The sequence below is a fragment of the Siniperca chuatsi genome, linkage group LG5 (genome assembly GCF_020085105.1).
Source record: "Siniperca chuatsi isolate FFG_IHB_CAS linkage group LG5, ASM2008510v1, whole genome shotgun sequence".
Lineage (NCBI taxonomy): Eukaryota > Metazoa > Chordata > Actinopteri > Centrarchiformes > Sinipercidae > Siniperca > Siniperca chuatsi.
In genome coordinates this window covers 12,477,799-12,621,977 of record NC_058046.1, presented here as the reverse complement: position 1 = coordinate 12,621,977, position 144,179 = coordinate 12,477,799, and the positions used below count along the sequence as shown (strand labels likewise).

Here is a 144,179-nt window from a genome sequence, read left to right as displayed (position 1 = left end):
TATCAAGTATGTTTTTTCATGGTACTAGTATTGATTGGTACATCTACTTTTATGGTTTCTGCTACAGTGTAGAAAAATCAACCACACTTTTTATGGTGCATGGTGAGAAGTGACTTATTTAGTCATGTCAAAATCATTATTTTGTGTTTGAGCGCCTCTACATGAACTTCTTAGCATCCGTCTATCTTTGTCTTGAGAGCATGAGCTGTACAATCATTAAAAACAATAAATAAATAAAAAATATTTATGGAGGATTGTGTTTCTGGGCCAGAAATCAATCTTTCCATGGTGCTTTCGAATGCACTCATCTTGATGACATGGACAAGAAGAGCACTGGACAGCTCATATTTACTGTCTCCTCCTCCTGCACATTTAATTTTGGGCATGTTTAAAGATAAAACATAATTTATGATGCATTTAAAAAGAGGGAATTTGGAGCAGAGTTGTACGCTCTGTTGAATAAAACCACAGCAGCTCCAGGATATAGAAAAAGAATCCGTCAATGCCATTAGTTAATTTATATCACAAAGATTAATAATCTGCAGGGGTTTAGCTGACCATGGTTCCTGAAACAGAAAATAAACATCTACTCACATGTGAGATAACCTAATTCTGACGTAAAAAGTTTTTTACTTTGACAGCATTCATTGCATAGTGAAGCTAGCTGGATGGAACTCTTGAATAGTATTCATAGTGATAGGGACAGTATTCATGGGATATGGTCTCTAGCTAGACCTGCCATCATCTGCTCCTCAGGGGATTCAGCGAAAGTCCTGCCTGTAAATAAGAATCCTTGATAGAGGGGCAGCAGGCGTGAAGCATGAGATTGGAAACCAAAGGCATCACACTGGGCTGTTGGATCTTAGTGATGTTTAGCAACACATAACTCTATACATAGACCCTGAATTTGGCATGAGCTAGTACATACTCGTGCACACAGGGGCAGCCATGTATGTGAGCACTCTCTCACACACTGCATTACAGTAAACTCCCTCTTTCACAAATATATAATGTCATTCAAATTAGTCTGCAATAATCAAAGCCTGCTCTTGCAAAGAGTTGTTGGTTCAGACAGGGAATGTGTTGGGAATGAAAAGTGTACAAATGCTGCAGCATAGATCCACTCTCATTATTCCACCTGGGTTCCATTTTAATTTCACTCTAACATCCACGTTTGGTCCGTCCATGCCCAACACAGCAGTGCTGGCCAAGATGCCAGCTGTGTTTCAGAGCTAAAATGTGTTTTAAGAGCTGCTGCAGGATGGTAATGTGTTGTGCAACCTGCCAGCCCATGAGCATCCTGAGGCAAATGGGAGAAGCAGTGGTTAAAAAGCAGGCTTTTTTGGGCTAGAGCCAGGGAGTAATCTACCACATAAAGGCATGGCATAACCGGAGGCTATCATATGGGATATGCTTCCCAAAAGACGCAATTTTTTTAGGAGACCTCCCATTATTCGATGCCAATGGAATTTGGCACTGAAAGCCTCTTTTAGTCAATTAACATTTAAAATTAAAAAGCACTTTACATAGCCATGTTAAGTAAATTAACAAACAATAGATTAATTTGTCAGTGATGTTGCAACCATCATAGAGCCACAGCAGAGAAAACGCTCACAGTGAACAGAAAATGGAGACTGACCTCGAAGACAGGACTGGGATGTGCTGTTTTTTCACACATTTACCTATTGTTTTGAAAAATATACCAATTCCCTGGCTGAAAAGCCTTTCATTTTGGCAATTTGTTATGTCAAATAAGTTTGCTGGGTAAACTGGACTTGGGTACAGAAGCCTGTGATGAATAGTATCCATTAAGCTGGAATCTTACAAACCTTAAAGTGAAAACATACCTAAAACAAGAGCATCATTAGGAAAATGAGCAAAGACCTGAACCTGGAGTGTTTCTGAGCAGAGATGAATGATGGCATCACACCTCGGTCCATTATAGACTCTATTTATACACAGGGACACAGAGGAGCAACACTAGTTAGAGGCTTCTCTCCAATTAGGTTATTACTGGTCTGGGAGCCTTTCTACTCAAGGAAATTTCAGAATAGAAATTGTGTCTTTAATCAAGCATAAGGAAATCTGTCATAGAATAGTTCACTTTTATTTCTGTTTCTTTTAGATTGGAACCAAATCATGCACTTCCCTATACTGTGTATAACTGATTATTTTCCAGTATTAAATTAAATATTCTACTGATTAATAACTTCCATGCATTGATTATTTGCTTTAAAATTAGTCACAAAAATGTCACAAAATGAAGAAAATGTATGGCTGGGATGTCATTCTTACATGATATTGTAGAGAGAGAGATTGTTTTGGTGTGGTTATTGCTAAGGTGTGTTTGCACTGTAGTTTCCCGAGATCACCTGTCAATGAAACACTGTTTCCAGTGCTTCGATGACTTTTTCCCAGCTCAGTATCCCTAAGAATTACATTCATATTGGATGATTATGCACCTCATGTTTCACGTCCAGTGTCAACATTCACTGCCAATGCAGGAAGTAGTGTGCCCTTTACGTAGCAAGGGTATGGATGGTTGGGTTTGGTGAATGTGTTGCCAGCAGTGTTGTGCAAGTTCACACTTCACAAGAGCTAGCTCAAAGTTCAGTTCACACAGATTAACATGAACTAGTTCACATTCATAGTTCACAATTTTGAATTAAGTTCACAATACCAAAAAAACTAGTTCACGTTCATTTCTTTCATTTTGCTTTACAAAATGCTGTGAGTTTGACTTAGGTGGAGGAACTTTGCGGCTGTTGCGTCTTACCCTTTGCTAATGATTTCTTGTGATCATCATTTACTCGCTGATACTTCCCAAGACTCGTCGGATGCTTCAGCTCGATGTGTTGTTTCAAAAATCTGTGACCCATCAGATTCTGTGACCCAAAACTGTAAAACAGAGTGCGTGAGCATCGTTCACTCTCGCGGGAGTGAACGATGCTCACGTTCATTAGTTGCAAACGGATCCGTTCATTTTACTGTTCTCCAAAAACATGAGCGTGTTCAATGAACGGTGCTCAACACTGGTTCTGACTGTCATACAGAAGACCAGAAGACAGAAGACCTGCCTGCAAACAGAAGACAACACACAACTACAATTAGTGTTCAGATTTTTTTTTTAATCGTAACCACGATCTTTCCCTTACCTTAACCAAGTGTCTTAGTTTAGTTTTAGTTGCCTAACCTTAACCATACCCTAACCATAGTTAATTTGCCATAACCACAATCTTTCCCTAACTTTAAAAACACTGTATTGCCATGCAAGGATATTAAAGAACTACTGCGAAAGTCCTATCAAAACTCAGGTATTCAACTCGGGTATCATTGTGTTTGACTGTGATCAAGAGTATCAAAATGGACATTTATATGAACATGTTATTATTCAACTCTTTACTTGAAAGAAAAGGCTAGTGTTATGTTATATTTTCTTTGTTACCAACAAATCCCATGGAAACACCAAAACCAACAATGAATTAGTCTGTCTCTCAATACTTATCGACCTCCCTACTCTGTCTGTAGCACTTAGCCCCAAGCTCATTGATCCCTACTGAAGATGCAGATCTTCATAAAAAATGGGTCACAAATATATGCTTTCATTTTTTAAAAAGGCTCAGTAAACAGCTGGGCACTGTAGTTTTTAGCAAACATTACTCAAACAGGATAAATAGTGCATTTGTTGGGAAATATTTTCAGCTGTGGATTAATATGCACTAGCGCATATTTATGGAATTTCTGTGGGATTGACTCAAAATAAACTAGTGTGTGTGTTCATGATAATGAAGGAACATGTCACCCAGTATCTATCCATGTCCTTGTTATGAAGGTTTAGGATAAGGGTTAAGAGTGCCAATGTGTTGCAAGTTAACCATGGGGCTAATGTGCGGTATAGTGTGGCCCCTCGCACACAACCTGAGTGACAGGTCAGCGTACAGCCATGGAATTCCCCCGCACTCCTCTTCATTGCAGAACATGGTGGCCTCACTTGTAGTCGAGCGAGGAATAAAAGATTGCCTTCTGTATTTTTTCATTAGACTTTTCTTTTGTTACTGAATACATAAATCCATTGTGGCAAGATGCAATATGTATCATGGCGCTCCACCTGCGGACGTCTCATAATGGCTGCCATGTCCCTCCAGTCAGGGATGATAAGTGAACCCCCCGTGAATGTTAATGATAGTGATCATTCTGAACCAGCCCGCCTCTCCGTCTTCGCTCACAGCCCGGGTGTCACACACAGGGTGGCAAGGTTCAAGGGACTAAAATGAAAACAAACACTCAAGGAGATATATAAATGAATATAGACAGAAATGAATGAATGAGGGGCTGAATGAATGAATGTACATAGCCACACCAGAGAAAAAAAAATAGATCTGAAGAAGTGGCTGCATAGTGTGTATGCATAGACTTTTTGGATTACTTTTACTTTACGCAATGTTTTGTTTGATAATGTTGATTAATTATTGTGTCATTTAATGCAAAGTCCATGCTGCTGTAATATTTCTAATGTAGTAATAGTAATGCACTGGACATATTTCATTATTTACAGGGCCAGTAAACACTGGGGAGCAGGTGGGTTCAAACAGATGTGGCTGTTTACATGGCCGCAATAGTCTGGGCTTCATATCTGGTCATTGCTCATAAATAGCTTTGACAACATGCACACTTGCAGGGCCAGACAAAGGCTTGACTCAGCTAATCAAAACTGACAATACTGAAATCACAATGAGCCTTTTTCTATCAAGCAGTATGAGTCAAATGGGAGATGAGCTTAAGTATCCCAATAATCTTGAACAGCACCCGTACAACAGAGATAACCTGGAAAGTGGAAAGACTCTGCTGCTTGTTAACTAACGGCTAATGGGAGCCGCATTTAATCACATTTTCACCATTTTCACTCTCTGCAACTTTCTCTTTATCTGTCTCCTTCAGCCTTCGGTGGATTGTTTTGACCAACACAGCAGCCTCTCCAAGCAACACACCCAGCTCAAGTAACAGGCAGGGGAGAAAGCAAACACAGAGTCCATGCCAGCTCATCCCCCTCTCTACATCTCACCGCTTCCTCCTTGTCTAACTTTGCCAAAGTCCTTGGAACTTGCCAAATCCAGTCATGCCTGCTTAGCTTGCTGGACTGATTGTGCCAGAAAAGAAAATAAGACACAGATGTATACAAACTCTTGGTGGTGCCAGTGGAGAGACAGCTAATGGCTTCATCTCGACCCTCCCATTGTAGTCGGGGCACAGGTGGGGATAATTAGAGATCTCTCTCTCCGCTCAAAGTCGATTTTTTTCCAGTTGTGACAACCGAAAGGAAGCTTGGATGCTAGGCTACGCCCCTCCCATCATCAGCTTCCATACCTCCATCGCAGCCTTGGTAAGAACAACAAAACACCCATACAGCTTCTCCTTTATAATCAGTGACACCACTGGACCCTGCCCACCAATGGTTTGTGTTGGCAACAATGAAGGAAACTCTGAGTTTCCCAAATAGACACCAAGAAACATCCCATTGGAAAAAAAAGCTCCTTAGCAGACTTTCTCCTGTCAGGCCAGGCTGTGTCATAGCAGTGGAAGAAGCACATCTAAACCACAGGCAGAGGGACTCAGGGAGTGTTTCATAGCCAAGACTAATCAACTGCTCAAAACAGCTCAAGCTTGGTAGACATAAAAAGAAAAGAAAATGTCAAGAAATGTAATGTTTTTCAGCCTTTGGAAATTGAATATCTTCAAGTGCACCATGAAAAACAGTTAGGTGTCTCAATCCAGATTGCTGCCTCATTTGATAATTTATGTTCCTGAGCTCCAGATGTTTGAATGAGCTCCAGAGTGTGACCTCTGTCCTCTCTCTGGGAGTCTCGTAATGAAATAATCCCGCATGAGCAATTCCTGATGCAAAGCGGCGTGCTATCATATAGCCTGTGTGTTTCAAAAGGCTTGAAAAACCCTTTTTCCTCCGTTAGCCTGAGTGACAGCAGAGAGACATGTGTCTTCAGATGAGAGGAGGCGAGTCTCATTACGCCGTATTTGGTTGACACTGAGTGATTCGAGTGTTCCTGGACAATTCAGACACACTGATATAAAACACATTAAATGTCTTTCACAGCACTTTACCTGACACTGTTCATCTACGCTCATCTGTTATCCCTGACGAGCCGGCTTTTGTTGCTGCTTCAAGTCTGGGATCAGGACTGTGGTGAGCAGTAAGTAAAAAGGAGCTGTAATGAAATACACCCACACACACAAAAAAATAATAATCAGAACTTGAGATCTTAAGATGCGAAATATCAAATCTCCCTTTGAATTTGGCTTTCAAAGACAAATTGCAACTTTTATGTTGCTCATAAGGAGAATATAATTTAGCTCATAAGCATAATATCTTGGTGCTGTAGTGCCAAATTGGAAATATACAGCAGGTACCAGCAGATATATACTTCTGTCAAATTTGATAGACCACATGCAGATAAAATCAAACACATATTGTAATCTTAGCTGATACATATGTGCGTCTGACAAACGTTCCTAAAAATGATATTTCATGTTGCACAGTTTTCATACATGACACACCAGAATATTATTTTGACATCCTGCATTGAAATAAAGAGAGCAGTAACACAGGCAGGCATGTATATGATGTACAGTTTCTCTAGGAGTGACAGGCATAGAGACAAGATGACACAGTGAACTGAGCAACCTGAAAGACAATCACTGTGACAATGACGATTTGCAGCTCAGTCAGGATGAAGAGGAAGCTCCATCTTCTACATATTCAGCAAATCTCAATGAATGAAAGTTATCTGGTAAGTGTTATACTATTTTACATTATATGGCTGTGCAATCCATGCAATCACAATAAAAAACGAAACAAAAATGTTTTCACCAAAACTATTACTTCCAGAAAATGACTGCCTTCTCTGTGAACTAAAGGAAATATATCTGATTAATCACTTACGTTTAAAGTGAAGGTTTATCACTTTGTCAAACTGGGAGTATTATCAAAAACCAACAAACCAAAGTCAGCACCCGGAACCGATACTCGTAAGTCCGCAGTCAGAAATTGTCAGCCTACATCTCTCCTCTTTGACACCAAGGCGTTGATCCTCATTCTTGCTGCAAAGACTTTGAGGTGAGAGTGAGGCGAGGATAGAGATACGGTGGAGGCGGTGATAGGGCAGGTGAGTGGAGAGGATGCCAAGCCCAGTGGTCAGCGGGTAACGGAGAGAGGGCGGCTGTCACATCCTGCTGACTTAGCCAAGACAGATGAGACAATCAGCAACCCAAGGCCCGGACAGTTCTTCAACCCTGCCCGCATCCTGTGTTTGAGGCCAGCTTTCCACAGCATCTCAAACTTGAACTCACCTTTCACTCTGCTGCAATGTGGAGGTGAGGCCACTGCTCAGGAATTCTTGAAATGTTATGCGATTTACTCTTACGGTAATGCTAATGCTAATTCTTAAAGCTACATAATTTTTTTTTTATAATAACAATGGATCAAATGACTACATGTAGTGTGAAAGGGGTCACTTGTGGTGACAAACCCACAGAAAATTAACACCAGTCTTCCTCTCAGCTCTATGGAGTGTTTAAACATCTTTTAGCTCATTGTTTTTGTTTTCCGGCCCACAATCTTACTTTTGGTTTTGGTTGACTCTTACTGCTCTGATTGACCTTGTCTCCAGCTGCAGCAGGCAGCTGTTTTCAGCAAAATAATCTCTGATAAAATCACTGTATGCGATCTGCTCAGCACCAAACGGCTGACGGCTCTGTAGCACTAAACATGGGGAGGCTGCTTTCTTCCAACACAGATAGAGGTAAAGTGTCCTCTTGATAACAGACACTGGACAGAGTGAAATACTGATGGCAACATGTAATCCTTGGACCAGAGTAGAGGTATTATGAGCAAAGGGGTTTATGGGGAATGTGGTCTTAATTTTGATAAACGCTAACATCAATAAAGGTGGTGTGAGACAGGGGCAACCAATCATCTGGACCGTTGTCTCATTTGTTTGTGGTAATTATACCAAGGTGTCACAATTAATTTGACAATGACATATTGATGTTTAAAAATGCAACTCATTGCACCTTTAAGCAGTGCTTCAGACATTTTGCTGAGTACCTACTGGACATTCAGTATTACTGCTGCTAATGATGACCTTAGTATGTCCTATAAAAAAAAAGAAAAATAAGTTTTGGAGCGTGTGTGTGTCTGTGTGTGTGTGTCAAAAATTTCCTAAAGACCACGCTAGACCCCAGGCCAGCTTCCAGCTTCTCTCCTAATTGCATTGATTTTTAGCACAGTAAATCTAGCTGTGTCACAATCTGCACTCCCCAGGCATGATGTACTGCTCCAACGCCAGCCTGCACGTCTGCTCCCAAATTTGCTGGCTTAAAATTTTAACTGTAATGGCGTGATTAATGGTTAAATTAATTAATTGCTAAATGTATGCTAATTGTTTAATTGGTTGCCTGATCTATATAAGATCATTTATAAATTAAATGAGTTGATTTACAAAGTTTATTGATTAAATGTGACACTGAGTTATACGGCTGACTACCTGATTTGCAATTTTACCAATTAAATTCACAAAGTATGGTTTTGCAAAGTGTGCTCTATCCAAGTGATCTATACCAGATCTGACACTGCTGTACTTATTTATGAAATCAGACAGCTGATAATGATGCATTAATATTAATGCAAACTGTAAATTTTCATATTGCTCTGCAGAAACCAATCCAAGAACATTTGTCATTGTAAATCCATCTATATTTCACATTTTTAATGCAAATTAAAGTGGAAGTCTCGGTAGGGTCAAGCATCTGGGCAGAATCTGATATTTCGTTTCTATGAGCTACAGGTGAATTATCTTGGGAAGACATGTGAAGGGCAATTTTAAGGAAACTCATGAATAAGCTGCAAATTTTCTCTTTTGCGGCAAAAAGTGTAACACTAAGTATATATATTTTGCGTAATATTTCACACATTTTTGTAGCACACTCTCTTAAAGCTGTTAAAGGAATGCTTTGGTAATTCCAGTACATCAAGGGCATAATGATAAGTGTGTATCCCAAAATGTTTAACTATCCCTTTACACAAAGGAACTGATAAAACATCTTTATCACTATTTGTTTACAAGGCCGATGGATGGATACAATGATGGATGTAAATTTGCCCCGGCTGTCTCCTCAGCTCTGATTTATACGAGCTGTTTTAAGATACAACACAGCTAAGCTCTCAGAGTGTTTAGATCCTCTCAATAAAATAAAAAATCTGCAGAAACAATCACCTGTAGTCTGTACTATGACACTACACTATACTCCACTTTCTGTGTAAGAATTACCATTTCTGTTGTTTCCTCATGGGGGCTGGAGGACATGCAGGGATGTTGGGAAATATGACATTATGGCAACCAATACAACTGCCCCTTTAGGCATGATAGTGGGGGATTGTGTAAATGTAGTGACTATGTGTTCCAACCAATGACCTACAGATCATATATATAATTATTACAATAACATCAGCTGTGATTCTCAGCAGTGGTTTTTGACAACAGTGTTTGAATGTATAATGCCAATGTTGCCAATCATCAATTAACAGTGTATACACAAGTTATGGATGCTTCATATGAGGAGTTGTGATTGTTGACTAATACATTAACAGACACTAACAAATGTCCTCATATCTGCTTACAATAATATTATAGTGTGTTATTATCCATTTATTGAGGTTTTATATACTGCTCATAAATGCCAAATAATGCTGTGAAGCTAATGGGCAGCCTCCGGTAAGTTTGATAATAATCAGGGGTCTGAATTCATTAATCATAATAAATGAGCAAAAACAATCTGTTGATACCTCCTTCTGAGAGCAAATCTACGCACTCAGAAGCAACAGGGCTTTTCATTTTTTAAACTTGCTCTTAAGTAACATATGAAAACCTAAGGTGTGATAAGATGAAGGGTAGCTGTCACTCTTTTGGTAATTGGCTTCTCTTCTTGAAGTTAGATTTAGCCATCAACACACGACTGACAGATCATACTTTTTGCTAATGTGCACTGATGTAAATATTTTACATAAATACTGTAGTAATAAATAAATCGGTGGTCCAATCTAGCTTGCTAAACTCAGCACTAGATTGATAGCGAGGGGTAATTTATGGGATTGAGCTACAGGAAAACATTCAAATAAATATATGGACTTTGTGTGTCTGCCACAGCACACAGGAAAGCCACTGTCTGCTGCCAAATATCTGGATGGGGTGGCAGCGTATGGCAATGGGATGCAGAGATGGAGGCCAAAGCTGAAAGCAGCAAGGAGGCCTCCCAGATCTAAATTGATTCAAGTAAATTTCAGTGATTTTTTCTCCATCTGATGAGTTAGTATATATTGAACTATTCTAATTTGGAAAAATCCACTAATCAGGCAAGCACATTATGTTATCCAAAACAATTATTCCAACTTTACAGTAAGCAAACTTAAGCAAACAATTATTCATTAACATACTTTGACAAATGGATGTCTTTTTTACCTTCAACCTCCATATCCACAGTGACCACAGCTGTGGCATACTGAAGCTGGCAGCAGAATAAAAGATGGTAATCAAAAATGCATGCTCAAAGAGAGAGAGAGACAGAGAGACTTGGTCTGTCCATGACCAATTTGGTTAATTTGTTGTGGTCCATGGCCAAAACTTCTATGTATAAAGCATGTAAAAGTGCATGTTTGTCTGGACAAACACTGATCTTTTTCATGCAAACAGATGACTTCCAAAAATGAAATCCAGGTTTTCGCTGAATTCAGAACTGCCAAGAAATCCTACCTTTCAGACACATTCATCTTCTTCTTTGTCTTGTCTCCCACCGTCTGTTTATTCTGGCATTCATCAGCGCCATTACTGCCATGCCCGTCAGATCTCTTTCGAGGGAAATGAAAAACAGCAGTCATTTTAAGGTGCAGACTAAAGGTTAGTTCATGTAGAGGGAGTCTGGCACATAATTTCTTGTGTGTGTCTTTCCCATGCTGGTATATTCTGCATTGCAGTGTGGATACCAGAGCAAAAGGACAATGACAGTTCATAAAATGCTTCTGATTTTGGTATCTGGCTTTTAAAAAAGGTTACTGGAAAAAAATGGAGGAAATACAGAACGCGTTGGGATTTGATTTTATAGGCTGTCAGGATTAGTTTGTGAAATTAAAATGACTAAAAAAAGTGAAAAGAAAACATATTTTCTACCACAGAAAAAGTGTCCTCAACATTGCACTCAACACTTATGAAGAGATTTACTTTTTGAAAATTCTTTCCATGTGAGAAAGTAATATTTTCCATCTCAAATGCCTCATTAGATTATATCCATTCCTGCGCGTAAATGAAGAGCAATTAGCTCTTTTAAGTTCTCCAAAAGGCCACAATGGCAATAAAAAGGAATGATTGTACAGGTGGCAAACATTGCCTTGTCTTCTGGAGAGGAATGCACTTTTACTAATGTTGGTGGTGTTGGTCCAGAGGTTACATGAGTAGCTTGTGGTGAATTTTTTTTTCTTTTTTAGCTTTTTGTAGTTCCTTGGAGGTGATGAATGGCAATGGGTATAGTGCCAGTAGCTATGTCTCTAGAAGTAACTTATTCTGTGCTGCCAAGCATGATTTATGACAAGAAAAGGAGGGGGGAATCTCTGACTTCACCATTTGCCCTCCTGCACTTTTCCATATCGTCCAAGAGGAGTTTGGGGGCATTGGATTGACACAGCAACTGCACACATCTGGTTTGGAGATATAGCCAGGCCTTTTTCAAGCCAACAACCATTTGAAGGAAATAGGTGGAAATGGGAAAACGGAAATATGATGTGGCAAAAGAGGGAATAGTATCCATGACAAAGATCATTATTGTTTTTTTAAAGATCCCACATTGTTGGATTTCAGGAGTTTGAAGTCTTCTCTAACTCGGAATAAGAATTATGTGCTTGTGGCCTTTTTCAAGTAAATGTAGATTACGGAGAGGATATATCTTTTACGCATATGTTCTCACACAGAAATATTGGTTGCTGACTTGTTCAAATAACACTGCTGAGTGCAGGTTTTCTGTAGGGTGTGTCAGTTGAAATATTACTGTGACCTGACTGACTGGAAGATTTAAGTCTGTTTTTTTTTTCTTAGATGGAAATTATGTCAAATTGTGATGCATTTACGGTAGCTAGAGTTAATCTCAATCAACAATATTTCCTTTTTTTATAGAAAAGCAGTTACATCAACTTTGGTGCTTTTTTGCAATATATTTTATTGAAAGAGCGTCAAATACACAAAGTGCAATTCCACAATGATTTTTTTGCCTTTCTTTCTCCTTTTCCTCTTTAAAGTAGTCGCCTTCACACCTCAAACACTTTAAGAAAAAAAAACACTTTTACATTTTGATACTTTAAGTACATTTTGCTGATAATACATCTATACCTCTACTTAAGTAATGGTTTGAATGAAGGACTTTTTATAATAAAGTGTTTTTACATCATGGTATTGCTTGTACGTTTCCCACCACTGGTTAAGTTATAAAGTTATAAAAGGTTGCTATTTTGTATAAACAAAACAAACAAAAACCAACAACAACAACAAAAACTCCTCTAATGAAATATAATGAAAGAAAATAATTAACTTAATTCTGATTTTTTGATTAATTTGACTGTAAAGAGGAAAAAAAAACATATGAGAGAGAGGGAGATGTCTACCTTGGGTCGAGTGCTGTATTCAAACTCATAAAAATATGGTAAATATTATAACCTGTGATGCCAAAGCACTCCTTATCTGCCCCATAAACTTTGCACTTTAACAGATTTGTAGCATTAAAAGGGAATACTGTGTCCCTGTAACCTCAGGCCATTAGTCCACTCAAACAGGGGTTCAAAATTTACTCTGGTTTGTTTTTCCCCCTCAACCATAAAGATTAGGCATCAACTGACGAAGTTCCAAACAATCCACTCTAAAATACGGCAGCTATGATAAATTTAATGCTAATGATGCAACTTCACTCTCAAGTAATTCTGGTTGAGCATTTTATTGTTCAGAGACGCTTTTAAGGACCTCTGTCTTCCTAAATAATATTCATATAAAATCAATGCGGTTAAAATGTTCAAGGAGGATTTTAGCACCATAAGGATGAATTAGACATTCAGAAACTCTATTAATTTCAGCAGTACGTGGCGTCATATTTAGATTTAATAGAAAGTTTTTAATGAAGCAGATTGGAAAAGGGATCCTTGCCTCCATTACTGGATGATGGATAACTGAGAAAGGTTAGCACCAACTCATTAACACTCTCTTAAATTACGAAAGTACTTGCCGCTTTTTTTTCTCCACCTTTCATTTTTTCCCTTAAATGAGATAAAATAATATTGAGAGGATGAGCGTTGAATCAAGTCCAACCATAATTAAATACACTGATGGGGTTAAAGTGTTCTCTAGTGCTGGTGGTGTTTGAAAATGTTGCTGTGAATTAAGATCATGTGAGGCACTTATGTTTCAGTCTATGGGAGTGTGATGGATACGTACAGATTGCAGATCTATGTGTTTGAAAAGAAATATGGTCAAAAATGTGTTGTATGTGTTGTTAAACCTTTAATGCTCCCACCCATTTCTTAGTTCTTTGGACACCAACAACAAAAAACAATTTTTTCAACTGACCAAACAGTTTTTTATTATGAGCCTCTTCCAAACGATTGATATGTCCATTTACAGTAAAAGTACAAGCAAGTCTCAGGCCACAAATTGTGTTTTTGTGCTACTTCCATTTATCAGCCTCATATTAGCTTCAAATATGGATGTACCAAGAATATTTGAAAATGAAGATTTATTTGATGTGTTGCATTCCAGATTTAAGATGGATTATATGTAGAATTTAGATTCGCCTAGAAAAAAAGGAGACAAATATGAGAGCTCATTACAGAACAGTAACACAACTAATTGACATCAGGAAGGTTTTTGGTGAAACTGACAAGAACTATGCGCTTACAACAGCCTCATAGCCAAAAAAAAAAAAAAGGCAAAAATTGATGAAGTAAAACAACAGAGATTTACTCAAAGTAACTTTTACCCAGTAACTTTTTAACTCAACTCTTTAACTCAAACCATGTCATTAACAATTCAGATTTCATGGGTCAGCTACTAGTATGTGAATTATTTACAAAAGCATCATAACCAGTAAAAAACAGAGGCAAATATTCAGTGAAGTCTTTACAGCCTCTTCCCCCATTAAGTAGAATGGGACACAACCCAACTTAATGTAAACATGAAAAAACAACTAAAAAAGCAAAAACGTTTTTTAGGTGATGGATCCTCTTTTTGTGAATTATAAAAAAACATAACAGACTTCTTTTCCTATAAATATTTCCTATACACGTCAATCTAGACACACCCTTTGGGTGTTGCACAGCCCCCAGTGATCAGAGTGAGGTGTGTCAATATCCACAACTTTTATTGTTCATTATTTCCAATATTAGCAATATTACCCTGGATTTACCTTAGTGACTCATTGAAAACGTCCCAAAAAAATCATACTGATATAATAACTTCAACAAATATGACAACAGGTTATAATCAGATTTGTATTCCATGGCAATATTCAGTTTTTGTAAATGTGCTCTACCAATCCCATTTAAGGGATTAAAGATAAACAGGGTTGTGTTTTGAGTCAGAAAATGGAGTCATCTGCTCCAAATTACTATAACATCCTGAAAAAAAGATGAGGCTTTAATGTTTTCTATTTGCAAACTTTCTGAATATATACATTGCATAAATCTTAACCTGTCAGATTTATTCTCGAGGCAGGTTCAGAACTACAGTAGATACAGAAAGGGAGACAGGGGTAACAGAGCATCTGATAAAAATAGAGGTCATAAGGTATTCTTCATTTCGCTGAGTGCTACAGAACTGGAACCACTTGGGATGTTGGTATATAGGACACCCGCTGCTAAAACACCACCATGCAGCACCATGATTACGACTTGATCCTTCCTCCACTGAAAGCTCATGCTGGCGGAAATCAAGTACCCCGAGGCTTACAGCATGCAGCCCAAGGCCTAAAAGGTAATAGCATGAAATATAGATACGGAGGTGACAGATGTTTACAGTGCGTCGCGAGATGGCATTGAGACACAACACAGTGGCTCCCTCCATTGGAGAGGAACCTGATGAGTGGTATAGTAAAGAGATGGAGTGATATAGGAGGTGCTCCGGCAGTGTTTGCAGGCGAATCATTAGGGCCCCTCTTTAACTCAACCCCCAGTGACAATCTATTGCTCTCCTCCCCTGTCAGCGAATCATTATGGTCTGATCATTAGTGACATCGCCACATGCCCATCACTCAGGCTGGTGCCATATTGGCAGATGAACAGCCTCTGCCTCAGGCCCACTAATCTAGAGACTTCAGACAGGGAGGATGAAGGAATGTTCACCGAGCATCAAAGAGTCTGGACTCACCCTTTTCACTCAGATCAGATTTCTCAGCATCAATATACATAGAGGGAAGCAATAATAGCAATAATAATAATAGATCAAGTTTGGGAGGTGATAACTTGAAGTCGGATTTCAAGCCCAGTCATAGGTCTGGCTTATGAATGACACACTGACCAGTGCACTTAAATTACAAGCCCTCACACCAGTGTAAACGCTGTCATACAGACAACTTATTAATATGTTTATCATGTCACTCTTGTTGCTATTAATTTAAGTTTATTTATATTAGATTTTATAATTGATTATCAAGGCAAAAAAGAATTGAATCTCAGATTACAGTTAATTTAAGTTAGTATGAAATGTATTACACATACAAATACTGTCACCACTGCATACTGTGCACTTTGTATTGCACAGCTTTATTTATTTATGTATTTATTTTTGGTTGCTTCTTTCTCTCATCATTTCACATTTAACACACGCTATAATTATAAAACAGTTCCATGAGTAAAGAACAAAACTCTACCTTCCAGTTCTACATGTACTGTATACTAATACCAGCACAAAAAATTAGTTTTGAACATAATGTTATGATTGATTTTGTGTGGAGGAACTCCAGAGATGCTCTCAGCTCTGTGCTGTATGTTTTGAGATGATGATGCAATGAGAACAGAAATGCATGGCCTCTGCTCTGTGACCTGTAAATAATTTATAAATCAATTTTCTTGACTAGAACACCAAATAATGAAGCAATGCAATTCTTATCAATTACATTTTCGTCTTAATTGTTGACTTCACTTAGCACAAAGCAACACAGCGAAACACCATGCCATTTTTCAATTAAAAGGTCCAGATGTTTTTGGAGGCTTCAGTAGACACAGGCAGTTGTGAGAAATGCTTTATCTGCATTGTAATAATCACTAGAACATCAGCTCCAGGCTGCATTTACATACTCATGTTTTATTCCAGCCCTTTTTCTAATGCACCGCTTAATTATACTGAGCGCAGACAATGTCAGACCCCCATAGCCCCAAATTTATTATTGCACTGTGTGAAGCAGCAACCATCAAACCCAGTGCCCCTCATCACAACATACCACCCTCATCACTGCTCTCACACCATGAAATACATATCATGCTCTCAGTATTGAACACATATCAAAACCTCTGATTTTCTGATCACACTTTATTCCCATTTTCTATCCATTACATGGGAGTGGAATACTTTTTACTTTATATTAGAAAAAATAACATATAATGTTAAAATGGTGATAATAATGTCAGAAATGTCTCTGTAAAGTCTCTAGTTAGGATAATTTATCTTAACAGACCTGCAAAATCTCGATTTATTCATCCTTAGATTTTGTGTAAAATTATTCCAACATCACAAACATGCATTTAGAAACACAACAGAAAGATATTACTGTAGAGTATTTAGAGGTGGCATTGACCCAAACATGTAAAATGGGAGAGGTGTTTCATGATGCACATTGCAACAACACAATTTCTTTCTAATGGCTAAACCTGCATGCTCAGTAATGTCTATAGGATGTCTAAATAACTGCTATTGAGAGTTTGTATTCTTAATTGCAGATGTTGTTTTTCATAAGAAAGATTACATTGTTATGAGAATCATAATATGAATTGGATTCTAGATGTATAATCATGATATCTAATTACTTTCAAAGGCCAAATAGTCTATCATAACTATTGTCTTGTTTGTTTCAATCATTTCCTTTGATGGAGACATTTTTGTCATTAGTGAACATTCCTCATGTGGAGAACATTTTTGTTGTAGCCTTCATTCATATAGCTGTCATGTGTCATGAGCAGTGGGAGGAGGAAGTATTCAGATCCTCAGACCCTAAAGTAAAGGTAGCAATACCACACTATACAAATATTCCACTACAAATAGAATTGCTGCATTGAAAATGTTGAGTGTAAGTATTATTGCCAAAATGTATTTAAAGCATCAAATGTAAAATGACTCATAATGCTGAAAAATGGCCTCTGTGATTGTTAAATGATTTTATATTATAATATTGGATTATTAGTTGTAGAATTGTATAATATTAAAGTTGTTGTTAGCGAATTTGCACTACTTTAAATATTGGGTAGTTAATCTATAACAATGGATCATAATGTATCCAACAATAAGTACAATCATTGCAGTTTATATAAAAGGTTGATCCTTGGTTTGGTTCTCGTACGAGATGGCTTCTCATATCTTAGGATAAAACAGACATCCTAAGTGCACAGTACATAAAAAAACAGTTCTTACAGCAATACGAGCCGACATCTCCAGTTTGGCATAGGTCACATGTTTCGTTAGAGTGGAGCCCTCATCTACAGTTTAGATGAGGGCTCTGCGAGGGGCATAGTATGGGATAACAGAAGAAGAATACAATGTACTATGGCATGCATTGAGAGTGACTCCAATACAGCCCCCTTTACAGAAGGCAATCAAATCTGGCAGTCATGTGGAAAGATACTTATCTGCCTGGAGAGGATTTCAACACCATATTTCTGGGAGAAATAGAAATCAATGCTGACAGCAGCTTGTCAGTGTTATATATTCAGAACATCTGATCTCAATAGAGAAACTTCCTTGAGAAAAGGGGAATAATGAAGAGATATTTCGTAGTGAAAGGTCAATCTTACATTGTGAAAAAAGTTAAAACACAGAGCAGCAAAGATTTGCTTGTGCTGTAAGTATTCAGTATCCTGATGAGGATGGGTATTTCAAGAAAACACACTGATCTTACAGCATGCTTTTTACACACTTTACATTCCATATTGCCTCTGGCTTTTCTTTGAAATTTGGCACATTACATGGCTTCACGAATGGGATCTAACATATTTCCGAAGTCATAAACAAATATGTCTCTTCTGATATGGTTTTTCAGATATGTTGTTGTACAGAGTTCCCTGGACATATCTATAAATTTAGTGTCAAAACTAACCACAGTGTCGCCTTCTGGGGGATTCATGAAATATGACAGTACTCCAGTAAAGAGAGACTTTGGCATGGACAAAGGCACTTTTTATGAGCTGGTATTCCTGCAAATGTGGAATTATCGCCCAACCAGCGAAACGACTTCACAATTCCAGCAAGCAGCGTTAATCAGATTTTCCCACCAGAGCTGTAGTTCATTGTCATTGCTAATGGAGCCTCCTCTGCAGGTTGTTGCTCTTCACTAAATTAGTGTGAAGTCTTATCCCAAAAACATTGACTAATACTGCAGTTAATCTTAGAAACTCTCAACTCCCGTGAAAAATCTCATCTGGAATGACGCTGATGCATCGGAGTGTCGGCCCGCATTGCATTCATCATGTTCCTGACAAAATTAATCTTGATAGACTGAAACCAAATTATACCTGAGTTCATACCCATTGCTCACCACAACTGCTGAATAAATATTTATTATATATGTGTAATTTCTTCTGCATGTGGTAAAGTTGTTTTAGAAAATAAAGATGAAATAAGAAACTTTCAAAACAAAATGCAGAACATTTTTGATAAAGAAGATGCTCTCTTACAAAATGTAAAAAAAGAGCCAAGGGGCATTGCCTCAAGGTGGAAAACTTGAAAGACTTCACTAAAGGCAAGTTAAAACTGAAACAATTAAAAACTCAAACACTGCACTTTGCCTTGACCATACTGGATGTTGGAGTTATGAATTATTTCTAAATGAACTGGCCTCTTAAGACAGTCGTACTTTATCTCTAACTTTTACCTAGATGCTGCTCATTGTGGTGACAAAAAAACTCCAAAAACTTTGAAATGTGAAAGAAATGTGTGCTACTTTCAAAATCGGCTTGTACTAACGTCTCATAGACAGAACCAAGTTAGCAAAAGGCTTACTGTTGGCCACTGCATAGAGCCATTAACACTTGAATCAAGTAGCATTGGACATAATTACAGTGCATATGACAATAATTTGAGAATGTTTTCAATAAATCCCTTCTACAAACATTACTTTATTTTATTTGCAGGCTACTCTATAATTTTATATTATCTTAAAGGATTATGAAACCATCAGTGTTCCTGTTTAAGTAGCTTCTTATGCTATGCAAATTGTGTCTCTCTCCTCTCTGTGAGAATGGGGTGAAAAACACCCATCTTTAGCCGTGCCAACCAAAAACAGACATGCACCGCTCACGTTATTTATCTTCCAAATGAACTCATTTTTCACTACTAATTAAAACATGTTGAGATGAGGAGGAACATGGAGGAAGGGAAGCATTTGTTTGCGGACTGCACAGTCATTCATTTAGACACGTATGTTTGGCTTCTGTTTAAAGAAAGCAAAGTGATGTACGGACACAGAGCAAGTTGTTGTCACTAATAGAGAGAGTGAGTCATTTGTATTGTTGTGGTGATGTTGACACACCAAGCTGAATGACAGGCCTTAAAAATATTGGGAGGTTTGCCAACCTTTTCGGTCGCCATGTTCTAAAACAGATCATCTCGTCGCTTCTTTAATGTACCTTAATCTATTAGGTAGACAACAAACCAACAAGAATATTTTTAGATAATGGGTGTTATGGCTTTGTGTTGGTGATTAATTGAATAAAAAAACAGCATTTCACAAATCATCCCTTTAATTAGTCTGTGAGCGTCAGAGTGACGATGCTGTCTCTGTCTGAAAACACGGAGACAAGGCTGGAGGTACCAGCCATAGCTCCAGCAGGGGCCGGGGGCCGTTAGGGGGCTTTTGGGGGGGGACGTTGGGGAGCGGTGGGTGGGGAGTGAGCGCAGCCCCAGGCAGCCTGTGCTGCACACCCAGGTGCTGTTGTCAGCTGGAGTCCTGCTCCAGCTGCTCGCCAAAGATTGATTTAATTATTTCCATTCCCTCTGTCCCTGTATTTCTTAAATTCTTTGTCTTCTCTACCTTTTTGCCTTTTGGCTTCTCTCTCCATGATGATATGAAAACCTAAAGGTCTATTGTTGTCAAAACAATACATGGTATACATTCAAATCTACACATTTGATTTCATGCAAGTAAAGCTCCCCTCACCATGTTCTTCACATTTCAAAGCAGCACACAGAATGTAAAATTGAAAAACACTTGATAACTCACATTTTCTTTCTTACTCAAATTTTGACACTCCTATCACTTAATCTACTTCCCTTCATTCGGTTCATTTTCACACATAATGAGACAGATTCATTTTATAATTACAGATGTACTGTATTGTTACAGTCCGTAAGTGCTGAAGGAGATTTCGGCTCCACTTGCTGAGTTTGAGGTCGTAGGACTCGTTTTATCAATTCTCAATGATTTAAATTACCAAAGTTCTTTTTCTCTTATCTGATCTTTTAAAGGGCAATGAAAAGGCCCATCTTTTCACTGAAACCCGTCCTCAATCACTGTTAATGTTAACTCCATGTACACATAAGAGGGCTGATAAAGAATCATTAGTCTCGTTAATGGAATCACAGGTCCAATCCCTCTATCCTTTTCTATTGAAAAGCGCTCTTCGTTTCAAAGTTGTTCTGCTTTATTAAAGCTCATTACCATTTCTCTTTTAATAAGCACTCTTTAAAGTCATTACCTGCAGTGGAGTTAAAGGCTCAGCTATTAAAAGGTTACTTTAATGTGAATAATGGCCTCCTGATATACTCAAGTTAATTACTATTGGATACTGGATCTAGTTTAATCTAATGCTTAAACCTTAATGAAAGACATGTCACAGTACAATGAAATGGCAAAAAATTGTTCCTGATCAACAGAACTATTTGTGCTACTTCTCCTCACACAGGCAACATTCCTACATCTTCAACTCCAAAGCAGCCTTCCAATACTCGTTCAGAACATCATTAGATACATGGTTAGCATGGTTAATTGCAACTGAAGTCAATCTTATTAACGTTGTCTTCATCAATCACTTTTTCTAACATTATGTTGCAGTCATTTCCCGCTCTTTACTTTTATTCTTCAGGCAGAAGATGTTTTTTCATTTTAAAAGCAAAAAAACAACATCAAACCCATCCTACATAATGATGCTCCAGACTTGGCAAATGCTGTGTTCAGAGGCACAGTGTGAGTTACTTTCTGTTCTTAAACCATTCCTAAAGGTTTTTTGGTCTGGACTGACAATCCTGTCCCCTATAAATTACACACACAGAGAATTATCACCTGACTCTGCAGCTCCCCTCAACTCTACAGAGCTTTTTAGCATCTTTTAGCTCTTTGTTTTGATTTTCAGCCCACGACTTTGCTGTTTTGATTCACTCTATCTGCTCTCATAGCGTCATTTTCGGCCGCAGCAGGTAGCTGTTTTCAGCCAAAAACCCACTGTACACTACCTTCCCAGCACCAAACTGCACACAGACAATTTTAGCGACTAGCGGGTGCACATACCTAAAGTGCCAGATATTTCCTCCAGGAGTTAGTGGAATGCAAAACAGAGCTAAAGGGAGGGTGAATATTGGTTTTGGACATTCACAAGGTTGCTTGAAACATGACTCCAAATAAATGCTAATGTTGCTCTGTGTCTGCTGGATACGTAAACAAGCAACTGTTTGCTAACAAGTTCGCCATATCAACTTTATAAGGTGATGTGTCTGTTCACAGCTTGTTTCCAGTGCCCCCAAATGGCCAAAAAAATCAGTAATTGTGTTTTTAAGGTCAGGTAAAGATTGTGGTCTTTCTAGGGGACAGGGTTGAATTCAAGGCAACAAATTACTGCAGAATGAAAGAGCACATATTTGCAAGAAAAACAGTCAAAACCCGGAGAGTGCATATCAAATTATTTACCGCTCAGAATTAACTATAATCCTAGCCCTGTAATATGGCACCTTTAAACTCTGTGCTATCTTCCTCTTTGATGGCACATGGCCAGATGACGAAAGCTGACCTCTTCGTTTTAATTCACAAGTGAAAAGCCTAATTGCGGTGATCTGCACAGAAGGCCAGAGGTAAAGGCTCCAGAGAAGCATTAACCTTGAGATCTTAGTGCAGTACACTTTCCAGAGAAATAAGTGGGGAGAAAATTGAAATAAAATGTGGAATAAATTTTGTCACCGTCACATCAAGTCAGGTGCTGCTGAGGTAAATCCACAACATATATAACAGTTAAACAAAACCTGAACACCTTGCTTCTAGCACACTCACAAATTTCCACTGCCCCTCTAGGGGACTGACATACACACAATATAATTACCGAATTTGAAGATGCTCTTGCTGACAGACTGAAAACCTCTCAAATCAGCAATTTTTATCTAATTCATATATCATCACAAAAAATAATTATAGCCACGATGATATCATCAGTTAACAAATTACATGTATTCCTAATTGCTAAAGAGCAGATTCTCTTAATGTTTAAGAAAGAAAAAAGAAAGCATCACTCTAAAGCTCCATTTTTATTTTTCCTGAAGTGAAATATGTGTCGTATGCACAGAATTAATGTGCACCAAATGCACTACATTAGCATTTGCCAGTGATACGTTTCCTCCTCTCTTAAGGTCATGTGGCTTTAACGGGAGGCTTAAGTAAGACTCATGTGCATGTGTATAACCCATTTCATAAATCCCATCGCCTCCAAAGTGAGATAGTGGATACTAAATGTCACAAACCAATGGGTCATCTAATTCCTTTTCCTCAACAAACTGCATTAAAACAATGATAAGGAATAAGCAGCGGCTGTATTGCAGGGCTTCTACGTGCTAAAATACTCTGATGACAACAAACATGTTCCATCATGTCAACAACAAACGGTGCATTCATGAATAGGTTTGTTGAGATGTGGTGGACAGATGTTGTTATAGTCATTGGTCTCCATGCTTGACAGATTATTTGCAGAACTTCAATGTATCTTTGAAGCCCAGGGGTCGCCCACTGCCAGCCAAATAGAAATGGCACTGTCAGAGAAAGGATGGACAAGCGACTTCCAGCAAAGAACGGCATGATGAAAAGACACCACATTGTTTCTTGATCAAGAGCATGAGGCTTCCATTGAGCATTGGCTTTTAAGATCAAATATTTCATCTGAAAATTGGCTGTAGCACAGGCTGTATGGTGGTATACTTCATAAATATTGTACTGTATGTTTCACATGAATGCCTTGCTAACAAGACGAACGGCACACAGATAGACATAGTCACCTGGAGATGTTTGAAGAAAGCTGACAATAAAAAGTGTTAATAAAAATCTTGTGACTTCATAGAAGCTAAAAATAAATAATTTTGCTTTTAGCATTCATTAAAATGCTCCTGATTACACAAACCAGGGTGATTGCTGAGATGTACCTGATCCTTCTCTTGCTTTCTTTTTGTTTTCCTTTTCCTTTTCTTTGAGCTCTCCATACAGGACACTTAAGAGAAAAAAAGACAGCTATTGGTGAGTATGGTCACATTCGCACCACTGCTTGTCAGCACTCCAACATTAATGAACTCACTGTTGAGTTGTTATGGTAGGTACAATAGGATTATTTTCTATCTGGTGTGTTTTCATTAGAAATAAAGGATGACAAATGTTTGGAAAAGGGAAAAACAACTGTCTTAACTACTGCCTGACATGTATGTCCGTATGTCAAAATGAAACATTAAAAGTTGTAAAAAAGGCTTTTTATTTTAAGATAGCTCACAATCATTGGATTGTATTTTTTATACTACAGAAATATGTGTAAAATCTGTTAAATTTAAATAATTAGTTTTACATTTTGGGAAATACACTTATTCATTGTCTTGCTGAGAGTTAAATGGGAAGAACACCACTCTTATATCTGTAGAGTTAAAATTAAGCTACAGCCAATGGCCGGTTAGCTTAGCTTAGCACAAAGACTGTAAACAGGAGGACAAAGCTAGCCTGGCTTTATCCAAACAAAATTCGCCTACAAGCACCTCTAAAGTTCACAAATTAACACGTTATATCTCACATGTTTAATCCTGACAAAAGCCAAAGTGTAAAAACTCTTCTCTCTGTTTTCAGTCTTTGTGCTAAGCTACTGTAAGCTAACCGGCTGCTGGCTGTAGCTTCATTTTTACCGTACAGACATGAGAGTGGTATCAGTCTTCTCGGCTAACTCTTGCCATTAAGGCCTCTTTGCCTCCTTCTTCACTGACAAAATTCTGAAAATTAGACAAGCTGTCAGTACCTCCACATCAGGTAAAGGTTCTGTATTGCATCCACTTTAAACCAATTCAATTAGCATGACATGTTTTGATCCCTTCAACTATGAAACCAGAAGTCCTCCTCCTGCTGCCTTGATATTCTCCCTATGGGCTTTTTCAAAAGTGTTTTTAACTAGATGGCAAAATTTTGCTTGGAAGCAGCATTCAGTTTTTATTCACCACATATTGTGTATAATACCGCTCCAATTCTCAGTTCCTTTAAATCAGGGCTTAAGACTTTTCTGTTTGACCCTTCCTTTTATGAAATTTAATTTAGTATTACTTTTTCATATCTCGCTTAAATCATATTTAAACGTGTCTTTTTATATTGTCTTTTGTGTAATGGTAAATGTTTAATTGCCTTGTTGTTGAAAGGTGCTATACAAATACACTTGCCTTGCCTTGTCTTGCCTTACCTAACTATTGCAAGAAAGTAAAATGTCTTAAAAACTTTAACTTTGGACTTCATTTCACTTGTCACTGGTGAAAACATTATCAGGCTGTATATGTAAAATATCCATTATGCCTCCTTTTACTATTGTTTCATTAATTTTTTATCCAAAATGTGATGTTTGTTTGCACCCCACTATTCTTTCATGCACCAAAGAGTTTCAAAATAATGACAGTTTTACACAAGCTATTTCTGAACAATGCACAATATATTGCTCATACTACACTCTTTCTCTCAATTGAAAGAAAAGATAGTAACACTGCACCTCCATAAGAGCCTCATAAAAATAATGAAACTCTGATGTTAGCTGCTCTCCCTGCTCCTAGCAACACTACATTTAAAGTGTATGTCGACAAAGCAACAAAGTCATCACTATCTACAGCGGGCGCTTGCATTTTGCTGATGAATGGAGAGCCCTGCCAGATTACTTGATTTGATAAGCAGTACAACCCATCGGTAACATAATACATCACAAATTGTTTTGTCAACAATTTATGATACCATTTATCAAATGACCATCGCAGTGGGCTGAGTTATGGTGTCATAGCTGGCATAATGTCAATACTCAAGCTGAGTTGAGGGCAGTCTGGCCGCAGTGATTTAGACACGCTACACTCTGACCTCTTCAGAGATTTTCTCTTCATCACTACACAAATTGATGTTGAAGGGAGAAAAAAGTTGTAAAATTTAACGTTTAAATCTTTACAATTAAATATATGAAGGAGATAAAGTAAGTAAGATAAAGTCCAAAGTCAATGTTGTGTAGGCCTGCTGCAGTTCGATGAAGACTTCAGATTCACAAAATGGGCACATAGTTTAGCTTAAATTTCAATTTTGACTTTAAAAAATGAAGCAGCTTATGCTCAAAAGAAATTAACATTCAAATATTTAATTGACCTCTAGTTGATATTTATGGTTTATATGAAAATCTTTTTTTGTACCTGATTTTTACATCTATTCGTCCATTTTCTAGCAGCTGATTTGCTTTTTGTCACATAAAAACTCTTAAAAATCTGTCAAATGAATGTGAATTTTGCAATTAAAGCACTGTAATCAAGGTCTGATGTTATTCCATGCTTGAGAATCAATTTGGGCAGCAGCCTGTATGACAATTAAAATGCAGGGCCTTAAAATGCAAAAAGTCAATCTGTGTCTCTGGTATTGACCACAGTATATGGCCCGTGCCCAAGCCACCACCATTCGCTAGCCAGTCTTAAAGGTTACTGCAACCACTACATGTACCCATATTAGCAGGACACTCACCTCTCTGGGTTTATGGCCTGTGTAATAATTTTAAGCAAAGAGAGAAGTGCATCCAGTGGAGACAGTAACAGCGAGCGAGTCGAGGGAGGACAAGTATAGTATGATTGATCGTGGTGAGCAGTGTAGCTGTGTACCTCTCACCTTCCCCCCCTGATTACTGCCTGCTTCTGATCTCTCACATCTGTCTTGACTTCCTAAAGAAACAGATTCCTTAGATATAAGACTTTTGACTCTTGGGATTAAAACTTTGTCAAAAGGTCAACTTTTTAAGGAACTTCCTGCTTTACATTTGTACAGTTATACACATAGATGAAGTACACACTGGAGTAGTTACAGTAGGTGCAGTGTATTGATTAAGGGCATTTAGATGGTAGTAGTTTAGGGAAAGGAGACTTCTCCTTTCAGATGTTTGTCACTTAATTTTTTTTCCAGCAGGTCCAGACCAACAAACCAAAACCAAGCTACAGTATCATTGGCTAAATTCACTCCTGTCCCACAAACATGTTGGAGATGTATCAACTCTCTAATTGTGCATTTAACATTTTTAACAGTTTATTAGTTTACCTCCCACACTAACACTTGAAATGATTTAATAACCACAGGGGGAGTTAACAACACTCATTAGCAGATGCAATATTTCCTACATAGTTATCTACCTTTCAAGCACACTACTGTGCTTGCAGTCTGTGGTGGGATGTAACAATGTACATTTACTGAAGGACTGTACTTAAGTACATTCTTAAAGGTATGTGTACATTTCTGCTGCTTTATACTTTTTCTCGACTACAAGTCAGAGGAAAATATTGTACTTTTTACTCCACAATGTTTTTTGACAGCTATAGTTACTAGTTACTTTGCAGATTATTATTTTACAAACAAAACACATGATCAGCTCATAAAATATGACACATTGGTGTAGATTAAACTACTCAATGGTATTAGTATTAGTTTACAGCACGAAACCAAGGAGCAGATTCAGCACATATTCATGCTACCTCTCTCTGCTTTCACGTGTGCAACTTTAATGAAGACAAAGTGCATGCATACCAGTGTCAAATATCAGGAAATAAATAAGAATAAAGTATCCAAACCAAATGAAAGACTGTTCATAATTGGGTTAGTAATGTCTCTGGCACCGTCTGCTCGGTCATTTCCTCCAATCTCCCCGGGCAACAGGGGATCATACAGGCGACACTCAAAACAGGAGGTATCTTGCCGCCAGAAATCAACACCAATTCTGATACGAGGAAGCTTTGAGAAAAGACGAGAATCATCTTCAGATGTAAAACACGCAGCGATTTCACAAATCTTTTAATGATTTGTGACCCCTTTTGTGGACAGCGAAATTGTGAAATCACGCACCCATAACTTCTCACTTAATCTGTATTACTCTCATCACAACAGAGCAAGCCACTCTATCAGTAAATGCTAATCTCCTAATTAACAAGCTAATTAGGCAATTACAGCTTTGCAGAAGGATGCCTAAATGAAATATGACAACACAGTCACTTTCTACAGCACCTGTGGGTCTTTTCAGATGTCACAATGAGAAGCATGATGACAAAGTGTTGTCTCTACACTCATAGGTGCTAATTCCTATGCCTCGCTTAGCCCATTTGCAAAAATATTGTCATTTTATTTAACCCAATGTACGGTGCATGTTTAAACAACTTGTCAAATTACATGTATTTATTTCTCTTCAAAGAAACCTGCAGCATTTTTAGGACATTTTTACAGCAATATGATTTTAGAAATAAAAATAAGTGTACAGAAAATAATGGGTAGCCCAACCTCTTGGTTACGTAAACAAGGTTTTGTGAGCTAGCAGCGCCACAGTGTCTTACTGTAAGGAGCTGTCACATACGGAAATGAATTATGTTGACATATGGCTGAAAACAACGGTGAACAGGCCTGCTATGCAATGCAATGAAGAATCATGCACTGCAACAGAGGAGAGGAGCCGGAACTGTACCTTTGAGCCCTTCTTGACAGGTATGTAGTGTGACTTGACAGCTCAGTATTTCAATGATAAATGCAGTAGTCCTGGGACTCCCATTCACTAAACTCAAGTGTGTGTTGCTCCGATACTTCAAGGTCAAATGAATGAGCAGAACCACACAGACCGCTAAAAACAGTCCGTATTTTATTTTCACATACTGAAATCTAACATTTAGATTTCTAACTTTAGAATTTAACACATACAGTCATATAAACTTATATTTCACTGATGTCCTCAAGTTGTCTTTTAATTAATCAAAATGAACACCTTAATCCTAATACATGATGCTGAGATTTGTATTAATTAAACTATATATATATCAATTTATTTTGATTCTATACTGTATCAAATGAAACTATCATTACTGTATGTTATTCCTCTTTTTTTTGGACTCAGAATCTTTGATTGATCCTCATCTAGTTCCTGTACTGCAAATTGAAAACCAGCTAGATACCAGCAGGGTGATGTTCTCTTCCTTTTCTAGTAGGATCGTCAAAAGTTGAACAGTTACTTTAAATAATGATTCACCGTATAATGACTTCAACTGAACTTCTGTTAGTAAAAGTTGCTTCCTTTTCTGAAAAATAATCCAGTCACTCAGTTCTGACTCATGAAGATGAATAATTTCCTGGTAGTCCATGATCCATCTACTACTTTGCACTGACCAATAAGAACATATAGTATTTCAGAGGATCAATATTTTGATGGGTATACTTAACGCAGTATTGTTAAGAAATGAGATGTTTGTAATAATGAGTAACAAATAATGACATTTTAGAATTGGATGAAAATTGTATTTAATTATCAACCACATTTCACACAACTGGGGATTATGTCCATCTGTATTTTACTAAGAAAAGTGAGTTTAATTCTCATAAGGGTTAACTAAATACTAGACTTATTATTCTTATATAATACTAATACTAAGACTGAGAGTTTCCATGCCAGACATGTTGTTGGTGTTTATAAAATTTAAAACCCACATTTTCCATAAAACAAATATTTATGTCATAAAGATGATGCTCTACTTGCACTTAATCTCAGTGTCACCTTGCAGGTGTTTGTTTTCTTTTTACTTTTTAACTTTGTTGAAGAGGATAAACATGCAGTGCTGCAAGTATTTGTTTTTGACTAATTTCACAATCCTACTAAATGTTTTGATCTGTTTTCCTCTATTTTGTACCAAAAAGTATTATTTATTTTTGCTGTAAAGCAGTCAAGCAGATTCCAAGACAAATCTGACCCAAAAGCAGCCATTATAAAATAGAGCACAGAGACAGTTACAGGCTGTCTGTTTGTTGACAGTGTTTTCAATAGTGTCAAAAAAAATCCGTAAGCACTGATTTAAAAATGCTACATACAGTAGTGCCTTTAAAAGTGAAAACATCACATCCTTGTGTGTTAAAAACTCTTTGCATGCAAAACACTAATCAATAGGCTGAACAAAACCACCACAGAAAGACTTAAGTGCTCACCGCCCTTGGTGACTGCAAAAAAAGTTATTTCTCCCCCAGCAGATCAGGTTCCTCAGAAGAAACTGTGGTCCATGAGGATGAAGTTTGTCAGCACTTCGATCTCTGTTTGGCTCGTCAGTGAACAACTTCAAAAAGGGTGGAATGAGACTGAAAATAACAATAAAAAAGTGGAAAGTGTTGCAGACAGTTTCCAGCTAGATTTTCCAGGAATAATGCAGACCATTGTACATTTCTTCAACTGGAATGTTAGGCAATTCTCTCTCTTATTATATCTTATGTGCAAACTGTAGGCCTACTGTATGAAGCAGCAGAATTGTCCTTAAATACTGTTTATGTTGGCCTTGTGACTTTACGTCATTTTCATCATTAAACCCATATCAAACAAACCCCTTTTGTCAAAAGTTCAGCATGAAGGCCTTGTATTGCCCAAGCCCTCCCTTGAAAGACATGCTTGTCTTTCCGTAAAACTCAGATGTAAATCAAACCTATGACTCCACTCTCTTTATTCCCGCGTAGTTATCATGAAATGCCCCAAAACATGAAGGCAACCCCTATTTTTTTCTCTTTCTTTACAAATCCACGATCTAGATGCTTATTGTAGAGGTGCACAGTAGGCTACATTTGCTGTCTTGCATCCAGCTCAACAACTTGTCTGCTGCCATAGCAACTGCGGAGGAGCACAGAGCAGCGCCGCCTGCTTGTGCAATAGATGTCACTCGTAGCAACGACCAATCAGAAGTTCCCATGCTTTCGTACAGGCAGTGTGAAGATGGAGGGATGGAGTGGGTGGGCTTTCAGCATCATGCATCTGCCAGTAATAGGACACACGGATCGTCAGTCTTCGTCATTCTAGCCTGGGATTGGTCGAGGAGCTTTACTTTCCAATAATATAAACATGTCTACTGCTTGCCTGGCTTGAACCAAGGCTTACAAGGGACTATGCAGTTCTACATCAAACTGTATAAAAACTCTCATTATGTATTTGCCTGTGTTGTTGCAGGACTAAATCTTTATTGTTGGTAGAGAATATGCACATAGCTGCACGTGCACGCGTGAGGAAACGAGGATACCCTGCTGCCGCTGCTGCAAGAAAGAGAGAGGGGACTCTGCCGTGCTTTCATCATTATAATCACCATCCTAAGTATTAGCTCTTAACATTTTGTTTTTCGGTGTTCAGGCGAGAAGTGACAAGAACATAGACCCCTCCTCTGCAGGGCGGAGCGTGCGTTTTCATTTCGTATTTTGTATTTTTTATTTTTTTTTCTACCCCTGTTCCCTGCTCTGACACGTCTGCACTGAGTGAGTGGCATTGGCACACTGTCAATCGCTCACTACCGCTGCCATCAAACAACATAAAACACACACAGGCAGAGGCTGGAGCTCATAAATTTCAGCAGGGCAAGATATTTTTTGCGCATCGCCTTTATACAGCGTTGTAGCCTCATTAATTTCTTCTCGTGGTTGCTTTTTTTCTAAACAGAAATCTCCCAACTTTTTTGTACATTTAAAAATTTTTATAGTCACATTTGGACACCTTATGCCGAAGATTGTGTATTTTTGTTAATACTGTCAGTTGTCGCGGGAATCATTTCGGCACATTTATAGTTGGCAACACCTGCAAGATTTTTTATTTGTTTACACGTTTCCACATTGGATATTTTTGTTGCCGGTGCTTCACGGGGAGGATTTGGACATTCTTTTGGAGAGGCAATGCGCCGGGAATCCCATGAAGAGCGCTAATAAATGAGAGATCACCAAGGAGCGTTTCTGTCTACACCACCCCTCAAATCCCAGAGAAAAGACAGATTGGCATGAGGATTCGTGCGGGATACGATGGACCGTCAATTTTGAAAAAGAAGTGATAAGAAGAAGAAAAAAGATTTATGCATTTTTCTACAAACATAGTCACGCGTTTTGGCACTTTGGACCGCGCGTAAAAAAGCGAGAGGACAGCGAGAACTTGGACACAAGATTTTACGCTAAAACATCACTGCTAGGCATTTTTTCTTTAAAAGAAAAAAACGTGTGTGTGCTCCCCATCGCTGAAGAATCACACAGCCGTGTATCCCCCTTGTCTGCGGCACATGTTTTAGCCGATTTCGTATATGAGTTTTTCAATTTGTGTGGCTCAGTGCACAGACTCTTTAGCGGCTACTATGGACGATCAAGCCCGGATCATGCAGTCCATCGGCGGTGTCAGTCTGGCCGGCCACTCGGTACAAGGAGGCATGGCACTGCCGCCTCCACATGGACACGATGCAGACGGAGACGGAAGAAAACAAGACATTGGTGACATTCTCCATCAAATAATGACCATAACTGATCAAAGTCTGGACGAGGCGCAAGCAAAGTTGGTTGATTTATATGTTTTATTAACTTCGCCCCCACCCTCCAGCCCCCAACAAACGCTGAACGCATCATTATTGAGATGTGGCCCGCTTAACTTAACTCCCCCATGCATAACAATAGGCTGGAGAAGCTTTAATGATAATCTTACACTGAGGTGTATTTACTGCCTCGCAAAGCTTTAACACATGAGAAAGTTGTCACTGAGGGAACAACAGCATTTTATATAAACTGCTTGTATGCCAACGTGAACCTGAATGAGCTTGCGTTGTTCAAAAAGTTTGTGCCACATGTCCTATAATACATGTTCATATATCTGCAAAAGTAGAACTGGTGCTGAAAAAATTCAATTAATCTCAGTAGGCTCATTATATAAATTAGATGTCATTGGGCATTATATTTATAATGGAGCATTATTATTAGCCTAACCCAATTAACAGATACTTCATTTTCGTTTTATTACTTCGAGCAAATAGCAAGTAGTAAAGTAGCAAAAGATCATTTTTGAGAAACATATGTGGGTTGGAATATTGCAAGGCATGGCACAGTGACAACTAAACTTAATATCTTAAATAATGCATTTACTTGTTAATATCTAACATGTGATTTATCAGTGAACTTATTTCAGTACTTTATCTTGTCTTATACTGAAACAGGAAACATGGGCTGAACTGTCACAGAATGAAACCAGCACTCTTCAGCGTTCTCTGTGAAATCAAAGAAAAGACAGGTAAGATCTTTGTGTAAAAAATTATAATATGAACTCAAAGAAAAATAATGGTGGAGTCTCAACACAATAGCACACAGACATTTTTACCTCCCAGTGATCCGATGGCAGCCTGCATCCAGGTTACAGGGGACCTCTGCTCAAATTAATCAATCACTTGTTTAAAAATATGTCATTGTGCCACACAGCCCTGTTGTCACAGCAGAGGTAGATGTTCACTGAAGATGCTCTTGTTTCTGCAGGAGCATCTTTTCCAGCTCTGGTTGCTTGGATTTAAACAGAAAGTGTGCTCCAGCTTTCACCCTCACTACCCTGGCACTGAACAGGATGGGGAAATCCTGTAGCATATGCGCCACATAGCTGAGATCACAATGAATTCATGCTTTATAAACTGACAACAACTGCCACGTTTTCAACATATGAAGGCAACTACGCTCTCAATCAATAATTGTATTGCAATTGTATGCAGACTCCTCTCTTGCAAATGTGGACAGTTAATCCTGGTAAAAAGCAAATAACAATAGAATAGAAGACAATTATTGCAAAAAATATATTTTGAAAAAGAAATTGAAAAAAATTGTTTTGTTGCATATTGTGCAGTTACTCTATTTTAGCATCAAGTCTGCATATTTCTATGACCAAGGTTGAATACTTTCAGTGTGTGTATGCACATATACACACATATATGAGAGACAGTTTGAATTATAGTTCAACGTATATATTATATCTTTCTTACAGCTCAAACTTTGCTATAGTATATTTTTTTAAAGTCGCCTTTGTAAAAACAGATTCCTGTTTCAACACTTTACCACAGTGTTTATGGCACATATAATAAACTGCATCCCTTTAAATTCCTAAATGAAGACATGACGGATTTTTAGTGATAACAGTTTTTTACACAGCTTGTTTATTATGCCTGATATTTATGTGATTGTTCTGTTCTTTAAACTAGAAACAAAGTGAACAGATGCTTCTAATATTCAAACATCACTATTTATTTTCTATGTATATCTCTCAGTCAAATAAAAAATAAGAATACAAATAAAACAAAGCTGTGGGTTTGGTGTAATTTAGCAAACCTGATGCCTTGTCAGATCTGTGACCTTTGTGCGGTTTATGAGGAAATTAGCTTGGGAGGGATCATAAAAGTTTATGAACTTCCCCAACACAGGTGGCGTCCGCAGGGGCAGGCAGAGGTTCCACAGTCTAGCCGAGGTGCTTTACTGTGTGTGAGTGTGTGTGTGTATGTGTGTGCCTGTTGAGTTTAGACAATGAAAGAGATAGAGCAAGAAACACAGAGGATGCAGAGCACACATCACACTAGCATTTATTTTGTGTTTCCCAGTACAGAAGCATTGCTGCATCTGTAGACCTCATTGAAAAAATTATTAGCTAAGTGATTTTATTTTCAAACCTAAGTCATATTAAAATCCTGTTTCAATGTTGGGGTTACTCTGCAAGTTACTTCAGTCAGATATTTTATCAGTTTGTCAAAACCTGTTCCTGCTGTGAACTGAGCTCTGAAGTTTAAATAAGCCACTTAAAGTAGCATGAAAAAGTACATGAAAATGACCAAAAATTGAAAAAGTATTTGTACATGTATGTGTGTGAAAGAGTGTATGTGCACTGTGGAATAAGTGTGTGTGAGAAAGAGATGAGACGGAGGAGGAGAGGGAGAACAAGTGTGTGTGTGTGTGTGTGTGTGTGTGTGTGTGTGCATGGTTAACCTGTGGTTTAGAGTCACAGCCTCCCCCTCTTAGCCATTGACAGAGCTCAGCTGGTCCGGTGGCCTTGTTGACCGGCCTGTTTTTCCAGCACACAGTGAGCCTTTCACTGGCTGCTGTAGCATCGTTCACAGGGCTTCCTTGGCCCCTTTCATGTCCGCTCAGATGGCACAGGGGCCGCTGTCTTTTAGCCATGGGATCCACTGTTGGCTGAAAATGACTTTTAATAAAAATTTGACAGCGGTCCAAGAAGTAATTACTGCGCACATGTATCATGTTATCGAGACGTATTGTCTAGTGGTCAGATGGATAGTGAGTCCAGGGTTCAGCTTCAAAGCTTTATGTTAAAAGAATTATTTTGTGATCAGTGGTGAGACAAAGTCAAAGTGGTGAGAACGATCGTACTCTTGATTTTCTTTGTTCTTTTTTAGAGGAGCAGTAAAGAAGTGCATTTTCTAGTAATAGCAAGATATTTGGAAGACTTTTCAGGGTGTTTAGAAGTTTTTGGCACTCTTCTAACAGTTTTTGTAGAGCTACAGCGTATTTCTGCATTGCTAATGCCCTAGAAGTATTAATTCACTTTGATATGCTAATTAGAGAGCATTATGCAAGAAGTGAGATTAAGTGGCAGCATGAAGTCATTTGCCTGTCACTAAATTGAGTGTTTTTAGCAGGAGGGTTTTTTCCCCAAAATTTTCTTGGTTTTGCATTTAGATAAGCTAAATGTGGGATTCGGTTGGCAAGTGGTGTTCTTTGTCCTTCAGTGTGTGATGTTTTTCTTTTGGTACATATATAAAAAATGGCAATTAAAATGTTTTATTCTCTCATGTTTCTAGCTGTTTCCGGACAAAAGGGACATTCATGATGTACCTTTTTCCCTGTAGGCTGCACGAGAAGACAATAAATGCATTGAGTGAAAATTGTCTGTGATTCAGATGAGTTTTGCAGTTATTCCTCTGTGCTGGGTTTGTTTTATCCTGCTGGCTACTCCCTTGTCTTGCTCTCATGCTTGGAAGAGAGGCTCACAGCCGGAGCAGCAGCGGGAGCGGCAAGAATAACAAAGGTGAAAGATTACCTCCATATGGTATTTCTGACCAGGAAAAGAGAGGTTCTGTAGCAAGACTCCTCTTTGATGTGAGGTTTAATCAATAGAAAGAGATTACAGAAAACTATTACAGGCTAAATCACGGAGTGCCACAGAGAGGCTTAGCCCTCTCCACAGCTCTCTCAGCTGCATGGCGTGTCTTTTGGCTGCGTATTGACTTGTTGTTTTCCTGACCTTTGACTCATCAGGTTCAGAAACAGGGGGTCTGTTGAAGTAGGGGAGGGAGAGAGAGAGTGTGGCAGATTCAGGCTGATAAATGCTCAGACCCAGTGTTTATAGCAGTGGATTAGGGACGGACTACACTCACAGTCCGAGCCAATGTTGGTGTTTTGTTGCACACGTTTGATTTGGCTTCTGAAAACCGCTAAACTTGCTTTCATGTATGTTTATTGGTTTGTCTACGATATATGTAATGTTCAGCTAGGAAAGACTGTGTTAATTAAATACAGTTCAGGATGAGCCCGTAATTAACCACATGCAAGGCTGACTAAAAGCATTACCTGGAGTAAATAGAGTTAGGACTGAGGAGGTAAGCATTTCTGAAATCTACAGGGAACATTAATTTCAATGTTCCCTGACAAAGTTAATGACCCCTCTCATTCCAATTGGGTTATTATTATTAATACACATTTATTATCATTATTATTATTATTATTACTATAGCAGCTGCATCTAAAATAAACGAATCCTTACAAGCCAGGGAACAAAAATATATTTTATTTGACTTTATGTTTCTACCTTATTGGTTTTCTTTGTGCCGAAAAAGCTCCAGTAAATGCATGACAGAGAACAGAAAGCTATTCAGCAGGAGAGACAATTGACTTTGGCTGCTTTTTGTCTCAGAGAGCCCCAGTGATGCGGCTGCAGTGACTAGATAGTGTTGTGCCGAATAGCTCGCGCACAGCTGGGTTCCTGACTGGCTCAATGGCAGGGCCACTAGTGCTTCCTCCTCTAAAGCATGAGGGGGACCGGGGAAGATGTGGCTATTATCTAAGTAGCTCCCAAATACCCTCCATTTCCCCATCAGTAAAGATGAAAAGAAGGAGAGCCAGACAAAGAGGAAAGGGGGGAAAAACTGGAGTATACATATCAGTTTCATTTGGAAGGGAAAATGCTTTTGTGCTGGGGAGATGGATGCCTCTGCACCGGTGCTGCCTGGGATCTGCACGTACGGCTCCACAAATCTGTTTTTTTTGTACGATGATTCAGTACTGTCCCTCCATCTGCACACACGAGCACCCATCTTGCAAACATCTCCCTCGCTCCCCTGCCATCGCTCCGAGCATTTTCTGCGGGCTCCTGCGCGATCAACAGCTCATAATTGTTTTTTGCACATACGTTATGCAAATTAGTCTTTATGGCAACTGGCATAACAATTAGCATCCTCCAACAATATTTTAGTAGGTTAATTGCGGAATTTCTGAATTGTACATCTGAGTTGTTAATTAGGCATGACAGAGGTGGTGAAATAGTTATCTTCAGGCGCTGGCAGCCAGCAGAGGCTGCTTGGGATGCAAAGAGGAAGGATTGATTGAAATTAGTTTACAGCAGTAGAAGCGTGGCTGTTGGAGACCCTTTGCATGCCCCTTTTGCTTTTTGAGGCATCTTTCTGTCGCTGAATGCAAAAATATAAACTCGAAGTTCAAACTATGACCCCCTGCAAAAATAGATTCCACTTTTGTATCCATATGAAGAAACTATGTAAATCAACAATCAAGTGAACAATACAAGTTGTTGTCTTGTCGGCTTGAGTTAGCAAGGATTTTTTTTATGCATCACCGAGGTTGCACTCTTGTCAAAACAGTAAAAGACCTTTGTCCTGCCAGAAATAAAAGGAGTTTTCCTTTTTTACAAGTTGCAATATGAAGTTTTCACTGCTTTAGATAAAGTTAATGCCAACAACACACACTTTTAATATTTCACACTTTTAATTTTATGGCAGAATTACAAAAAATAAGTAAATTTTGTGCTTTCTCATGGCAGTAATTTTTAACATCAAAAAGCCATCAACCTGTGTTAATGAAACACATAGTTGTAAAAATAAAAAATAATTTTTAATGTTCTTGTGAATTATGATGTATTTAGAGTTAAGGTTACTGTTAGGGCATATACTTTCAGCTATAACTTTTATTTAGTTACAGCTAAAAAAACCAACAACAACCAACTTTTCCCTGAGTCTCCTGTGTCATGATGTTCATTACCGTGTCACTCGATTGCCCAGTCTATGTAATGCCATAGAGCCGGTTATTAGTGTAAAAAGGGTTAGAGTGAAAGACTGGTGCAAAGCAAGTCCTCTCTCAGTAATGACTCTGCTATTTATAGGTCCCTATTTCATTAGCTCTAGTGTTTCAGGGAAGAGTTTTCCTCATGGGACAATAGACACCATGATGTTCATTTGCTCTGTACACATTACATGTGGACAACTAAATGACCTTTTCATTTGTGACTGCAAGAACACTGAAAAAAATCCTGCTTTTGTCACTATTTTTGCTTTTGCTCAAGTAACCTTTAATCTTTTTGATAGATATACTGTTACTTACATTTTTGAAGGCAGTTAAATGTCTATATTTTACTGTACTGTTTTGTAGTGTGTGTGTGTGTGTGTGGAGGTGCTACTCCTACAGGTGATGGATTTCTGTAGATAAAGTAATCAAGGAATTGGAGGCAGAAGTCAGTAAATGTACACACTTTAAATCTCATTTGTAATATTTTGACACTGTAGCAGTGTGTTGCTTGTTACTTGACAAAAACAGAATGATACATTGATGTCACCTTTCTTTTCTTTACACAAGATTGTTTTTCAAAAACAGACAAAAAAAGGAGTCTGTGCTGTCTTTTTCTCATTTGCAAGCTTGAAAATGAAGCCCCTCTTCCCATTGTTCCATATGCCATTGTGCCACATGTTTCATACATTAGGATGATATATTGAAGGCAGAAATGGGAAAAAGACTGCAATGCAATGAAATTTTAATCAGCGTCTTCTGCTGCTTTAATAAGGCAAATAATTCTTATTGGCTGCTGTGTTAAGATTTCTAATATTTAATTCATAACAAACCTTGCATTATTCTGCTTTAGCCCTAAGACAAGCTCCACTCTGCTGCCTGCCAAAAGGCAACTATGGGGGGGGGGTATAAAGGGAACTGCACACTGAGCATTTTTTTTTATCAGTTGTGGCATAATACTATCACATTGTTTCGATATTTTCAGTGAATTTGAATATATATTTTAAATAATCATGTTACTACAGCTAATGACAGAGAAACAGCACTTCTACTGCTGGTGATCAGTGCACAACACCTAAACATTTTGGAATTTTGTCAGCGGTCAGTATGACCATTCGCTCCCATCTTTTTATTTTCTTAAGTCCTTGAAGTTCATTTTTGTGCCTGAAGTAATGGAAAGATGGCGAGGGGCCAGCAGCTAGGTGCTGGCTCATGTTACAGTGAAACGGCGGGCCCTGTTTTCGTCTCTCTGTGAAATGGCTTAATTGGTGTCAGAGCCCCAGGGATAAAGGCCTCTTGCTCTGAAACCTAGCCACACAGGCCCTGTCTTCCCTCAAACCAGGAGGAACGGCCGGCGTCTGCTGGTGAATGAGGACTAAGCCGTGGCATAACAATACTAAATGATGTTTGGGATGACAGAAATTAATATGTGCTTGCTCCCAGAAAGCTATGATTAATGACGGCGAGCAAGGGAATGCTGTCCCTCCTTTTTGCTCCTCTTTGATGGGGATTGAAAAGCAAAATAAAAAAAGGTTGGTTTCTCCTCTCTTTAGAAAGTGGAGGTCATCCAGAGTACATTACTGCTATTCTTCTCTTGCTTTTTTCCTCAAGCAGGAGGCAGGAAAGGACTGAGTGCTTGTAATGAATTTTGGAATGATTCACTAACATTGTGAGCCAGTGTATTGTCCCATGGCATGTGGCTCAAAGAGACACATACCTGTGTACCTTTGCAAAGACATTCCCACACTGCTCATGATTTCAACTGTAATAATTAATAGCCTGAATATCACACTGATAATTACAGCTATATTTTTTGCAGGATCATTTGAAGCGATCATTTGTACAAAAAAATACATTTCTAATTTTAATAATGGAGTTATAATAACGATGTTCTGGCATTCTTCTTTTCACATGGAATTTTATACACATACATTGATTCAGAGCCAAACGTGTGAACAAAATGGTGGTGTGCTGTTGCCATGATAATGATCTGTATCTGTTGTGTCCTAGGAGGAGACGCATGAATATTTAATTGTGTCTGCCACAGAGATCCCCAGACCCTTCTGTTCATTTCTTACTTTCTCTAATGTGTTTCCACCCTCCCAGGTACTTCCTTTCTAAGTAATGGAGAATTAAAGCGTGCATTAAAATGATATAAATTGCAATGTAAGGGATTTGTAAGGACATTTGTCTCCACACAATATGGTTGAAAAATTCAAATGGCAAGTTTTGACAACGGACATTCTGCTGACACGGCGTATTTGCTTCACGTTGGCTCCTCAAATAAGCATTTCCTCTGTCAGAGTGATTGATATGTATTAAGCATGCACTTTTTACATCACGGTGCTCGGAAAGATGATGTGGGTGAAAGAATATGAGTTTTAAACAGTGAACGAGTTCCCCTCATATTGATCTATTTGTGTTGCCGGAGTGGCAGGTGCTATACGAAGACTGTGTAAGCTTTGATTGTTTGTGTCAATGATCCGAGCCGACACTGAGCTCTCTTACTGTTCGTCACTGCACTTGCTTCCTCTTGATGAATGGCAGCACACTGCACACATCCTCAGAAAAACTCATGTCTACGCTGTCTCACCGACCCTGTGAATCAGCATTGGTCTTCAGAGGTTATTTATCACTCATGTACTTAGATTTCTTAAAGCGAAGTTGTGGGACATACCCATACCCCAGGAAATGTCTCGAGGGTTGTTTTTGGTCTTTTAATGCAATTATGTAAAAGCTTTCCATGTGAATGTGAACATCAGTCGTTGAGAGACAGGGGGTGTGGTTGCTCTCCTTCTCAAGGAATTTTCAAGATGAGTTCTTAACCTGTGTGTGTGTGTGTGTGTGTGTGTGTGTGTGTGTGTGTGTGTGTGTGTGTGCGTGTGTGTGTGTGTGTTGGCAGGCCTGCTAGGTTGTGGCATGAAGGTGAGGTACATGATGCTCGGAGCCTCTGTAAGTATGCAGAGCACGGCGGGCCTCTCGCGGGTGCTGAAGGAGAGCATGGAGTGGCAGAGTTAATTTATTTAATGACTGAGCGTCTTATATCTCCCCAGCCCTGATTAGAATCCATGCTTGATGAGGGAAGCGATAGAGGGGTGTGCACTGCCCCTAGGCCCTAGCACGTACGTTCACGGTTTTCTTTCTCCAGTGCCTTTTTTCCCTACCTCCAATCCACCGGGTTTTTCAAAAAAAAGGAAAAATGCATCACAGAAGATAATTTCCACTTCTGTCTATTGCGATATTTTGTGATTATGTCTGTACGCGTGATCATTTTGTTGCACATTGACAGGAAATGCAGCTCTGAGGCTGTGTGTGTGTGTGTGTGTGTGGCGTGCTCCGTGATAAAGACGAAGTGCTGTGGAGCTCTATGAACGTGGGAAAGCCAAACAGAGTGTGTCACTTTGGCAGCACGGGCTGTCAGCATTGGGGAGCTGCAGTTGTAAAAACCATGACCTTCCTCTTTGCCAGCATGTCTCTTGCAGAGCCAAAGCGCTGCCCTGTAGATCTGGGCTGGCTGTGGGAGGGAATACAAACACAGAGAAAGGACAGACAGTGGAAAAAAACGGTAAGAGACATAATTGTGAGTGGGGGGGGTTGAAGTAATGAAATACTTCTTGGAGCTATCATGACTGAAAAGGTGAGGGAGGAAAAGCGAGAGGACTGGCGAAGAGGGAAAAAATACTCCTCGGCTTCTAACATTTCCACGAGCCATCATCAGTAATGCTGCAGCAGCCTCACAAACCAGAAATTATTTCTTCAGGCGTCGCTGTCAAGTGTTATTCAAATAACACCAGCCTCACATTTGAATAACAGCCGACATTTTGAATTAATTAATCAGACAAGATAGTCTGGGCCTTTTCTCATTAGTCTACAGGTCAGGCTGGGGAAGATATATGCGCTGGTGATGATATACTTGTCTTTAATAGTGATTTATGGAGATTTTGGATTGTACTCGATTTGTCAAAGGGCCTGGTAGCAGAAAAATAGAACAGTGCATATTTCATTACCTAATCTTTGATACGTTCCATGATGCTATAAGATACAATCCCCTTGTTTAGATGCACTGGAAGCTCTTTTATGTTCACTCTTCTTGAGTGAAGGGGCGCACGCACACACATTTGCTTTTTGCATGCACACACATACACACATTTAATCTCCTCTCATAGACCTTTCCCATTTTACTTTTCCTATGCAATTAAGCGAGGGCTGTAAATTATAACTGTGTCGTACTTTAATTATCATGGTGTAAAAATAGAGTTCCTGTCTTTGAGAGGATTTCATTAACTTACTCAATATTCCATGTCAGCTCAGAGAATCACAGGATTGCAGTGAGGTTTGTGTTTAACATGCTTTGAATCAAGTTATTTATTTAGACGTTATATAAACTCAGTAGAAAAGTAAAAAAAAAAAAAATAGGTTTACATACAAATGTGGTCTATATTTTTCTGTGACTATTTGTGGATTCGCCTTAGTATAGCCTGTTTACCAGCTGGTGTGACATTTTATTTTGGGTTTATATAGGGTAGTGTGTGTGGTCATGGAGGTGTAAATGAAAATGTATATTTTTAAAAGGATAAGGAGTGCTAACAATGTAGTGTCACCTGCTTTATTGGGTGTGAAATATTAATGAACACATGTAGTTTTTTTTATTTATTTTTCTACATACACAGGTTTTAATTATCCAGAGTAGACATGCAGCACATGCAGCACATGCAGTATGCATCTGTGATTTTGTGCTAGTTCAGGTGTGTGTGTGTGTGTGTGTGTGTGTTTGTTAGAGAGTGTATGTGTGCACAAGTGTCAGGAAGCTACGAGCTGTTGCCATTCCGGTGAGCAGCCCACACAAAATGCACCAACACCAGTGTGACAAAACATTCAAATAAATTGCTGTCAGGCTGCCGAAACACCAAGTGCAGCGATTTTTATCTGACATGTGGAAGACCCAGACATGCAGTGCTGACAAGTAGCGCCGCAGCACCTGTGAGAGATGGGCGATAAAAATCAGGATATGCCTGATCCTCGGCATAACAATACCTATCATTACTTGATATTATTACTCTTCTTTAACAGAGAGCTCAAGATGGAAAGATAGTATGCACGTGTTGTAAGTCTAGATAATAAATGATCTTGGGCCGTCGTTTGCGTAGATGCACTTAAAATTTACAGTGAAATTGAATTATACAGGCTGATGGTATATCAACAAGTACTGAACTGGTATCCATGCAGAATTGTTTATTACTCGGAGCAAACTGACATGTTTTTTTGTCTGCAGGCTCACTGTAAACAAATTCCAAGGTTAGGACATTTATTTATTCTAGTCCAGCATCGTTGTTCACAGGTGTCTTATTTAGAGAACATAATCAAATTCATATGTACAATAACTGTATAGGATTTATATTTTTTTTGACAAATGACAAACTTTTTCATTTATAGTTTTTCCTCTACATTGCACTGTGAAAAAAAACTGAAAACATGTAATGATTAATTCTACTTTGTAGTTCTTAAAATAGAATTTAGTCCAAATTCGAAACGACCAATGGCACTGATTTACTTTGTTTTACTTTTTAAAGCAGCGTGGAGGCACAAATAAATACTAAGAGAGCCCATGTTGCTTCACTTATTTTCATTGAGTCTACAAAATTGACTCAGTAATTCTTAAATCCAATTGAGAAGCGTAAAAAAAATGCTTTTCAGAGACAAAGGACTCACTGTGGAATGTGCCATCCATTCTCTACTGTATTGTTATTTTCTCCCTTATAGGTTACTAATGAGGAATCGGCCCTCATTATGATTTTAAGGATGAGAGAGGAAAGCTTTTAATTAATGATATGTAAATGGTTCTGAATTGATTATGTTAGAATATCAAGAGAGATGGGTAGAAGCTGTGGTGTAATATATTTTAATTAAGAATTAATTAAAAATGATGGCAATTTTATAGAGGCTCACAGAAAAAAGAAGAATTTATTCTCTGTCACAAGTAAATCAGCCCTTGATTAAATAAACAGACACATGCTGTATTCATTGAAGAGTTATTTTTATACTATGCCAGGAAGAATTATCCCGATTATTAAAAATAAAGATCAGTGCGGCATGTCAGTGGTCGACCACAAGCTGGGTTCTCTGGGGTTAATGGTGATTTATCTCATTCCTAATTCATGAGATCCTCCTGGTCTGTGTTAGGTGGATCAATAAAGCTGTGTTTCCTTTTTGAATTCAGTGTCTACAATTAGATTTGCAACGTGGAACACAATTATACGTAAGACATGAATGCGTGTTTTTATCACTTGTGGCAAGTGAATGTGCACCCCCAAAAGATATCAATCTGTTTATGAGGTAAAAAGGTTTGTGTGAAAAAGATGAGTTGTGACTAGACGTGGACCCTAGTTAACCTTTTAATTGTTATCTGCTTTCTTTCATTCATTCTTCAGGGCAGAGGGAAACAGAAGACGTTAGCTGCATTAACGGCGCGCGCCACTATTAAAGGGAGAGAGGTCTTTGTTTTCTGCTAACGGTGGCATGCATGCTCTGTGCTAAACTCCACGATCAATGGCAGAGAGGCTGCTATCACAGCACTCGGAGCAGGCGTAGCTCAGGGGGGAGGGAAGGGGGGTCCCTGGTGGTTCATTTTGATTGGAGCGCAGAGTTTTGTGTTGAAAGGCGAGGGAGAGACAGGCTGTTGGAAGCAAATCCCCCTGGATCAGTTAGAGCTTTGCAACAAAAACACCTTGATATTCCTGGGAACATTTGCTTAGGAAAAAGAATGAATTTAAATAAACGGGCAACGAGAGAATGAAATGATCTAAAGCATTTCTGAAGTGTATCTCAGGCTTTGAATTAATTTAGAAACCACATCTCAAATCACAGTAAATCGCTGCAGTGTAAAAAGGGAAAATCGATGTAACTGTATATTGTCGATATGTTGTTCCACCTTCCTAAAGAGCTTTTCTAAATGAATGAAAATATATGTTAGAAGATGGTGTGATCATACTATAGGCAGACAGAGGCAGTGTGTGTGTCTGTGGCAGCGGAGAGCCTTTATGAGCTAACCAATCTGTTATGGGCGGCAGGGAGGACGTGCTGCTTGAGATGTGGAGGAGGAGGGAGTGTTGAATGGATTATTAGTCCGAGTCCCCCCATAGCAGGTCACATATAAAGGCTTAGAGGCATCATGAGCATGTGCACGCACGCATCAAATGTCTGCGAGCGCACACGCCCATATACACGTACATGATGTACAGAGGGACGCGCATTCAGAAAAACATGTAGGGCCACAGACGTGTGCATGCATGCATATATATGGGGCATGCACACCAATGGCTGGCAGAGCATCTTCTTTTTGACACCTGCAACTAGTTGCAATACATCACTGTCAGGATCACTTTCTCCACCTATCCGCATTTGTGCGTTAGTTATCCGCGGAGGCCTTCGTCAAAAAGTTGAGCAGTCTTGACATCAGCTCCCTAGTGGGAACAGAAAAGGTGAAGTTGTGCTGGAAGGTGCCACGACGGTCGTCTTCGCCGGCTGTACTCTCTGCACCCAACAGCATCCTAATGACAACTGAAGAGAGAGATGATGGTTTAACATACAAATATTATGTCACAATTAATTCTGTAATTGACACGTGAAGAGAAATTCTGAACGGTAAAAGCAAATATTTTGTTGTGTTGCTATTAGTTATCCTGAGTCACACAGATAACTGCACTGTGCATGTACTGTATTTATGAAACAAAGGTCTAGGAATGACATAATAAAAAGCCAGGTCGAGGTTTATTTTGTTTAGGGCCTCTTGTAGTGAATGTATGTGCTTGTGTAATTGACAGTGAATGTAGCTGTTGAGGAGGAAGTGAGGGCACGGCGCCTCCTGTGTGAGCTCACTGTGGAGATGAGGGGAGTCTGCCAGTGGCACTGCTAGTGGTGAGCACCAACCGCTCTGGCCACGACAGAAGAGAGGAGGTGGGGAGTTGGGGTCAGTGTCTGAACTGGCTGATGGGAGCCAGAACATGAAACAATGCCGGGGGAACGTCTGGTGGGTTCGCTGCACAGAATTACAAGCGAGGGAGCAGGCCTGCTGAGGCAATTACAGCTTAATGGGGTCATTTGGAAGGCAATTGCCAGGGGTTAATGTAGTATGGAGAGATGAGGTGAGATTGAAGTGAAATTTTTGGCTAGAAAATGTGTTCAAATGAAAAGGGAGCAGGCAAACAAGTTGTGCACTGATGGGGTGGGAGGTTGATTGGCGGAACTGGAATGCAGGCTTCCACTGCCACACAGATAGATCCTGGCCTGGTCATGCACTCGTATGTCCACCAGTGCAGGCAAATGCACATGAGCATGTCCACACAGGTGCTTTTACACCCTTTCTCCTTTCTACTTCTTTAAGCCTGTGCACACTTTTCTGGCCTCTCCATGCTTCCTAAACCATGAACAAGAGCTCCACTGTTCTACTTGTACTGCTGAACACTGACTGTTTTACTCACAGACATGCCTAGCAATGGTTTCCTCTTGTCTTGATTTACCTGTGATATAATTTCCTGCATTGGGAACACCAACCAGCAGGACACAAAATAGGCGTGATACAGAGAAAGATGTGTCAGAGAAACTACAAGAGGCACCTTAGAGAACGAGGATAAAAGGGATCATTATGCGTTGTTACGTTAGCCACTTCATTACCTTAATTGCCCAACATAATCCGGTGTTGGAAGGGTGCACTGGAGCTTTGGGAAGGAGTCTTTGCCAGGACCTCCTAGCCCAGGTCTCATCTCCCTGATCCCCTGATCTGTAGCAAGCAGACCGATCGTGCTAAACTTTGATCAAAGCCAAACTTATTTAAGGTCAGCCATGTGAAATCCCCTGGGAGCCGCCGTGTCCGCCGAAGCGGACTGCAGTATAGGAAGTAGTACAGCACTGTGCCTTGCTGCTGCTGCCTGTGACCGTACTGGATCACTGGACAGCAATAGCATTATCATCAGCCCTTTCAAGTCTTCAGCATTTTTTCACAATTATGCTCAACAGTGGAACTTAACATCATCCATGGGTGGAGATTCCTTGAGAGTTCTCTCTCTCTTACCCTTCTCTGTCTGTCTTCCTCTCCCTCTCCCTCTCTTGCTTTCTCTCATCTCTGTGAAGTCTGTGCCCCCCCTCCCCTTCCCCTCTACACAGGGTTTTGGCCATGAGCCGGCCACTTCACTGAGGCAGATTTTCCCAGGCTCCCCAAAGGCTATTTTACCAGGATTCCCATTAGGTCTTTACCCATTACCAATGTTCCAAATCATTTACAGAAGAATCTATTTACTTTATGTGGTAATGGATTCATTTGACATGGCTTGCTCTAAAGAAACTCAGCATTTACCATGCACTTTCACCCAATTGAATCTCTTACTGTATTTTCTATGTTGGTTAATTTTGTTCTGTTACAGCGCCGCTTGTCTTGTATGTGCCTTCAAATCGTCCACGCACTATGCTTTTCATCACAGTACAATATTGCACAATGTAGAGGTGGTGGAGCATTGTGTCAGTGCTGCAGGAAAAAAACAAGTATGATGCAACTCTGTTGTCATTTAAGAGTGACAAATAGACAGTGGCAGACCATCAGAAAGAGGGAGAGAGTGAAATGGTGTCGCTGACAAACTGCTATGACCTTTGGGTCCTTTGGCCTCCAGAGTGCAAGGCACATACAGTGTTTACCTCCGGTCAGCAGCAGCGTGAACATGCTGGTCCCCCATGGAGAAAAGCCCAGCCTGTTACACTCATAACATTTGAATCGTCAAAATCAATAATCAGTCAGATAACCTTCAGTCAAAGTGGATGCATCTGTCTGGAATAAGAGAAAAAAGGGGAGTGCAGAGTCTGTATGTCTTTTTACAGTTTAAAATACTATCAGTTGGTCATGCTAAATCATACTTAATTTGCAAATGGTCCATAAAGCAAAGCTTTTACAACAGCAAGAGAGGCATAGTGCCTAAAGCTACTGTGCACTTCTCCTGCCTCGATTGCATGTCACCAAAGCATCCCATCAAAGCCTGCCTCCTTCCTGTTGTAAGGTAGGGAAAAAAAATCAATGCCGCAATCTTTTCTTTTTGCCTCCTCCAATCCGTAATTGAAATGGAAAATCAAATGAACGGCAAGCAGATAATTGTTTTATCAATATTCCCTGCCTGCCCTACAAGGGTCAGTGCAGAATGATCATGAGTCGGGGATATGACGAGGACAAAATGTGAAATTGAACAGCTAGGAGGCAATAAATCAGCCTTGACAACTAAGAGTGACCAGCATGTAGCTGCAGCAGGCAGCTCTCCCTTCAGAATTTGTCCTAAAGCTGTCTACACTAAATGGGGAATATTCATCTCATTATTGTTGCACTTAATATTGCTATCAAATATTATTCTTAGAATCCAGACGGGAAGTCAAGGTCACTTGTGCTATTATTGTTGTCATTGTTAGTGTGTGATATTGAGGGTATAATAGAGGGCAAAGCCATATGGTCTGCTAGGCTTATGAAGAGGCAAAGAATAAATTTCATTCATTTGTTAGAGTTGAGGAAAGAAGTGGTTTGCTGTTTGGTTTTCTTTTGACATGTACATGACTATTACTGCTGTTTATAAATAGCTATGACATTTTGAAAACCAACAAATGTTGTAAAAAAACACACTGCACTAATAGCATCATTGTCATCATCATCATCATCATCATCATCATCATCATCATCATCATCATCATCAATAATACCATTTTCTGACAGATAAGCTGCCAGTTTCTTACGTTTGCTAGTTGATGCAATTGTCAGGTTTCACTGTCAAGCTGTTGATGTTTGCGGTATTGTGTGTTAGCTTGAGTCGGAAAATAAGAATAAATGATGGATTTGTTCAACCATCAGTCCAAACGGTAACACTTTACTTAAAGTCCTCATATTTTGCGTTCATATGCAGTAAATAAACATTTAATACATGGTTTATAACCCACTATAATGTAGTTGTAAGCAGATATAAATATTTATAAATGTATTTGCTATCAACTATAACTCCTCCTATTGGCACCCATGAGTGGAGGCTGGTGTATAAACAGATAATGAATGACAGTGTAGTCATTGTAATGATAAATGTCAACAAAAACAATGATGTCTTCATTGGAGAAGTTATACTTGCTGACAAATGCTGTACATTAATAAACACCTAAAATGCCCTTGTATATGCTTACAAATACATTAACTCCAAAAATATTCAAAGACAAAGAAAAGCCTCTATAAAATGACTGAAATGATTAACCGACTGGTAAAATAGTTATGTTTAAATTTTTCACAATAATGCAAGCCAGCTTAATTTTGCTTCTCCTCCATTATATGTCTTTAAATAAACCCATCGTGCCAGCTTTCTAAGTCTTGTAAAAACTGCAGATAAAACTGTTGCCAGAAAATCGACATCCTAAATCATGTGACGTCCCTTCCCATCTGGCTCATCCAGTTGCAAGGCATTGACAAAAATATGAAATTGATTTGGTTGAAGGGTGTTAAAGAGCCGACAGGAGAATGTCACAAACAATGAATGGTCACAGCTTGGAGGAAAATCAATGACAGAGGTTGAAGCCAGTCTATAGCGCTACTTGGCAGTGTTACACTCTTCTTGGAAAAGAGCTGTCTTCTGGCCTTGGTTGTCTGATCAAAAGGAAAACTTGATAGGTTTAATGAAGGAGGCTACAATAAAACAGACAAATGAAATATAGACATTGCAGCAAAGATTGACGTCAATGTAGGGGGCAGTTATGAGCACTGTTTTTTTCATTCATTTTTTATTTGCTGCTGTGGGTGACGTTCTATATCCATTCTTGATATGTATATAGATAGATGGTAATGCAGAATCACAGTGACTCCCTGGTAGCTTGTAGGACAATAGTTGTCACCTTGTAAAACCTACATGTACTATAATGTGTACATATCATTATAGTGTTTGCAGTACAATTTTACATTTTGGAGATATGTAATAGCATAAATCATACTGGCCTAGAGTCAACAGATGCGAAAAATGTCTGTATTTTACACAAGTTATGTTAATTTCACTGTGTAGTTTATGATCCTTGAAAGAAGAGTCAAAAAATGAATTGGCAGAATGTCTTTCAAGTGGACAAAGTGATGAAAATCCCCCCTACTTTGTTGGGATTGCAGTTGTAAGCTTTGCACCATATGCTACTTTCCTCTTTAGCTGGGATTATGCCATCATTATTGCTGATAAAAGCTGTTTACTGCCTTGGCTCCAAATCGATGCTCGGGGCGCTCTGAAACTGGCATTCCCTCTCCAGAAGAGTTCATTCCATGCCAGCTGCTCAGGATTCAACCCCCTTTGTTTAAGATTTCACAGTTTTTGTAATGTTTATTTTCTATTTAGCTTCTACCCCCCTTCCCTCACACATGAGGTTTTTCCTGCATTAGCATATGTTTGCAACAATTTGACATTTACATTTGATTTGCTTACAGCAGATTGAAGGTGTCTGAGACATGGTTATACAATGCTCTTGGAGCGACAGTGCTAGTAAACACAGCAGAGACTGGAAAACACAAATAATAAGGCCTGTTTTGAGGAGATGATTTCTGTACCTAAATGCAATCGTGGCATTGAAACGGCTCTGAATTTCAGCGCAATATCCTAAAGACTCCCTTCTCACAGTGTTACCAATCAATGGCATAATCAGTCAATGCAGATTCAGCCTGACAGCTGTGTTAAGATAACAACTGGTTCTCATGACTATAGCGCCCCCAATGACCTTGTGTGCCTCAAATTAATAATGTAAAATCAACACAAGACAACCACCCCCCTGGTTCTCATGCAGACAATGATGAACTACCTTTTCGCCTTGCCATCAAAGGCCACTCAGACTAAGTCATGTTTCAAGGCATAGACCATAATATCACTTTTTTTGTAGACCTTTTTTTTCAACTTAGGCTCCATGTCCCTTAAATAATGTCTCTCACTCTTCCTCTACAGCTCCCTAGTACCCAGGGAAATCATACTGATCAATATTTCCCATTTTAGAGGAACTGCAGCAAACATTCACACAGGATTTACCGTAGCCCTCTGTTAGACTTTAATCAAGCTATAATTTAGATCCAACAAACAAAAGGTTGTCTTGAAAATAAATGGAAAGTCTTTTGCAATTTTAAGGATTTTACCCTTTATCTGGTTTATTACCTTAGTCCCTCTTAGCCTCACAGATGATGTTTTATTTCATTTTTATCTATCTATCTATCTATCTATCTATCTATCTATCTATCTATCTATCTATCTATCTATCTATCTATCTATCTATCTATCTATCTATCTATCTATCTATCTATCTATCTATCTATCTATCTATCTATCTATCTATCTATCTATCTTTTTTTTACATTAACTTATTTTTCAGCAACTGTGTGTGTGTTGGTGTTCATGCATGTGCTTGCATGCATTCATAATGTCTTCACAGGGCATAAATCAGAGCATGCTATCTCAGTACTTCTTTATATTGGACAAGGGCCATTGAGCAAAACAGCTTAATGCGCCCTTAACCATTTCATTCGTGGCAGGAAGTGAAAAGACTGCTGACACTGGGCCCGACACCCTCTGCAGTAGTTTTTTTGTTTAATAAGGTGTGTCAGATTTTCTGACAAATACTCCAGAATAACAGTTGTTGAAGAGTTTAAAATAGAGTGGATGGAAATGAGATGACAGTGTTTTATTTTTAGTAAGCTAGCTGTTTTGGTAAGCTAGCTGTTTTAGCTTGCTAGCGTACTTTGCTACGCAGACAGTGATATGAGCACAGAATTCGAGTACATTTTAGCTATAATATAACTAGCTAACCATATCGTAATACTGATAGCAAAAGTTTGCTAATAGTATTTGACAACAATATAAAACTTGTAGACACTTGTAGCCTTTGATCATATCAAGGGCTACAGCTAAGGTTAAAAATGTCAACAGTACAAGGCTAGTCTTTCACCGACCATCTTCTGTTTTCAAATCAGTGCTAAATGTCGATACATTGTGGCTTGACCTGCAATAAAAAAAGACACAACCTAAAAAAAGAGACAACACAATGATAAATGAAGTGTTTATTTGGTCTTCTAATGCCAAGGTTTTGGCAGTTGATATTCCTTTCATACCTCTTGGGTATTGTGTAGCAGCTCCTCGTTCATGCATGACTGTCGGCACACAAACTCAAGCTTAACCCTATTGAGGGAGCGCTCCCAGAGCTCCCAAAGGTTTGGCAAGCTCAGACAGGATGTGGAGGACTGTGTGGAGCTGAGGCAAATCCATAATGAACCCATAGTCACAATTTCAGTACATATGCATATGTAAGGAGAAACTGGAGATATGTGAGCAAGGAGGCATGAGGAACGAGGTGCATGATGTGTTGTGATGAGCTCCTTAAGTCAAGAGTTACGGCTGTGCGCACTTACATTATTAACACGTGAAATCTCTACGAACAAGTATGACCACTGGGTGTCTTGTTTAAAGGATTTTATGACTGGAACCAGTGTTGTGCAGGTTCATACTTCACAAGAGCTAGCTCAAAGTTCAGTTCACACAGATTAAAATGAACTAGTTCACGTTCATTTCTTCCATTTTTCTTTACAAACTGCTGTGATTTTGACTTGGGTGGCGAAACTTTGTGGCTGTTGGCTCGTCTTACCCTTTGCTAATGATTTCTTGTGATCATCATTCACTCACAGATACTTCCCAAGACCCGTCGGATGCTTCAGCTCGGGTGTGTCATTTTCAAAAATCTGTGACCCATCAGATTCTGTGACCCAAAACACCGGCATGCTGGGTGCTGTAAAACAGAGTGCGTGAGAATCGTTAACTCTCGCGGGAGTTAACGGCGCTCATGTTCATTAGTTGCAAACGGATACGTTCAGTTCACCGTTCTCCAAAAACATGAGCGCGTTCAATGACCGGCGCTCTTTTAGCACTATACAAGACATTTGGCTCTCCTATATTATATCTGATTATAACTGGAGAGAGAGTGCAGACTGTTGTTGACTGTTCTCCATGGCAGGTGGTGACAGAGCATGCGTGGTCCCCATCACAGGTGTGTGCAATTAGCCTGACAGCTAGTCCTGGATTGTAGTGAAACAAAACCCTCAACTGTTTACGTGACCGTGTGTGTGTGTGTGTTTAAGGGTCTATGTGTGCATACTAGTTACCAGCAAACATAAACTGCTCTACTTCCACAAGATCCATTGACAAAGCACTGTGGTACAGCAGTGTTATATGATGTTATACAGTACACTGTGTAGATCCAAACGTGAATGTGTGTGTCATTTATTCAGCCTCCTGTAATGGGGAATGGACTTGGAAGAGAAGAGAGGGTAACGTATTGGAAAATATCCCTTTCAGCACCTCAGCATTACTTGTCATAGGTCAGGCTTAAAACGTAGCTTGATACAGTTATTAACTCTAATCCGGGCATAAACACAAATCCTCAAGCACCAGCCCAATTAATAATTTGCATAATTAACATGCATTTTAAATAGAGGCTGGTCTTGTCGTTGCCAAAGCAAGGATGGGGGTAATTAGGGCTAACGGAGCAGTGCCTAGGGCCCCTACCCGCGGACGTGCTGCTGTCGTTTCCAGCAAAGGGATTGACAACTGCAAGACAAGCTCTCTCGGCTTAGAGCGAAACCCCCTTTGACAGAATTAATAGTTGACAAACTGCTCCTAAAGCCCTGGCATTGTTTCTGTCAGTTGTTTGGTTTGATGTCACTGTTAGACATTATAAATCAATAGTGTCAGGATTTAGTAATGTTTATCGCCATCCATGGTTTATTATTTCATGTGACTGTCATGGACAAATAGTATTTATCATAGCCGTCTATAAATTACTGCAGACAGACTGTTGGTTTACCCAAACCCACTCTGCACTTATAGGGCCCATTCTAACGTCCGCTTACATATTTAGAGAAATTTATTTTCTCAGCAGTAGGCCACATTAACCCTCTGCTTTCTCACACTCCTGTGAGACTTATTGTGGCTTGATTGCTTTGCCTCCGCTGACACATTAACACATCAAAAAAGCTGATCAAAGCTTGTTCAAAACTGCTTGTCGCATCTATTTCAAGCACATATTTTATCTGTGAATTTGTTTTCAGGTCTTAAATTCTGATTAGCAAAATTGACAGCCAGTTCTTTTCATGTTTTTACTGTATCTACTGTCATTGGCTCCTCAGTGTTATGCACAAATTGGCAATTATATAGTTATTTATTATTCAGAAATAAGTGAAGTGTTGTAGTGAGGAAGTCCAGTCCTGCTTCATCAGTGTCACACTTTTACGTAACACGTTTAAGAACGCATTCATTCAACCAGCCTGTTTTCAATGTAACAAAATGGTCTTAACCTTTGCATCAGTGCCACACTCATCAAAAACAATTAGAATCATCAGTTTTAATGAGATGATTGATTAGTCAGCTCTCGCAACACTTTGTCAACACAGAGCAAGAACACAATCGCTGAATTCAGTGATTGATGCTATCAGGTAACATTACTTACATTAACACATGGATTTGTCTTGTTTACATTCTCCATCATAATGAATACGTAACAATGAGACACTATTGACCAATGTACTTTTTGTTCAGCAGTCACCATTCAGGTGTATTGATGAGTTTCAAGCTTGTTTTTTATTCAAACATGTGACTCCTATGATAATCTGGTTTACTTTTGTATTAAACTGTCTTTAGTATCTTTTCTAAGGCTGTGAAAGGATTTCTGTGAAACCTAAAAAGAGAAAAGAGAGGGTAAGCTGAGCTGGAGCGGTGGTATTGATTAGCTGTGCCATGGATTATAAAGTCCACTTTCAGCAGGGAGGTCATTAGTTACTCCTGTGTGCTAATTCATCCCCGGGTTGAGGCGTATCCGTTAGAATGCTAATTCACAACTATGATCTGACAGCTGGGGTAAAGAAAGGGGCAAGCAGGCTGCCGCAGAGAGAGGAGAGGAGGGGGCTGCAGCGGCCTAGTGGTCTGGTCTTGCATTTGGGTAAAGAGGACTTATGTACATGGGATGTGGCAGAGTTTGCACGGAAAAAAGGGGTGAGGAACTGACCCCTGCTGTCTTTGCCCCCCAGCCGTAATGATGTAAAAGAAAGATGACATTTGGTGTCCACATTTAACTTGCATTTGCAGTCCACTTGAGAGGTCCAGTATGCGTGACCTACCTTGATTAAGCCTGGGGCTTCCTAGGACTGTACCCTTTAGACTGAAACAAAAAGTGGAAGCTCACAGGAGAAAGCTGAGCCTGTATAATTGGGCCAAGTAGAGCTGCGGGAGGCAGCCAGTCTCCGCTTTGCCTTTTGTATATTCATGACCCCCTCGACTTGATTGATGGAAGGATAGCATTTGGTGACACTGTCATTTGCAAGTTGAAAAGGTAGTGCAGTGGCTGGAGCTGTGCTGTGGCTGTGCCTTAGAAGGGGCATCGAGAGGAGGCTCATTTCTATGCTGATGATATCCAGCCCCCTCTCATTTTCTTTGTCTCCGTTAGAAGGACATCTGCTGACAACACGGAGTTTAAAAAGAACCAAGTTGAAATGAAAAGGGGGAAAAGAAACATACATCTGTGTGTTTGCATGTGAAAAGCACACGGTTGAAGCACGATTTTAATCAGCGCAAAAGTTTGCTATTTGATATCTGCATAATTGTGTCTTGCATTTCAGTGAAATGGAGCATTTTGAAGCAGATGGCTTAAGAAACATATTATATAGTAATGGGAAGACACACTCAGACTGTTTCTTGATGTTTTGGCTTTGAACTCATGTTATTTTAGCTGTCAAAGGATCTAATCACTAACCAGTAAGAACTGGTAGGTTTGGTTTTGACAGACTAAAATCATATCTCACTGGTATTTTTTTCTAAGTAGCTACTGTACTCCACCCATATCCCCATATAAAGCCCTCTAAAGTTCTTTCTATTGTCATGAGGCAAGCCATCTTCCATCTTCCTATTCCGAAGACAGTAACGAATAATTAATACACTGAAAAGAAATACCAGAAATCAAGTTTCCACATTTCTGGTTATATTTTAGGGGTTGAATTTCTAAATATATATATTAGTGTTTGATTTAATATTACCCTGTTTGAATGAAGTAATTGCAGATCTAATAGAAAAGCAGAACCATATATCTTCATTTAATTCAGGAAACACTCATGTCTTGACAATTAAGTTGACAATTTGGTCTTGAAATAGTAACTATAACATTTGACATCCAAAGGTAAATGAGACTTTCAAAGCCAGATCATGCAAAGATGTTTTAAGCTGTCCAAATATTTGTCAAGCTGTACTGCGCTTTGAATGTGTAAAGAAGGACAAGGGCTGGTGACAGAAATATCAGTTTCCTAGACACACTTCTGCTATCCCCTCAGTGCTACAACCCACACTTATCAGAGCCACAATTTATAGCTGTGGTGTGAAGTGTTCGCCTGCAACTCCCATCTTTGTATTTACACCAATTAGCACATAAACTCTAATTACCGAGATCAAGGCAGCCAGGAGTCCATAAATGCAAAGTGACACGGAGAACCAAGTCAGCTGACAGAGAGGGAAGGTGACAATAAATAGGGAAGTATCAATTAGGCATCAGCGCTGACGCGATGATGCATGTGTGTGCTGGGAGGTGTCACACAGAGGGAGGTGGGAGTGTGAAATGTGTGGGGGCAGCAGGGTCCACAGAAAGTTGCACAGGCTGTGGGGTCTTGTAACTCACAAGCTGACACACAGCGCTGTGACACGTTGACTGTACAACACGTTTCCATATTAACACCACAGCACAATCAAGGCACTTCTCTTGTGTCTCAGTGAAAAGTAGTATTTATCACAGCACTGCACCACTTATAGAAGGTAACAATTAACACATACTAATTTAAGGGGCATGTTGCAAAGTCAAAAGGTATAAAAGTTAGTTAAAAAAAGAAGAAATTAATATTTTACAGCAAAGGGTCATTAAAGAATCGTCATAACCGGAGGACAGATTTGACAGTTTAAACTTGTGTTTAATTATGAGGACTGGAAACTCAATCACAGCTGGAGAAAATATAGGCTTCTTATAATGACTTGAAATGGATCATAGACCACGCTTGAACCTCAGGTTAATCCCAATAAATTGAACTTGATCAAAGACTATAGCAGTAAAAAAGTATGGCTCTGCACATTAATCTAACATACACATAAAATGGGACTGGCTCAGCTCTATAAATTAAACTCTGGCTGCAATAATGCTGATCAGGGGAAATTCTGCGAGCATTGGCTCAAGCTGCCTCTGTATGTCTGAAGTCTTGTTATCCCCTTGCCTTGATGTGGAATGGTGTTATCTGTTCCCCTCTCCTCGTGCAGCGTAGAGTTTTTGCAGGATGGCCCAATGATGGATTTGCAAAGAGGCTGTTTACAAGAGAGTGTAGAGCATTAAAGAGCTGCCAGAAGGTCCATTAACATAAATGTTTAAATCAGACGCACAAACTTATGCGCCCAAAATGAAGATGTTTCCTGCATTAATCAGCCACATCTGCCTTTGGTCCAACAATTATTCCTCTCTCATCCCATCCAGCTTGCACTCAGTGACCAGTGTTTACAAAAAAAAGTCATGGTGTAGCAGATATGTGGGGCGCAATGTCACTGCTGAGGCTGCAGCTTCCAGAGACCCCACCAGGATTCAGAAAATAATTGTCAGTCTTGTATATTATGATGGCATTTGTGGCGTTACTGTGAAGTCTTGCAGGCCTGATGTGAAGCACCAGACAGTTTACTTCTTCTTTTTTCTCTCTCTATCAACACATGGCTCCACTGCTGATTTAAAGCTTCGTAAAAATGTCTAATTTTAAATACTGTTTGCATGCGGGCCCCTGGAAGGCATTTCATACTCAGCAGATTTACATTATAGCCATTATTATGATTTTATGGTGCTGAAGCCCTAAAAACTATTTCCCCAAAAATGCTTGGGAATCGTCAGAGTATGGCAAGTGTAAATATTTGCCTACGCTATGTCTGAGTTTTTCTCCCACCAAAAGCCAGAAGGTCCCAGACTCAGACTTCACCTGTCACTTTTTTTTTTCTTTTTTCAAAGAGATAAAAGCTTCTCCTAGGGGAAGAGGTTAATGACATGTTTCTCCTTGACCCAAAATCAATCTCTCAGGTTTAAGTGGACTTCTCAGAATTTAGAGAAACAATGAAAAATAAAGTGCCACATGAATAGATTTCCTACCAGGTTTCAGGGAATGAGCTTAATTATGACAAATTCTACTAGAGTTTTATGTTCGTCACCTCTTTGCTGTGATAGCAGATCGAATGGATTCTTACGCTGCTAACAGCAAGGTTAAGATGACAGGAGTAGATTAAAGTAGAATTAGCCTTTACTTCTCCTTATCCCTCCATTATCTTGTGTTTTTAGACATCACACACTTTTTTATCATATTGCATAGACATTTTTCTCTGTCTGCTTCATGTCTTGGAGATCCTGGATTATTGGAAAGAAGCAACCGAATGTAGCTGAGACGGATAAAGCATGTGAATTGATTCCTCCATCACCTGGATAGGCTGTTGATTTTTGGGGAGAGTTATCGTTGTTTTCCTAAGTGTGGCGTGGAGATTTGCTGGAGGGCTGAGTGATCGATTCAGCAGCCTGGAGCATCCTAGTGTGTTTATACATGGCTTGTATGGCAGCTTTCATAAGACATTTACCCCATGATTTGCGATGAGCTTATGTGTGAATAATTAATGGCAATTAATCCTTAATTACAGTAATTAGGCAAGTCACAGGAAATTAGGCTGCAGCTGGAGAAGCCCGTGCCTAGGAAAGGGAGGACTGGGGCTGAGAGAACGTGCCATTTAGTGACAGTGGAGCCGTGGTACAATGATTGTGTGGCATGTCTGCGCCAGTGTGATCGCTTGCCAGCAGAGATAAGAGTGTAGGAAGACACAGATGCTGCTGGCCAGTGAGCCTTTCAGTGGTAAGCCAGGCCTGAAAAGCAATCACAGGCACAGAGCACCAACACACCCAATAAAACCCAGCTATAAAAGTCCCAGCAAGGTGACCTCTGACCTCAACATTACTTAAATTTCTTGGTTTGCTCAAAATTACATGCTAAGAGGTGGTGAACCACTTCAACAAGTTGTGACTGATGAGCTAACAGTAATTGGTTCATGCTACACATCCAGCTCCTTTTTTCTCACTTTTATACAACTAGATTTACCACTTATTGGGGCCCCTGAGGCTGCAGACTTTAGCACCCAATGTGCTGTTAACACCAAGTTTATGAATCTGCTGTGGCTGGAAGGAGAGACAGTCCAAGAATTTTTTTTTTTGTACCTCTAATAAAACAATTAGCCTGCTGAGCATTATTAAAGGAAACTACAGCAGGCAGAGTTGTTTGGTTGCTGATTTCATTGTTTGGTAATGGTAGGAAAGATTAGGTGGAGCAGAAGAATAGGGACGAGGCTCTCTGTGTCTCGCTCGGAACTCATTTGAGCTTTTCCATGCTTGCCTTGATGAATTTCCGCTTCTTTCTGCTCCTGTTGCTTTCAATTACACTCTTATTCACAATCCTAATTGATATGCCAGTCTCAGTAGATGAACCATGGACTTTTTACAGTCCATTTTTCTATTCTTAGACTAACGTTTCCCCATGACAAAATGGGACGATGGATATCACAGATGTGAATTATTTAGTCTTTTGTTTTTTTCAAACGTTGTTTTACAACACAATAATGTATTGCTTGATTGAAAACATTTAAATATGTGAAGTATGTTTTAATCAGACTTAGGCCTCTGAAAGATTTTTTTTTTTGTAATTCATTTGTAACTTTTTGTGGGCCCTTCACTGTTATGGGCTCCCACAATCGTCACCTCCTTTCATGCGTTGCATACTTTTTCTTTTTTTTCACAGAAGGACTTTTAAGCTAACAGGGAATGTAAGTGAGTTGAGGAGGCATCCAACTGTGATATTACATTAACCCATAGTGCTTGGCCATGTCTGTCAGTGACTGCAGAATAAAGAGAACATGCTCTGCTCTACTCTTTAGCCTTCAGAAGTGCTATTAGAAATAATGAGGATTTATAGTAAGATAAAAGACGCTCTCCTTGCTCCTGAATTCTGAATAGCTGGCCATATTCCACTACCAAAAGCTAAATAAGGCTCATTGGTGTTGCATACACAACCATAGTAATATGATTAGTGTTTCCATTATATTATATATTACATTGCCTCTCATGTCTCTTGTATTCAGAAACAAGCACCAGATATACTAGATATGTTCAAAACCAGATGTCGCCTTTTGTTATGATATGCACTCATGTAATACAATCTATTAATCAGACTCAATGGGCATGTTATGTTGCTGAGCCATTCACTTAGCAACTGTACTGCTGTCACACTCAGAGGCCCTTAGTTTCTCCTTTATGTATAACACAAGCAGGAAGCCACTGACTGGTTGGGTAACAGTACCAGAACACCAGCGAGCCTCCTCACTAGTACGGGGAGATGCTGCTAACAGTGACAAGGTCAGCATGTTCTACAGGCCTCTCACATACATTCCTCACTATAAGTAATATAAATTAGGTTGTGTTAGCCGTAAACTCACAGCATGTTGCCTGTAAGCTAAAGGGTAACTGCGCAAGAGCAACACCTTCAAATCTCCTCCTGAGCAGGACTGACTATACATGGGAGTCTGCAGAGTGAATGATAGAGCCACATGCTTGAATCGCATCTCCTGTGTGAAGAAATGAGCAAATCACATTCATTCCAAGTACATTTTTGCCAAACATGGTTAAAGCTCAATACACAGAAGCTACTGCTAGAATTTCGTTCCATGATAAATGTGACAGAATACAGTTTATATGCAGCATTAGCATGTGTCTGGAAACTCATCCAAATGTGTTGAGTGTACAGCTTTAAGTGGGAGCAGCAGAGTTTGTGTTGTTAGGGGCATTCTTGTATCTACAGTGGTGTTTACTCACACTGGCAATTAATTATTAATGCAGAAGCAGTGAGAGGTTACAGCGATATGGCGCTCAGGCTTTCCAAGCACTGTCTATATATGAACAGTCAACATAGTGAGAGCTTCAAAGGGGCCCTCTGAAATGTTTCAGACTCTCATGGAGAAAGCTTATTACAGTTGAAATGTTTTTCTAGGAGCTCCAGATATTCTTTGTGAATGCTGGAAAATATGGGGTATTTTTGTTTGTCTATATCAAGAGACATGTGAACAAAGAGACAGTCAGCATTTGCAGCTTACTTGGCGTGAATATTGCAGTTCACAAGCGAGAACTTGTTTTCGCAAAAAAAAAAAATTGTTTTGTGAAAAACTGTGAACATTTGACATAGAGCAAAGATGCATGATTCCATTTACCAGTCCAAGAATTTTTTTTTCTAATACAACTCATCACACACGACATGTGCACAGTGCAAGGCTAATCAATTTTTCCCATTAATTTCAGAGATCATATGTCCAAGTAGACGCAGGCTGTGAGGGTTTTAATAATGAGTCCAGAGATAAACATCAATTGGCAATCTGCTCTTTTTGAGGCGTCTTTGTTGCCTGCAGAGCGCTCCTGTTGACACCTCTGTGGATCTGCTAATGGAGCAGGACCTGTAAGGCTATCCCTTGGCCTTTGTCTGACCCCTTTGTCGAGCTGAATTCTTCAGATGTTTGCAGGATCAAGTCGCTTAATCTGTAGCACAGACTAGGGCCAGAAAAAACGAGGACAGGGAGAGCACGGGAGAGAGGGAGGAGGGGGGAAGGGTAGCAGACAAGTGCCTCACTCTGAGGGCAGAGCATTCAGCGCGCTGGGTAAAGAACTGCAAATGTCTGCCTGTTCTGTTATGCACCATTGTTTCATACAGAGCTCGAAATAGACAGAAACAGTGTAGCAGGCGAGCTCTGGCAGGCAGTGCGTTTTATTACTGCTAGACCATAGACTTAGACATTAGTGAACATGGCTCATTAAATGGCATGGAATGTTACCATTTTACATAATTCCTCCTGTATCGTTGTTGTAAATGAAATCCTGTTTCTGTCTCTGACTGCACTCCAGTCACTCAACAGCCATTACAGCTTTCCCATCAGACCTTAGCACTCCTTGAAAGCAGCTATCTATAATTTCAGGTCTGTGTCACACACAAAAAGCATGCTCTACAAGCCTAATGGTTTGGCGTGGTTGATGTGGAAAGGATACAGCGCAAATAGGAGGAAATCTGAAGAAATATTTGAGTATTAGGCAATGATGTATTCAGATGATCGGAGAGACTAGGGTGGGCAACACATAAATAATGGCAGGACTCCTAAACATAAGCTGGAATTTTCTGCCGCACTTTTTGTTCTCAATCACCTTGATGAAACAATCCCGAAGCAATGGCTGCATGAATGAGACCACTGACAAGCTGATTTTCCACCCCTGGCATGAGGCTGCTTTCTCCACTTAATTTTCTCCGATAAAGTGTTGCACAGAAGTAAACTAGAAGAGCCTCCTCTCCTGACACATGTGACAGTATTTGCATCAATTATGCAGTCTACGGCTGCGGCAGGAGGGAGCGGGAGAGAGGGGAGGAGATAGGAGAGAAAAGGGTTTGTGACAAGATGCAGAGGCAGAAATGAGAATTTCTCTTTAAAATGCATTCTTTAGAAAATAACATTCAGATCATTTACATGAAAGCAGCTGCAGCGGTGAACTCGACAAAGCAGCAACAAAGTCTGTGGAGCGTTTTGACACTAAAGACTTTGGCAAACAGAGTATAGTATAATGGAGAGTTCTTTGTCTCCTCTGTATTCACTGTACGCTGAATATCCACCCTGAAGTGTACTGGAGGAGACAGTGAAATGAGGAGAGAGACTGGGTTAGAGCCGAGAGGGAGGCATGAGTCCCTTATTGCTAAATTCAACCAAAGGAGTTGGGTGTACAAGGCCAAATAAACAGTCCTCTGCAAGGGCTGCACTTGGACTGACTGAGAGAACACACACACACACTCAAGAAGCAAGAAAAGAAAAAAATGTGTTTGTTAAAGTGATGCGCTTGGATTGCATTTGAAGATTTCATATTGTGCTAGCTAACAACAATTTTCAGAAATGTGTGTGACAAACAATAGTAGCAAATCCATGAGTTTGCGATTACCTTAAAACTACAGTAGCAGAGGAGGATGCCTGCTTATTGGCAAAAGGAATAACTTTTAAAGCATGTCCCAGTTTCAACAGACTCCAGCACAGCATTTTATGTCACTGTGTCCAACCCTATTTCATATCCTAGTTAAGTGAACTTACAAATCTGCTGTGCCATGGTTTCTAACCTCTCATACACATGTGAATCCACACTAGCACACACACACACACACACACACACACACACACACACACACACACACACACACACACTCACACACTTGTACACACACACAGTCACATCACTAGGCCTGTCACTGCCTTTTATCCATCGTCAACCTTCAGCTGTATGGTTTATCCGTAGTGACACTATAGCAAAGTGCTTGACTGCTTTTTGCCAACAGACTGCAACACTTTAACTGTACTTAGTCATGCATCATTATGGCAGACTCAAAGCGGTGTGTCTGGGAACGCCTGCAGATGGTGGAGGCTGAACCATTTGGAAAGGAAGCCTCTGTGACAATGATGCTTATTGCATGAGTAAGTGTGTATGGACACAGGAGTGTATCTGTGCTGAATGGGAAAAAACAGCAGTGTTAATAAAAAGGGGCACTGCTGCAAATTCAACAGGCTTGAGAAAACATTCTCTGTTTGCGAGATATGATATATGAAATCTACATGCACGTCTTTGTTAGAAGGATCCTTTTATGTGTGTATTGATCAGTCATTGTTTACTCCAATCGATGCTGACTTTGTGAAATGCACCCTCCTCTCTGTTCTGTTATAGAGATTTAACCCCCGTCACATTGCATTCTCCTGCTTTGTTCTCCTCTTCAAACCTTCCTTCAGCTGAAAATGTGATAGCATTACTGTCACTTGTCATTTCCTCTTTATTTCAACAGATGACAAAGCTTTTACATTCAGTATTCTGCTCCACACATGGGTATTTTCTACAGATCTCGTCTGCTATTGAAAGATAAATGTTAACTTCATTCAATAGAAACCTCATTCAAGGTTCATTCAAAGCTGACTTCTTTATTCTTTAAGGAAATGAAGAAACCATTAGCAAAATATTCACTCACGGAGAAAGAGAATCTTATCTTTATTCCGCATGACCATGCAGAGCCACATTCCTTTTGACATCATTATGTAAAACCAATTTCTCCTTCATATCATTTCCGCTGTGCTGCATTACCACATCTATACACTCACTATTCTTTATTACAAAGTAGGTGGCCTAAAGGAAAATATATGCATTCGTTCCCTATGGCATAAAATATGCATATAGGTGCCTCATTTCATCTCCAATCTGTGTTATTCCTTTAAAAATTCACCACTGCCTGCAGTCCCTTTTTAATATTTAATTTGACAACTTTTTAATCTGTCTTTATGCGATGATGAAGTAATCGTCAGCTGTCATAAAAATGATTGAATTATACAATGGGATTGAAGTGAGTTGTAGGCTTCATTATTTGTTTTGCTTCAGCCGTAACGTGAGCTTGAGGGAAAGAATATCCTTTCACACACTAATGTATCTTCCATCTTTATTCATCTTTTCTCCAAGCCCCCACACACACACACACACACACACACAAAGCAGAACTATGTACAACAGTCATACATCATTCATACTTTTTTTGTTTACTAGCTTGTAGTTTGAAGCAGATCAACATACTAGAGCCTGTTGGTGGAATATTTAAAAGACAGAGCATTTAATTGTGTATCCATGATGCTACTTGCTGCTTTTCCAAAGCCCTTCACTTATTAGTGGGAACCACAGAGCAATGATAATTACTCCCAATCTTTTCTTAGCTCTTCTGATCTTTAATGATCACAGATTATCCATCACGCCAGCTCAATAATTAGCGGGTATGTCTCATGAACAAGCCACCGACAGCTGCTCCCACACCCACAAGGTGAACATGGGTGCACTGGTCTCCTCTGACCAGAAATGAATCGTTTGGAAAACAAAACAAATAGATAACAGAGCCAGTTAAATGAATGTTGCAGCAGATGAATGATCAGCTCCTGCTAACTCTGCAGCACCACCTCTGCTGGCCTCTCTGGCAATCTGGCCATGTAGGGCCCCCACTGTGGAACAGCATGGCACTGGGAGTTGTGGTAGCCAGTCCCCTCATAGCCCCAAGCTGCCTCTACCTTTGGTATGCTACTCAAGGTTAAAGGGATCCCAGTTGGGTGTTTAACAGTGTTGTGCTTGGATCTGAATGACCCCCCTTTGTTTTTTTTTTACACTATCTGTACTGTGGAGAGTAAACTTGGAAAACTATACAGAACTGCTCATCTTTGTAGCCTTTTTACATCTACAATGTAGATCCTAGTTCACTATTCCAGAAGTACTATTCCTATAGCAGACCTTTAAATCTATATACACTGTAATACTCTTATAAAGGAGCAGGGGTAAGTGATTTGAACCGTTTTACTGTGAAGATCGGCTGTTTGCCATACACGTGCTGCTTTTGCTGACATTCATTTTGAAACCACTCAGAGCACTTGCGACTCAGAGTTACAATGCTGGGGGAAAAGTGCCTGCTGAGCTCTACAGTGAATATACCTCTGACCCAGACCGAGGAAAGGGAGATTTATGAAATCCACATGTTTAATACATTTCATTTTGTCCAAGGGATTTGTATTGCTTACCACAGTATTTTAGGTTTTAAACATTCTGTATAGTCACAGCTTGTATTGTCTGAGGAGAATAAACCCTGTCCGGTTCTGGCTGCTGAAGATTTGTTTTATTGCACCTCCTTTTGCCTTACACACATCAGCCATGCACTGTCTGAGGTATTGCATTTTGTTGTGCTGAGGTGTTAGGTATACACAGCCTTAATCTTTAATGCATAATCCTTTGAAAATCCGCTACGTAAATGAAAAAGATAACCCTCATATCAGTGTGGTGACAGAAAATACGATAGCTAGGTAATTTAATAAAGGATTGAAGCCGGCCCTGGTGTGATATGGTGTGTGACCTCTGTGTATTCATTGTGTAGCATGGAGCACGTGAGCCACTGCTTGTAGAGGAATAGTTCTTCCCATTCTGAAAGCCCATCCTGGGAGTGTAACATCTGTGGTGACAAACAGAATGCACCATATGGATTAAAGCGCAAGGAGGGTAGTCACTGAAATATTTGCTTTCCCAAAGTGTTGACACAGTATGAAAAAAGGAGAACCATGGACCTGTAATCAGGTAGCAGTTATCGCACTGAAGTGTTTGCCTACATAATGGTGTTTCCATTTCGTGTGAGTCTGTGTCATCGGCTTCCCATTTGGAGCACAGGCAGGAAGGATCTGCCTTCTCGTAAAGTAAGTGCTGGCCGACCGAGGTTTAGCATATAGTGTTTGTTCTGTCTGTGAGAATCAACAAAAAAGACAAACTGATGAATCGAGTGAGAAAGAGAAGTCTTTTAAAAACATCATAACCATGGTCAGTCGCTGCTGTAGGAAGCATTTACCTCATTTAGCAGCTGGCCACATCAAGTCATAAATACTCTTCCCAGGGAACGCTTGTTTTACATCTAAAATGCACTTGAGTGTAATATTGACAGATATAGCTTGTGACGAGTGATAGAATGTATGAGCGCCCATTATGCCGCTGTCAACCTCTGGTGCCAGACTGAAAATAAGCAGTTCACCTCTGTTTTCATTCAGCAGACTGCAGCAGACAGCACCGGCTTCTCCGCTGTATTTATTGACTTGTTTTACTAGCCTGAAACAGGGTGCTTTTATACGGCCTGCTCAGTCTTAAGGCTCTCCAGACATTTACATTATTCCTGACTGAGTTACACACACGTATAAAGAAGCACGTCCGCAGGCTAGGTTAGATATATGTTCTCTTTCTTTCTCTCTTACATTCATACACACTCATGCACCATTTTATTACCCCACCATTTTAGATATTGTTACACTGTACTTTTCTTCTATTACTGCTATATATTCCCAACATTGAATGATTTTTGGTTGTGCAGGTGTTTGTATTTAGGCTAATTAATTGGCTTTCTCTGTTTTAAATGTGTATTAAAAAAAACTAGCATACTGTTTTTCAGACTTGATACATTCTGTTTTTTTGAATACTGCATAAAAAAAAACTTTTTTTTCTGTTTATACTGAAGCTGATTCACTAACATAAAAGCGTAGATTTCACAAGGCTCTAAAAATCATCTTTCGCTGACTAATCTGCACAACTGCAGCGGAAGATAATGAATACAACACCAGAGTCACAGCCGACACTATGATCCCCCCCACCCAGCCTAAACCTCCAGCAGTATTTAGATGATATTTCATTTTAGAATAAACCTCTTTTCTCTCCCACTGTGAAGATATTGAACTCTTTCACACAGATGTCATCTTAACCAAAGCTTATTAAAAAGATGGACATCAAAGTTGTGGGTGCCCATTTATCTTATAGCACTCTAATTGGCCACCACTGGCAAGAGAACAACTAACTCCAAAATAGGAGGCGTCAAGTGGTTGGGCTAAAGAAGAGGATGTCTAAAGACCTCTCAGTGGATTCATTGCCAATAAATCCTCTAGAATGAAAGCAGGGCTTTTCTAAGGGGGTATGAAATTTCGCAAATACATTATGAAATGTGATACGCTGAATTAACTGAACACTTATGGCCACAGGGTTTGGTTTCTTTGTTCTGGTGTGTTTTTGTGGCTACATTGTCCTGCGCCTGACCTGCAACTTCTGTGTTTGCTTGACATCGACATGAGGCAATACACTATGAAAAGGTCATACAACACAGTAGCCATGACTGAACTGAGATTTCATTTTGCAAACCCCCATATAGTATACTGCATTGTTTTGAATTAACCATCCACTGCGATGAATGAAACAGATTCTTCAGCCAGAGTCACTGCTACTCCATAAAACGCCACACATAGGCCTGAGGTGAATAATGTATTATGTTTTCCACTCAAGTGAGCAATAAAAACACAAAAACAAAGTCATTAATTGCCCACGTACAGTAACCAAATGCCATCAAGATCCTGTGCACTCATTAACCTGGCACCTAATTATCTGCCTCCAGTCTGAGTCCTGACAAGCCCCACCGTCTGAACCCTCAGATTGGTTGTGTTGTGTTGTGTCAGCACTCGCCAACCGCAGCCAAGGCACCATTAGGTACAGAGAAGACAAAAGCTTCTTGCAGCAAAGGTTCCCTCTGCATGCGCCACCACAATGTTCCTCCTGTTAATGCCTTCCCTTCCAATTAAATCTGCGACTGTTAATTATTGTAATTATGAGAGCGAGCTCCCAGCTCTAACCCCCCCCCAACCCCTCCTTCGCCAGTGTGCAGAGACGCTACAGGAGCTGTTGTGTTGCTTCAGCGGTGCCTTGTCTCTGCTCCAGTGAAGCCCTAGCAGGGAATTGGATGCGGAGGGGGACTTGGTACACATGACAGGGGTGACGTGAATGAGATTGCACGGTTCATCTTGGATAACTGGGCGAGCAACTCGCAGCCAATGGCCTTGCCTCCAGTCTCACTCATTAAATGGTGTGTAAAGTACATGCTGGGAATAATTAGCACCAAATAACCTTTTTTGCTACCTTGTTCGCAGGGTATCGCACTACGCAAAAAAAGGTAGAGTATCATCTGTAGGTGTACAATAAAACGATTCAGCTGGTCAAATGAAATGAGGGAGATAATATTCTCCCAGCAATCATTCACTCATTTGCTTTGAAAACTCCATAGTTATTTCACTCCTTTCTTATGGTAATGTGAAACTCTATTCTTGCCATGTTCTTGAGAGACACTTGTGATCGATCTGAAGTGATGTGTTGAGTATAAGGAGAGCTGAAAAAGAGTGGATGGCAGGCAGGCTGCCTGTTAGGTCTCTGCGTGTCTCAACTTCCTCTTTGGCCTGCTTCTGTCACAAGCTGTTGTTTGGCCTGGACCTGATCTGCCCAGCCACTCTTTGCACTGCACTCTGCAGACCTAGCAGTAACCTGCAACATCAGGCTCAGGATGCTTGCAGAAACAGCACTCTCGTTCTGGTGCGTGCAACCTGAGACACTGGAGGTGGATGTGTTTTTGTGAGCTTTATTAGTCCTCACCAAGAGATGCTCTGAGAATCAGCACGTCAAGCCCAGTCTTATTCCGGTGTCATAACCTCAGTTTCCTCGTAGCAGTGTCCTTACACGCTACCACAGCTAGCAAAGGATTCTTACAATTTGAAGCTGAATTCTCATCTATAAAAGACACTGAAGGAAAGAGCAGCTCCTTCTGCTTCAGGCAATGCAGCCTTTTCGTGAATACACTGCAAAATCTAAATGATGGACTGTCAACTCTCTTGCAGAAATGCCACTGCAAAGAATAATCTCTCTGGCAGTGGATCATGGTTGGCTGTATGCTACCAATGCCGTTTCTTTGTTTATGCGAACATGTAGCCTTCACACGCACACATGCAGACATGAGCATGTGCACATGCACAGATGTACACACACACACACACGTGCAACACACAAATGCAGAACACATACACAAAATGCTGCAAGCCTAAATCCTTTCTTTGGGAGCATACAGTGAAATATATGGGATTAATAACCTGAATAGCATTATTTTTTCCACCTCTAGCCTTTAAAATAATGCATGCTTGGCTTGGTGTCTATATGAAGTTTTGTCTGTGTATTTGCCTGGTTATCGGTGTGTACAAGACCTGCTGTGTGACCTGGTTTCATGCAATCTCCATCTTCTAATTAGGAGGCTGCAGAAAGGCTAGAATGAGAGGAGGAGTGATTAGTTGCCTTTGGGTATTTCATAAGTGGCTTTCAGTGCCACATTTGCATTATTTGCTTGGGGTCTGAATAACAAATCAGCCTACCTTCGCAGCAAATTGAGGCTAGCAGCTAGACCATCAATACATGAAATATAAAATGAAACTGAGGAAAAGAAATAAGCAAAACATGCTAACACAATATAGGGGGATAAAATGAAATATTGAAACACAGGACACAATAACTGTCTCATGTAAACTCCCAAGTCTACCTACAGCACCGAAATTAAAATATCCCTTGACTATTCTATTGAGTATATTTTCCTTTATGTTCATCTTAGAAATGGGATGTCTGTTTTAATAACACATGAGGCTCAGTGTTTGCGGCTCATTCTGTGACTAGCAGACCATGCAAACCATGTGAGCCCTACGTTGGAGCCCCCATGCTGTATGTGTCCTGTAGGGTCAGTCAGTGTGCTGATCTGTAGCGGAGGTCCTGTCCACTCATTTGGCCAGTCTCCCCAACCGCTGCGTGCAGCCGCCACCGCCAGGCCTGGTCAGCCATCACTACACCACTTGGCCGTTTGCCCACATCGAGTCTTAGAGGGCAGGAAACAAAGCGGGCACTCACACGTCCACATATAAACACACATACACACACACACATGCACACATGATCACAGCGAGTGACAGTGGCTCTTGTTTACCCAACCCTCCCACCCTCCCTCACTCTCCTTTCATCCTCTCCCTCTAGTCTGTCATGTTGTGTGTCACTTCCCACAAATGTCAGTGCCACCATGGGACAGTGATTAATTTTGGAGTGCTTGGCAAAATGTCTTCAAGATGTTTGTTTGGGTTGTCTTTTCCCACCCCCTTGCCCACCCCCGCTCTCCGCATGTCTTGGAGTCGTGGGTCGAGAGTGGCAAGCCCCCCTCCTCCTCCCCTCGCCCCCGCTGTCACAGCCTCCTCCTCTTTTTTTGGGTGGGGGGGCTCATCATCATCGAGGGACAAAGGCTACCTGAACTGACAGAGATCTTCTTTTCTGACCGGAGCCACTTTTTCTCACCCCCTCCCACCACCACCTCCATGCGCTGTCTGTTTAGTGTGTGCTGGTGGTGTATGATGGGAGAAGTCTTGACCCAGCACTGAGGGGCTGTAACACTTCACTGTCAGCGCAGCTGATTAGCTTATCACTCACCGCACTGGGAGGAAATACATCATCATTCTAGACAGGGATTCCCCAGTTTAAGGCCCATTCCCTGGCTCCTTTTACTCCACATTTAATCACCAGACTCTCTGTCCCCTCCAGTATTTCAGCCTCACCTCTAAAGCCAACCCTTAGTGGTTTACAATGAGAACTTTCTTCCTTTCAGGTGTGTTTTTGGTAAATTCCGAACAGGTACATTATGTGTGTAAAAGTACTTCTCACTTTTTGGGTTAGATACTCTTCATTGCAGACACCATCTTCCCAAATTATTCCTTTCAGCTCACTCAACAAAGAAAGTGAAACACAAAGTGGCAAATGTGCTTTGGCTTCCCCACTATGTGGTATCAGGTATGGTAATTACTCTGCCATTAACATTGGGAATTGTTAATGTGTATTAATGTGTTAATGGCATGTTAATTACTGTACATGCTAGAGAGAGCCCACAGGCATTCTCTCAGATTCTTTGTGCCATGTGGATGTAGGCCAAGCTTAAAAAAGCCTTTAAGAACATCGATGAAAGAGGATCCTTATGTTTCATTTGTCAGAACAAAAGATTTTCTATGGTAATTTAATCCAGCTCCCCGCTTCTAGAGCTGAAAGTCACTGATCCAGGCGCCACGACAAAAGAAGATGATATGAAGTCAAAGGAGACGTGAAACACGGCTGTAGTGACACTGGCCTCTTTGTGAAATGGATACTCTAAGCCCTCTGTAGTCTCTAGTGTGTTGCTTTGGCAGCCGGTTTTAATAACACGGTGGATTAGAAGCCTTGGATCCTGAGTGCCAAGCCAGAGTTAAAGCTCACCTTGGACGAGCCTCAGTAACAGGCTAGATGCCACGGTCCTCCTCCTCCTCCTCCGAGCCATCTCTCTGCTCACACTGTCTACTCCACGGCTTTAAGAGAGATGACCTTTGCAAATATTGACAGAAAATAAATTCTGTTTCGATTAGTTAGCTTTGGGAGACCTTTGCAGATCAATGCAATTAGATGAACAGAGTGTCGATACATGGCCGGAGCTGTTCACTGGAGGCACTGGGTAGGAGAGGAGCTGCAGGAGGTCAGGGTTACTTGTAATGAACAGGATGTTTTGGAAACAGTGGTGGAAGTAACAGTGTATATCGTCAAAGACAGTTAAACACAGGCAAAGCCACTTTACTGCAATGCACATTCTGCAAGCAGCACAGAACATTTTACCATCTCAGAAAAGCGTTGAGTTATTGCAAAAGAAATATGACAAAAGAAGAAACATTTCTGGCTTTATCTGCAAGAAGCTCCACTCTTCTAGCGTATTGTCTGGCATCTGACAGTGCAGTCAGTGCAGCAGAATGAGGTGGAGAAGCCCAGAGCCACCCCTTCCCTCTTCAGCAGGCCACATTAACCCAGCAGGGTTCTGCCTTTATGGCTCTCCTGCTCACACTTCAGTGATGAGAGTAAACAAGCAGCGGGCCAAAGGTCAGCTAAACCCACAGAATAAAAGAGGGCACAGGGGGAAAAGAGGTGGGAGGAAAGGAGAGCGGCCCGAGGCAGTGCTCAGATCACTGTCAGGGCTTCAAGCAGGGAATGATGTACGAGACAACAGCTCAGAACCGGAAATGATTATAAACAGAGAACAGGGGAGAGTATATGAGAGAAAAGGGCTGCATTGTCTTTATCTGTCAAATTTGTTACTTCCTCGGATCTGATAGCGATGGTGAAACCTGTAAAAAATGAAAAGGAGAACCACCCCTGACTGATAGGGATGGATTAATCACAGTGTCTCCTTTTGTCTCAGTCACAGAGGAGAAATGAGGAACAATCATACAGGCAAGTGGTTTTTCCCCAGCTACTCCACCTGTATTGTTGAATGACAAATGAGGCAGATTAAGGACATGTTACATTATTATTACAATTTCTGATTCTTTTTTCCTTTTACATCATTAAATTCGTTCTGGTAATTAAGTGAGCCAGCATCATCAGAGTTATGTGAAATAACTAGACCGTATATAGATTTTTCATTCTTGAGTTCCTATTGCTCGCAGGCTTTACCAAGGTGACACGACTCCCGCACTTTCCCTTTGCACTGAGATTAATCCCACTTTGACTGTGGAGGTGGATTAGAGCTAAACTCGGGTGCCCAAACTTGTTTTAATACCCATATCATCAGACAAAAACAGGATAAGGATTTGAGCAGGCAAGCAGCATTGCACTGCTAGAATGTGACTGTGGCTTTGCAAGTTACTATACAGATTTGTCAACCACACAGCAAATTAAAGATATTATCTTGCTCGAGCCTATTTTGTGGAAGTTGTGTGATGATTCTGAGCTTAGACAGTGAATCCGCAATCTTTAGCTCCTCCAACAAATGTGCACGGAAAGAGACAGTGAGACAGAGATACATTGCATCTGTTTTTAAAATAGTTTTTTTTTTCTGTAGGCTATGTTTTCTTATTTTTTTTTAATTTTTAGTATTTATGTGCTTGAGACGGATGCCTCATCCCTCCCAACATGTGTGTTATGAATGGCCAGCCGCAGCTGCTGTGGCACAAATACACCCTGGTGGACTCCTGCAGGGCCGTCTGCTTCTCGGGGCAGCACAGTAATCATTTTTATCCTGCTGATTTCCCAAATAGAAATGGACACGTATGATAAAAATGTCACGGCCACTCCACATGTCAGTGGACTAACAGGATTACATGTCACTTTCTAATGTCTCGCTGTTTTCCTTTGCCGTGAATGGCCACATTATTGCACACAGGAACCTTGTGGTAATATATGGTAAGAGACTAGTAGCTGTTTATGGCCTGTGATTATTTACTTTGAATGAAACCAGTGATTTATGCCCATTTAGCTGAAAAGCCCTGTAAATTCCCTCAGCTGCATTTCCCCTGGATATAGAGTGAGTGGAGTGAAAGTGACAACTGGGTTTGGTGTTGAAATGTACGCTGCGTCCCAGAGTTATATTTAATATACCTGACATGAAGAACATGCCTACCTACTTACCATCACCCCCAGCACATAGGAAAGTGCAGCCTGCTGAGCTTGTGTTGAATCAGAGAGTGGGAGTAAATACTGGATTAGGAAAATATGAACTGTAGTGGCAGACAAATCACCAGCTATTAGAGCATGTTGAGATATGTAGCCAGGCATCTGGTCATTCAACATGTGAATCATGTGCCATTTTGTTTTATGCTGCACAAACTGGAATAGAAACAGTCGAGCCTGTCCAGAACGAGAGCTTTGGGTGGAGTTGTGTAGATGCAGCGTGATGTGGATGAGGGTTAGTGGAGCAGCGGCATATTGTCCACATGGATGGCTTGGCTCTGCAAGCCTGATGGAGCCTTGTCCAGCATCTCAATGTCTCCAACACAAATAGCCACATTCATCCACTCCTCTCACACCATTACACCTAAAAGACTCAAAGCCAGCCGATCCATAAATAGAGGCAAATTTGTTTTTTCAGTGGCACTGCAGTCGAACAAAAAAACACCAACAGAGATGAAAACATCAGAGGAGTGGCTACAATATTATCTATCATTTCCTAATTTTTTTTTAAATTCAGGAATGTGTTTATAAGAAAGATAGAAAGAAGAAAAGGAGTGTTTTCTCTGTAGTATTTACTCCTGTGGATGGCGTGCAGGGTCAGTCGGTCAAAGCGTGGTAAAAGGGCTCCTCTGATTGCATGCCTACTGGCTGACACAATAGAGCCACTAATCTTCTTATTTAGAATCCAGAGGCTGGCCATATCTTAATGAAGCTGTAATGAGCTGTTGAAAATCCCTGAATTGCGGGAGGGATTATTGAATTGAAACAACTCTGGTAATCATAATGTTCGAATAGCCACTCAGTATTTACTGAACGTTGAGCCACATTTTTATCCACTTATTAGAGTGGATTGCTCGAGCTTGTTTTTGTTGTAATTCTGACCCGCAGTGTTTTTTTGTTTGTTTGTTTATTCTTTTTGAAGCCTGGCATTGTGGTTGAATTGCCAATGCATCAAGGTGTGCATGTATGCTATCTGCTGGGTGATTACGACTTGGCGAGACAGAAAACCAGAGGAAATAAACAGCAGCGTCTGAGAGCAAAAACAGAATTCATGAATGAGCACTTTACATAAAATTGGCTCTGTACTCATTTTTCCATATGTAGAGTTTTATTTCACCAGCACATTTTTATTATGTCTTAGAATATTGCAAAACCAGGATTGTAAAATAATACAAGATTCAAACCTTATAAGCACATAGAAATGAAGAAAATAGTAGTTACTTTTTGGAGTTCCCAGCACTGTGTCAAAGGCAGAGACACTCACTAGGTATAGTTTTCTGTTTAGCATCCTTTCACAGAGTAGAAGTGCCACTTCACCATTGAGGATTTGTCAGTTTATGGATGTTGCTGTCATGTCAGCCTTCCCGTGCACACAGTGTGCAGCGCAGTGTGTAAATAAAAGAGAACAGGCATAGACATGGGCGACAGGAACACAGCACATACACAGGAGGCACCCAGTTCATACCTGCAGGGGAAACATCACACTATAGCAGACTACGCAGACATAATGCTTTTAATTGCACTTAACAATTCAGTCTGGGTCTATTTGATCTGTTTTATTTTTCATTGTTAGTATTATTTTGTCTAAAACATGTACCTGGATGGCATTAGCTGACCCTCTGTCCCTGTTTGTGTGTTGCTGCAGGTCTCAGCATCCGTGGTGCCCAGGAGGAGGACCCCCCAGACCCCCAGCTCATGCGTTTAGACAACATGCTGCTGGCAGAGGGCGTGGCAGGACCAGAGAAAGGTGGCGGATCTGCAGCCGCTGCAGCAGCAGCCGCAGCGTCTGGCGGGGCGGGCGACAACTCCATTGAACATTCCGACTACAGAGCCAAACTCACCCAGATTAGACAGATCTACCACACAGAGCTGGAGAAATACGAACAGGTAAGGAGTCTTTGCAATCCCAAGGTTAAGATCTTCCCAAGAAGAAAAAGATTCTTTGCTTGAAATACCACACCTCTTCATGCACTTTTGCTCTACGTCCAAGAAAAGTTGAATAACATACATTTTATTCTTTTTTCACCATCAAAAGGTTTAAATAACTACGTGCCTACCAGCTATTTGAAATTTCAGTTTGTGTTCAAATGGACCTATTGAGCTGTACTTCATACTTCACATCGCTTCAGAACACCCTGAACAGCTTTTATTCCCTGCATTAGCAAGAAAATTGCAAAGCATATGCATGATGGGGGGAGAATGTGTTATCAGCTTGGAAAAAATTGCAGTATTATTCACTGTGTTGTAGTTGATTATAGAGATCTAAAGGAGTGCCTTAGTCATCTGTGTTAAATGAAAGTATGATCAGCTCCTTCACCTAGCACTTTGAGCCTGCCATTAAACACAGAGGCATTATGGGCGAAAATAGAAGGTGTAACAGTGATGCCTCAGCAAGCCAGTGAGGTAAATTAGACTAATTTACTCCGTGCTCTCTGAGAGAGGAGGTGGGTATGCAGGGGCACACAACACTTTGCCTGGAGTAAATGCATCTTTCTTAAGGGTGTTTCCAGGTTTTAATTATCTAAATGTAAATACTTAACGAATTTTACTCAGAGTAATGAGCTAAAGTGTGCACTGCGTAAATGAGTTATTCTAATTAATCATGTATGAACTACTGGTTTAACGAAAAGCTGTTTAAATTCGCTCTGCATTACGGCCAAGCCAAATTGCAAATCTGCATTTATATTCAAAGATGACTTCACCTATTATGTCATCAAAGTAATACATAAACAGTGCACTCTGGTGAAGCTTTTAACAAAAAGAGCTCACATGTAATGAACTAATTTCCTATATGAAAAATGTATATAACTTTAGAATATCAGTCAAAGTAAGTTGTAGAAAGCTCACTGCTGTGACTTGGGACATTTTACAGAACTCACTTTGGCTGTTTTTGTCCTTTCTGTCACTTGGCAGGCATGTAATGAATTCACTACTCATGTGATGAACCTGCTGAGGGAACAGTCTCGCACGCGGCCCATCTCTCCCAAAGAGATTGAGCGCATGGTGGGAATCATCCACCGTAAATTCAGCTCCATCCAGATGCAACTGAAACAGAGCACCTGTGAAGCTGTCATGATCCTGCGCTCCAGATTCCTTGATGCCAGGTCAGTGGATCGTGCGAGTGTTGTGTATATATGTGTGTGTGTATCTGGTATCTCGAAACGTATATTGCTTCCATATGACCCATATAAGCAAATCCAGTGGGCGAGGTCATTTTTAGACTGTTTGCAGGTCTGAAGTTTGTTTTTTCTCTCACTGTTCTGGCACAGCACACAGTATGAGCACTGCAGAGATGCATGATTTTAATTGTGTCTGTGTCCTATGCATTATTCATTTTCAAGACAATCATGCCCTCACACCTGAGAGCAGTTAAGTCCAAATGAAATGGGGACCGAGTCATGTGTAATGGATGGAGGAGAGGTCATCAGCAGGTGTTGTGGATTACTCTAATCACTAACAGTGCGATGCAGTGTGGAGCTCTGTGGAGAGCGGCACAAGTTCGGGCCAAACAAGCCAAGTGGAAGCACATTTGCTGCCCACTGCCTGTGTGAAGCGCGGTAAACAAGGCAAAATAAGCAAATGCTCAACAACATAAGTAGTGCCCTTGGGAGGGAAGGGAACCCAGATCTAGTTAGAGTTAGCTTGTTTCTTCTGGAGATCCCTGGGGCTGTGGCACTTCAGGAACAATGCTCAACTGTGCATGCCGTGATTTCTATAATGTACCGAGATGCACTCCGACTGGGCTTTGCGCTCCATCACAAAGCCCACCCATCCGCTGCACTAAACTCTACACATTACACGCTTGGACTGGAGATTGGAGACCAACAGACCAAATTAAACATTGTATGTGTTTTGTGACTTTGTGTGTTTGTGCTTGTCAGTTTGTTGATTGGAGTCTGCTCTTCTGTGTGTTGACTTGACTCTTGGAGCAGGACACGATATTCTGCTCCTGAGGGCCCTTAGAGCCAATTCCTCATTATTTTCACCATTTATGTGTGAGATTGATTGTGCAATTTGTGCTATCCAAATGGATGAGTTAATGCTGGTCCCTCTAATAGGCTTGCCCTGCCTTTCTCTCATTTTTCTCCCCACTCAGGCGGAAAAGGAGAAACTTCAGCAAGCAAGCAACGGAAATTTTGAACGAATATTTCTACTCACACCTCAGCAACCCATATCCAAGCGAGGAGGCTAAAGAGGAGCTGGCCAAGAAGTGCAGCATCACAGTTTCCCAGGTGGGTAGTGCTCATCTAACAGTAGCTGGTGGGTAATCAGGGTGGGAAAGGCTAAAGCCTAGAGGGATAGTTACCGTAGGTCACACCACCAAGACACAATGTCCTTAGCTAACCTTGACATTGTGGCTGCCTAATGATGCTTCAGTCAAGGCTGGTCCCAGTCAGTCAGAGCAGGGCCACAGGGAGGGGAGGCCTATATCATCTTGGCCTCAATCAAAGCACTATGCTGTCCTTCCTTAGGCGCCCCAACGCTGGGTCCCCTGCCATTTGTCCCTCTCATTCCCATCCACCATGTGTGCTCTCTCTGTTGCCTGGTCAGTCGCTCAGGTCATAAGCTGGGAAGAAAAATGGCATCATCCATTACTTTAAGAAAAGCAGTTAAAGTCTGGTGCTTCAAAACACTGGATGATACTGGGTATTTATTTGTATGTTTGCTGTTCAAGTGACCTTGCAGGACTCTGCTAATTCACAGTTATATTTTAGACTTGACGATGCGACTTTCCCACTTTATATATAACCTAGCCCCCTTGTTTGGTAAACCTGAAGGCAATATCTCTCACACCTAACCCCCACATCCAGAGTATTATTATCCTGTGCTCTCTTTTTCTGCTATGATTGTGACTACTATCTAGATTTTCTTATACTCTATTGTTCTATGGTTGTCCTCATGAGACACAATATCAGAGAAACATGAATCTATACAATAATCTGCAGTGTTTTTTTTCTGTGTGGGGAGGGGGTGTTGAGGGGTATATTGAGTGTAGTCATGAAGAGTCAGATACTGTAAAAGCCCATTCTTTTTTGCCTTCAGGGGGTGGGAAGCACCATCACAGTATCACAGGTATGTCATAACTTCTCCTGATCCACTGTTTTCATTTTTTGTACCTCCTTTGTTTATGTATGTAATAGCCTCACAGTTTTCCACTGCACAGAACCTCCCTCCCTCACACTACTGGATCAATGCTAATGTTATCATAGACATATATATCATATGACAGTATTTCAAGTTTGAATTTACATTTTAAAAAGAGTGGATAATAATTTTCAGCATTTACATCCCACCTTTAAGTCACACAAGAACACAGACTATTTTTGATTGATTCATGTTTTTAAACTACACCCATGTTATCACCATATTATGTGTGTACAAATGTGTCACATGAAATTTTACTTTTTGGCTATTGTTTACCACATTATTTTTTTGTTTGTTGTAGAGCATTGACTAATTGTGTGGTCTTCTGAATCTTCAAACTGCGCTCTGAGTTTATTAACCCCCCACCCACCCAATCACTGTGTGCTTTATAGCGGTTAAAGAAATGGCCACCGACCCTCACAAATGGAGCTCCACTCTGTTTTCTGAGTGCCTCACAAAACATGCCACCATACCAGTTCCCATGAGAACAAATCAGTCTGTGCAGAAATTAGAGGGCTTTTAAAAATTCACTTGAACTCGTCTCAGGCCCCATTAGTGGCATACTCCTCGACAAGCGGAGGCCACGGCAGACATTCTTATTGACTTATTCTTAGTGCTTTGGCTCATTTTAAGTGAGTAACAAAGTCGGAGGCTCAACATGATGCCGAGTGCAGCGTAAGTGTGTTATCCCTCACCGTGCCCCGGCCTTTCAGAGTTACAAACCGCTCGCTGTGGCTACTCTAAAGGCTTGGCTAAGTAATTTTTCAGACACCCCCCAAATACTTATTGCGGGTTTGTTGATTGCACAAGCAGTTCATTAAGTAAAAACCATCCGTCGTGAATGGTATGCCAATATCAGTCCGCAGCTTTGCTCAATACATCATCACTGACGAAACACCCTGCATCATTTTAGCAGGGATCATTTCAATGCACTTGATGCACAGTCGTCTTCCCTGAAAGCAAAGCCTCTTTACTTCAGGAGATTCCTGCAGTTCAAATTCAGTGTTTTATTTATATTGAAATGCTGCAGTGAATGGACTGGAATGAACAAAATAATTATCTGACTATAACAATGCGCCTGATTTAATTAAAACTGAAACCTGCTTGTTTATAGAAATTAGCTTAAGTACAATGAGCTATTGACATTGTTACTATTACCTAAGTGGCTCTCTAAATGCAGGATGCCGTCTTATTCCCTCTGTCACTCTGCATGCGCTGTGCTGGGCTCCTGAATAAAGGCTTGGGATTGGACGGCTGTGGTTTGTCAGGGTTTACGGAGGCCATATTTCATATAATCTGTGTCAGTGGTTCAGCATTTATGGCAAAGATTAATTTACATTGCTTACATTTTTCTTCTGAGTGACACTTTTCAATATTTCAGATCATAGTGAATTTAGAGAAGCTAACATTTGAATTCTTATTCATTATTAATGCAGCCTGTATAATTGATGGTATCATAGCCAGTGAAACTACCTTTTGTATTTGTATTTAAGTCTTAGGGCATTGTTACCTCAGATATATTGAGATCATAGACAGATCATGCATTGCCTTACATTGACTAGGGAAGAGGACCGACTTGAAATAAGGTGAAATAGTTTGAATTATTAACTACAGCTCCACTGCCTCTCTAGTGGGCAAAAATGAAGGCAGCGGTATCATGTTCTTGCAAGGAGTCTGCATGGTCATTATACAATCGCTGCCTTTGAGGCTGCTGATGTCAGGTAATTCAATCTCACAACCTGGTTCTCACCACACATAGGAGTCAATTGAATGCATGGTCTGCCACAAGATAAAAGGGAATTAGTTCTGTAGATTGGGTTGTGCTCCACACCTTACAGTGCCATGCATTTGTTCAATATTTAGCTGAACCCGAGAATCACTAAAGCCAGAGTTCAGTGGGCAGGAGGAGGAATGTGTGTAGAACGGAGAAGGGTGGTGTAACGTCCAGAGGATTTGATGCCAACGCTGTTGAGTCTGTCCAGGCTTGTAACACCATATAGTGGTAGAACACAGACATAACACACTTCATCATAAAGGACAAGAGTAAAGTAAATCAAGTTTATGTTTCAACTGTTACAAACTTATGAAATAATCACATTTGAATATAAAACTGTAGAATTAGCGTGCATCACTGCCATATTGGTGTATGGAAAAAAGTAAACTGGTGTATATCCACCCCAGTCAACTTTCAGACTTAATGATACAAATGTCTTCATGTGGAAACACCACAGCTGACATTTGAATACATGTAGTTCTGTTTAATAAACTGTTTGCATAAACATTTTGTTAAATTAAAGAGACTAATGATCTTTAAAACATTTTCTATGATTTCCAGGGGTTTGTGGGCATTTTTGTGAGCTGTATAAAAGAGCGAGAATATTGCATCGTCTTTGGCTCTACAATCCACCATAAGCAGGTTAAGTAAAAAGGATGATGGCCAGGGCTTTCATTGCTTCCAATTAAACCTTGCTTGTTAGTTTAACCTCTAGGTAAACCCATCAAACAATTGATGTCAAGGAAACCCTGCCAACAGTGGGCCTCGCCTGAATGGTCATTAATTTTAATTGCCTAGATATTAAAGATTTAGAGCACAGAGACGTGCAGGATAGAAATGATCTGATGTCCTGCAAATCCAGTCAGTTTTTACGCCACAGCATTGGCGGGCTGCTAGGGATATTAAAATTTAAGCACATGGGTGGAAATTAAATAAAGCGTCATTAGGGGCAGCTGCTCTTTGGCTGGTCCAGCCGTGGGCTGCAGGGCCTGAGAGGGGGGCAGCAGCAAAGCGACAAGACACTCTAATTTATAGAACCATTAAAAACAAGCATCATCTCATTATTATTCCACTGTTATTGCAGAGCCAGCATTCACACATAAGGTTCACCCCTCATACAACTTTTCAGTGTCTGACTGATGTTGGATTTGTTGCATTTCAATTCAACTAAATTAGCATTTCCAACTGCTCCAAATTTGAATATACCCAGTTTCAGACATTTATTTGAACTCAATACTTCCTCGTGCCTTTAGAGTTCCATTTTAGTTTGGTAAAAAATTTTTTTTTTTGAACACATCAATTAACACTGACTGCCCCGACAATATGTGTTTACTGTTTCACATGTCTACAGGTCTTTACCCTCTAACTCTTGTTTTGATAATTACAAACAAAAGTTGCTTCCAGAATCACTGAGCGTGCGCACACACACACACACACACACACACACAGACACACACAAGTTTGTTCCACTATCCCCATGGGGGACAGTCAATGACATAATGCTTTCCCTAGCCCCTTACCCTAATCTTAACCTAATTGTAACCTGTACCCTAAAACCAAGTCTTAACCCTCAAAAAGCAGTCTCTACCCGTGGGGACCCCATGTGTTAGAGGTTCCCAGTCCCCACCGGGATGAAGAGAACATGAAACACACACACACACACACACACACACACACACGTTTCATTGTTGTATTAATGTTTTATTTTCAAAATTAAAGCATATAACTACAGCCACCCAGGCCAGCCATTAATTAAGGGTGACTGTTTATTATATTTGAAGGTGCTATGCATGCTTAAATAAGAATTTTAGTCAAATATGAACATTTAACACAGCTATACAATGTTTTCAATGTTTCTGTTCTGCAATTTGACATGCAGCCTTACATATAATAAACAAGTTACAGCTGTATTTAATTTGGCCTATAATATTTAATCACTTAAGTTATATATATATACTAATTGCACACATGTATTTACATAAGGTGTCAATCACCTAGACTCACTGATCTGGAATCAGTGAGCATTCTATAGAGGGTAAAATATGAACATTCATATATTTCACTGATGGATTTGTATCTCTAACAATCAGCCTTTATGAGATTTATATATATATATAATAAAATACATTGACTTTAGTGTCTGTGCAATAGGAGCCCCTTGTGTTTTAGTTTTGTCAGGAGACAGATCTGAGAGCATGTCATGCTCCCATCCATGAGAAGACACAAGTGACTCCTGATTATAGCTTAATTAGCTTGTGTACCCGGCGGACATTACTGCAGGGGCTGGGAATTGGGTACTTGATGGACCCAAACATGACATCTTGAAACAATCACACTGCTCAGTGCACGGTGCTGTGGCTGCTTGACGTCTGACTCCTCTGCTCCTCCTCCTTCTGCTCTCCCACACAGGTATCCAACTGGTTTGGCAACAAAAGGATCCGGTACAAGAAAAATATCGGCAAGTTTCAGGAAGAAGCCAACCTGTATGCCGCCAAGACTGCTGTAAATGCAGCACACGCTGCAGCCGCTGCAGTGCAGAACAGCCAGGCCAACTCCCCTACCACACCTAACTCCGGTAGGCACTTCTGCATATAGACAAAAAAAGATCTGCCCTCTACCTCAGAGCTTAACCTGCTGCCTACCTGCCTCACTCTCTCATGCACGATTCACACAAGCAAGAGTGACAGGCTCTGCTCCCAGCTTGGGGATCACAGTGTCTCCTGTCTATAAGACAGTTGATGCCAAGCAAACTCATGCATAAAGAGAGCGTTCCTGACTTGTGAACCGAGAACACATGTATTTTTGGCAAAATAAAAAAAAATTCAGAAGGATACCATGGGATTTGTTTCCCCTTGACTTTCTGTCAACTTCCTGTCATTTGTAATGTAATGTAGTAGTCCCACTGGATGGTAATGCTTTTTTGCCAGATAAAGTGAAAGATAATTGCTGGGAGCATTTTACCTACAGTAATAGTATTATATCAAAATGACATCATATGCAGTTCATATAGAATAAGAGTCATATAAAAACACGAAGCCTAAAAAGGGCATGTTTAATCCGATTTAATGATTAATGTAATGCTGAGTGTGGACTAGGCTGACCTGCGTCGGGATGTGGTAAGCTTATGAAGTGGTCCCTTTTTCTTGCACCCAGGATTCCAGATGAAAGATGAAGAGTTTCAGCTGGATTCTGCAGAGAGCAAAAACACTCTTTTAACCAACATGTTTACTGGTACTGGTCTTTTCATAAGCTTCTTATTGTCCTTGTCATTTAACATGTGATACCTCCCTGCCAACGTTAGATTGGAAGTAGGCGATTTGGAACAATTGGGAGCTTAAGCGACCAACCGCATATAGAACCGGTCCCCTTGTGTCATGTGATTTTCATTTCATTTGTGTCCACCACATTTGTAAAAAGATCCTCTTGAGTCCCTCTGCATATCGTCCTCTTCTGTTTGTTTCTTTGCTTCCCTTCCTTCACCCTTATAGTTGCTTGCTTTATGGGAGTCTTTCTTCAGTGTATTTTTCTGCTTGAGTTGGGTCTGTGTATGCAGACGTGCGTAGTGTGTGTGTGTGTGTGTCTGCGTTATTTGTGCGTGCGTGTGTGTGTGTCTGTGCTTTCCCTTTATAGCCTTCTCATGTATTCAGCTACTTACATCCTCCCTTTCCAGGTTCTTCAGGTTCTTTTAACCTCCCAAACTCTGGGGACATGTTCTTGAGCATGCAGAGTCTGAATGGGGATTCTTACCAAGGGGCACAAGTCGGAGCCAATGTACAGTCACAGGTAGGATCAACAATCAGGGACAGTTCCTGACTACAAGTGCAGAGAGCTGTCCTTGTCTTGCCTGTGTACTGAGCCATCCACAGTGCAGTCTGAAGCACATTAAACCAAAAATAGAAAATAAGACAAACATGCTGCTCACGCGAGGGCAGTTCAAATTACCACAGTGAGGCCTCCTATAACCTCCGATTGAGTGAAGTGTTTACTGACTATTTCGCTTTGGATGGAATATTTTGGCAGCCAAAATATAATCCCACCCCACTGCTACCATGCCACAAAGCAATTTACTGGTTACTATTCCAAACATCTTAAGTAAACGTTTTGTGAATGCATTTGGCTTTGACTTGAACTCTTGGGTTGGTATTGGGTTTTTGGTACTGTGTTTTCCCCTTTTTTCTGTATTCTATATTGCTATCTTTCTGTCTCATCTTGTTATTGTGTGTTGTTGTCTTCCATTTTGTAAGTTGAACGCTGCTACACATGCATTTATGAAAACAAATTATGCTTATTCATGATTAAGGTAAAAAATAAAAGGTCATTTCAAACAGTCATAGTGTATTTGTTACATTATTGCCACTTATGCTTTTGTTTATTATTCCATAGCCACTATAAAAAAATTAATAGATTTGAGCATGCTAGTAATGTCAGTATGCCTTTTTTATTATTAGAAAATCTATTAGCTGTGTTACAAATCTGGTTAGTACATTTGCTGTCTCAGGAGTCCCTTTGTGATTTCACACTAGTCAGTATCTGTTGCTTCACTGAGCATGTTTACAGTTAGTGTTGGCCTGCTTTGAGACACTGAGTTGACCAGCTTGTCCACCTTGTCTGTCCCCTCAGGTGGATACCCTGCGCCATGTTATCAGTCAGACGGCAGGATACAATGATGCTCTTGGGGGAAACACGATGTATAGTTCACATGGCTTAAATGTAAGTAGAGGTTTTATTGGTTACACATGTGAGTGTTGAGACAAATGCAGTGTGAAATTAGTTACTACTGTTTTTCATAATCAAAATATGCTGCACGGTTATATTTTGATTATATTTAATGAAGGTACAGCATATTTCAGCTTACCTAAGCATGTGCCATACAATATTAGACATAGCATCTTGTCATTTCATCACCTGATATGAATAAAAGTTGCATTTGATAAAAATACATTACACAACCCGGAAAATCAAATCTCCACCTTTACTTTAATAAACATCTTTTAATCTTACTTGTTCGACTCAAACCAAAAATGAGATGAAAAAAAGGCTTTTTCGCTGCACGGTATCTGTTGCATTTAGCTGTTTTTTAAATGCTTCCCAGAATTTTCCATAGCCTTATCTTCATGATAAAATATGAACATGTGATCGCCTGCAGCCCTTTCCAGACGTGAATTCCATCTTCCTTGATGAGGTTTGATATGGCGCCTTTTTGTAAAGCAGCGCATAATCTGAAGATATCAGAGTAAAGATTAATTTTGTTGATGAGAGAGGATGAAGAGAGAGGGAAAGAGAGAAACAGTATCAGACAGCTCTCTCTCTCTCTCTCTCTCTCTCTCTCTTTCTCTGCACTATATCAGAACCTCAGTATTTGCTGTCTTTATATTGTTATGCCTGTTGGGTAAAATGCACGCATATTCACAGTCTAATATTATTTAAAGCTTAAGCATCAAAAAATAAGGTATTAGATTTACAGCAGTGTTAGAAATTAAAAAATTATTTCTGTGAAGAAAATTAACACATTTTATGTAAGCAAATGGTGGGGGCTGTTTGCCAGCATTCACTGCTTTTGGTGTCATTTTGGCTTTGCTGAAGCCTTATTGCTATAAGCTCTTTAGACATGTCAACTCCTACCAGGATCAAGCGTTTTTCACTTTCTCACAAGGTTTCTCACTTCCATGCGTGGTGTAGACCTGTGCCTACTGGCTCGTCAGAGCTCAGTGTGATCCCTCCTAAAACAGCAACTGATGGCACTGAACAGCCTTAACACATGATAACAGAAAGATAACAAAAGAGTAATACAGTAATAAATATATTTTGAATAAGTCAAATTGTGGCAAAGCTTTTTTTTTTTTTTAGAAACAACCCTAAAAGTGCCTTATAGATATATTAGCATAGACTAACCTTTAGCTTTGTTGGTGGTGACGTAGAAGGATCCAGTAAAGGCTAGGTCATGCCTGGAGCAAAGCAAAGTCAGGCTGGCTAAGACTGGCTCTCTTGGAGAGGCCCTACCCTGTCACTTTCACTCAGCTCCCCCCACCTCACCCGGCCCGAGCCCTCCCTCTTCTTGACTGACAGGAGAATATGTAGCGACAAGCTGTCGGCCGCTGCTGAAATCTGCTTAGACACTGATTTTAGGGACTGCTCCCATTGGTCAGGACAAATTTGTTTCCTAGAGTCTCTTTGCTGATGCTACTGTAAAGAATGCAGGACTAATCACACAGCATCATTGTATGTAAAACATTTTAATATCAGCTCACGCAACCAGAATCTATAAGTCTATTTCCATTTTTGGAGTGTATTGTTACATTTTGGGAATAAAAATGTACCAAGCTCATATTGCAGAGAATGTGATTGTAATCTCAACCTTTCCCCTTCGTGTCCCAGGCTAATGGGGGATGGCAAGATGCAACGACTCCGTCTTCTGTAATATCTCCGACAGAAGGACCTGGAAGTGTGCACTCCGATACCTCGAATTGATCCGCTATTAATACATCTTTCAGCTCAAACTGAGCATGGACTCTTTCACCTGGCTGACAACTGCAGAGGATATACAAAAACTTTTCACAACAGATTCATTTTTCCTGTACCTTCAAATGTCCCTCGACCATGCCACACACACGGAAAATGACATTCTCCATCGTTTAAAACCCAGTGTTTCCTGATTGTTCCGTGTTTTCTTTCTGCCTTCATAAATCAACTTTAATCACCATGCTCTTATTTGTTTGTCGTAGGGGTAAGCACACACATGTACAAATAGCAAACAGCCCTCAGATGATACTCAGTAAACTTTTAGGATCTGAGCTTAAAATACTGGATGACACGCTACTTAATGTTTTTTATGACATTTTAAATGGTCATTTGTTTGATTCTTGATTTAATTACTACTTTTCCATTTTGATAATTGGGTTCTCTTTCATTTCATACAATACATAGATTAAAGCAGCTGTTTCTTTGACTGTAATGTGCTTGCAATCTTGTCCAGCAACTCAACAATGCTACTGTTGACAGCTCAATGGCAGCTTTGTAGTTACTTTCAAGATTTATTTTTGCCTTACAGCCGTATACATTAGTAGAAGGAAATGCCTATTCAAACTCTGGAACATAAAGAAGTGTAATTGATTGCTTGACTATAACATGACACCATTCCATATTTTATAATTTGATGTTTAGTATGTACATATGTTAACATTTTTTTGTACTGCTTATCAACAAATCCCCCACAGTAGATCATTCCTTCATGGCACACAGGAGCAGGCCCCGTCACACAGGAAAAGTTGTACATAATATAGCTTAAGAGTAATTATACATCCCACCAATCAATACACAGCTTTATTACCTCATTCAATTCATACAAACAATAATAACACAATAATTTCCAACATTTCTTTAGCTTAGAGTGCTCACTTACTACCTCTAAACAATATCACCACCATAGTTTCTTTTGCCCTAATTTAATGTTTTTATGTAGTTATTTTGATTACATCTTGTAACACTGTAAACTCTTCATTCTCTATGTAATCTAATGTATATTTTAATCTTTTAATAAAATGCCGTTGCTGTACTGCAACTTAAAAAGACAAAAATAAAAAATGAAAATGATAACAATATTAATGCCATGAAAAATAGATGGGGAGGGGGGTGAAGAAGTTGTTGGTATGTGGCTTTTACGCGGGGGTGCGCTGAACATTGTTGATAAATTAACACCAAACAGTAAAACTGTTGTAAATACTGAGAAAAAAAACATTTTGAATGTTGCTCATCTTGTTACTAAATCATGCAAAAAAGGAAAAAAAAATCATTATAAAAACTGTAATGCATAGAGGTTTCAGTATTCAGAACTGTCAATTTTCAGCTCTGTTCAACAGGGTTCAAAACTTCCTTTCTCTTTTTTCTATTGTATGTGATTCTGAAACTGAAAAGTCATGACAAATGATTTGTGGCAGTGATTCTAATGTATTAAAGATGTTTAGTGTTACTTTCTAACCAGACTACACCCTGGACTGAAAAGTCTTCCTTGTGGTAGTTGTGTGATTTCAAACATGAATAAACCTTTTGCTTTCATGACAGCAAGGTGTGCTTTCTTTCATGTTAGTTGAGTCAGTTGGCGAGGCTGGGCACGTTTCTCCATCACAAACTGCCGATTCGTTTAAGCCTGTACATATGCTATTTCCTGTAATTTTTCTTTCCCCTCATCAATGATAAAACAAAACTTTACAGTGCTTATTTCCAAAATTTTATGTGTTGATTATATATTCACACTAATATTTCAAGTAATTTATTCATCATTTGCATGCAGTGATCCCTGCACTTATAAGCTCTGTACAAGGCCTTTGCCCCTCTTTCATATGGTGGGTAGAAGGTAAAGATTTAACCTGGTTTGCAGCTACTGTGGAGCTGACATGGTTAGTGCAATTAACTGAAATGTCAGGCACTTCTAATTCAGGCTATTTTATCTGTCTGTTGTGGAAAGGCTGCCTTAATGGATCATTGGTTACCAATTCCTCATGGAGATTGACATCCATTTATCCTAATTTTCTCAGAGTTCTTCATTCCTGTCTTCCCCCTGTGCTTGTGTCCAGTGTTTGTATCTCTTAGTCATGGATCCTCTTAGATTTTTGACATTGTAAATACTGCTAAAACACAGTGTGTTTGTTCACTGCAGCAAATAGAGAATATCCCCACTCATGATGTGCAGCTAATTTAAATTTTTTTTGTGTGTGTGTGTGCATGCACGTGTGCATGTTTAGTATTTGTTTTGATTTCAACATATGAGTGTAGATAGACAGGAAAAAGAGAAAAGAGATGTAACAGCATAGCATGAGTTGAATTCAAGCGCAAAGCACAGACGGTTTCCCGGGAGAACATATTTGTCCACTCAACCAGTGCAGAACTTCATTGAACACCTTTCTCTGGAAATCATATCTTTATCCTGATATTACACACCCATGCCCACTTTTTTTAATAGCAATTTAAATTTTTAAAAGTAGTGTTGCCTTTGAGGTAAATCACAAAAGAAACCTCATAGATTTTCAAAACTGCCACTAATTTTATTTGTAATTATTAATAATGATTGAATTCTGCTTGAGGGAGATTTTGAAACATTTTACTGTTGTTTTAATTAACATTTAGTGTTTCCACACAAGCTATTTTTTCCCATGGCAATGCTGTTTAAGACCATTCTTTTCTAATGAAATGAGGTGTGCATATGCATATGCAGTACATATTTCCTTTCACAGGAATTATGAAAGCATTTGGAGTTTGTCCAGTACTGCTGTACTCCGCCATTTGGATTACAATCTATTTGCTCATTCTACCTTTACAAATAGATACATTTGCTTCCTCAAGACTTCAACTATTGGATTTTAAGTACTGCACTCAGAAAAATTGGCCTCAGAACCTTTTAAATAAAGAAGTTACATTTTCTGAGATTATGCCTATTAGAGATTTTTCTAAGGTTCATTAAAGACGACATTTTCTAAGTAAAATTCGCCATGAAAAGCATGCATCATTAAATATGGAAATCCAGAGTTATATTAGCAATATGCGCATAGCTAGTGCCAATTAAATTAGAGAAAGATATCATTTATATTATTAAGGTAGAGTTCATATTAGATTAAATATAAAATGTAATTTTTTCACGGTTTGATTTATAGCTTATACTGCATTGTTCACAGACCCATGTTATACTGTATTTCAATAGAGAGATTGTTTATATTAAAATGTAAAAAGCTGTAATTGCATCACACTATTGCTAAATTAAATTGGTAGGGGGTTCAAACAGAAATTCATAAGCTGGCACATATCTATTTTTCATTCTTAAATGTGACTCTATATGCACAGCAGTGTACACACAAACCCCCCAAAGCATCATTAGTGTCTGTAACTACTTTGTTCTTCACTTTAGATTTGATTTGGCTACTTTCTGAAAGCCTTAGGAATGTAATATCAGAATGAAATAAGTGGAGTCCAAGACAATATGCAATATGTTGTTTCTTTGATCTTGGATCAAAGATTGGGATATGTACAGTATGAGGAAACATAAAAATCTAATAGATCTTAATTCATTAGAAAGCAATTTTGGGGATAGAAAGCAAGCTATTGTGAAAGCTGCTATCAGTTCATTAACAACAGCTCACACATTTTAAGTACATTCCCAAACCAAACAGCTATTATGATCAGGCATCAACATGATCAAGTCATCAATCAAAACTCTTAAAGCACCTGACTTTAAAACACATATTGCATCTGAGATGCAAAGCACAAATCACACCAATTCTAAATGAAGAAGATAGAGATTTTAAGAGACAGAGGCAATGTTCAGAGCCACAGAGAAGCAAGTATAGTAACAGAATGAAGTAGCAAAAACTGCTGCCTCTAAACCAATGTGACTATTTAGGTTTCATTTAATTGTAGAGTGTGGAATGCAACAGAACTCAGACATGGGGTAAGGCCTTGTTAGGTACGTATGTTGGTGCACTGATCTTACAATCTTGCTTATATTACTAGCATGGATGTGTGTGTGTGTGTGGTGTGTGTGTGTGTGAGTACATACATTACAGGTATTAAAAACACTGGTAACCTTTTACTTTAATTCCTCCTATTTAGCATTTATAAACACAATTTATTCATTTAATTAATATCTTCTTCTGAGACATTTTGTATATCATTGCAAATGTTTTACTATATTATCATCCATTATCTGTTTATACATCAGTCCCCACTTACTGTATTGGTGCCCACAGGAGGAGGATTTATATCTTTGATAAATACATTAATAAACATGTATATCTGCTTACAACTATACAGTGCAACTATATATACTTTGAAGCAACAACTTTGAACAATTTATTTGTCTAGCAAGATAATTGAAAAGAATATGTTTCTATATAAGCGTAACAGTGACAAATACCAGTGACAGGACAGTGGAAATGACTCAGAAAAACCATTCTGATTGGTTGTCTGTCTTTAAATGTCTATTTTCAGTAAAATATTTAAGGTGCCTGTTTCATTTCTTTGATCTTACTCAGCTCATATGAGCTGAGTGAGAATGCTGTTATCAAAATGTGATGCTGATCTAAAACTATATGCTTTATTTTAATTGTAAATTTAAAAAAAAAAACTTGAGTTGACTAACATGCTTTACACAGATACAAACATGCAGGATACCCTGTTTCTGGAACAGGGGCTTCTGGTTAACTTGCTATTTCATTTCTTCTTGAATATCCCCTTTGGATAATGGTTTTGCTTTGTAAGAGCTTGCTTCATGAGATGCTCATAAAGCCAGAGACATGAGCCTGAGAGTAGTATACAGTACAGTAGTTTGATTTACCGAGCAGGAGTATAATGGACCAGATACTTCCTGCACTGATCTCTTCAGCAGCTCTGACTTCTATTAAGAGATGAGTCCTGAGTGGCCTTTGAGCTTTAAAACAGTGGAGTTAATTAACATTTGATCTTACCTCTCCTTACATCTTTAGAAGTTCATTTTCAATTTCATTTCAACCCATTCACCCATTTTGGTGCTTGAAGATTGCTTTAGGATCACACGTAGCCTCATCTCTGAACTGATGGTGGCTTATCACAGCTTGTTGGGCAAAAGCAGGCATGTGAAGGCTTGTGACAGGAGACAGATGTTTGCCTTACCTCTTAGCAGACGCGTTTCAGCAAGCAAGGGCTGCCTTTGTGCTGCTCAAATATACTGACACCAAGTCACAAAAAAATAGAAAACAGCAAAAAACAGGACCTGCATCTGTGTCTCGCTCACTCACACACACACACACACACACACACACACACACACACACACACACACACACACACATACATACAAACATTGCACACTACTTTATTAAAGCAATGGCTGCATTATCTAAAGTTTGGGCTTTTCTAATCTGGCTTCATAACGACATAATTACTGAGTGTGTCACCATTCACTGAACTGCACAACTTACAAAGCAGGTGCAAGACACCAAGACAGATGATAGATGTAACCTACAGCATGGAGCACACTTCATATGAAGCCACAAAAGGTTCAAGTAGCGTAATATAAAACTTATTGTGGTGACAGCTCTTAAATTCATTTGATCTATAAAGGTGCAGCATCTGATTTTGATTATATTTGGTGCTTCATGGCCTCATTCATACTAAATCCTTACTGTTTTTAAGAAACACATGTGTTAATACATGTGTAATTTCTGTAAATAAACAAATAATGGATGATGTGTTTTAGAGGCAGGGATATCATACATTGACACAATGCAAACATAGCACCTGACACGCAGAAAAAATGCCACAGCACTTGAAAGTGGTTCATGTGCCAGTTACACTTAACACTCAAACCATAGTGTTATGACTGGAACAACTGGGAAGCTTACAACATAAAGATACATTCCTTCCACAGCTAAATTCAATGCATTGTGTTTCAGGGATATTTATTAATAACTCAATAACTAAAAATAATAGGTGAAAATTAGACACAATAATTACCGACAAATCTTTGCATAAAAATTGACTGAAAAAAATTCTCTGTTGTTTGAGTGCCTTGTTTTGAGTGAATTTACAGGTTAATTAAACATACTGTTACTCAAAAATACTGTGTACATGCATAAGATAGAACGCTTTTATTGAAAAAAAACAAAAACAAACAAACACTGATAATATGGCAAAGAATAACAACACCTCTAAACAACAATCCAGAAATCCTGGTTATTTGCAATATGCAAGGAAATCATACTGAAATTGTTGTTATTGCTTAAGTTATAGTTTTACCTAAAGGTACTCTGTGGAGTTTTGACCACTAGTGGTGCTATGGAACAATGTTTGTATAAGTGGATCCCCATTTTGTATGTATGCACACACATGCAGACATACATGCACACCCACGAGCAAACAGGTGACGCTATTCACATCTGATCGACAGTAGCGCACCAACAAATGTAGCAATGCGCTAACAAAGGCAATGAAGAAGCTAGCAAACATGGATGTAAACATTGCACAATTTAAAATATTTCAGAAATCGGCTTTGCAAATGTTTTGTGAGGAAGGAAATTCATTCATGTCCTGACCAAGACCTCAAGCATGGACACAATGTCTTTTGGTGAGAAACATTGAATATCAATATAACTTTTGATTGTTTACAAGAAAATTGTAAGACACCTTTAATGTACACATCATGGCATGCAAGCATATTTTCATCTTCATATCCACAATGAATTACAAATTGTATATTGTTACACTAAGTATTAGTGGTATTGTCTTGTCTAGTTGACTGTAAGTTTATCTAAAACACTATGCACTCACTAGGCTCTACATGTTTTGTACAGTGTTTTCTAAAGAAAACTCAAGGACAACATTTCTGGAAGGGTGTGGTTATTAACTGTGAATTTATGGTATTGGTGAGAGTTTGCATGGTCAATTGTGTAACTGTTAAGGCTGATGGAAACATTTGTTTAAATGCTGTGGCATTGTTTTTAATGTAATCTGTTAATAAAATAGTTTCAATCCTAGTATCCTGGTGTGCGCTGGAATATTTATTTTTTGGTTTACTGTGGTTTTCTCTGCCCCAGCTGGCACCCAGGAGAGACGCACTGCTGTGCACAGGGTATCTTTTCTTCATTTATACAATAATTGTTTAAAAAGAATACTGTAACTGGTGACATATAGTGATAAAATGTTACTCTCCAAGTGACTTAAAGACAATACAATATGTAAATTCAATGTCCTGTGTTCAAATACCATCCAGGATTTTTTCTCATGTCTTCTTCCTCTCTCTCCCAGTGTATCTTGTCTCTGTCTCCCTGTCTTTTCTTGGATATATGTCCTGACATCCAAAAACAAATGATCCTGTTGTCAACTTCTGGAAAAAAGATAAAGTGGCTGAACCTATTTGTTATCCAAGATTAGGCAAGTGGGTCATTGAATAAGTATACCAGACAACAGACTAAATTCATTTACAAGATTTAAAAAGGGTATAAAGTGACAGCTCTACCTAAAGTGACAACATGTTTGTGACTAGACGCCTCTGATGTTTGATTTTTTTTCCGAAACATAAAATGGCCTGTTAAATATCCTTTGCTGCATTGTCTCATGCTGAAGGTAGGTGGGGTGATTCAAGGATGACAACATGCTGAGAGAGATTATCAAAAGCGTTCACAAGTATTCAGAGTAGTTTTGAGCTACTAAAGGAACTCTACGGTCAGAGTTATATTTGAGGTTTATTACCTGGATGAACCTTATTGTTCACCCTCATCACTGTTTGCTGCTGCAACACAGGAGTTGTTTCAGCAATAGGTTGGAGCAGTCATTTGTTCTTAGTGCAACTAGACTCTGAAATGAGCACACTATGGAGTTGCACCTAACCTATTGTCTCAGTGCTTCTCTCCAGCAGCACAGATACAGATCCGTGCTTAGAATGACGTGTAGTGTCTGTATGAACCATGTACTGGTTGTGTTTTGTCCTTTTTTGCTGTAGTGTGTCAGCAGTGGAGGCATCATGAGATCATAATTACTATCACTTCAGGTAGCGGTTTCCCCTGTTTTCAGTATTTATGCTAAGCTAAGCTATCCCACTGCTAGCTGTACTTCTATATTTAGAAGACTGATTTTAAAGTTGTGTCAATCTTCTCATTTTTGTTTTGGCAAGAAAGTGAATAAGTGTGTTTTGCAAAATATTGAACAACACACAACACTGTTTGAAAATACATGATGAAACTGATATACTACTGCACACCACAGCATTTCATCAATAAAAATGTTAATTTTACTGAAATATCTCCAAACCTGAAAGCCACCACCCGGCTGCTTTGATTCTGGTAATTACGCGAAATAACAACACATTTTTGCAACACATTTTCCCTCCTCCATGCCTATCTAGTGCAGTGTGGCTATAGGCTACATTGTGTAATGGGAAGTCATTAGCTTTTGGTCTGATGCAGTTTGTTCTCAGTCCCTCGCTGCTACATTTATATTTCATATCTTATGTTTCACACTGTATTAACAGCTGTGGCTTGTTTTTGCCATCTGCAGACAATTACTTTAGTTTACTTGGCTTTGTAATAATAACATGTTTTCTTCTTGCATCTCTCTCAATAGACAACATACTGCAAATTCTTGACAGGTGCTGAGGCATTTGCTCAGGAGACAGGGTGAGGAGGATTATTACTGCATTATTTAGTTCTCCTGAAATAAACAAACACATTCCCTTCCTGGCATCATGTGCGACTACCAAGTCAGCATTGTGTTGCATCGCTCCAGCTCGGAGCAGCCAATTATGATTTACGTCGACTACCAAGAACCTCATTGCCCCTTTTCACTACCAACAAGACCCACTTAGTGTCGAATATTTTCCCTTCCATACCCTCTCATTTGCTCAGTATCTCCTCCTCTTATGACCTTTTTACATTCACCTTGCCTTGTTTCACCTACTTGCTATCACCACAGTGGCTCAGGTTCCGCTCCACAGTCTAGTTTCAGTATAATAACTTGACACTTCACATTGCATTAGTCTTAGTCCCGACAACAAGGTTATGTGACCTATAGTGTCAGAGAGCATACACCATACTTGCCTGGAGTAGCTATTTATCAAGACAGCTTTGGGCCACCTATGAGTCAGAGCAGAACAAATACAGATGTGAGGCGGTTATACTGAGGACATATTTGTCCAACAACCAGAGTTTTAGCTAGCAAACATGATCATGCAGTTTTTTTCTCATAGAGACTTGAATTAATCCTATACAAGTCACTAGGATGCATGTAATTTTTATTACATAATAAAAGCATAAATGTCCTTTTTTTTTAAATAACTCAATGTGCTGTGAACTATGGAATCTAAAGAGGAAGCTGATTTCATGAATGTATACATCTTGTTTTTTTATTCTCAACTATTGATTGAGAACAATGAGCGGAGATGCTATAGCTAAGTGTTGAGGGAGGATGGGGAGACTCTGGGCTGCCGAGAAGGAGGCCGGCTCTGAACCCCGAGGAAGTCATTAGGAGACCAGTGACCTCACTGATGCAGCGTTCAAAAAAGCTGCCCGCTGGCATGATGTCATATTTTACATGCCATCAGTCACTCCACCACCCCTGGCCATCAAACCTGACGAGCATACCGATATTGACCACTTGAGATCATGAAGAGGAAATGTGTTAAAGGGTGCTCGCATTTATGTGGACAGATTTCTAATCATGACTTTTGGGATTCTTGTCACTTTAATCCCGTGAAGTGCAAAAATCAGCCCTTGGGAAACATCCTCCACCACACTCCTTAGTGCACATCTGGCCCTCATAACAATATCTCAGATTATTATCAGAATCAGAAATACTTTATTGATCCCCGAGGGGAAACTCTTTCATTACAGCTGCTCACTATCACGTCGATGCACACAGGAATAGAAGGAATAGAAGTACTAAGCAAATCAAAATATAATACGCTATAATACAGGTAAGATAAATTAAGTACGATGTGGATATCAGTATAAAAGCTAAAATAAGTGTAAGTACCAAAGTGGATTTAGAGGTTGATAAGTATTTACGGTATAATACAATGTAATAACATAAGTAATAAGTAACAGTGCATGAACTGTCAAGTTAAGTGTAGTTTCTTAAGATGATTATGGACAGTGGATATTGCACAGCAGTAATAGAAGTATGAATAAATATCAATAAATAGGGAATTTTAAGCTGAAAACAGAGTATATTACACAGGAGTATTAAACAGAGAATTTTGCACAATTATTTCAAGTATTGCGGTGATGTTAATGATCCAATGTCCAGTTTAATGACTTAGGGTCAAATAGACTAACACTTAGAGGGAGGAGTTAAAGAGTTTGATGGCCACAGGCAGGAATTACATCCTGTGCCGCTCTGTGGTTCATTTTGGGGGGATGAGTCTTTTGCTGAAGGTACTCCTTTGTTTGACCAGCATGCCATGGAGTGGGTGGGAGACACTGTCCAAGATGGCATGTAGTTTGGACAGTAGAGAGTCCAGCTCCACCCCCACAATGTCACTGGCCTTACGGATCAGTTTGTTGAGCCTGTTAGTGTCCGCTACCCTCAACCTGCTGCCCCAGCATGCAACAGCATACAGGATAGCACTGGCCACCACATACTCATAAAACATCCTCAGCATTGTCCAGCAGATGTTGAAGGACCTCAGCCTCCTCAGGAAATAGAGGCGGCTCTGGTCCTTGGGAAACACTTTAAAGTGAACATACAGCCATGTAAACTGATTTTAGAAATGAAGTTGCAGTATTGAATTGACATATACATTCAAGACTGAATGAAAGTTAAGCTTTCTGAGATGAACACTCTGGTCTTTAAAGTGACCTTTGACCCCTAAACCAGATGCTTGATTTTGCATTTAAAAAGTGTATGCTTTAACTCTAGCCGTGTTGCTCTGTTCTTCTCAGTACACAATATGTGATTAGAAGATATGTGATTAGCCCGCCTATTTAAGGCAAGCACATTTATTTTTTGCTAGGCATCAGTCACTGTGGCCACAAGTGGTAATTATGGGCTAAAGGAGGAATGAATTTCCTTACACTTCCCAAGATTCTCTTGATTCCGCTGCTTTATCAATGTGTGTCTCCACATATTTCTAACCAGTCTGGAAGCGTTGTAGAGACAACATATTGAAGGGACAATTTACTCTCCATGATGAGTAGTAGCCTGTTTTATTTTTAGCTGTCTGAAGTCTGAGAAAATAACCCTGATGATGTCATCAGGATTATTGTCTCTTTGGCTTGGGAGACAAAATGTTTAACCAAAAGCCTAGCTCACAAACTGGGACACTGAGTTTGAAATAGCATTTACCAGGCAGGGCAAGTCTAATGAAACATTTAATTGCATTATGGGAAGTGTAGGTTCCAGCGTTTATGATGAGACAAGGGGTGTTCATGGTTGAATTGCATTATAGGTGATATCTGGGTTTAAAGTCAACAAGTTTGAAAAAAAAATCAATCATCTAGATATGAACCACTGTTGCTGAAGCCGGAACACATTCCTGTATGCTTCTGGGACATTACATGACACTACTTGTTTGGAACAATACATATTTTCTTACCTACAGTAGAATCATGAATATTTTCTATATATACACATTTTTTTTTTATGAATTGAACGTTTTATTTGTATTTTTTTCTTCAGTAAGCATTTCCCTGTGCATTGTTCCTTACAATATGACTATATCAGACAAGAGTCATCAAGCAAGTTTAGATTAAACTTCATTTACAGCCACACACAGCAGCTGTATGTTGTGAACAGCAGTACATATCAATACAGCAGCCCTTTGACTAACTGACATTAACACGATTAAACCAGATAAATAACAATTGTAAGCTTACTGGTAAACCAGGCAGTGGCATCCAAACAACAGTGTGTACATTTGCATTCATCAAAACCCCTTGAGACTTTTCACATTTCTCTGCATTAAGCTTCAATGTGTTAGAATCACCTCAGAAGGCAGTGTTACCAGTGGGGCTACTATGTTGATCTGAGCTACAATCTGCACCACTGTGCTGCATAATTTATTTTATTGCACAAGAAGTAAACCCCTATCACTCTTCCACACAATTGCAGCCGTAGCAAATGTGTTTATCTTGTTTATTTCTCTCTCTCTCTCTCTCTCTCTCTCTCTCTCTCTCTCTCTCTCTCTCTCATTCTCTCTCTGGGTCTCTGGGGTCCGTGTGGCCCCTGTCTGCTTCCTGGTGGTGTCTGGGAGCCCAGGTCTACGAGGCACCAGGATCATTTTCCCTCTGTCGCTGTTGTCACTAGCATGGACCCAGCTAATTCATCTTGCTAATGGCAGGTGGGTCAGTTGAGCGCTATAATTGTGATTTCCGGATTTTTTTTCTCTTATTTTTTTGTGGCTGTATTTCCTTGATCTAATAAAAATAGCAAAGCCAGCTTTAAAAGAAGACAGCTCTCAACATGTTCACTCTCTTCTTTTACCATATCGTTAGGAAGATATGCAAATTCAGTTGTGTCTTCAGTTACAAGTAAAGAATCACAAATTGTCAAGATTCAGTGTTTTCAAATGCCACACACATTTGGTTAAACTGGTTGTTTGATTAACTGTAAAGACTTTTATTCCAAACAGAAATACACATTTTGTTTATAAAAAAGTGAAGTTGTGCCAAATTAGGGTATGATTTTAGATAATTTAAGCCCTTGAGTCGCAGTTAGATTATATGCAATAAAAATATAAATAATAAAATACTTCCCCAGAATGGATATAATAAACTCTATGCTTTTTAAAGTGTTAACAGATTTATTTTTCAGAGTAACCAGAATGAAGCCAGCAGTCAGTTGGAGCCACTGGGGCATGAATCTCCAGAGAGCAGTGGACATGGAATGAGCTCGGGCTGATTTCAGTCAGGAGGAAGGTCGTCACCACACAAATGAAAAACATGAGAAGTGGTTCAAGGTCTAATCAAGTCCTGAGACTGCACTCACTGGGAGCAATTAAGTTCCTCCCTCTCTCTCAGCATAGGTAACCAGATCCTCATATTGACATTCTCAATAAAAGGTCATTTACTGTATGGATAAAATGATCAGCCTCCATTGCCTGAGAACCTTATAGCATAAAATGAACTTTAAAATTGTGGTCACAGCTATGACCAAAAATAGTGCATTATTTACAAAATTGACAAGGACATAAAATCGAAGAAATGATTCACATAAAAGAACAAGAGGAATACATCTAATACAATAAATGCGCAGTGTATTTGGAAACTACATGCAGGATCTTCACTGCATGAATTTCAAGACCTTGGCACCGAGTCCAACCCAACCGCAGGATTCATTACCATCATTGCTAGTCTGACACAAATTAAGTCCCGGTACTTTCTGTCTTGCCTCTCAGACCACAATACTTCATCATAAGTCAACCTTAATTTGTATGGTTGTCGCAGGCACTTGTTGTCAAGTCTGTTAGCTTGCAGCTCCCTTTGTCAAAGCCTGTCAGGACTGCACAGACTGGCAGGGAGAGAGCGACGCGATTTTCACACTCTGATCCCACCTAGAATGCCTAGAAAACTCTTGTTTGCCTCTAAGCCAAAATGTAAAACATACTCCTTGCAAGGGCTTTTTGTACTGTCTCCCTTCATATACATTTTTCAGGAAGTGTGAATTATGTATTAGGGGATATACTATATATGATACCTCTACAGATAGAATTCTATGCAGTCCGTAAGATGATGCTGTTTTGGCTTTAAAAACCTATTTCAGAACAGGATTTTACATGTTTCTCTTCTCCATTTTTCACCCCTCAAGAGGAATCAACCTGTCTCTGTTTCTTCTCTGAGCATCTAGCTTTTACAACACATCCCTGTTCAAATTAAATGCAACGTTGATGATTACCAAGTAAAACTGAATAAGGGGTGAAAATGCTAAATGATACTATAAGAGCTGTGATTGGGTTTTAGCCACGGAACATACACAGATTTAGGTGTGAGGTGAGTCAGACTCTGTTTTTTGCCTTTTGCCAGGGTAATAATGACCAGATATAAACCAGATATGACCAGATATAAATTCTCAAAGCGTGTCTAGATCATCTTAAGTTTTATCAAAGTGAACAGAGTAACACATATTATGGCCTTTCTTGTGGGCAGCTCTCGAGGGTTAACAGTCTTATTTTGAGAGAGTTGCGAAATGATCCCCCTTCGGACCACAGAACTGACACAGTCAACACGTAACATCTGAGAACATTAAAAGAAGAGTCTATGGAATCTAAAAATACTCCAGGACAACATTAAGAGTAAACACACAAAAATAATAAGAAGAAGAAAAAATTTAAATGTCTGATAGTGGGGAGTCAGCCGTCATTTCACTTGAAATTCTTTTGCTGCCACACCTCTCTCCATCTCTGTTAATTACTTTCACAGCAATACACAAATTCCCCTGGGCTCTTTACCAAAAAGCAATAAACATTGTACCACACTGACTCACCAATTGGCAAACAACTACAAAAGAAACAAGAATAAAAGTAACCAATTAAAAAGAAAACCCATTTGCACTGATTGGTAACACTCTTAAGTTTTCAGAATCTGAATCTGAATCAGAAACAGGTTTATTGTCAAGTAAGTTTCACATACAATGAATTTGCCTTGATGTTGTGGTGCATAACAGTCAAAATAAACAAAGTAAGAAAAAATAAAAACAAAAACTGTAAAAGTCAAGAGTCATGAATATAAAAAATAAGTTTACAATTAAAATATGTATAATATATCTATTCTAAAATAAAGTTCTGTACAGCCTTTAAGATGAAGAGGATGGAATGTGCAAAATATTGACTAAAGGATGTGCAAATGTAAGAAAGAAGAGTATGTGCATTTTTTTCTGTCTGTTTTTGACCTCAAGGCACCATATAATTGCCACACTCGCCTTCATTTTCATATTACTAAAATTGTAAATGCTTATGAAAATAGCTTCGATAGCTGTTTATAAGTATCCACACTGTAAAAATCTGATAACTGAATACCTGTTTACTTATGATGTACTATATAACATCTACAAACATGCTATTACAGGTTTGTATGCTCCTATTGGTGCATATTTTAACACCTCATAATGTGCAATATACTTTCTTAAAGGAATAGTGTGGACATTTTGGGAAATACGCTTCTTGCCCAGATTGAGATAAAAAGATTATTATTAGTATTATTACCACTACCATATCTGTACAATAAATATGAAGCTACCACCAGCAGCCAGTTAGCTTAGCACACAGAGTGGAAACAGCAGGAAACAGCTAGCCTGGCTCTGTCCGAAGGTAACAAAATCCACCAACCAGCACTTCTAAAGCTCACCAATTAACACATCACATTGCTGGAGTGTTGTTGTCACCCTGAGGTTGCCAGGCAACCAGCAGAGACTTCAGGAAGTCAGTCACTACGCCTGAATAAGAAACAATCTCACACATAACCCCCAACTTGTTGTTGTTTTTGTATGGATTAAACAAAATATATATAACATGTTAATTGGTGAGCTATAGAGGTGTTTGTTAACAAACTTCATGTATGAGCCTGACAGAGCTCAGAGTTCCTCCTGTCACTAGTCTTTGTGCTAAGCTAAGCTAACCAGCTGCTGGCTGTAGCCTTATATTTAACAGACATGAGAACGGTATCAATCTTCTCATCTAACGGTCAGCAAGAAAACTTATTTACTTATTACTTTAAGATGTGTATAACATCTGCATTTTGTATTCATTATGACATGGCGGTGTACCTTTCACATACAGGAGAACTCTGCAGTTTATTCTCAGCATTAAAGGCTGTTTCTTCCTTTGCAATGACTGTGTTCTCTTTCAGTAACAAATTAGCAATCTGAAGCTAACTTATTAGGCTGGTAACCAATTGGACAATTATCATGTTTTCTACAAAGAGTTTCCTTAACCTCTAGTTTTAGATTATTCAGTTTCTTCACATTTGATGGTTGCTGTTTTGTTTTAGATTTAAGTAATTTATTACGAGAGGCAATAGAGAAAACATTAGATTCATTTTTTACAGAGCATTGCACATTTTGGCACACTGACTCTATTGCAATGTGAAAAATCTCACAAGGCATTTATTACATTATAGGGAAAATGGTTTCCGGAGCAATGAAACAAATTCAGCATTGCATGTATCTGCCTTCACTTGTTGAATTATTGTTTTACTTTATTTAGAAATAGTTCATCATTTGCTGATTTTTACAACAAATTCCCCTGCATATTTGCATGCTTTATTTTACCAACTGGATCAAGCAGAAAAGCAGCCATGTGAAATGAGAGCACAAAGACCACACACAAAGTAAATTGACGATTTTCATCTTTGTTTTCTATCATTTCAAAACACAACCAGCAGCTCAGCAGGCAGTTATAGGACTAGTACAGAGAATATTGTGTATTTTCGGTACGTTTTTGAGAGGTACTGGTAGGCCAATTTTGTTACCTTCAGGCAGAGCCAGGACAGCTGTTTCCCACTGTTTCCAGTCTGTATATCAAGCTAAGCTAAACTGGCTGTAGCCTTAAGTTCAGCAGACAGATGTAAGAGTGGTACCGTTCTTCTCATCCAACAATCATCAAGAACATGAATAAGCGTATTTCCCACAAGCATTTTTCACTTCATTTAACATGGTTTTTTTTTTATATTATCACTGTCTGTGGTGTTCAGTAGAAGAAACAATGCAGCTGAGTCATTTGAATAAGTAGAGAGACACTATTACTAACACATTCATGTTGGCACTATCAGCAATGAGTCATGGATGTGGTGAAGGGCTGTATATATCTGCGAACAGGACATGGACTGAAGAGGGTTATCAAAAGTTTCACACATCCACAGATTCCCTTTGAAGTGAGATACACCATTAAGACGTAAGACCATCCTGTAATTATTTATGGAAGAGAGCATTTAAAGTAATTAGTGTGAGGTCTTTATATTTTTATTGTCCACGTCAACTGGTTTGTTCTGAACGGCTTTAATGGAAAATCACGTTTCAGCAAAAGGTGTCACACTCATACATCTTGTTGTGGTCATAGTGCTTACTTGCAAAGTGCCATTCTTATTCATGTCTGAGTGGGCATATGCCACACAAAGGACACGGAACGGATTCTAGTCACCGTGAGCGTGCACGGTAAGTAGACGTAGTTGCACTGATGCATTGACATGACATCAAAGCAAACCTCAACATCAACACATAGCTGGCTATCTTTGGAAAGTGATGATGATCTTAGCTGTGCCTCTCATCAACAGTGAAAAAGATTGCAATGTACAGCTGTCTGCGCGCTACATCCATTTGATATGTTGACACAGTAGGTCCTCAAAAGTGCATGTGTCAGGAACTTGGAACTAATAGTGCAATGTCTAACTTCAGAAGATTAGCCAAGCAATGACATAAGCTGTGGCTGCTCTGGAGTTTAGAAGCTTTTGAAAAATGTGTGTGGCACTCGTACGTGAGGAGAGAGAAATGAAGGCAGCGGGAAAGGCTCTGCAAGAGTGGAAAATAAGTGAAATGTAAGTCATAGGTAGCAATATTTTGATAAAGTAATCATGCTTCAGGAGCAAAGCTCGGACTCTGATATCAGCCTTTGGTAATTCCACGGAGCTCCTCCGAACATGGCAGCATCAGATTTACAAATTGAAAATCATTAATAATTCTAACCAGGATGTGATAAATCTGGAATCACTCCCGATGAACCTGGACACACTTTCATAAATCAAAAAGATTACTTGGAAATTTTTTAAAATCTGATGTCAAAGTGACAGGCTTACTAATGGTTTTTGTAGATTCCTTGCCGTGATATATCATTAATCTGAGATACATTTGAAGTGTGTCACCGGGGCAATATGTGATCCCTCTAATATTTGGAACATGTTGGTCTGTGTCAATACAGGAGATAAAAACGATAAAAGCGGGTGGAGGTGCTGGGGAAAAAGCTGCTGTGGGTTACATTTTGATAAGGCGGTTCAATAAATACAGTATTTCAAATGACCATACACAGCAGGAACTGAATATCTTTACATTTGAATGTAAAATACATAAAGTGTCTATCTATGTATCTATCTAACAGTTCTGGTAGTGGTGGCGCATCATGACAACAGTGATGATGATGCTCACCCATTGCAATCAAAACAGATAATCTATTGTAGAAATGGTAACGTAAACTTTTTTATTTTAATGCAGCAACAGTGTTTCCCTCCTAAATCCTGAGAATATCCTCACAGTAAACTCTGTATCCCAAAAATCCACATCACTGCTGAAATACCTTCTTTATTCTGAGAGCAGCGTTGCTGAGCCTTAGGAGCGCTGTGAAGAAGGAGGTATTGACCGTGATGGTGAACAGGGCACCTCTGTAATCTAAATGTCATTCACTGAAAAGCATCTCCCACACAGCCAATGGCTTTCATCTGAATGTGCCTCCAAAAGATTCAATTACTTTTTCTCTCCTTCTATTTCTTTCACCCTCTGATCTCCACCCTCCTTCCCATGCACTAGTTGCTTATCTGCTGTGATTATAGTCATTATGAAGCAGCCGTGTCTGTAGTGAGATTTCATCAGGAGCAGACATGCTCAGCCAGCTGCCTCTGCAACCAGGTTCCGTTTAGTAAAGGATCTGGAGATGTAATACTGACTATTTCAACTACACTTCCTGGCTTACCAAAGATGTAGATTGTAGTCATGGCATAACATGGAAGTACAATATTAATAATTATGTATTCTGTGTCATGTACTATGTAAATATTATTCACATTAACATGAGTGTGTCCATGCATAAAACTGTATTAAGGTTATGTACTCTGGTAATGCACAGCTCTGAGTGTATTTCCTATTCTGGTGAGGAGAGGGGAGAAGTATGGCAGCCTGAGAAGAAAAGGCTGTATCAGACAACACAGCTGCTCTTTTCATGTTCAAAATCTGTTTCTCGCACGTCTCCGTCTAGGTTTCAGCGGAGGGGGTGGAGTTTAAATGCGATGGAACAAAACTCATTTTTTGACAATGACATCAAAGGAGATGGCTGCTTTTGTGTTTGAAGTGGAGCATGTTTGAAGTGTTCTGAAGACAGTGGAGTGGTAGGGCAAGTTCATTGTTGCTTCGCTCTGGGGATGATTATCAGCTGCTATCGGCGTGAATCTCTGAAACAACTGTCAGCATGACATGTGAATAATGATCATCCTTTTTCACCTGCTGACGCCTAACCAACTCTGACACCTAAATACCTACTGTACTACTAGAGTTCAGACATTTATTTCTTCCTTCTTTCTTTGGCTGCAGTTTTAGACAATTTGTGGAAATTATTGAAATTATCACAACATCTACCCTCTTACCGCACTTATAAGTACTATATAAACAATTAATAAATTGTTTTATAACAGATTTTAACATTATAACAGACTTTAACACATTATAATGAAGTTGTAAGCAGATATAAGGACATTTTTAAGGGTTTAGTGAAGTCGTAGAATTATAATGATAAGTCCTCCTATGAAGCATTTATAATTGATGCATGAACAGTCAATGAATGCTTGATAACACAGTATAACATAGTTGTAATCATATATAAGCAGATATCTTTAGTAGTTTCAAACACATCTATAAACAGGTTTAAATCTGCTGTACAAACGGTTAACAAATGCTTTATAACACACTGTAAAATCAATATTCATTATTAACAATTTCAGGCTCTAACCTACAAAGGATTTGCACATGTGCGTAGTCACCTAATAAATGTTGATTAAGTACTACAAAATTGTAGTAAGCTATAAGAATATCTGTTGAGTAAAACAGACAACTGTGATATCCAAATAACTCAGTGAACCTGATTCATGCACTAATAAATACTACTTGTGTTTGTTAACTTTTTATTACTCTTAAAATTCAATTCAATTCAATTCACTTTTATTTATATAGCACCAATTCATAACAGAAGTTATCTCATTGCACTTTTCCTATAGAGCAGGTCTAGACCGTACTCTTTATAATATTTTAAAAGGGGACCTAATCTAAAGTGTGCATTTTGTCTGCTTTATTAATACTGAAAATTGCTTATAAAACATGTTAACTATAAATTACTTGTCAGAAGTGTGAAATTGTACATTGTAGTTTATACAAAACAGGATTTTTCTTTTGGCTGAGCATGGAGGTGCATCTTGTACAGAATACTATGCAGTATGATGGCAACATTTCACGATGCAAGTGGTGTTATCATGTTAGTACATTCACCAATTGATATTATTGATGTGGTTTAAACATACTTGTTAACCATATATTATCTTGGAAAGGGGACTTAAAGTAAAATGAAACTATCTATGATTTCATAATTAATTTCAATGATATCTTATTAACAATTCTATTCTCTATTTTGTTTCATCTTTCTAAACATAAATATAAATAGTGGTTGTGTCACAAATGCATAATATCTGAAATATACAAATGACTTCGCTGCCATAAAAAGCTAACTTTAACTGGAGAAAAATGTTTCAGAAGTTCAAAAAAGAAGAGAAGGCCGAAGACATAATTGTTTACGATTACAAGTATGTTGTGGGTTAATGTGTCATCAATTATACATTAACTGTTTATATACCAGTTATGAATGCTTCATAGGAGGAGTTATAGTTATTAACAAAGACATTAATAAACCCTTAAAAAGTCCTTAAACTATGTTTTACAGCTTTTCTCGTTCGCTTTGGCGAAATTTTTTTTTCAAAACAGTAAGTTCAAATCTGTGAACAATTAGTTTGTTGTTCACAACAAATTAAAATTTCTCATTCATTCAAGCAAATTGCACGTGTTTTTGCACGTGTGCAAAAGAGTAAGTACAATTGTCTACAATTTGCACAATAATCACTTGCACATGGCTTGCTGATGAGTTGATTCTCAGTGAAACTGTCGTACTCTTCACAACTAAGGTAAGCAGTCAGTGTCAACAAAAAAGCAGAACAAAACAGAGATTTGTATTATATGAAAAATCTCCAGGCTTGACTGCCATGGTGAAAAAACATCTAAACATTTTGACCTGCACAGCTCACGTGATGACAAAACATTTCGTTTTTTTGGTGGCATTGGCCAATTTACTGACACAATAACTAGGGTTTTGAAACATGAATGAAATGTTTTGGGTGAGTTTCTACCTTTTGCAGACATGCAATAGAGTTGTGATGTCCCATGAGACAATTGCACTTACTGTTTCAAACAATGAGCCATAGCGATTGAGAAAAATTCTGTTTGTATAGTGCTTATAAATAAAGTGCATCATTTTATACTGTATGATTACAGCTAAGTTATACTGTTATCAAGTTATATCTGTTAGTTATATGTTAATAAACGCTTAGAATGTCCTTAAATTTGCTTACTGTGACACATTACGAACCAGTTATTAAGTGTTTATATACTGCCTATAACTGCTAAATAGGAGAGGTTGAAATGAAGTGTTAAAGAAAATTTTAATTAAATTATTATTATTCCAAAACGTGTAAATGGATGAACATCCTCCACTGTCAAACCATGTTACATGCACATACAGTACTTATGTATTTTCACAGTAAATATTATGTTTTCCTTTTCTCTCTCATAATAGTGTGAGTCAGAGAGCAATGGCTGACACTGTCTTTGATATTAGCTTCCATCATATAACTGTGTGCCCTTAATGGTTACATTAACCTAGTAAAATAGACAAGTTAGCAGTCCTCCCAATACGTGTAGTGAGCTCTAGATTTAGTTGGGCCTCTAAAATCCTCCTCCGCTAACTATTATTGTACATGGGTTGGCAGTCTATAGTCCAGCCTGTAAAATCTTTCAGGAAGGGTCATTAAGGATATTTCATTATCTCCATATTGCCAAGGTCAGGTTGTCCATATATCCACTTTACGGCTGCTAGGGGAATATGCTGCGACTGTAGTATAATAGACCAGAAAATGTCCACACCAGGAATGATGGGAAATCAATATTGGGCCCAGCTCATCAATACAAAACCCATTTACACAAGCAGGAAGAAGGTACTCTGGAAAAAAATGTTGAGGAAAATAGATTGAATCAGAGCAAGAAAATGAAATAAAGCAATGTTTTATTGTTAATAAAATGTTTGGTTTTTGGTGTACAATATGCTGGGAGACTCGTCACAGAAGAGGTTTAAACCGGTTTGGCTTGATTTTGTTTTAATCTGCCAGCACTGGATCAGCCAGTCCATAAATGTCCCAGCACAGTTGTGTAACCACGTTAAAGGAGGAAGAAACATGGGTTGTGACAATGACTTGCCCCATTTGTTACGGCAGTGGCAGGGACCTTAATCTGCCTTTGGTTTGTTAGAAGAATGTTGATGCCTTCAGTTTATTGCAGGGTAATGGCGAGAAGAAATGTAGAATGCCAACAAACAAAGGAACATTTATATCATTATAACTTAGAGAGGAAGTGTAGTGTGAACCAGTCAGTCATTACTAAAACAATTCCACTATCATACTCAGATGACACATTTTTGTGTTTGCCATTTTTGATTAATTAATTCAAGCCTGAACATAAAACATACACAATACTCTTCTAAGGTGTAAATATTATAAGGTGAAAGTGGCAGTACATGTAGGCTATTTGTTAAATAAACATAGTGGAGCATGTTGTAGTCCAACAAGGAATTTACAATGTGCTATGGTGGAGAAAAGAGAAAACAGCCTGTGGTTGTTTAACCAGCCAGTGGTAGCCTTGGGCGTTGTTTGTTTATGCAGCACAGCTTCCAACAAATGAATATCACACTGGCAAACTGATGTTGGGAAAAAAGGTCTCTGCATACAAAAGCTTCTCCCTTCCTTTCCAAATAACTACTAGCATCAAAACGATCCAAAATACTCCAAGTGATGGTTGTTAGCTCTCTTTCTCCATATTGTAAAATGTATATTTATGACCTGAATTGTTGTATGGCACAAACACTGACTCACTACTGCTACTGTACAGTAGATACATTGTCTTTGTGTGAACATTACATTGTCTGCTGCATGTTAATGGCTTATTGACCATGTATGGTGTAATGAGACCTTGGGTGCAGGGGCAGCCATGATATATGAGGATGAAAATTGGCCTCTGCTGCACTGATGACCTAATTTCAATATTCAGGGACTTGGGGATGGAAATGACACTTTTCACATTTAAGTGCTTTGTATTAGCCCCTGGCTTACTGTACCTCTGCCTAATCCCAGTCCATAGACAGAACCATACACTGCACAGAGAGAGTGCACTGCCTGGTATGGACCCACAAAATTACAACCATTCATTGCAGACACAGCAAGGTGTACACCCTACAAACACCAGGCTGCGTGCACAGAGAGAGAGAGAGAGAGCACTTGACTCGTTCTAGGAGTCACCTTCATCTTTTCCGTTCAGCTGACTTGATGCATGCATTCAAGAAAATAAAGCAGAGGCAGATTCCAAAAGGGCTCTGTCTTCAGAGATAACCTTGAGGATGTATGGCATTTAGCATTCCACTCAACCCCAGTCATGGCTTCCTGAAAGCGGTCATGGCTTCCCTTAAGCACATATTTTGATCCCTAGCCCTACGTAGGGAAACATTAATACCTTTTCATGCTAAATGGGAGAGTTTCCTATATTTTTTCTTCTTAGGGAAGTGGTTTCGAACAGGAATTTAAAGACTGTCATTGCATGTTAGGGCAGAAGGGGGATGAAGCTCAATGACCTATTTGCATTTCTGTCTAAGAGAGGAGAAGAACACAAGGGTGAGGTATATAGCGGTAGGTTGTGAAAATGCAGACTTATTTATCATTCATCCTTTATTTCTCTCGTGTTAGTGAGTGGAGGTGTCATGTTTGGCACATCGAAACTCTGTGTTCTGCCAAAGAGATGTGACGCCAAGAGAAAAATAGGTGTTGTTTTAACCTTGAGCCTGATTTAAGCAAACATGAATATATTACATGCAGTATCCCTCATCCCCCAGCTGACGTGCTCTCACTGTATTCTTGCTATGCTACTGTATATTAAGTGCAGTTTTTACTGCAGAAAGGAATATGAGGTGTCAGGTTCTGCACAAAGGACAGGTGAACCACAGCATGACAGCTTTGCTTTCTTCCTTGACAAGGGAAAAAATCCTGAGAGCTGCTCTGTGAGCTATAACAAAAAGTACACTTAGATAGATAGATAGATAGATAGATAGATAGATAGATAGATAGATAGATAGATAGATAGATAGATAGATAGATAGATAGATAGATAGATAGATAGATAGATAGACTGTGTGCTGGCCACAACTACTGCTAACGTAAAGAGTGTTTGCAGTGTGTGTGTGTGTTTGTGTGTGTTTGTGTGTGTATTTCTGTGTGCCATGGGGACAACGCAGTAGCTCATGGTGCTCCGACAGGTCCACCGTGTGTGGTGTTCTGCAGCATCAGCAGCCGGACAGGGGCCAGACGGTGAATTTATGATGCCAGGGAGCGGAAATGACCTGCTTCTGTCATTGGGTGTGTGCCCCATCACGAGTGGCCCTAAACTATATTGGCACAGCGCTGACAGACATGTTTGTCATCCAGTCAGTTTTGAAGATACCAAGCAAGGGGTATTAGTTCTTCGACAAGCCCCTCCACTCAATCTGTGTGTGTGTGTGTCTGTCTGTCATGTCTATTTTTTCTGCTCTGTCTACACTTTCTCTGGTTTTCTACTGGTGTGTTCTTTCTCATCAGCAATTTGTTTGTTAGTCAAATTACACCTAATTTCTTAAAATGAATTTAGAAATAGTAACACTTATACTGCTACTCATATCATAGTATTAGTATATTAAATTATAATAGCTTAGCTGTAACAATATAGCCCAAAAAAGTAAGTATTGAAGGTTTTATTGATACATGAAACATCCAATTGGACAATTACAATCTTTAAGCTGTAACTCTGTTTGTTTTAAAATACTATAAAGCAGACAATTGATTAATCTCCAAATAATGTATTAATAACTTGCAATATTATATTCTAAACTATTCCAAGGTTCGAATGTAATTCATGTGCTGTACCCTCCTGATACAAACTGCATCAGGAGGGTGCTTTTAACTTTCCAGGATTAAGTGTGGAAGTGTTGCATAAACAGTGACACCTTCTGGCATTCTGAAAAGGCCAAGTATGACTGGATTTAAAATTTCACTCACTGCCTTTTTCTCCTTGAACACATACAGTAGACACACAGGCAGAATTTGCATTAGGACTACAAACTAATAATTAGCACTGCACATGTATCTTCTGTAGGAGACAATCCAACCAGCTGCTGACATGTTTCAGTTATTGCTGTATGCAGTTTCTGATTGTTACATGTAAATGCAATATTGCAATAGTAACTAAGGAAACCCTGACTTAAAACTAGGAACATATTTTGTCATATTTTGCATTGAAGAGCACTAATTATTAGCTAGTTAAGGTACATAAAGGTAGAGGTTAACTTATGTGTGTCTAGGTGATAAAAGTGGCAGTATGGTCATACTGTATAAAGTGGCTGTCAACATTTCAACATAAAGTCACATGGACATGTTGTTGGGACTAAGATTTTCTTTTTTAGTTGTATAAATATGCATCTTAAAGAAGCTCTTTAGTTTTTTGATAAGTTAGGGTGTCATGACAAAACATTGCTTTTGTAACAATTTCCTATTGCATAGCACTGTTATGCTAACTTTTAGCTGTCTATATATTCAGTTTATCAGAGATATACAGTGCCTGCATATCCATGCCAAAAAAACTAACAGCATGCACTCCTTAGAGGACACTAGCAAATTGCCTTAGCATTTGTGTTTTAAAAGCTCATTACTCACCATTCATTTTGTCGGCCAATTATCAGATCAACAATCTGTATTGACCCCAATTTGGTAATGTATTTATTTATTTATTTTTGCACATGATACAGGTTGAACAGAAGCTCACAGATAGCCAGCGGAGGAAGTAAAGAGTACACTGTTGTAAGACTTATAAGAGATAGTTGTTATAACTGGAAATGTGTGATCATTGCAGGAATGTCAACACAAGGCCCCAACTAACATCGACAACACAGACCATAGACTGCCAAGTGGGTAATAAAGGATCCAGCTGTAATTTAATCACGATCATATCTTAAATCAATCTTTTGTCAGTGTAAAATGGATGAAAGATGTTGTAACAAAAGCCATCTCACAACAGTAAATCACTTGATCAGCTCATTTACTAGATGCACTCCATTTATTAAAGGACTAAAAAAAGCACTTAATTTAATACTTTGAACCATGTCTCTAATAGGAGTACAGAATTCCAACTGAGTTTTTTGCAGTTTTGGCATTAAAATGTCTGACCTACTTATGTTACTTACAGAGCAGACACCAAATTCTTTTTCTATCCACTTGAACTTCCAAAGATTTCCTCCATCACCAAGCAACCATCTACAGAGCCTTGCCTCACCCATCCACTCCGATGAATATTTTATAAAGATGCAAAGATTTCCTCCTTCTCAGTGTGTAATCAAATGCACACAGTGCTGCAGGGATTTAAAGAAGAGATATAAAGTCACATCTTAAGGAAGAAATCCATTTTTCTCTAGCCTTGCATTCATTTAGGAATCAATGCACTTCTCAAGAGACTGGCTATTTGAATCACACACACACACACAAACACACACACACACACACACACACACACACACACACACACACACACACACACACAAACAATTGGAAACCTTTTTGTTATTATTCTGATTTTCTGAGTTTTAAATGCTTTCAGACAGCAAGCATTAATGGACTGCAGATACTTACTAATCAGAAGGCTATCATATAATGGTGCTTAACTGAACACTTATGAGACATGTTAATTAGGAGAGAAAATAAGGTCAGCAGCAGTGAACAAAACACAATACTTTAACATATACAGTTTGCATTCATACTCTATAAGTAATAACTTTCAGAAAAAGAGTTTTGGTCTATTATTGTTATACATAAAAACAGACTCATATCACTTGATAAATTCAGCCATGACTTCTGTGTTTCAAGTGACTAATGTAATAACTGTTCTCATTCTTGCTCAGAGCTGATGTTTGATGATTGAATCTTACAATTTGTTTTCATTTTACAGATGCCATTAGAAAAACACAGATAAATGGAAAAATACTGAGAAGTGATTCATTTAATACACATATATTTTTCGATAATTATATTTTTTTCTGCTCAGCTACATTTTCATTAGAGTGGATTCAATGTCCTTTGAATATCTGATACAGTGTTTTCCTTGGAACTATTGGCACAGTGTGCAATCCATTTGGGTCCTCTTGTTATTTTTATTGTCATGTTTGAAATGCTGTAAAGCTGAACTGTTTTAATTAGTACTCTGCTCTTTATGGAGATCATTGTTCACGCTTGCCTAATTATGTTTAGATGGCCCAAATCTCCATCAAAGGAAACCATTATCCTACATCGATGGTAAAGCGACGGGATTCCATCTTCACCCCCTAGACAAGGCTATTACTGCTCTGCCTGTGCTTGGACACGCTAAATAAACACATCAATTTCATAGGTCTGGAAAGTTAGAGATTGTTGTTATCAGCTGCATATTGTTGATGATACAGATACTGAACTGTACATCACAAGTGGTTTTGCACCGGATGGATCGACCAGCACAGTCAAACCTCTGTTTAACCACAAAGCTACTCTCTGATGGGAAACGAGTAAAAAGAAATGAAATGCTATACTGCCATTACTTACATATTCCTTTGTAATGCCTTCCTAATGGTGGTATTTAAGAGCAGTGGGGGAGGAGTATGATTGGTGATGTGGTCTTTTTTTTTGCATGCATGCATGCATCCTTGCCTGAGAGTCTAGCGAATGTGATGGTTTCAGATTTGATTAGGCAGCCCAGGGGCCTCAGCAGTCCAGCCCTGCAATAGGCCAGCAGGGGCCTTGTACAGGCGTCTCATTGCTCACCATGCCTCAGCGGTGATGTACACATCGAGTGTGACTGCCCGCTTGATTTAAACAGCAGTCCAGCCTCGATGTGGGAGTGAGCTCACTCAGTGCAATATTGTGGCCCATTCATCCAGCAACCACTGGACATTGGTCTCTGCCAAATACATCGGGCTTGCCACCACATTTGTGTTTGGAGTGAGAGAATCGATGGTGTACGAGCACCGTGAGACTTTATGCTTGTGTGCCATGTTCCCTTAACACTGCACGGAAAACAAATTTCAACACATATATTGACAAGAGCAGATTCAGTGCAGTGTCACAGTGTTAAATCCAAGGAATGAAAACTTTGTTTGAATATGAGCTTTCTCTCTGTCTCTCTTCTGGACAATCTGCATATTTTTCTCTTCCTACCTGCTAACTGGCTTGCTAGTATTTAGTTAGTATACAGGGCTATGAAGTTTGTATGTTTTAATGTTAGCAACTGAATAGTTAGAAAACTTATAGCAAGTAGTTGCACTATGATAGATTAATAACTTACATTGATAAATACATTGCCTTGTTATGTATTGTTTTACAATACAAATAGAAATAGATTAGCATTATAAAGATTCACAAAATTCACGATTGTACATGATACTGGTGTTATGATTTAGACTAATATATTTTCAAAGAAATAGCTAAGTGCTTGAGAGTGTGCCTTATATTTCCATTTTCAGTCTTCTATAACATTCAACCTAATAAAAGTGTAATACTTCAGATTTTAAAATACAAAAAGCTCTGCCTAAACCATTTCTGTCGATCCTCAGTGGGAACTTTAGATATAACCAAAAAAAGACCTTTGATAAGAAGATATCTTCTTGAAATATGGTGAATTGTACTCTTTGCAATATGTACCCTTGTACTGAACGATACAATACATGAAATTTCACAATACATCAATGTATCCCTACAGTCCAGGCAAAATGAGTTTCACTACTCAGATAGATCCTTTTGCATCAATGATTATGGGGGCTGTTAATTTTTACAACAATACAACTTAATTCTGCTCAGAAAATCCAGACCCTTTAAAAAAATAAATAAAATGACCAGTGATGATGTTTGACTGACTTCACTGACTGACGACAACAGATGACGCTAAATTTGTGTCATGACAACCACAGCATCAAGGTTGTCTTAGCTCTAGTCACCTACAGTGGGTGCCAACAAGTTACATCCAATGGGCTAAAACCAACCAAAACCATTTTGGCTTCCAGCACAGCACATCTCACTTGCATAGTCACACACAGTAGCTTGTGTTCTGCCCACGAAAGGGTAATGAGGACATGCACAATGAAGGTTTTTTTATGTTTTGATTTAAATCTCTTATTCATTGCTCTGCACCAAACAATGATTCTATTTGCAATTTAGCTGCCATGTAAACTAGCCCATCACACCATTTCTTTACGTGAGCGCATAGCAGCCTGTGAGCACTCAAGTTATGTTTAGCAATTCAATTCTTTACTCAGACCCTCAGCCTAAAGGCCTTTGCTTTGCACAAAATGAGTAAAGTTATTTTCATTTCCTAATGGTCACCACAGCCAAGCAGTAATGAGCAGGGCCAAGGAGGACTGTTATTTTCTTAAGGACCAAATTAAAAAGAAAGAAAGAAAGAAAGAAAAAAGACAATCCTGAGTAGTTCCATCATTACAAAGGGAAGCCTGGAGGAGAGTTTGCAGTTCATTAGTCTACACACTTGGTCCTCCTGGTCCTACAGGGTGAGGAAAAATGGGTGATAAATTGTGCATCCATTCACTTCCACAGTGTAAGTTGTCATTAAAGGCCCAATCTGGAATTGGAATATAGTGCTACCTTTGAGATCCACCTGCTGTAGCTGTGTTTGTATTTATTTTGTAGGGCTGGAGACTTTTATATCTCCCAGAGAGAATGGCTCAGTCCCTGAAATAAAGACTACCAGGTATATGTACCATATATACCATGTAATAGCCTTTAAATGTATTTTGAAGCTGCAATGAAGTTTCTAAACACTAGGAATAATGGACCTAGATTAATGTATTGCTGTTTTTAGCAGATTTCATTATGTCATCCAGATGTACTCATCAGGAAATCCTGTGTATTTTTGTGGTGCAGAACAACATATCGATGTATACATCCTTAGGAATTTAATATACTTTACATTCCACTACTGATTCTGGTTCAGGGCAATTTTGCTCATTGTTTATAGATACAATACCATCGATGGTGCTTATCTGCTTGATTCATAGGTGAGGCCACAGCTGTATTTCAAATAGAGGCAAAGCAGCCAGGTACAACATGTAGTTTTTACAGTTTTGAACTCTTCACTGTGTCGCTGTGATGAAGGTTGACATGTGAAGTATGACATCATGCCAGTGGGCAGCTTTTTTTGAGCTCTGCACCAGTGAGGTCACTGGTCTCCTAATGACTTCCTCAGGGTTCATAGCCGGCCTCCTTCTCTGCAGCCCATAGGGTCTCCCCCTCCACCCAGCGCATGGTTCAGCCAACATGGGCAGCTCAACGCTTGGCTAGCCTCTCTGCTCATTGTTCTTAATCAAGAAATGTGAGGCATAAAGATGCAGCAAGTCAGTTGCATGCCCAGTGGGGTCCTTTTTGTCAGACAGTCAGATGAAGCCCTGTGGAAAAAGTCTCTTATACTATACACACACACATACAGAGGAATTGTGTAGGGAAATGATGGCTACCGCTGGCTGGTTTGTATGTGAGATGATCACATATTCACTTTACATGAACATAAGATCTTGCACATGATCTAGTATTGGATTGTTGTACAGTTTTTTATAACAACAGCACATTCTCAGATCTTCAAAGCACACTATTTATTTATTCTTGGTCCAAGTAATGGACCACAGGCCTAGAGTGACTGTTTTTTCTAACTACTTCTGCATCTAAAGGCAGGATGAGAGGCATGTAAATCAAGCAGCCCATGTACTTCTTTAATATTTAACATAGGTTATTAGACAGGGCAAAGATTTGACCCCCAAGCGCTTCTGCACATCACATGAATAGCTAATGTTGGCTGATTATGTTAATCAGTAGTACTAGGCAGAGATGACCAGGAACGCAGCACCACTGCTGCAGGAGAGAGCTATAATCTCAGACGCATCACTAAAACACAGCCCGAGCCCATCATTAGCTCTGAAACACAGCCAGTGCATACAGTGTGCAGCACAGGGTGATTTACACTTGACATGCTCAGCTTGAATTTTCCTTTAATATGTATACTGGAGATAAACATGCTGCATTTGTGGAGCTACTAGCTGTGATCTCCCTTAACAGATAATCAAATATTTGCATAATGATAAGGACACTGAAGCTTCACCAGGCAAGTCTGCAATACATGTCGGCAGCTCCAAATGGCAGCAAGAGTAAACAGAAAATGTTAAACTTCAATATCTAGAAATCACGTAATGTGACTGCAACTCCAGCTTGATGCCAAATTATACCAAAGACACAACAACAACAAGTCAATTATGTAGCTAGATAGGAGTACATACTGTACCTCTACAGGATTATTTTTTTTTTGGGTGGGGGGGTATTGCCGATCAACAGAATAACATCCCAATAATAATAGTAATAATAGGATGAGACACCTATGCTACAGCCTCTTATCAATTGTACTAGTGATAGCAGCTTTCTGTTGGAAAATTCTTCAACATGTGTCTGTGTGCATTCAACAGCTATGCCAATAACATTTTTATCATATGAGTGACTGAACTTTAGGTGAGGTCCATGAAAACGCCTACATTTTTTTTCAAAGACGACAGCGCTGATTTTCACAGCTTATTGCTGCGTCATAAAGCAAGTGCCTGTCTTCTCTCCTGTTTGTTTTGAGCCAAAAATAAAAACATACTCTTGGAAAGCCATTTAGAGGTAGAAGGCGGTTGATCGTGGCTATATTCCATCCCCATCACCAGAGTTCTTTGGCCTCCACCATAAAGAATTCCAACGAGACAATTTTGCGCAGTGTGGGGTGAGCTGACAGGGAGTGTTATTAAAGCACAGGGTGCTGACCGCTCTCAAAGTTATTAAAGTGCTGTGAGATTGTGTCTGTGATAGCCCTGCCGGTCGGGATGTCCTTCACACACACAGGTACATTACAGTGGGGATGCGGTCATCGCAGGGAAAGAGGGGTTAGGAGGGGGGGAGTGTAGATAGACCAACCAGGACCCACTATGGAGCACTGTCAGTCTTCATTCCTACATTAACAATAACCATAGTTAATCTCTGGCTGAAGATTCCCTCTTTTATTAGTGTGAATAATTCAGAATTACAGCCTCCTAACATTTTCAAAGTTAGGTCCTCAATGGTTGTACAGGACATATAGTCAGCAACACAAAACCTATTCTAAAATGCAGTATGCATTCTGAATTTAAATTGAATGTTCATGAATTTTATGACATTGCAAAGCATTACTGGTGATGGGGACGGTTAGGAGTTTTGTTCTTGGCAACATTAAAGTGGCGATGAAAAGTTCAATTAAAGATATGGGGAACATTGTTTTGTCTTTTTCTGGTAAAGCATAGTTTGACATGTTGGTAAATGTGCTTATTTGCTTTCTTGCCGAGAGTTAGATTAGGAGATTGATACCACTCTCATATCTGTACGGTAAATATGATGCAACCTCTATCAGCCGGTTAGCTTGGCTTAGCAGAAAGACTGGAAACAGTTAGCCTAGCTCTGTCCAAAGGTGACAAAAGCCACCTATGAGCACCTCTAAACTTGCCAATGTTGTATGTTTGCTTAAAGTCCAAAAGGTAAAATCTACACGTTGTGGTTTTACAGGGGGGTTATGTGCCAGACTATTTCTAGGCCTCGTTCTCATCTAAATCTCAGAAAAAAGTCAAACTATTCCTTTAAAGTCTGACTTTCTATAGATAACATTCCTTCCTTGTCTCCGTTTCTTGAGTATGGCACCATTCTGGCTATTGCTACGCTACTACTAAATTATTCTTCTCGTTTCTGTTAAAAAATATTTAACACATTAAAAAAAGCATCTCTGATCATGAAGCAGAGCATTTTCTTGTGGAAGACCTAGCTAACAAAAGGTGTTTAGAAAAGCAAATGTCAAATTTCATAAAGAAGTTACAGATCTTAGACACAGTATAGGCTGCAAAAATATGATAAACAACATAACATAAAATATGTTGCAGTTATTTAAGAAATATTTGTAAATGTAAAAAAAATAACAAAACAAAAAACAATATTTACCAAATTAAGACAGCTAAAGACTTAACTGGTCTGCTGTATGTCTGTGGTTCAGCCCCTAGGTGAGTCTCACATTTGAATGTGGGGGCAGCTGCCTGTGTAAAATGATAGGCAAATGGGAGGAGGGCTAATGGACTGATTCTGTGGGTTTTAGAGGAGAGGGAAGAAGCATGGAACATCAATCTGCTGTCGGCTCCCTCTCAATCTGTTTCAGCTCCACTATGACATGACAGCATGGGGGACTACAGCCCCCGATTCATCACCAGGTCTGGAAATAACAGGACACCTCCAGTTTGTCATACTAGATTAGTCTGTGGCCCGTAACCACTGTCCTTAATAGAGTCTCCAGTGTTTCATCTGAGGTGTCCACTAGACCACCACTGTAGACCCTTAGGGGGAACACAGATGGTGTATCGACATCCCTTGTACTGGCTTACATGTAGAGACCGCTGCAGTGTATTTGACTTCTACTGTGTAACTGAAGACAGAGAACCAAAGCTATTCACAGCTTCTGCCATTTAAAAAATATATATATATATATATTTTCTTCTCATTTTTAATATGAGGATTCGCATTGATCATCAATTGTCAAAACTGAACCTGCATGCAGTATATTTCAAGCCCACAGAGAAACTCTAGAGCTTCATGGAAAATTCTCTGGGGCCCATAAGTCTATATCCTGCACATAAAATCAATCGATTGTAATCTATAATATTTCTTAATTGGTGATTAGCTGTTACTTTGTGGATCACAGGTCCTGGCAGTGGAACTAGCCTCGGTCTTTAAGTGCTTGACCAGCCAGTGGAAGTGTAATGGACAGTGCAGGGTTAGGCCAGGACTGTGATACAGTAGCTCCTCACTGCTTCCCTTCCTGACCTTGACTGGCAGTATGGCTCTTTGAAAATCTAAGTGCCCATCTTACAGTCTGCCTGAAGCAATTTAGGAGTCCATACAAATTCATATAAGTCCTACTTATTGATTCTTTTGCTGCTGTTCACAGTCTAGCAATCTAGAGTTTCAATTATCACTATGTGACCTGCCATTGTCTGGGAAAGATGTGATCTATAGCCAGGGAACCTGAAAGTTTGAAGAAAAAACAACTGATTCACACAATCTGTGAAATGACAACACCAGCATGTATTTAATATAAAATACATGACCTTGTAGACGTAACGTAAAAATAGCTTGAAATGTTTTAGACATACAAGTGATGTCTAGGCTCCAACACAATGCAAACCTCAACTATCCAAATGCAAAGCTGACATTCAAAATAAACCTAATAAACTGGACCAGTTCATGCACCACTCAATGATTTCTCCATGTAACTATTGTCAGTTTTGTCTACAGACATACTGTACATAGGCAACACATTCAGGGCCCCTGATGGATACAGGACTGCAGGGGGGTTGCTTATTTAGTCCGGGGTGATGTGTGCTGTCTCTGTCTCCGGAGGCTGCCCCTCTTCCTGTTTACCTGGGAGTCCTTTGGGGTGAGGTTGAGCTGAAAAGCCCAGTCGGAGCCAGTCAAAGGGAGCGTGGCGCAGTCTTGACCCTGGCGCTCCACTCATTGTGTAGTGCAGCGGTGTAATGAGGCCCTGTGTGGATATTGATATGACAGAACAAAAGGCCAAGGTGCAGTAAGGACAGCAATCCACACGTTTCACACCATTTGTTTTTCACACCGTATCCATCACATTAATGGGTCACCTTTCTGTGACAGCTCATGATTACCTGCTTACCCATGGAGAGAAAAGGGGGTGAGAGAGAGAGAGAGAACGAGAGAGAGAAAGCCTGGTAAGTGCAGAGAGAGAGAGATAGGCAGGGAGATAGGGAGCGAGGTTGCTCCAGTACTGAGGGTAAAGGGTGAGTTGGGGTTGGAAGGGGGCTCAGGGAGTGGGGGGATGGGAACCTAGTGCCATTTTTTTATTCTTTCATGAAGATTGGCTCCGGCCCTGTCATCATCCCCACAGAGTGAATTTATGACAGGTCAGCGCTCCATGTAGTCACCTGATGGATGGAGAACATCCAAGTTTATTTGGGGCATAGTGGAAATGGACGAACAATTCCCTACAGCACCAACAGATTTTTTTTCTTTTTTTTAAGCGAGGGGAACACTTACATTCACCAATAGAGTTAAAAACGGAAATTGTTTTCAACTGTAAAAAACTGGCATATTTTGTATTCTCTTTTTTTTTTTTACCTATTTTACCTTCCTAAAGTACCTTTTTTAATTGTCGAGTTCATAAGGAACTGTAATGGTGTAATGGATCTGTAATGCTTGGTAAGTGAATAATTATTGGCAATGAAATACTAGAGAGCAAAGGTTTTTCTCCCATTGATCACATATCTTGATATGAAGTTTTATGAAATATGAATATTTGCTCTGTTTTTTCTCCATCTCTCTGTTGATTATTGCCCATGCATGGCTCATTTGCTGTAATGTCCAGCAATTTCACATGCTGAAACTCTTGACTTGGATATATTTTATTGCTGCAACAATGAGTCTGCTGCTGATACTTTGAAGGGAAGATTTATTCAGAATATCATTTTTTTCTAATGAATGCTGTTCTGACACTTGCTCTAGCCTCACTTGGACATTACTAACTAATGCAGAGGTATACTTAAGTGGCTTTAGAGAGTCAGCAGCATACAATGAATACAAAAGAGCTTTTGTTCTCACCTACTCAGTATTTTATAATGTATTCAGTTGTTGTTTTGCTTGGATCTTGCAAATATGTTATGTTCTGCTTGGCTCAACAGCTACTGATGCTTTCCATTCCCAAAGCACCACCACGGGTGTCATCTATGAAATCCTAAGTCACTTAAGACGAGCATTTCAACTTCCAGTCATTGCAAGGAAATGGCAAGATCCCATTTTATGATAAAATAAGACTACAGCTATGTATCTTTGGAAAGGCCTTAGCTCAGCATATCAGGTGAGAGGCAGGGGAGGATGAAAGAGGCGAGAGAGAGAGCTCACTTTGTCCCAAATTAAAAGTCAGAGTGTCATCTTTCGGTCTAATTGCCTGGAACCGTTATTGGACACTGCAAAAAATAGTGTCTGCATATGCATTTATTTTGTAATCCATTGATGTACTTCACTCTGAGCGCCGTCTATGGAGACTAAACCCCAGGCACGCAAACATGCTCTTTTTGTATGAATGGGGGAAGGATTGCAGCCTATACTGCAGAAAGACAGTTTGCCATATGTCATAGCACCCAGCAGATATGAGGTGATGGTGTCAATACATCTTGCGTCTGCCCAGTGGAGGCTCACTCTGCATTACACTAAAACATGAATTATATGAGTGGAACAACGCTGTGTTGGGCTGGGACGTAAATCAGAAGGGAGAGAAATTGCTGACAAGTTTTGCTATTAAAAGATAATTGTAATCAAGGTGCAAGACGAGCAATGAAGTGGTGATAGCAGATAGATAGACAGCTGCAAAAGATGGATTGTTTTAATTTGCACCAATTAAATTGAAGTTCACTGGATCATCTTCCTCAATCTTCATGAATACTTGATTTTCTGGCCGCTACAAAGCTATTAAAAAGAGTGATTGGACTCTAACACTTGGTATACCATATTTTATGCTATACTTTCATTAACCCTTTATAAAAATACTTTTTTTAATAAGAGGAACTAAAAGACATACAACTAAGCACATTATAGTGTGTATATTATGTGCACAAATGTTGTCTTGTCTGTAAATGCATCACAACTGATGACTGCGTCAGAATGTGTTTCATTTCCACCTCAATCACTAGTAAAGCGCTAAGAAGTTATTGCCACATGACCAGTACTTTGTTGAAAGCGTTCAGTAATATTGTTGAAATTCAGGTTCTCAAAGGACAAGGGCGACGCTATTATATATTTTTCTTATTGTCAACAAATTCCATTAAAGACCAAAACCAACAATGCATTAGTACATTTCTCAATACTTTTTGACTTCCCTGCCTGTAACACTCAGCAACTCAGCACCAAGCCCATTGGTTCCTTTTTAAGATGTAAATCTTTAAAAAGGGGTCACAAATGTATAGTTTCATTTTTATAGTAAATCATTTTCTAAAAAAGCTGGGCACTGTAATTTTTAGCAAACATTACTCAAACTGGAGGACAAATGAAGTGAGTTTGATCACATTACTTAACCAATCTTAGTATATTGTGCTATTATGAAGGGATCATTGTTTTCACTAGCATCTTTGAGTTGAACAGACTTAAATACATCAGTTGTTAGCATGGACCACACCCCCTTATCAGCACTGCAGCATTGGCTTATTCACTCAACTTCTCTGGGCATGATCAGAGCTTGTTTAATGACAAAGTAAATAACCACCATGTTCTCTCCTCCATTTTTCACATTATCTGTCTTTATTTCACTAAAGGAGCCTTTCTCTCAGCAGTGGATAAATTGTCTGGACTAGCTGAGTTATCTACCATTTTCTCTGTTAAACATTATTTCACAGTCATTGGATGAATATGGACCAGTTTGACTTCTGACAGCAATGAAGTTAAGGCGGCTACGCCATTTTCTCCCTTCATCATTTTTTTTTCATATTCTGAAATTGTTCAGGCTTAATTGAAAAGTTGTTTCAAAATTACTTAAGATCAAGTTTGAATTTTAATGTGACTAAATGGCATTAATAAACATGTTTAAGTAATGTAGCTACTTAACGTTAGCCACTTTCAACTGGTGCTTTTTGAAACTTGGCTTATTTTGAATTTTTTAGGAAGAAAGACATTTTTGTTTTCTGTCCAAGCCAGATGAACATATTTAAGGAGTGAGATTTCACTGGTCAAATGTTAGATTACTTACTGCGACAGACGAAGGTGGGTACGTTTTTCTTATTGTTGTTGTTGGGGGGACTGAAGTTATCATAAGTTAATGTGGACCATTTTTGCTAAACGTGTGGTGCACTCTATATTCTCTGCCTTGCAGATTACTGCAGAGAGAAATCAGCTGCCTTTTTTGACGGAGGCTTCCCGACATTTTAAGCTATTAACGCTTACTGATTCCAGACAGATTGTGCAAACAAATCATGGTTCACTATTAAAATGGGAGTACTACTTCCAACTATTAACTGGCAATATTATGTCCTTTCTTTCTTGTCTCTCACACTCACTTTTAGGATATTGATAATGAGAACGCCTTCAAAGACATTCCTGTTGGACTCCTCTGCCTTCAGGAAGATGTGGCCCCAAACCTGGCTTCTCCTCACCTGAACCCATCAAAAGCAGGGAACATCTTGAAAGGCAGTGTTGTCATGGATGAACTGAAGAACCCACCTCAGGTAATGTGCCTTCTGTCTGGTCCAATTTATGAACTGCACCTGGAGTACCCAAAGTGGATTAAAAACATTTTACTGCTTTACTACTTTAAGCTGACACCCATTATTCAAAATCTAAAAAATCAGCTTCCAAGTCTAGGGCTTGCCTGCCCTGACAAAATGTATAAGAATGGAACGATGGAAAAGGTAAATCAAAAGTTTTATGTGTATATGTCAACTACAATGTGTGTTTTATTTCCGTTATGTCATTTTAAATTAAAAAAATAAATGTACTGTATTGTGTGTTTATTAGTGGACAAGACACATGTTGAGTTTTCTCAACTTAAATGAATGATTAATAGCACTAATTGAAACTTGAAAATGTAGTCATTGTAACTTAAAATATTTTATCGCAGACTTCAAGTGCAAATAATATGGCTTTTAGTGTATTGAAGTTAAATTGTTACTTCCAATCTATAAGCATTCAAGTCACTTTCACTCAAACAAATTAGTTTCTTCATTATTGATTACTTAAAGTGGTCATATTATGTTTTTTGGCTTTTTCCCTTTCCTTTATTGTGTTAGATATCTTTTTTGTGCATGTAATAGGTTTGAAAAGTGAAAGAGCCCAAAGTCCACCCCAAAGAGAGTTACCCTCTCCCACAGAAAGCACTGCTCCTGAACTGCCTGACTGTAGTCCAGCCTTTACTTCCGTAACGTCTGTATGTCACTATATAACCTGTGTTAATGCACGAATTGAGCAGTTTCCACAAGCACACCTAAATATGAAATTAAAATAATGTTAGATACCCTCCCGGCAGTGAATGTCCATAAAGTTGTTACTCTGATGTAGAGACAGTGCACAGTTAAAACGTTACCTATGAAAGATAAATTAGTTACAAATGAATAACTTACCACTCTGAAACGTCTTGCTCCAGTCTCAGTTGTGAAGCTGGTTCAGGTTGCTCTGCCTGTGTTTCGGTATCAGACTTGGGCTCGAACATATACGACTGAACCAAAGCCATTGTTACCGGCTGAATCAGCTTTGTTTTGGATCACACTACCTTGCTCGTCGGGACCCGCCCTACTCTGCTTCTGATTGGCTAGTAGTACTTACCTCGGTACTGTGCATTTACCTCGGTACTGTGCATGTGCATCTCCCGAAAAAAATTGGACAGAAGTGAGATGCCTCACTCAGTAGTTAAAACAGAGTGTTCAAGACACAGGATGAAAAGAGGTGCTGCAGCAATGTGCAGTATGAGAAAAAATGGTTTTTTTTGAAAATTAAGCCACGTAAACCTATTCTGGTACAACCCCAAAATAAAATTATGAACCTGAAAATGAGCATAATATGACCACTTTAATTGTTTTAAGGCAATCAGTTGCCATACGTTTTTAAAGAAAAGTCAACTTTTCCAGGTTACCACCAGTCTTATTCTTTAACAATGAGCAGGTTAGGTGTGTCAAGGTTTGCTTTTTTTTTTTTACTTAACAACATATTGAACACATTACAAACCTCATCAGTCAATAGGAACATGGCTAGAGGGTGAACGTAAGTGGTCATTATAATACTTTCCTTATGGTTATCCCATGGATGAGAAGAGAACGACTTAATGTTGCACACACACACACACACACACACACACCTTTGTTTGAACCTTTCAAAGAAATCAGTATATTAATTGGAATACTTTTTTTTCTTTCCCAAACATCAATCCTGTTGTTCTGGATGACATGGTCAATTTGAAAAGAATCCAAACAAAGTAACAGATATGTGCATATTTCCAATTTTGCAATCTGAAATGTTTCAGTGTTAATTGATGTTGATCCTCTCTTGTATGGAGGATATTTTTGGTCATAATTCAAATTAAAAGTCTAAATAGAAAATTAAAGAGATCAAATTAAAAAGATCATTTTACTACACTACTAGGAATAATCAGGCGGCCATAATTAAACTGAACAATAAAAAGGAAATTGAAAAAGCAAGTTTAAAATGTAAAATGATCATTTGAAACTGTAAAGTGACATTGAAAAAAGGGAAATTTAAAATGCAAAAGCTTCAATGGAAATGCTCAAACTGAAAGCTTAAATTGTAACGATGAAATTGAAAATGGCAATGGAAATATGAAAAGAGAAACATCAAACATGAAACTAAAAATGGGAAATGGAAACGCTTGAATGAAAATACTTCAAATAAAAGCTTAAACAGAAAAAAATATATATTTTTTGCATTTCCATTTTACCACTGGCATTTGACATTAAGCATTTAAAATTTTATCTTTTCCATTTTCCATTTTAAATTTCATCTTTTTCATTTCCATTAAATGTTTGCCATTTCGTATTTGCCATTTGGATTTTCAAGCTGTATGTAAATGAGGAGGCGTGGCTTAGAGGATGGAGGGAGGGTTTCAAAGGGTTTGAAAGTACAGTGAGCAGGGTCGGAGCATGGGGGTCAGAGAGAGGACTATTATTTATAAGGCAATGGTTTGAACTTGATGAAAGTGTTCGAACATTTCAGTCCATGTGGCCTCACACACAAAGTCTCCAGTGAAAGGAGCGTTAACAACTTCACCGCAATTCCTTATCGGTCTGACGGTGAGAAAGCAGCAAACAGTGCAGCAGGTAAGAGGCTAACATTAGCGACTAGCTATATTAGCTGTTATTTGCTGACTAAGGTTATGTTGATATCATGGCCACTTGCAAACAATATACAGGCAGTGTCAAATAACTTAGGGAGCAATATACTCTAAGAAAAAAAAAAACATCTTCCTGCAGTATTGTCATATGGGTCTGCCAGGAGACGCTGGCTTACACTGAAGACCAGTTGATTAGGCTAACGCAACTTAACCGGTTCACAGACATCTGTATTACCAGTGCAGTAAAAGGCTACTGTAAGGAATGATAGATTTAATTAGAAGATTTATAGCGTAGACTATTGCAGGTTATTATGTAGCCAGACTATTAGTTCTCCCTAATGTGTGAAGGAGTTTTCTATTTCATTGAACTGACCATTAGCCTAATATGTTTATGTTTGATGCTAGCATCACCCGCTAGCATCAGACACGCTGTTTCATTTCCTCATTGATTCAGTCCATATCAAAGCACATTAATTAGTGGACGTTTACTGTCATAATCTAAATCCTGGTTGGATATTAGTTTGTTATTCAGAACTATTCGAAGTTACCACTTTTATGCGCTGTCAGTCATTTCTTTGAACACCGGTTTTTGCCCTCACATTCAAATATTACACAGCATTAAGTCAGCTCAGAATAAAACCTCTGCATGTCCTTCTGTTTTTATAACACTATGACTCTTTGCACACAAGACAGCTGTCAGTTTGTTAGAGCAGTTCCACTAAAATGTTTATTGCACATACTGTGTAATCTCAGTTTAAAAAAAGTTATGAAGCTTTAGACATGTAGGATCAATGAATAATTATCTCTATCACTCATGATGTGATTGGTCACACTGATGGAACATAAGAGAGATTATAGATTATATGTTAATATTTCTGAGTGAGCAGGATCGTGGTGCAGCTGCAGAATGTGATTTGAAGTGAGTTTTTTTAAATAGGCTTTGTTTAGTCTGAACAGCATTTCAGCAACTGTGTTTGAATTTACTACATTTGTTGAAGTAGCTGAAATAAAGCTGAATGCTGTTGATCCATTTAATTCACCACCCACTCGCTTAACTCAGAGTGAACATAATCAGAGTTGATTGAACTGATTCTGGAACTGATAACTCACCTAAAGTTTTCTCACCTAAAGTCAAACAGGGTGAAGGAACCACAGAGGGGACTGTTTAACCATTTAAACTGTGCTATATTTCAGTATCTTAATACAATATACAACCCTCCTCCTGATTTAGAAAAGCTTGCACATTTTGTTGTCATTTGAGCGTCATCGTAACCTGTCTGTCTCTGTTTGTTTTTGTGTGTGTCTGTTGGCGTGGGCGTGGCCATCCCTTCCTCACTCTCCTGGCTCAGCTGCATCTACACACCTGGTCTCAATCAGCTTATCATCCCTCTCAGTCTGCTCACCTGCATCTCATCATGCCATCAACCTGCAGTATATCTACCCCAGCTCTTCAACCGCTCATCGCCACATTGTTGTTTCAACCCCAGTGGTAGCCAGCCAGCCACAGTTCCACATTCACCACTGCCCACACCATCTCCTCTGCCATTAGTCCCAAACTTTAACTGCTTTTGGATCTCTAACCCCAGCCATCTCTCCTTCATATAATCCCTGTTTACAATAAAGACTTTATCTTTAATCATTCCCTGTCTGGGTCCTGCGTTTGAGTCCAATCTGAGTTCATAACAACTTATCTTGTTTCTTAAACTGCAAAACCTGGACTGAAATATCAGAACACTTTCAAGTTGAAGCCATTGCCTTATACATAATAGTCCTCCCTCTGACACCCATGCTCTGACCCTGCTCAGTGTACTTACTACATTTTCATTGCAGTGTGCTCTTTACCAGTCAGAGCTCCCCCTGCTGTTTATAAGGTGCCTCTGTTCCCCAGCCGATTCAAACCCTCCCTCCAGCCTTTAGGCCACGCCTCCTCAATTACATACAGCTTGAAAATCCAAATGGCAAACGCTTAAAATATAAAATTTTAAATGTTAAATGCCAAATGGTAAAGTGCAAATATAAAAAATTAATTACATTTTTTTCTGTTTAAGCTTTTGAGTTTCATATTTGATGTTTCTCTTTTCTTATTTCCATTGCCATTTTCAGTTTCATTGTTACAATTTAAGCTTTCAGTTTGAGCATTTCCATTTAAGGTTTTGCATTTTAAATTTCACTTTTTTCATTGTCACTTTACATTTTCAAATGATCATTTTACATTATAAACTTGCTTTTTCAATTTCCTTTTTCTTTTTAATTTTAATTATGGCCTGCTTATTCCTAGTAGTTTAGTATAATAATAATCTTTTTAATTTGATCTTTTTAAATTTTCTATTTGGACTTTTAATTTAATTTCTGACCAAAAATATCTTCCATACTCTTGATGGTAATGTTGTAATTTCTAAAGGTCATTGATCTTCATGTCTTCAAGCTGTATGTTTTAAACAACCTCAGAGGGAGAACACAAACCCTTTGGAGCAGAAACTTCACATATTTAAGGAAAAGTTATTTGGTATTGGCAGATGTAAATTGATGTTGTAAATCACAATTTCATACATAGGAAAGGCACAGAGTGTGGTTGTGTGTGTGGTGAGGCATTTCAGCGGGGGCTGGGAGCAATGTTCCACAGTGTTTGCTTCTGAGCCAGACTCGCTCCAAGGCAGGGGTGATTAGTGCTTGTTGGTAATTTGGCAACCTTGACCATGTAACCTTGCTAAAGCTGGATTAACATTTTACCCTGGAAAAGGGAGAGATGCCTTAAAACATGTTCCATTTTTCTGCTGCTTATTATGAGACAACAGCCTACACAGGCTATTCAAATAAGTGCCCATAGTATGCTGCATGAGCACTCAAGGATAAACTCTTATCATACTTAAGCATGCTAAGTGTCAAAAAAAAAGTTGACATATCCATCTGATCACTCACTGAAAACATCACATGCATACCACTTATGTATATACATATTGTGACCACATGAATTGAAGGGATTAACAGCCAAGATGAATGCACAACTTAAACATTTATTCAATAAACAACAGGAATTATGCAGAAATAAACTTGTATAAATATGAAATTGGACCAGTTTCTTACTGCACTTCATTTTTTGTTGTTAGGGACTGTATGGAAATTAAGTGGTGGGGAGGGGGGCCAAACATCAATGATTTCCTCAATTTGTCAAAGTAATATAACACTGACTGGTTTAATTCATTTAGCCATTGATAGCTAAAAGTGAAAGTGAGTAAGATTTAGAGTAAAATTCTGTACTCCAATTTAAAGTATATGTTAATAGAATGATAATTATCACATCACCACCAAATCACACAATAGAATTAGGATTTGTAATTGTCATTCCTGTTAACCGAATTTTACATGACACATTTACGTTTTTTGACATAATTTACTTTGAGACGCTGCTAAAGGATAGTGACAAATGACGTGCTCTCTGGAGAGATCACGTTCAATCCCAAAAGACCATCCCCCACTCTCCCAAAAAATACTATTATTACGGGAGACTACCCTCCCTTAATAATTTTTATACAGTCCCTTAAGTGACCAGTTTCACATCAGCTTTTCCTATTAATTGTCTTCATTTTCCAAGTCCTTTTTTTCATTACACTACAAGGTTGTTTGCTAATTTCTAAGTGCACCTCATGTTTTTGTGACATTGGTGTATCTGAGGTAGGTGGTACATTGCTCTCCTACAAAAAGCTCAGGCTTATTATTGAGCCTCTTTATCTTTACTCTAGCTAAGTTGTTAATTAGCTAGACCTTGAATTAGATTATTTGCATGTCTGAACAAGGGCTAAGGTATTAATGCTCCCTTAGGACAAACTGTAATAACCTCTTCGGTGGCTTCAAGATCCCTGTGGAGGGGGCTGCATGGACGCTAGCCCCTGGAAGGAGGGAGAGAGCACAGCCATTTCATCCAATTAGCTGTGGATTATACTGCTCCTCTCCCTTTGAATCCTATTTGCTGTGATAAGGTGTTCTCCTACAGGGACAGAGCTGAGCTTTGCTATCAGGAAAAATGATTAATTCACAACCCAATATTAAAATGCAGTGCCTTCCATTTCACTTTCTGACATAGGAGGAAGAAACAGCTCAGAAATCAATACAGGCACTAAACAACCACACAGGAGAAGGAGAGGTTGGCCAAGTAAGAAAATACCCTTAAGAATCTCAGAAGCAAGCTGCATTTCATTCTACACATCACACTTACACGGTTCTCCATGGTATGGTATGTCCTTGAATTATTCAGAACCCACTAAACCGTAGGAATGGTTTTAAGACTAATGTGGCACAATATCATGGTCGCTATTGTTATTGCATTGTACTGTGCAATTTTCAAAAATATTTATCTCTTTCTTCTGATCTTCCCAAGGGCATATATTTTAATTTTACAATTCCATGCTCCTCGCACCTCTTTGAATAACCAACATGCTCACAAATAGGATGGAAGGAGAGGGATATTTTTACAAGTTTTTATGTCTTTTCTGGTTTGTAACTGGGATAAGTGCAGAGAGTCCAGAGTCCAGATTTATATTTTCCAAGCCCTCCGACGCCGCACAAATGATGTTTAAACACCCAGCACCTAGGGTTTAATTAAGTCCCTCTAATCGTGTTCCAATCAGAAGCTTGGACTGATGGGCTGGAATTCCTGATGTGCATTTCTGTCAGTCTTAATTGGATAATTGATTGCCAATTTGAACCTGGCCACACACTGCATACACAATAAAGCGCCTGGCCATGTTCCTTGAGGATTCATTTTCCATCCGAATAAAGATGCTGCTTCGATAGGCAAAACTCCAACTATTGGTCTTGCTGAAAAATAAGCCCTGGCTGCTGTTGGAAGTCCACTTATGAATGCCTTTGAAGCGCATGAACATTTTATTTATTTATACAGTTTGTGTCAATGAATTTGTATTGTCTTCTGGCTCTTTATATTTACACTTTACACTGCATATAAAGACATGGGCAGCTGAATCCAGCAGTTCCTGTTGTGTTTTTTATGTTTGGTAACAGTGACCTTTCATAGAATATTTTTCCCTATTAGTTTGTTTACATACTAATTTCAGACATAATCTAAACATTTAATGAAACTTGCTTACTAGTATATATTTATATTTCTGAGCCACACTTTTTGCACTTACTACACAATTCTGTATATTTAACAGTGTTAATAACTAAAATCTCTTGCTTTCCCAAGGATAGCACTGCTTTCAAAATGCTGAACTTACTTAATTACTTTGTGTTTTCCTACACTGTAAGTTGAAATACTAGTTGCAAAATTCTTCAATTACAATTACTGATTACATTCAGAACAGAGAGCCAAAGGTGAGTTGTCCTGTTTGCTGTGATAAATAGATGACAACATTGCGGAGATATGTACAGGAAGAGACAGGTTTATACCAAAAGGAGAGAAAGGAAGTGTAAGGTCCTAGTAAAATTTGTACTGTTGACCTTTGTTGACCTCCGATAACTGTACTAGATCCTTTTGCTATTAGAAATACTTTCAATATGAAGTAGTTAAATAAAATTACATCACAAAATATCATCAGATTGTACCACAGAGTTGAGTCAACACACAAACAATTAAAGTTTAAGTAAAGTTCAATTAAAGGGAAGTATTCATAGCAGGATCTCTGTATTGCACTGCATTGCATCATAACAGGTGTTTCTATTTTTTTTGCTCAGTGTGTTTTGTTGTTGTATTTGTGTGTTTTGTTAACGCAGCAATAGCTAGGAAACAATCAAAAGGTGATGCTGGAAGGGTGAAAAGGTGATAAAGAAAGACAGGGAGAATATTAATATTTATCAGGTAAAATATATGAGATGACTGTGAAGGGCTTCATGGATACAGCCATGGATATATCTGTTGCCAACAATGAATACTCCAGGCAGGCTTTCTGTATACCTAAGCCATCCATACATATACCTCTACCTAATATATGTACTAAATATATGTACCTAATTCTACAATATGTCTAGAGCATACATACTTGTGAACTTATATAGATATCTAAAGATGAATATACACATGATTGCATAATAGTCTCATAACTAAATAAATACATTGTGATTATGAGAAAATTACATTAAAAAACCTTTATAGTTTCACACAAAATTTTCAAAAGTTTCATGAGGTATGTTAATAAACTATTGAGAAGCTGTAATTTGCAGTGTATGATTCTCAATAAAAGACAGCGTTCTGTAGTCATAGTCTTTCATGTGCAGAAGAAAGAAATTCTACAATTTGCAAGGTACTCATAATTGTGTTAAAATTTTAGTGTGCAGGTCTGTGAGCATAAACACCCAATGTGAAATAACACATTTATGAATCATGTCACAGAATGATAACACCCTATGATAATGGTGAACAGATTTCTAAATATATTTATGTAGTTATACACATTTTCCTTGTCAGAGAAAATTTCTCTGGAGAATCTGAACCACAATGGTTTGATGGGAAACAGATTTGAGGAGTCACCGCAACACCAAGCTGCTCTCCTCTGATCTTACTCATCAGTGGCCACATTGCTCTCTTCTGGGACAACTGTGCATTTGGTTCCATTTAACCTTCACCGCTGAAATGCGTGTTTGATGTTGTCCTTCCCTATCAAAATGTCACCAAATACACCACTATTTAATAATTTGGAAGAATAACATTTTCTCAGCTTTTTAGCTCTCAGTGAAATTCTTTAACTTGAAGGTGTCAAAATGTTTTGACATGCCAAGGCGAAAGACTAATTTTATGTGGTCAGCCACAACTGCCTATGAGTCCCACTCTGGGTGGGCTTGCACTGAATTATTCTAGTCTCTCTCATCTACTCTACATTTCCTGCACTGTTTTTCACAAGAAATTGCTTTTTCTCTCTAAATAAGACTTATTCCAAGGAGCCAAATGGTAGAGAGAGAATTCTCCTATTATAAATGGCCTTTCTCAGCCCTGTAACCTCGCTACAAGTTTTAGCACTAAAGTGCAACCCTTGGTGGGATTAGATATTTTGGCCACCATTTGTACAGAGTGAAGTTTCTTTGGAGTCTCCTTGAGACAAGTGACCAGTGCAGGGCTAAGTGAAGGCCTTATCAGTCACCCCACAATGGTGCCACCCCATGAATTATATTAGGGACGGATGTGGCTCGCCAAGCCACTGCATTGTGGACCATCTGGGTGACAATAAACATGTCGCCACATGGTTTCCTCCATCACTCAAGTCTAGATAGCAGATCTGGACCTTAACTATAGCTCACTATCTCCTGGATCTCGGCGTGACCTGTTAGAGAGATGGAGGTGAGGCTCAAGGATATCTCTCAGAGAGTCTGCTCCAACACCAGGAGGTTATTATAGCCATGCTGGGGGGAGGCAGTCCGTCTGCCTAGTGTGCTGCTCTCTCTCTCTCTCTTTGTATGTGTCTATATGATACACAGAGAGGGGAAGATAGTGAGGGAAAAATGTTTAAGAAACACATTTGCAGTTGAAAAGACGTTTGTGCTAGCCTTCTGTTGATACAAACTGATTGAGTTCAATAAATATCCGTAATCTTTTTTTATTGCTGTTGCACACAATTAATCAGATGTGTGGCTACTAAGTAAAACAAAATAATTGACTTCAAAAGCATGACAATTATTAAGATTATTAGATCTGCAATAAGGGGGCAGTGGAAAAAAGCTGTGAACACAACCCTGACACCTTTTAAGTTGATAGGGTGAACTTGTTGGCAAATGGTTACAGACAGATGCGGACCAGAGTTCGCATTCATTTAGAGTTGTGTTTCTGGCCACTTTGTGAATGAAAGTCCAATATTCACTCTCCTTTTAGCTCTGTTTTGCTCTCCATCAAGTCCTGAATGAAATATCTGACTTTTTAGCCACTAAATGCTCCATTATGTTCACCAGCTAGTTGCTAGCTTTAGCTGTCTGTCGTTTGCTGCTGGCTGGTTAACAGTTATGTCGCGGGCCGCAAAACCAAAACAATTAGCTGAACGACGCTATAACGTTCCATAGAGCTGAGGGGAACTGCAATAGTCCGGTGATAATGTTCTTCACTACGTGCAACCCCTTTGACATACAAGTAGTCATAGTCAAGTAGTCCATTGTTAATATAAAATATTATATGTATATAGTATATTATAGTTGCTTTAAGGTACATCATTTTTTCTTCATCAGGTAAATATTAAAAACTTTGAAATGTTTTCATTTTGATAAGATAGATGCAAAATATGTAAACCATGGTTCATTTTTTAAGCATTTTTACCAGTGTTTTTGTTATTTCATAGATTGCATTTAGACATTCAACATAAAAAGTGCATTTTGATCAAGCATTTTCTGATGTAAAATTAAATTGTAATTGGTCAGTGTGGATTAGCCTGTGATGGAATGAAGCTATAAATGTTTGTTTGATTTTGCTTCTAGATGCATTTGACTTAACTTTATCAGCCCACCACTGTGGCTGTCTTGAGACACACATTAAAAAATATTGGTGTAAGTCCTCATTTTCTCTCTGCTCTGAGGCTTGTCACCAGCAAGCCAACAATTGGATTGTTCTGCAGTCTTAAATGAACAGAAATCTTATTAGTACAAGTTTTTTGCTGTGCTAAATCCACCTGCTTCAGCAAGTGAGTTACTGAAGCTAGTTATTCTCTGCTGTTGTTACTGATAGAGAACCATACAAATGAATCATTCACAAGCAAAAGGATTCAGTGGGCTAAAAAAAAGAAAAGCAAGGTTCCACAAATCTGGCATGAGGAAAAATTGGTTAATTTGATTTAACATGCTAACGCCTTGATGATGAAACCTGAAGTGAGACTCAGATGAAGTGTGCTAAGGGCAGGCAACAAAAAAATCAGTGGAAGACCAATGAGGAAGTGAAAAGTGAGGCATAAACAATGGCATTTAATACGATTTCATAAAACCACTTAAAGCGCATGACAGGGGCTCACATGTAATCACTGTAAGTGGAGACAAGGATGGGGGCTGCGGTGTCGTCGTCACGATGCCAGGACACTTCTCCATGACACGTCCCCTGCTTCTTCTCATTAATCCCCTAAGCTACATTCATTAACGGTCACTCCCTCTGCTCAGCAAGCCAGCACACCCGAGTGAAGTCACACTAGCCATCACAAAAATAACCTGCTGTTGAAATGCAGTAGGATAATTTGTTATAGCTTTCCAATCTTAATACTTCCATTTGAATTCATTAGTACACACTATTACTTTATTCATTATTGTAAGATGTAAATGGTATTATGCATGGCTTGCATCCAGGTCAAATCAGAACAAGCACATTTAGACAAGTTGGAAAAGTGCTGGGAAAGAAACTCATGTCCCTGTATTTCACCTGACAAACAGTGAAATTCAGCTAACAGCTGAAACTGAAGGACAGTTGTGTAAGTATAGCAGTCAGGGGGGAGAGGTACAAGAGGAGATGATAAATACAAGAGATTTACAGGTCCTGGGAGTGTCAGATGCACTGTGGAAATAGTGCTGGGTGTGCTGTTATCTAGATGGGCCAGTTAGTGGCTTTTGGAGGATCCCTTGTTCTGAATAGGGCTGTAGTTTCGGAGGGCAGCCTTTATGGCTCACCAGTGCACTGACCACAGCCCATTAACTCAAAGAGCCTCCACAGGAGCACTGGAGCAGGGAAAGGGGCCGTGACCTGCCTGAGACCATCTTATTACTTTAACACATTATGTCTCCCACTGCGATCTTTTTATTTAAGTGACTTCAGCAGAACGCATCATCTCGGGCCAAGTCGGGGACAGACAGGGGCTCCTAGACAAGAGGCAAGAGGAGGGGTCAAATGATTTATTGGAAACGTCTGCTATTGGGTGCTACGGAAAGGGAGTGCAAGGATGGACAGTGAGCAAAAGTGTGGGGGGAAACAGTTAGTGATGAACGTGACTGAGAGCTGTTTATGGCGTGGAGAGGCCGAGTTGACCCCAGAACTGCTCCTGGGAGGATTCTCAGGTTCTCACTGATGAGCTTTTGCAGCCCTCTGATGGCCACACAGCCCAGACAGTAAGGAGCAGAGGGGTTGGGGGTGAGGGGTGGGGAGTAGGGGTCTGGGGTCGGGGAGTAATTTATTTTACCACCATGTCACTCTTTATGGGCCACACCACTAGAGATGGCCTCAAATGTTACTGTCCTCAGGAGGAAGATCAGCACACTTTGCGTAAGTGTTACGGCAGCTCAGGCAGACTTATTCACCTAATGTGTGCTCCTCCTGCCTTTATATCTTTGCATCAGCCAGAATTCACCATTTAAAGGCAGCTGACACAATGTGTAACACAGAGATCCTTGAAGGAAGTCAAAGGTTAAATTACAGCATTGAATTTAAATCTTGAGATCTTTTGTCATTACAAAGAGAGGGGGGTAGAAAAGGGATGTTTGCTAATAATCTGACAATTTTCTCTTAAGTTTTTAATGAACTTATTGATGTTTTTTTTTCTTTGTTAACATTGATAATGATAGAAGTTGATATTTTTCAGCTCAGTATCCTTATTATGTACTTATTGGACGATTCCGCAACTCGTGACTTATCTCCAATTAATGTTTGGGGCTAACGCAGGAAGTAACGTGCCCTTGTCTGACTTTCATGCAGTATACCAGAGTTACTATCATTAACGTCCACCTTTTTACTAACCATAGCCATGATCTTTCCCTAACCTTAACCAAGTGTTTTAGTTGCCTGACCCTAACCATACCTTAACCACAGCATATTTGCCATAATCACATTATTTTACCCCCAAAGAAACTAATCAATCATTAGGTTCAGTGTCTTGCCCAAAGACATTTCAGACTGAGAGGAACCAGGATTGAACCGCCGATCTTCTGATTGGTAGACAACCCGCTCTACTACTAAGCCACAGCCGCCCCTATACAGCGACTTAAAATTTGTTGTCTACAATATCAAAATGAATATTTACACCAGTTGCATTCTCATTTCATTGCAGCCTACAGTCCTAGAGTGCATACTTGCCCCTAGAAGCACAGGAAATATTTTCTTTTTTCTACTCAGAATCTTACAAGGCCCCTTAGGTTTATGACATGGGTCATGGACATTCCACCATGACTGATTTATTTCAACCCATTAGGATTACAGAGACAAATCTGCAATCCTCCCATTTTTAGAGGCTGTCCCCTCTTTTTCACCCAGCCTTCCCCGACAACCCACACATCAAAACTACCATTACGTTCTTGTTAGTTCACACTGTCGATTAGAGAAGGGCAACATAGATTCATGCCAAGGGCTAAATGTGTTTATTCTAATTCCTCCCCCGTCTCTGCTTTGTCAGAGACAGACACCCACAAACATAGAACATCTGAACAGCTCCAACAGCTCACATCAGAAGGATTCAATCCTTCAGGAAGTGGAAGTAACCGATTAGATTATGTCATTGCCACAATCTGTTACGAAAAATAAACACTGGGCCTTTTCATTAACCTAATGAAGACGAAGCACGTTGATGAGCTCTTAAGTCAATTAACGATATTTAAAAACAGGCGGTGCAGCCCCAAGGTAAATTAGCATGCAGAGAGTGAGGAGGACCCAGGTTCAAACAAATTGTGCGTGGAACCCTCTGGTTCAAGCCGCTTGACTCTCTCTCCCCTAATGTACACCCCTCCTCGTCTGCTCAAACAAGCTTTCACTAGCCATAATTAACTGCATGCTTTCTGTCTTTGCAATACCAAGAATGTTCGAGTTGAGACTGAGATGTGGAGGAGGCTGACCGATTGTACCCTTCAGTCTTCGTATGGTTTGATGAGAAAATGATAGAGTTCAAGAATAATCTTTAAGATCACAAAGAGAGCACAACATGGTTGAAATAAGAGCGTCTTGACTCAGAAGTCTACTTACTTTGTTTTCATGGCTTTCTTCACTCCTGCTCTTTTTTTTTCAGTAAACTTATTTGAAATCCTCCTGGGTTTTTATCCCCCCCCCCTCTCTCTCTCTCTCTCTCTCTCTCTCTCTCTCTCTCTCTCTCTCTCTCTCTCACACACACTCACTTGGTCTCTTGGCTGCAACAAGGTCTGAAAAGATTGCAGTTCATTTCGACCCACAGTGGATGGAGGCCTCATTTAGTGGCTGCTGGCAACTCAATCAGCCTGCCTCACACTGATGAGTGAGTGACTACTTTCAGAGCACCAGTCAATATGTGTCTGCTGTGATAGAATGTCAGCACCCATGCCCTGTGTTCTCCTGACCCAATGTTATGGCTTTTTTATTTTGTCTAATCAATGATATATGAAACAACACAGACACATTTCAACAATAGATCTTTTTTTTCTTTTCCCCACACATACCAACTCCCTGTAATGCAACTGCTGTGATGTTCAGGATTGAATAAACAGTTTACATTTTTTGTAGCTTTTTCCTGGCTGTCTGGATTCGGGCTGAATTCAATATAGATGGAAAACAAGCAATAAACAGTGTACCAAGAGTGATCCAAATAAATGAAAGCACTTGCCTTCTTTCAGTAGACTTACTTAACAGTGATGGCTCTGAAACTGGTGCCTTCTGTTGCACAGTTTCAGCTAATTTAAAAAAAACACTATTGTAATATATTAATAAGTATTGCATATCTTTAATGCTCCAAAGCCATAATCAAGAACAGTGTCTGTGCCATGTTGTACCCAGTGAAATACAGTGTACATATTTTCTTCACAGGTTTGTATATACTGTTTTCTGTGCTGTGAGTAAAGAACAGCCTATATTTTGATCTGGTCAGATGAGCCGAGCTGACTGTCCCCTGTGTCCTTTATTTCACACAGCCCACTGCACATGCTCTGCAGTCTGACGACCTCTTGACCCGCCTGTCACTGTGATGGCCTCTGTTATCTGGAAGTAGTTATTTCATATAGATGGTCTCCCTCACTGCTGGTCTTTTATTGAAAATAATCATTAGAAAGACTACCCCAGGAGGAGTTTGAGCAATGGATTTTAAAGCAATTTTTTACTTAATATACAGAATTTTTACACACCCTTATAAGTCCATTAACAGTCAACTATCACTGCAGATGGAAATTCCAGATCATGTCATCTATATTTGATAGAAATTCCAGTTGACATTTTCCCACAGTTTCAAATTTTTACAAATGTATTTACTAAATTACTGTCAGAGTAGTGGTAAAATATCACAAGCGATAAATTTGCATTTTTTAAAAGAAATATATACAAAATTTGACAATTTATTTTCTTCATTCGCATACTTATTGTTGTGATATCACTTCATACATATGATACTTTAAAGCACATTTTCTACAATAATGTAGCAAATTCACATTATCTATATTCATTATCCTCTATGTTTACTTGTGGTGTTACTCTGGGTTTAATTTTCCAGCAGTTGACCCTTAACATCTGGGGTGTCGAAGCCTCTCAGCAGGACATGAAAGGTCCATTAATTAATGCCGTTGTTTTAAATCTTTCTGTGCTTTTAGCTGCACTACCACAAAATAAAGTAATGTTGACAAAAATAAAAACTACTTATTTGAATGAATGTAAATCAATGGCAACCAGAAATGCAGGGAAAACAACTGTTTTACTTTGAAAGTTATTGATCAATAATGTAAATAATTTGTGATTTGTAGGTCTACAACATTCAAAAACACTGCTTGGTCTGACTGTAAGAAAAGCTATCTTAAAGTCATTGTCTGTTAACCTAAGCAATATTTTCCTCATAAGCTTCCAAAATCAATATTTGCCACAAACTAAATTGCCAGTTGTATTATCTAAAATGTCACAATAATTGTAAGGTTTATAGTTTGAAAATTAAAAAAACAAATTAAATACCTAGAAATAGTAATGAGATACAGATTATGTTAAATTCTAGTTATCCCCAGTACAGTAAATAGTGAGAAATGTGGTGTGACTCATTGCTTTTATCAGAGGTTAAATCAATTTATAAGTTATTGAAGTATTGATGTTTCCATTACATAAATGCATTGAATTCATGTGAGGCAGAGGTGGAAATTACATAATTGGAATTCAAATATTTTTTTCCCCAGTCTGATTAATCCTGAAGACCTTTAGGTTTAATTGGGTATTACCAGTGCCCAGGAAGCAATGATGACTACAGACATGCAGGATAAATCAGAATGAGAAGTCAAAGGTCAGAAACCTGCATGTGAGAGACATGTGTATAGGAAGAGAGCAGTAGACCAGTGAAACTGCCATCAATGTCCAGGAAAATCATCAGGTAACAACAGCACTGGACTTTAGACGTTTAGACACAGTAGAATGTGCACTACTGAATGCACATAAAAAAGCTTTGGATAAAATATAAAGTATGGCATATAGACAAAAGATGCTGTAATCCTGGTGTGTATGTGTGAAAGTTGGTTATTAAGATATTAAGAAAAAAACACTAATAGATAGTAATCAATCAACTTCAAAAGTCTTCCAAGGCTTTTTTTATGGATGTCCTGCCTTCCTTGCCTGTCTCCTTCAATGTGTCTATCAGTAAATGCATTCAGCAGAGATTTTCAATTTATTTCTAATCAAGCTTTATCTAATATTCTCCCGACAGGCAATTAAAAATTCAAACTACCCTGAAAAGCCATTGCTCACTTTTCACTCTCTCCCAGTGTTCATTTAAGGATGTTATTTCATTAAAAGCTCTTGTTGATGAGTTTGAGGTCATTTGCAAGCACATTTGATTACCATATTCCACATTTTCCATTACCATGTTCCATGGGTAGCCTATTGTTGTGATTGTGATTTTTATTTTAGAACATTTTTATCATCAAACTAAATATTTGTAATGAGTTGAAAAACCTCTGTGTACCACTTCTGCAATGCAAGTTAAAAAGTGGTTTCTTTAGCCAAGACAAGGACAGCACTGATGTCCCATGTATACAATTTCATTTGTCAGCAATGTTGTTGTTAGAAAGTATATCATTGTTCTGCCTGGTGCACTACCTCACCAGGTTTATGGCCACCCATGCACAAGCTGAAACCTCTCCCCACAAGATAGAGCTTTGAAATGGCAGCAAATAATTGCGAAGGGTGAATTTGTCATTACGAGTCATAATGAGATTCTCCTGGAGAGAGGCTTTGTTTGGTGGTGTGAGAAGCTGCTCCGTTTTAAAACCTCATAAACAAAATGCCACAATGTGCCTTTCTCTTCCTAAAGAATCATCCGCACACTCATTTAGACTATATATCATTTCAACTTCAGAGAATAATTGTTTGTTTAACCTCTCAGGAGTAAAACTAATGTGGCTGCAATTAAATTAACAATAAGTCTAAAGTCGGTTTGGAGTAGTCATTGGATGTTAGACCTTGTAAAACTCCTGGTTTTACTCAAGATGACAGTCTTAATCTGTGTTTTGTTTTGTTGCTGAAAACAAACAAAAGCATAGATAGATAGATAGATAGATAGATAGATAGATAGATAGATAGATAGATAGATAGATAGATAGATAGATAGATAGATAGTAGGGGTGTTAGCAAAGCTACCATCTGTATCTGTATCTGTTTATTTTACAAAAATATCTGTATTTGGACATGTACCGAAAGTGGGCGGGGCTTATACCAGAAGTTGTTAGAATATTTGTTAGAACATTTATAATCTACTATTTTAACCATGTACCTAAATTAATAATAATAATAATAATAAAAGTTTGAACCCCACCTTCAAAAAATAAAAACTTAAGTTTAATCTGAGTTTAAATAAAAGTTGTGTAACTGTTAACGGTAAAGGAAATGAATCATGGAAATAGAACAGGAGAGTTTAACAGTAGGAAAGTACAAGTCGGAATTGCACTGGGCTATATTGCACTATTTTTTGATAAAAGCTGGAGGTTGTGTATGTAATGGGAGGTGGTTTGGGTT

General features: G+C 39.2%; 1 protein-coding gene and 2 long non-coding RNA genes across 13 annotated transcripts in view; 1 reads left to right on the top strand and 2 right to left on the bottom strand.

Moving 5' to 3' along the window:
• LOC122876231 overlaps window positions 1-6,212 on the bottom strand; it is a 20,541-nt gene extending 14,329 nt beyond the window's left edge. The window contains exon 1 of the long non-coding RNA XR_006378039.1: window positions 6,118-6,212. This is a non-coding gene — a long non-coding RNA (uncharacterized LOC122876231). The remainder of the gene's footprint in view (window positions 1-6,117) is intronic.
• A 24,380-nt stretch (window positions 6,213-30,592) lies between these two features.
• Window positions 30,593-88,905, top strand: pbx3b (pre-B-cell leukemia homeobox 3b). 10 transcript variants are annotated; one of them, XM_044196671.1, is made up of 11 exons: window positions 30,593-32,095; window positions 32,742-32,821; window positions 75,575-75,816; window positions 76,843-77,033; window positions 78,026-78,161; window positions 78,973-79,002; window positions 83,258-83,423; window positions 84,002-84,079; window positions 84,519-84,631; window positions 85,469-85,558; window positions 87,224-88,905. In XM_044196671.1, the coding sequence occupies exons 1-11, from the start codon at window positions 31,851-31,853 to the stop codon at window positions 87,314-87,316; spliced, it is 1,464 nt and encodes a 487-aa protein (XP_044052606.1). In that variant the 5' UTR covers window positions 30,593-31,850; the 3' UTR covers window positions 87,317-88,905. The 10 variants fall into 10 exon arrangements, with proteins under 10 accessions (XP_044052606.1, XP_044052608.1, XP_044052615.1 ...); XM_044196672.1 differs by having other exon boundaries at window positions 30,595-32,095; window positions 32,748-32,821; XM_044196673.1 differs by lacking the exon at window positions 78,973-79,002 and having other exon boundaries at window positions 30,594-32,095.
• Window positions 88,906-121,523: 32,618 nt separating this feature from the next.
• On the bottom strand, window positions 121,524-128,008 carry LOC122876744. Of its 2 annotated transcripts, none has more exons than XR_006378127.1 (3): window positions 126,630-128,008; window positions 125,571-125,777; window positions 121,524-122,041 (listed from the first exon to the last, which is right to left on the bottom strand). It is a non-coding gene; the product is annotated as an uncharacterized LOC122876744 (long non-coding RNA). The 2 variants fall into 2 exon arrangements; XR_006378126.1 differs by having other exon boundaries at window positions 125,734-125,777.
• Between the last annotated feature and the right edge of the window lie 16,171 nt (window positions 128,009-144,179).

Coding starts and splice junctions, on each gene's coding strand:
- pbx3b (XM_044196671.1), top strand. CDS start 31,851: ATGAGTTTTTCAATTTGTGTGGCTCAGTGCACAGACTCTTTAGCGGCT. Junction 78,162..78,972: donor GCAGCATCACAGTTTCCCAG/GTGGGTAGTGCT, acceptor TTTTGCCTTCAG/GGGGTGGGAAGCACCATCAC. Junction 84,632..85,468: donor GAGCCAATGTACAGTCACAG/GTAGGATCAACA, acceptor CTGTCCCCTCAG/GTGGATACCCTGCGCCATGT.